The sequence below is a fragment of the Pan paniscus genome, chromosome 13 (genome assembly GCF_029289425.2).
Source record: "Pan paniscus chromosome 13, NHGRI_mPanPan1-v2.0_pri, whole genome shotgun sequence".
NCBI lineage: Eukaryota > Metazoa > Chordata > Mammalia > Primates > Hominidae > Pan > Pan paniscus.
Window position 1 is genome coordinate 99249876 of NC_073262.2, and position 129783 is coordinate 99379658.

The following is a 129783-nucleotide window of genomic DNA, read 5'->3' on the forward strand; positions in this document are numbered from 1 at the left end:
ATAGCAAAAACATACCTTAACATAATAAAGGCCATGTATGACAAGCCTACAGCTAACATCATACTCAAAACTGAAAAGTCAAAAGTTTTTCCTCTAAGATTACAAACAAGACAAGAATGCCCCTTCTCACCACTTCTATTCAACATAGTGTTGCAAGTTCTAGCCAAAGCAGTTAGGCAAGAAAAATAAATAAAAGGCATCTAAATCAGAAAGAAAAATGTGAAATTGCTTCTGTTTTCAGATGGTATGATCTTATATATGTAGAAAATTCTAAAGACTTCATTAAACAAATGATAAGGCTAATAAATTCGGTAAATTGTGAGATACAAAATCAGCCTACAAAAATCAGTTATGTTTTTCTACACTAACAGTGAACTATCTGAAAAAGAAATTAAGAAAATGATCCCTTTTACAATAGCATAAAAAATAAAATACTTAGGAATCAATTTAACCAAGGAGGTGAAAGATCTATACAACAAAAACTCTAAAATATTGATGCAAGAAATTGAAGAAGACACAAAGAAATAGATATCCTGTGTTCATCTATTTGAAGAGTTAACATTATTAAAATGTCCATACTGCCCAATGTGATCTCTAGATTCAATGTAATCTCTACTAAAATTACAGTGGCATTTTTCACAGAAATAGAAAAAAAAAAAAAATCCTAAAATTTATATGAAACCACAAAAGACCCCAAACAGAGAAAACCATCTTGAATAAGAAGAACAAAGCTGAAGACATCTTTCAAACTATGTTGCAAAGCTGTAGTAATCAAAACAGTATGGTACTGGCATAAAAACAAACACATAGACCAGTGGAAGAGAATAGACAGCCAAGAAATAAACCCATACATATTTGGTCTACTAATTTTCAACAAAGGTGACAAGAATACACAAAGGGAAAAAAACAGATTCTTCAATAAATGGTTCCGGTAAACTGGATATCCACATGCAGAAAGAAAGAAAGAAAAGCAAACAAATAGATAAATAATTACATTGAACTCTTCTCTTACACCATACACAAAAATCAATTTAAAAGGGATTAATGACCGAAACATAAGACCCGAAACTATAAAAGTCCTAGAAAAAAACATAAAGGAAAACTTCACAACATTGATCTCGGCAATAGTTTTTCAGATTTGATACCAAAAGGACAGGCAACAAAAACAGAAATGAGCAATGTACAGTAATAAAACTAAATGTACCTACTGTACAGTATCAAACTGAAAAGTTTTTGCATAACAAAGAAAACAACCAACAAAATTAAAAGGCAGCTTATGAAATGGTGGCAAATATTTGTAAACCACATATCCAACAATGAGTTGATATTCAAAATATGTAAGGAACTCATAAAACTCAAGAGCAAAAAAAAAAAAAACCCTAAATAACCCAATTTAAAAATGGGCAAAGGACCTGAATAGACACTTTCCCCTAAGAAGACATACAATGTCCAACAACTATATGAAAAGATGCTCAACCTCACTAATCATCAAAAAAATGCAAATTAAACTGAGATATCCCCTCACACTGAGCTATCACCTCACACTTGTTAGGATGGTTATTACCAAAATGTCAAAAGATAACAAGTGTTGGCAAGGATGTGGAGAAAAGGGAACTTTTAGACATTTTTTGTGAGAATGTAAATTGGTACAGTTGTTATGGAAAACAGCATAGAAGTTTCTCAACAAAATTAAAAATAGAATCACCATGTGATCCAGAAATCTCACTTCTGGGTGTGTATCTAAAGAAATTGAAATCAGTATGTCAAAGAGGTATCTGCACTCCCATGTTCATTGCAGCATTATTCACAACAGCCAAGATGTGGAAACAACCTAAGTGTCTGTCAACAGATGAATGGATAAAGAAAATGTGGTATACATATATAATGGAATATTATCAAGCCTTGAAAACTAAGTAAATCTTGCCATTTTCAACAACGTGAATTAAACTTGGAGACATTATGCTAAGTGACAGAAACCAAACACAGAAAGACAAAACTGCATGATCTAATGTATATGTGGAATTTAAAGAAAATGGAACTCACAGAACAGAGAATAGAATGGTTGTTACCAGAGACTGTGGAGAAGGGGACAAAAGAAGATATTGGGGATACAAACCTTCAGACATAAGGTAAATAAGTACTGGAGACCCAATGTACAGCATGATGGTATATTAGTCCATTCTCGCATTGCTATAAGAAACCACATGAGACTGGGTAATTTATGAAGAAAAGAGGTTTAATTGATTCACAGTTCCACAGGCTGTACAGGAAGCATGGCTGGGGAGACCTCAGGAAACTTACAAGCATGGCAGAAGTTGAAGGGGAAGCAGGCACATCTTCACCTGGCAGAGCAGGAGAGACAGCAAAGGGAAAGGTGCCATACACTTTGAACAACCAGATGTCCTAAGAACTGTATCATGAGGCAGCATTAAGGGGATAGTCTAAACCATTAGAAACCACCCGCATGATCCAATCACCTCCCACCAGGCTCCACCTCCAACACTGGGGACTACAGTTCAACATGAGATTTGTGTGGGGACACAGAGCCAAACCATATCAGATAGCTGTAGTTAATAATAATGTACACTTGAAAGTTGCTAAAAGAGTAGATCTCAAGTATTGTCATTAAAAAAATAAAAGGTAGGCCGGGTGCAGTGGCTCACATCTGTAATCCCAGCACTTTGGGAGGCTGAGGCAGGCGGATCACGAGGTCAGGAGATGGAGACCATCCTGGCTAACACGGTGAAACTCCATCTCTACTAAAAATACAAAAAAAAAATTAGCTGGGCGTGGTGGCAGGCCCCTGTAGTCCCAGCTACTCGGGAGGCTGAGGCAGGAGAATGGCGTGAACCTGGGATGTGGAGCTTTCAGTGAGCCAAGATGGCGCCACTGCACTCCAGCCTGGGCGACAGAGCGAGACTCTGTCTCAAAATAAATAAATAAATAAATAAATAAAATAAAGGTAATTATGTTAGGTGATTGATATGTTAATTAGTTTGATTGTGGTAATAATTTCACTATGTATACATATATCATACATATATCAAAACATCATGTTGTATATTTAAAATATATCCAATTTTTATTTGTCAACCATATCTCAATAAAGCTGGGGAAAAACTCCAAGTGATTTTAAATCAAAGTAATCCTAAAAGGTATACACTGTAAAGTTTTATTCCCACAAAGGTTCCCATCTGCTTCTCTTCTCCCCGTCACATATCCTATAGGCGGAGTGATCATACATTGTGGTTTCCCAACAACATTTCCAGTTTATGCCTTTTTTCTTGGTTTAATTATTAATAGTGCCCCCATTTACTCTCAAAAGTTTAACTAATAAACATGAGAGGAAAAAAATCAATGAACTTGAAAACAAAAGTAATAGAAAAAAATTAACGAAACCAAAGCAGATTCTTCTAAAACATCAATAAAATTGATAAACTTCTAGCCAGACTGACAAAGAAAAAAAGGGAGAAGACAAAAATTACCAATATTGGAAATAAAAGAGGGGCTATCATGACAGACCCCCACAGAAATTAAAATGATAAAACGAATACAGGAAGTCCTCAAAGTGTGTCATTTCATTCAACTTTGATGAGGTTAACAAAAAAATTGATTAATGGCACACTGTCTGCGTAGAGTTTGCATGTCCTCCCCGTGTCTGCGGGTTTTCTCTGGTTACTGCAGTTTCCTCCCAAATCCCAAAGATGCGCATGTGACGTAAACTGCTGAGCTAAATGGTCCCCGTGTAACTGATTGTGTATGTGTGTGCATGTATGTGTGTGTGTGTGTGTGCCCTGAGATAGGGTGGCATCCTGCCTCGGGCTGGTTCCTGCCCTGTGTCCTGAGCTGCGGGGATAGACTCTGGCCACCCACAACCCTGAACTAGGATAACTGGGTAAAAGCTCTGGCCACTCACAACCTTGAACTGGGGTAACTGGGTAAATAATTATCTTACTTGTTTTTATTAATCTTTTTTTTTTTTTTTTTTTTCTGAGACCGCGTCTCACTCTATCGTCCAGACTGGAGTGTAGTGGCTCAATCTTGGCTCACTGCAACCTCCGCCTACCAGGTTCAAGCAGTTCTCATGCTTCAGCCTCCCCAGTCGCTGGGACTTCAGGCACGTGCCACCACGCCCGGCATTTTTGTATTTTCAGTAGAGACGGGGTTTCACCATGTTGGCCAGGCTGGTCTTGGACTCCTGACCTCGGGTGATCCACTCACCTTGACCTCCCAAAGTGCTGGGATTACAGGCGTGAGCCACCATGCCTGGCCTATTAATCTGTCTTAAATGTATGTATAGCTCTCATTTATTTCAATATTTAATATTAGAAGTGTTTTGGTCTTTATTTAGAAATTTGGTGATTTTTTTGTGACCAGAAGTATGTCATAGGCACCTAATTCTCATTTATATCAATTAGGCTATAATAAAAGTGGTTTCCTTAAACTTTCAATTAAAGTTGCCATTTCCAAGAACCTACTGAGGATGTTAAGGACTTACTGTCCTAAAAACAACTGTATGCCCATAAATCCAACAACTTAGATAAAACAGACCAATTATTAAAATACACAAGCTACCTACACTCACTAAAAAAAAAAAAAAAAAGTTCTACAACTATTAAATAAATTGAATTTGTGGTTAAAAACTTTTCAAAAAAGAAAGTTCCCTGCCCATATATTTTACTGGAAAATTCTAGAAAACATTTAAGGAAGAAACAATAACAATTCTATACAATCTTTTTCTGAATTTATAAGAGAAGGAAACACTTCCCCATGCATCTTATGAAGCTAGCATTACCCTAATAGCAAAACCAGTATAATGAAAGAAAAATAAAGACCAGGCCAGGTGCGGTGGCTCATGCCTATAATCCCAGCACTTTGGGAGGCTGAGGCGGGCAGATCACTTGAGGCCCAGAGTTTGAAACAACACTGGCCAACATGGTGAAACCCTTTCTCTTCTAAAAATACAAAAATTAGCTAGGTGTGGTGGTGAGTGCCTGTAGTCCAAGCTACTTGGGAGGCTGAGGCCCAGTAATTGCTTGAGTCTAGGAGGTAGAGGTTGCAGTGAGCTGAGAGCACACCATTGCACTCCAGCCTGGGTGACAGAGTGAGACTCTGTTTCCAAAAAAAAGAAAAAGAAAGACCAATATCCCCCACAAACACAGACACAAGAATACTCAACAAATTATTATTAAATTGGGTCTAGAAATATATAAAAAAGGAAAATACAGAATGATTAAGTGGGATTTATCCAAAGAATGCAAGATTGTTTCAATTTGGGAAAACTCAACCAATGTAGTTTACCAGATTACCAAACTAAAGAAAAAAACCATGATTATCTAACTGGCATTTGACAAATTCAAATTTCTTTCCAAAGAAACTCTCAGCAGACTAGAAATGAAAGGAAATTGCCTGGATATGATTAAGGACAACTGCAAAAACCGATGACTAACATCATACTTAATGGGAACAAGATAAGGACATCCTTCTTTCACCACTGCTATTGAATATCATAGTAAAAGTTTTAGCCAGTGCAACAAGGCAAGAAAAACAAAGTCATTCAGATTGAAAGGGAAAGAAAAAACTCTATTTGCAGATGTCAGAATTGTTTATGTAAAAAAATCCCAAATAACATATGAAAAAAATTCTAAAGCTAGTCCTAAAACTAGTAAGAGAGTTTAGCAAGGTCATAGGATAAGAGCTCAAAATACAAAAGTCAATTATATTTCTATATACTAGCAACAAACAATGGATTTGAAATTTTAAAAAAACACTAGTAACAAAAAGTGGAAAACTTAAACACAAATCTAAAAAAATATATAGTATCTATATATTGAAAACTATAAGATACTAATTAAAGAAACCAAAGAAGATCTTAGATATGTGGAGAGATACATTATCTTGGTTTGGATGAAAAATTATATGGTCACACTATCTACACAGGTAATAAAAGGTACTTTTATTTCTTGTGTATATTCCCAGTGCTTATTTATACAAATATAAAATTCTTATTCCTCCTGGCGTTACACAATACCTCACTTGTTCAACTTAAAATATATCCTATAGAATTTTCCATATAAGTACATAGACATTTTCCTCATAAAAAAATTTTTATTGTGAAAATAATTTTAGACATACAGAAAATTTGTAAGAATGGCATAGTAAATACTCACATACCACCACCTGGATTTCCTTATTTTCTTTGATAAACATGGTATTTGATTGTGTGAAGTTAATTCATATATTTCTCATTGCATAGTTAGATGCTGAAAATTCTGTCTTACCCCACTGCTGTCAGATGGGGTGAAGAATGGTAGGAGATGGAGTCTAACCAAAATGCATAAGCTTTGAAGCGAGATAGAGCCTACTCCAAATAACCATTCTGTCACTTATTGGCTGTATGGCCTTTAGGCAAGTTACTTAACTTCCCCCGGTGTCAGTTACTTCATAAGTAAAATGAGAATATAACTACTACACCAAAGGTTACAGTCAGAATCATGTGTGGTGATATGATAAAGTACAAAAGAGTACTTTAATCTTAGGAAAGGTAAAATAGAGCTGCAGCAGTGTCATCATAGCCTTGACCTTATTCATAAGTTTGGTTAATGGAACAAGGTGAAAATCTACCTGACTATAAAATTTAGTTGGTGGAGCTAAGTGACAGAGACCGTATAAGAAGCACTGTTATCCTTGGCCAATTCAATTAATAGAATTATCTTCTCAGCCGTGGTCGGGCGCGGTGGCTCACGCCTGTAATCCCAGCACTTTGGGAGACGCGAAGTGGGCGGATCACGAGGTCCAGAGATCGAGACCATCCTGGCTAACATGGTGAAACCCCGTCTCTACTAAAAATACAAAAAAATTAGTGGGACGTGGTGGCGGGCGCCTGTGGTCCCAGCTGAGGCAGGGGAATGGCGTGAACCCGGGAGGCAGAGCTTGCAGTGAGCAGAGATCGAGCCACTGCACTCCAGCCTGGGCGACAGAGTGAGACTCCGTCTCAAAAAAAAAAGAATTATCTTCTCAGCCTTGGGCTGATTCACCAGTTCATTAAAAAGCCAAAGACTCTTTCAAATCCTAATCTGTATACCCAGAGCCAATACTTTACCAAAATGTCTGGATTGCCCACATAAGGTGAGGAACCAGTTAGTGAATTTGCCATTTTTATTCTTTTATTTTACCAACAAGATATGAAAACTTTGGGTGTTCTGTTTGCATTTCTTTGTCCACGGAATACATTTCCAACTCCAAGGGGAAGTAGTTGCAGGGAACTTTACTGCCATTCGTGTAACTACAATGTCAAATCATCTGCAGCGTATATTCTATTTGGAGGCCTTTTCCTGGCTTACAAGTAGAGAGTGAAACACAGCCTCTATTAGTAGAGCCGTTTCAAAATTTATTCATTCACTCACCTAACAAAAACTTTCCAAACCCCTACTGTGTGCCGGGCATTGTACTTGGTGTTGAAAAGAAAAAAACAAATTCCTGTCCTTAAGTAGCTTACAGCTCAAATAAGGGGAAATAAGATACATTGACAATTATGAAGTGCTTTGGGAGAGAATAGAATGGCTTCACAGAAGAGGCTAAGTTTCTGTTGAGCTGGTGAGACTGACAAGAGGAAGGCAGTGCACAGCAGAGTGAGCATAACCTGCAAGCACAAAGACATTCTATGGTAGCAGGCTTGAATTCAGAGTTCCACTGGGGCACTAGGTGCAGAGTAGGCTGGAGGGTTTGGCTGAAGCTATTACCAGTTAGGTCTTCATCCTGCTCAACGGAAAACTTTTAGTTCAATGGGGGAACGATTAAATGTCTTTAAGCAAAGACCTGAGATAATCAGATTTACTTTTTTAAAAGATCTGGTAGCCATATGAAGGATACTTTGGAAGGGGTAATAGGAAAACCAGTTAGGAGGTTATCGCAGTGAAACAGAATGTGGTCTTCATGGAATATCCAGGATTTCCATGAATGAAATGATCTTGTTTGATAAATGGGGTAATGTCTGAGAACTATTTATCAACTGAAAATCAAGAGGGAAATCAGCAAGAAAATCGGTATGTTTGGCATTATTTCAATCAAAATCCTGGCAGAATTTTTGTAGGTATCAACAAGTTGATTCAAAAAATTTGGGAGAAAGGTAAAGGAACTAGAAAGTTAAAGGAACAGCCAAAACAAATTTGAAAAAGGACAAAGTTGGAGGACTATACTCCCTGATTTCAAGTTTATTGAAGACTTCAGGTCCTTTTCTCTAAGTTTGTAATTGCTTAAGTTCTTATACGGTTTGCCAGACAGTGAATAAGGGAAAACAAATGAAAAACACGAATTTAATCAGTTTGGTTCCCTGACTGCTGCTTAATATGGAGATTTGAGGAGAAGGTGAAAACTCTCATTACACAAAAACACGTGGATACATGTATCACTCATCTCTTAATTCCACTGATAAACCAGAGGTCATTGCAAGATAAAACATACATAATGAAAATAATTGGCTGTTTGCACTGACGCTTTAAAATACATTTTCATTTCCTATTAAAAGCTTTATTTCGTCCCTTTCTCTGAATAATGTATGCAGTGCTCATTTCTCCTTCATCGGATCGGCTCAAAGCTTGATGAATATGGCTGTGGTTTGATGGGCAGTCTCTGCATCTCACATTGAGACTCCGCTATGAAAAGAATTAGAATAGCAAGATCAATTGTCAGGCTAAGTAAATGAGGTCTCATCTCGGATCTGATTGCTTATATGAGAGGGCTGAAGTGATTCTTGGCTGCACTCTCAGGGAGAAGAGAGAAATGCATTTTAATTGCCCTGGCAGGGATAACAGGTGTTCTGTCCAGCTACCAAAACGCAAAGCCGCGTCTTTGCACTATAGAAGGCTTTCCCTTAAGTGAGAATACATATTCTTTTTTTTTTTTTTTTTTTTTTTTTTGAGACGGAGTCTCGCTCTGTCGCCCAGGCTGGAGTGCAGTGGCGCGATCTCGGCTCACTGCAAGCTCCGCCTCCCGGGTTCACGCCATTCTGCCTCAGCCTCCCGAGTAGCTGGGACTACAGGCGCCCGCTACCACGCCCGGCTAATTTTTTGTATTTTTAGTAGAGACGGGGTTTCACCGTGTTAGCCAGGATGGTCTCGATCTCCTGACCTCGTGATCCGCCCGCCTCGGTCTCCCAAAGTGCTGGGATTACAGGCGTGAGCCACCGCGCCCGGCCGAGAATACATATTCTTAAAGCAAAACAACTCAGAAACGCTGGTGTGGTGATGCACGCCTGTAATCCCAGGACTTTGGGAGGCCGAGGTGGGCGGATGGCTAGAGCCCAAAGAGACCAGCCTGAGCAATATGGTGATAACCCCGCCTCCACGAACAAATACAAAAATTAGCCAGACGTGGTGGCGCTCGCCTGTGGTCCCAGATACTGGGGAGGCTGAGATGGGAGGATCGCTTGAGCTCGGGAGGTCGAGGCTGCAGTGAGTCGAGATCGCACCACCGTAATCCACCCTTGGCGACAGAGGAAGACCCTATCTCAAAAAAGCAAACCACCAAAAAAACCAGGGACAGCTCAATGCTCTTTTTCGTTTCATAGCTACTTACACTCAGATTTACAAATACCTATTAACTTGTAGACAGGGCAAGAAATAATTTATGCTGAAGAGACGAAAGACCTGAAAACAGATTTCTGTGTTTTACTCTCCATGTGGCCATTATGGACGAGGACGAAGAGGGACTTGATTTTTCCTTTAACGAGAAGAATGTTTAAGCTCTGAATTTTTAACCAATTTTTATGGTCGTTACTCTGCTGTAGGGTATGTATTTACCAAGATTAGCAGAACACCGCGAGTTCACCAGGCGGAGACAAGTCACTGTGAAGTGGGCAGCACAGGACCTCCCGGAGGGCAGGGGCCTGAAACTACATATCCCGGCGTGCCCCGCTCGCGAGCACAGTGGAGCCTGCAGCCATTCGGTTCACGGCGCTACGCATTCCCTGAGCGCCGCCGGATGCTGGCCTGGGTCCCGCCCAGGGCGGAGGGCCCTCCTGGGCCGGGAAAACTACAGTTCCCGACATGCCCTGCCACGGGTGCGCCTGCGTACCGGAGCTACTGCGCCGGGGAGCGGGTTGGTTTAAAATGCTGTGTTAGTTCCATGGAAACCGGCTCGCCTGCTGCAGTACGGAGCCTCAGGCGGACAGATGGACTGTAAGGTGAGGCTGCCGGGCCCCGGGCTGCTGAGCGGTGGTCGGAGGCTCGCGAGGCGTCGGCTCAGATAAGGACAGTCACCACTCCCTGGCGCCCTCTCCCTGTCCTGACGGAGTCCAGTCTCACTCCCTGGACCTCAGGGCCCTGATTTAAGGCGCTTTGGCGTTGGCTGCCGGTGAAAGCCATTTAGGAGCGAAGTTTGCATTGGCCTGGCTCCAGCTGAGGGATGGGAGATAGCCACCGAAGCCTCCAGATAAGCCCAATACCACCTTTATTTATGTGTTAAGTTGGAGTTTAATAGGTTCCTGGGAAGGCTATTTCGGCGTTAATGTTTGATTTTTGCCACCAGTTAATCCTCCCTGGCTTGCTTACCAGAATATAGGTGTCAGGAATTTGCACTTGGTCTTTACGGTTTCCGCAGTACCTGGCGCTCTTGCTAGAACGGAATAGACATTCGTTAAATTCCTGTCGAAGTATTCTCCTGTTTATTTACCACCTATAATTTCCCAGGCACTGTACTAGGCTCTAAAGATAGAAAAATGTCTATTTTTAACCCCACTTCAGAGAATTTCGTATTAGTCCGTTTAAATGCCCCCCCCCCCGCCACATGCTTCTAATTTGTTAATCTTGGCGTGCTCAGGACTAGGTCCTTTAATCCTTTGTGTTCTCTGTTATCCCTCCTTACGGTTTTCTTGAGCTCTTCAGAAATTAGTCTCCAGTCCACACCTCACCCCCAAACTTCAGATCCACAAATTCAATAATGTATTTGGTATCTTTCATGTTTTAAATTTGACATTTTAAAAACTACTCTTTATCTTTCCCACAAAACGGATTCTTCCTTTATAAGTTTGCATTGTCTCAGTGATAGCACCATCCAGGCCAAAAACCCTGTAGTAATCTTGGCTTCTTCCTTTCCCTCATATCTCATATCTAATGCATCAGCAAAAGCTATCTTTCAAGTATATCTAACCACTAACCACTTCTTACAGTAGGAATACCGCTGCTGTCTCCTTGGTTCTGGCCAGCAGCATCTCTACTTCTGCTTTTGTTCTTCCACCATTTGGAGTGGGAGGGAGTCAAAATGATCCAGTTAAAAGGAAAGTTGGATAGCATTCCTCAGCTATAGACCTCCAGTGACTCTGAGAATCACTGACGGCAAAAGCCAGACTTCTACAATGGCCTTCAAGGCTCTGTGTATTCTGTTTTTTGTTTTTTTGTTTTTTGTTTTTTTGAAACGGAGTCTCGCTCTGTCGCCCAGGCTGGAGTGCAGCAGTCTCAGCTCACTGCAAGCTCCGCCTCCTGGGTTCACACCATTCTCCTGCCTCAGCCATCCGAGTAGCTGAAACTACAGGAGCACGCCACCACGCCCGGCTAATTTTTTATTTATTTATTTATTTTTGTATTTTTAGTAGAGACGGGGTTTTGCCGTGTTAGCCGGGATGGTCTCGATCTCCTGACCTCTTGATCTGCCCGCCTCGGCCTCCCAAAGTGCTGGGATTACAGGCGTGAGCCACCGCGCGCAGCCGTATTCTGGTTTTATTATTACCGTCTGACCTCATCTCTCAATGTTCTCTGTGTTACTCCTTCCTCTCCAGCCAAACCCACCTCTTTATTATGTGTGGACTCATCAGACCTTCTAACTTAAGGCCTTTGCACTTGCTGTTTCCGTCTTCTGGGCCTTTCTGCCCTCTGATATCTATATAACAGGTCTTGGCTCAAATGTTATGAGGCCTTCTTTGACCACCCTGTTTAAAATGAAAATCTGCCCTGTAGCCTCCATACCATGTTCTTTCCTATTTCATTTTCCTCCTTTGCACTTATCACCAATAAACAAACTATGTATTTTACTTAGTGTCTGTCTTCTTCAGCTGGAATATAAGCTCCACGAAGGCAGGGAGTTTTGTTCGTACTGCTCTACCCAACCCCTGCCCCCCGCCCCATTGCCTATAACAGTGTGTGGCTCATGGTAAATGTTCAGGAAATATTTGTTAGATGTGTGAGTGAATGAAGACAGTGTTACCATATTATTTTCTAGTGGTTGTGATAAACAACATTGACTCCCTGGACTGTTATTTTGGAACCAACAGCATGTACTTGTATATGCTTTTGCCAGTGTACACCTATTGCCAGGTGTAGGAATGGAGCCTGTGTCCGCAGAAGCATGTGTTCTCTTTTCAAAGTCATCTGGTTCTTACTAGTATATTACTTGTGACATTGGTCTTTTTCTTGCCATGCTTTCCATAAGGTTACCTGCCTAGAAGCTCTTTGGAAATATTCTCCCTAAACATTAAGACAGAATTCTATTAGTTTGATAATGATATATGCATAGAAATTAGTTATGAATGAACTTTTTTAAAAATAAAAGTTTATATCTCAGTATTTTTATTATTGTTACTATCAAGCGTTAGGACTTAGGTTCAAGGCAGCAATCAATATTTGCTCCTTTTCAAACACAACAAAGCACAGATATGTTAAAGCTGTTGTCTCTTTGCTAGAATGTCAGCCATTAGAGGTAGATTGTTTTCATGTAAGACTGTGCTTCTTAGACTATGAGCCATAGAACTATGACTTATGAGGATCTGCCAAGTGGCCATTGGAGAGTGTGCGTGTATTTATGTATGTAGGGGTGTGGGTGGCATTTCTGCTACCCCTGCTTTGGGCCTACCAGATGGGGAGGACAGGCAAGGGTATGAGCAACTGCAGTGAAAATGAGAATCTCTAACTTTAAGCCCCAACTTGGTAGATTAATTTACTGGATTGAAAGTTCTTATCTCATACTTTAACAGCCTCCCAGATACTCAGGGACTCTGCCTGGTGGCTTTAAGGCTGTCCTCTTGCTACTCAGCCATTACCGCCCCCTCCCTTGCTTCCAAGGACTCTCCTGACCTTGGCATTGTTTGGTTTTTGTTTTTGTTTTCCCATGGTGGGAAGTGGAGGTGGTGGTTGGGAGGGAAGGTTTTTAACTAACCCTGAGACTTGTTTTCATTTTTTATTTTTTTTTAGAGACAAGGTCTTGCTTTGTCACCCAGGCTGGGGTGCAGTGGCACAATCATAGCTCACTGCAGCCTCTACCTCCTGGGCTCAAGTGATCCTCCTGCATCAGCCTCCCAAGTAGCTAGGGCTACAGGCACAGGCCACCATGCCCAGCTCATTTTTAAAAATTTTAGGAAGAGAATAGGGTCCTGCCATGTGGGCCAGGCTGGTCTGGAACTCCTGGCCTCAAGTGATCCTCCGACATAGGCCTTTCAAAAATGCTGGGACTACAGGCATGAGCCACTGTGCCTGGCCATGAGATCTGTTTTTAGTAAATCCCCAAAGGCTAGATTGGCTTATTTAATTTTTGTATCAGCAACTTTGATGACCTGAACAGGATTCTCAGCGATTGACTAAGAGGATATTTTAAGGACAACACCATGTATTTCACTCAAAAGCTTTGTCCCCTGCCAACCATCAATCAGTGTCCGAGTCACCTCAATCTCGCCTTCTTAGGGTGAATTTTCTATAAACCTCCTTCCCCTCAGAGGCTGGGCCAAGTTGGTTCCTCCTTTTTGAAAGTATATTTTCTCTATGGAAGCCTGAGAAGCTTCAGTGTAGAGCAGGGTCGGGTGGCACTCAGTGTGGATGCAAACCAAATTCCTACCGCGACATGTTGGACCTTCTTTTTTTAAAAAACAAATTAAGCAATTTAAATGATTTGCTGTTTTGTTTTCGTGGCTGAATGTACACATGTCATGGAGCGCCAATGTAAGCATTTAATACAGATCATAGGTTCCTTAGGGAAATATCAACAAAACTAAACATTTGAACAATTACATGAAAAAATTTTAGTTGGGAATCTGCATCCTATTCAAAATATGTGGGGGAGCTTCTCCATTTCCATTTTTTTCCAAAGATAGACTTTTGCAATATGAGTATTAGTATTATGTGCTTGGCTTCTGATATAAATGAACATAGACAAGACTCTATATTATAACCAGCTACCTGGGTCTAATAAATTGCCACAGAAATTGTTCTCCCTTCCCCTCTCCAGCACTGCTTGTCATTTTTACTTCTTCCTTCTACTTGTTTTTCCACCAGCTAATGCCTGGGCCTACTATATGTAGAAGAAAGTGACTAAAACAAACAAAAAAAAGTTTTTTATCTCACATAAGCAGAGTTTGAAGATTACTGGTTTTGCCCAAGTGTCAACATAGTCTGAGGTTCTCTGCCTTTTCCTTGTGTTTATCAGACACTGGTGATCCTTGGCTCTTCGTTTATATTTGAGAGTGAGCTGCTGCATACCTGACTGATGGAACGCTCTGGGAATTGTAAGGGGGTAGGAAAAGACAGGTGCCATCATTACTCTTTTTTTAATCTAGAAAAACAAAAGTCTGCCTAGGAGCCCTTTTGCAAACTTCTGCCCAAAGTCTCTTTGGCCAGAATATATCACATGAGTGTGCCTGCTGAGGCGAGGCTGGGGTCATGAGCTTTTCTGCTTCTTTTGGAGAGAGGACAAAGGAGCTGTGTCTGCGCACACCCTATTAGCCACCCTTTCCCTAGGTTTTCTCCCCATCTTTGGCATGATTTATCTCTAGGTCAGTAGCTGGACAGCAGGTGACAGAAAATAGAATGGAGGTGTTTCTCCATTGTTACCCCTCCATTTTTTCCCCACCCAGTGCTGTTGGTGGCTCCACCAACTGCAGCCCTGGTTTATGGCAGCTGATCCAGCCCGACGGGCTTACTCAGAGGCTCTTTCTTTTACTACTTGAGGAATACTATACTGGCTCATGTGGTAACATTACCAGGAGTCTCCACATCAGTTTTTTTTTTCCCAGAAATGTAGAGGAACCCCACTTCGAATATTTTGCGTGTCCAGAGACTGCATCAATATCTGCATGTCTTTGTCTTTCCTTCAGGAATGAACTGAAAAAAATGAAAGTTAATTAATAGAAGGGAGCTTCTTTCACCCCATGTCCTTAAGCTGACTTAACAGCAAATCTAAAGAATGCAAAAAGCGTGTGTCAAAAAATGTTTCACAGTAGGGCATGAAAGAAAAATTCTGGTCAGAAACACCATAGTAAGAGTGAAAAGAAAAATAGGCTGGGCGTGATGGCTCATGCCTGTAATGCCAGCACTTTGGGAGACTGAGGCTGGCAGATCACTTGAGGTCAGGAGTTTGAGACCAGCCTGGCCAACATGGTGAAACCCCGTCTCTACTAAAAATACAAAAAAAAAAAATTAGCTGGGCATGGTGGCACATAACTGTAATCTCAGCTACCCGAGAGGCTGAGGTGGGAGGATTGCTTGAACTTAGGAGGTGGAGGTTGCAGTGAGCCAAGATCGCTCCATTTCAGTCCAGCTTAGGTGACAGAGCAAGACTCTGCCTCGAAAAAGAAAAAAATAGGCCATTTTCTGGAACCTTTGGGAAGAAGATACAAAGTGAATTGGAGAGCTATTTCAGGATGAAGAAACATCCTCAGCGGGTATAGCAAGCTCAGCCCCACCATGATTCTTGCTCCCTTAAATCCTGCCACCAGTCCTCCCACTTCATGAATTCTTGCCTTGGGTCCCAGGACCACCTTCAGCAACTTGAACATGAGGTGGACCCCCCTTTCACTTCCAGGAAGGTAAGGGTCAGGGAAATACCTGATGACATAGGAGGTGGGTACAAAGGTGTATTCCTGATATCCCAAGTTGGACCCTTGTGAACACATTCCCATACGAACACTATCGCTAGAAATGGCTAAGGCTTACAGCATGATTAGTAGAGAAATGTCTGTAGAGAACGGAGTTGCAGGGCAATGTTTTTAAAGTTTTCACCAATTACCTTGTCATTGAACGTGATTCATTTACACGTTGTGACCACATATAAGCTAATTCTGCTTCTGTCACTAATATCTTGAAAGTATTCTCACTATTCTTATTTATTTTCATTGCGTTTTGGGGGAGGAGTCTGTGGAAAGTTGATGTCAATAGCTGTAGAAAGGTCTTTGCTCTTGCTTGAAGTTAAGGTTGCATGTTATTTTTTAAAATGCTGCTTCAATGCAGGATACATAGTTGGTAAGTCATTTATTTTATGACAACTGTGCAGAGGTCCAAGTATAGAATGTTTTTCAAGAAGGTTGAATGGTAATAATGTTATGCTGAAAATGGCTAGTAATAAAAGCCATTCCCTCAGCAAGTCATAGGTCCTTGTGTGTCACTAATAGTGGCAAATAGAATAGACTAAATTATGATGAAATAAAGTACTCAACAATCTTAATGGCTTACAACAACATAGGTTTATTGTATGTCATGACATCCACACTGTATATCATGAATGGGTTGTGGGTCTGTTTGATGTCATTGTCACCGTGGGATCCTAGTGCCTGGAGAAAGTCCTACCTGGGGTGTTGCTCATCTCATAGGGGAGGGAAAAGAGACAGATGGTGAAGAACAAGCTGGCTCTTATAACTTCCACCTACATTTAATTGGCCAAAGCAGAACACATCACCATTCCTGAGTTCAACAGGACAGTGATGCCTAATCCTGGCACAGGAATGGCAGTGACTATTTTTGAACAATAATAGGACCTACCACACTAAGATTGTGACTGTATTCTTAGGTACATATGGAAACTACAGTGTCCAGACCGGTCCTTTCTCCAACCCACATCAACGCTACAGCTTCTGAAACATTCACAGTACTTCAGCAAAGGATGAGAATAGTTGAGGAACAGACCAGTTCACTGAGAGATGACCTAATAATGTTGGATTTTGGTGAAAAAAGGTAACAAAAATGAACTACATCTCTGTAGGTTGAAGAATTTTGCTTCACTGCTTATTAAGTCACAGTAGTTTGGCAGATGAGATGGATATTTGCAAAAGAACTGAGAAATAATTTTCATTTGAGCATCACTTAGAAAACATTTGCAAAATGAAGAGTTGTCATTCTGTGATAGAGCTAGAGCTACTATCACTTTTTTCCTAAACAGATATTTAAAATGTGTTAATTAGGTATACAAACTTTGGTATTCTGTTCACTTGATTAAAAACAAACATGTAATTTTTCATGTAATAAAAAAAGATTTGTTCTCATTTTAAAATAAAAAGAGACATATTAAGGTTAAAAGCTAAAATGTTGCTTCATGCCATTAATTTGGTCATTTTCTTCTCCCATATTTATTATAAATTAAAAGGGGTTTTTGAAGTCTTTAAAAATTTTATAATTTAGAATGAGATACTAAAAAAAAATTTTTTTCCCCTAGTGCTTCTAAAGAAGTTATTAAAAGTTGGATTATCAATGGCCTGCAGAATCTGTGGGCTTAAGCAGCCAATTGAGAATTTACTGGTATGATTTTTTAAAAATTACATATATATTTCCTGAGTGTCTCTCAGAAAAGATATAAAATTAGTATAGTCGGTATAATACCCATGGAATAAATAACCCTTTAGCAGTTAAAGATTAAATTTGGTTCAAATGTTGAGCATGTTGGTAACACAATAGGAATATTTATTATGACTTTAAAAATTTTCTAAAAACATGAATATATTGCCTCCATGCTGACTTTAATAATTAGTTCACTATAATAGAATTAACATTTAACATTTTTATGCATATAAAATATGCATATAAACATATATGCATACATATTTTAAATGCATGTATATATTATGTACCTAATTATCACACTTTAAATATTTAACATATTTTATCCCTTGTTTCTACATAACAAGAAAAGGTTTATGAAAAATCCATATTAAAATAAACAACAATTAAAAAGTCAGTGGTCCTCACTTATCACACATTGGCCTCATCTTTACCTAATAACAAGAAATATATTTAAAATTGGAGTGGTTAATAAATGCTTGTTAACTAGTCTATTCTTTTTTCTTTTTTTATATTTTATTTTTAATTGACAAATAATTGTATATATTTATGGGGTAAATGTGACGCTATGATGCATGCATACATTGTAGAATTATTGTATCAGGCTAATTAACATATCCGTCACCTCACATACTTATTTCCTTGTGGCAAAAAGATTTAAAATTAATCTTTTAAGAATTTTGAAATATACAATACGTTATTATTAATTATAGTCAAGGTACTTTGCAGTGGATCGCTAGAACTTATACCTCTTCTTAAACTGGAGCTTTGTACTCTGACGAACGATCTCTTCTTTCCCTGTCCACCTCCTCACCTTTACCCAGCCTTTGTTAACTACTGTTCTACATTCTACTTCTATGAGTTTGACTTTTTAAGATTTACATATAAGTGAAATCATGCATATTTGTTTTTCCATGCCTGGCTTATTTCCCTATTGATGGGCATTTAGGTTGTTTCTATATCTTGGCTATTGTGAATAGTGCTACAGTGAACACAGGAGTGCATATATCCCTTTAACATACTGATTTCAATTCCTTGGGATACGTACCCAGAAGTGGGATTGCTGGATCCTATGGCAGTTCTACTTTTAGTGTTTTGCGGAACCTCCATGCTGTTCTCCAAAATGGCTATACTAATTTGCATTCCCATCAACTATGTACAGGGGGTTCCCTTTTCTCAATACCCTTGCCAGCTTGTTATCTTTCATCTTTTTGATAGTAGCCGTTCTAACAGGTGTGAGGTTTTCTCACCGTGGTTTTAATTTGTATTTCCCTGATGATTTGTGATGTTGAGTATTTTTTTAATGTATCAAGTTGGCCATTTGTATGTCTTCATTTGAGGAATGTCTATTCCGGTTTTTGTCCGTGTTTAAAAAATAAGGTTGTTTTCTTGTTATTGAGTAGTTTGAGTTTCTTGTATATTTTGAATATTAGTCCTTTATCAGATGTATGATTTGCAAATATCTTTTGCCAGTCCGTGAATTGTCTCTTCATTCTGTTGATTGTTTTGATTGCTGTGCAGAAGACTTTTAGTTTGATGCATTCCTATTTGTCTATTTTTGCTTTTGTTGCCTGTGCTTTGGGAGTCATATCCAAGAAATCATTGCTGAGACCAATGTCAAAGAGGTTTTCCCTCGTGTTTTCTTCTAGTAGTTTTAGTTTCAGGTCTTATGTTTTACATCTGTCTTTAATCCATTCTGAGTTGATTCTAGTATATGGGGTGAAATAAGGGCCCAATTTCATTCTTCTGTATGTGGATAGTCAGTTTTCCTAATACTTGGTTAAAGAGACTGTCCTTTCCCCATTGTGTATTCTTGGCACCTTTGTTGAAAATCAATTGACCATAAATGCATGGGTTTATTTCTGGGCTATCTATTCTATTTCATTGGACAATGTGTCTTTTTGTGCTGCTACTATGCTCTCTTTATTACTATAGCTTTGTAATATATTTGAAATTAGCTAATGCAATGCCTCCACCTTTGTTATTTTTGCTCAAGATTGATTTGGCTATTTTGGGGGTCTTTTGTGGTTCCATATGAATTTTCAGGTTTTTCTATTTCTATGAAGAATGACATTGGGATTTTAATAGGGATTGCCCTGAATCTGTAGATGGCTTTGGGTAGTATAGACATTTTAACAGTATTAATTCTTCTAATCCATAAACCTGGGATATCTTTCAGTTTACAGTCATGTGGCACATAAGGACATTTCAGTCAGTGACAGAGTGTATATTAGTGGTGGTCCCATAAGATTGTAATGGAGCTGAAAAATTCCTATCATCTGGTGATGTCATAGCTATGGTAATGTTGCAGTGCAAGGCATCACTTTTTCTATGTTTAGATATACAAATACCATTGTTTTACAGTTGCCCACAGTATGCAATATGGTAACATGGTATACCAGTTTATAGCCCAGGAGATATAGCCTAGGTACAGAGAGGGCTATACCATCTATGTTTGGTAAATATACTCTATGATGTTCGTACAGTGACAAAATCATCTAACAACACATATCTCAGAATGTATCCCTGTCATTACATAACTCATTACTGTATTTGTGTCATCCTCAATTTGTTTCATCAGCCTTTTAGAGTTTTTATTGTACAGATCTTTCACCTCCTTGGTTAAACTTATTCCTGAGTCCTTTTTTGGTGCTATTGTAAATGGGATTATTTTCTTAATTTCTTTTTCAGATAGTTCATTGTTAGTGAATAGAAATGCTACTGATTTTTGTATGTTGATTTTGTATCCTGCAACTTTACTGAATTCATTTATTGTAATCGTTTTTTGGTAGAGTCTTTAGGGTTTTCTGTATATAAGATTTTGTATGTCTTCAACAAAAAGAGACAATTTCCCTTCCTCCTTTCCTGTTTGGATTTCTTTTATTTCTTTTTCTTTTCTAATTGCTTTGGCTAGGACTTACAACAGTACATTGAATAGAATTGGTGAGAGTGGGCATCCTTATTTCAGTCCTGATCAGAAGCTTTCAGCTTCTCACCGTTGAGCATGATGTTAGCTGTGGGCTTATCATATATGGCGTTTATTATGTTGAGGTACGTTCCTTCTATACCTGATTTGTTGAGAGTTTTTATTATGAAACATTGTTGAATTTTGTTAAATGCTTTCTCTACATCTATTGAGATGATTATATAATTTTTATCCTTCATTCTGTTAATACAGTGGATCACATTTATTGATTTGTGCGTGTTGAACTGTTGTTGCATCTCAAGGATGAATCTCACTTGATCATGGTGAATGATCCTTTTACTGTACTGTGGAAGATGGTTTGCTAGTGTTTTGTTTGTTTGTTTTTTGTTTTGTTTGTTTTTGAGACTGAGTCTTGCTCTGCCACCCAGGTTGGAGTGCAGTGGCGTAATCTTGGCTCACTGCAGCCTCTGCCTCCCGGGTTCAAGCGATTCTCCTGCCTCAGCCTCCTGAGGATCTGGGATTACAGGCAAGTGCCACCACGCCTGGCTAATTTTTGTATTTTCAATAAAGACAGGGTTTCACCATGTTGGTCAGGCTGGTCTCAAACTCCTGGCCTTGTGATCTGCGTGCCTCGGCCTCCCAAAGTGCTGGGATTACAGGCGTGAGCCACCATACCAGCTGCTAGTGTTTTTATTGATAATTTTTGCATCTGTGTTCAGGAATATTGACCTGTAATTTTCTTTTCTTTTAGTGTGTTTGTCTGCCTTTAATTTCAGGGTAATGCTGGCCTTGTAAAACGAATTTGATGTATTCACTCCTCTTCAATTTTTGACAGTTTGAAAAGAATTGGTATTCTGCATTAAATGTTTGGTTGAAATTCACAGTGATGCCATCTGGTACTGGGTTTTTATTTGATAGGAGGAAACTTTTTATTTATTACTGATTCAATCTTCTTACTCTTTATTGGCCTATTCAGATTTTCAGTTTCTTCATTATTCAGTCTTGGTAGGTTACATATTTCTAGGAATTGGTCCATTTCTTCTAGGTTATCCAATGTGTTCTCATTTTGCTGTGTGGTTATTCTGAGGATTACAAAAAACACGGTAGGCTATTTTAAGGTGATAACAATTTAATTTTTACTGCATGGCTGAACTCCACACTTTCACTCTCCCTGCTCCCACTATTTATGTTCTTAATGTGATAAATTACATGTTTTTATAATGTGTATCCCTTAGCAAATTATTGTAGCTATAGTTGTTTTTATTAGTTTCGTCTTTTAACCTGTATACTAGAGATATAATTGATTAATAACCTGCTATTACAGCATTAGAGTGATTTGAATTTGACAGTACTTTTATTAGTGATTTTTATGCTTTCCGATATTTTCTTTTATTAATTAGTATCCTTTACCTTCAGCTTGAAGAACTTTCTTTAGTTTTTCTTGTAAGGTAGTGGCAATAAACTCCTTCACCTTTTGTTTGTCTGAGAAAGTCTTTATTGCCTCTTTGTTTTTGAAAGATAGCATTGCTGAGATAGTATTCTTGGTTGACAGTTTTATTTTTCTTTTGGGATTTTGACTATATATTCTACTTTCTTCTTGCCTACTAGGTTTCTGTTGAAAACTTCATCGATAGTCTAGTATGGGTTCTCTTGTATGTAACAAGCTACTTTTCCCTTGATGCTTTTAAAACTCTTTGTCTTTAACTTTTGACAATTTGATGATAATGTGTCTGTGTTAGTCCATTGTGCATTGCTATAAAGGAATACTTGAGACCGGGTAATTTATAAAGAAAAGAGATATATTTGGTTCATAGTTCTGCAGGCTGTAAAAACATGGTGCCAGCAACTACTCAACTTCTGTTGAGGCCTCAGGACGCTTACAATCATGGTGGAAGGCAAAGGGGGAGTAGGTGAGTCACATGGTGAGAGAGGGAGCAAGAGAGAGGAGGAGGTACCAGGCCCCTTTAAACAACCAATGTGAACTAACAGAGTGAGAACTCACTCATTACCATGGGGAGGGCACCAAGCCATTCATGAGGGATCTGCCCCTATGACCTAACAGCTCCCACCAGGCCTTACCTCCAACAATGGAGATCACATTTCAACATGAGATTTGGAGGGGACAAACATCCAAACTATATCATTCCACCCTTGGACCCCAAATCTTGTTCTTCTTGCACTGCAAAATATAATTATCACTTCTCAATAGTACACTAAAGGCTTATTCCAGCGTTAATTCAGAAGTCCCAAGTCTCAATTCCAAAGTCTCATCTGAGACTCAAGGCAAGTTCTTTCTACTTGTGAACCTGTAAGACAAAAAGAAAGTTATTTACTTCCAAGATACAATGTGGTACAAACATTGGGTAAATATTCCCATTCCTAAAGGAAGAAATTGGCTAAAAGAAAGGAGCAATGGGTCCCACACTTTAAAGCTCCAAAACAATCTTTGACTCTCTGTCCCATATCCTGGGCACACTGGTATGCCAGATGGGCCCCCAAGGCTTTGAACAGCTCTGTCCCTCTGGCTTTGCATGTTGCAGCCTCCATGGCTGCTCTCAAGGGCTGGAGTTGAGTGCCTGTGGCTTTTATAGGCTCAGGGTGAAAGCTGCCAGTGGCTGTGTCCTGGGGTCTGGAGAGTGGGTTCATTCCCACAGCTCCCCTGAGCAGTGCCTCCAGGTGGACTGTTTGTGGGGACTCCAGTCCCACATTTCCCTTCAGTGCTGCCCTAGCAGAAGCCTGTTGCAGGAGGAGAGCCTTTGCAGAGAGCTTCTGCATGGGTACCCAGGCTTTCTCATGCATCCTCTGAAATCCAGGTGGAAGCTGCCAGGCCTCCTTCATTCTTGCATTCTGCATGCCTGCAAGCTTAGCACCACATGGAAACTACAAAGGCTTATGGCCTATGTCCTCTGAAGCAGTGACCTGAGCTGTATCTGGGGCCCTTTGAGCCATGGTGAGAGCTAAAGCAGCCAGGATGTGGGGAGCATTCCTGAGGTGGTGCAGGGCGGTGACACCAAGTCCCCAAAACCATTCTTTCATCCTAGGCCTCTGGGCCTGTGATAAGAGGGGCTGCTTCAAATATTTCTGAAATGCCTTCAGAGCCTTTTTCCCATTGCGTTGGCTATTAGCATTTGGCTTCCTTTTAGTCATGCTAATCTCTCTAGCAAATGGTTGCTCCACAGGCCACTTGAATTCCTTTCCTGAAAATGTTCTTTCATTCTCTACCACATGGCTAGGCTGTCAATTTTCCAAATTTTTATACTGTACTTCTCTTTTCAATATACGTTTCAACCTTAAGTCATTTCTTTGCTCCTATATCTAATTGTAGACTGTTAAGAGCAGCTACATCACTTCTGGAACATTTTACTGCTTACAGATTTCTTCTGCTGGATACCCTAGGACATCACTCTTAAATCCAGATTTCCACAGATCCCTAAGGGCACGGACACAGTGCAGCCAAGTTCTTTGCTAGGGTGTCACATGGGTGACCTTTACTCTTATTTTCCAATAACTTCCTCATTTTCATCTGAGACCTCATCAGCCTGTCCTCTGTCTATATTTCTGTCATCTAAGACCTCATCAGTATGTCCTCTGTCTATATTTCTGTCGGCATTTTCATCACAAGCACTTAAGTCTCTAAGAAGTTCCACTTTCCCTCGTTTTCCTGTTTTCTTCTGAGCCCTCCAAACTCTTCCAATCTCTGCCCATTACCCAGTTCCAAAGCTGCTTTTACATTTTCAATTACCTTTTTAGCAATGCCTCACTCTTTGTTACCAACATTCTGTGTTGCTTATTTTGTGTTGCTTATAAGGGAATACTTGAGGCTGGGTAATTTATAAAGAAAAGACATATATTTGGCTCATAGTTTTCTGCAGGCTAAAAAGCATGGCACCAGCATCGGTTTACCTTCTGATGAGGGCCTCAGGAAGCTTACAATCCTGGTGGAAGGCAAAGGGGGAGCAGGTGAAGAAGAAGAAGTGAGAGAGGAAGTGAGAGAAAGAGGAGGAGATGCCAGGCTCCTTTAGATAGCCAGCTCTTGTGTGAACAAAAAGTGAGAACTCACTCATTGCCAAGACATTCATGAGTGAGCTGCCCCATGACCCAAACAGCTCCCACCAGGCCTTACCTCCAACAATGGGTATCACATTTCAACATGAGACTTGGAGGGAACAAACATCCACACTATGTAAGTGTCTAAGTATGGGACTATGGAACTCTTGAGTTCATCTTATTTGTTGTCCTTTGGGTTTCTTGGATCTGGATTTCTATGTCCTTCCCCAGGCTTGGGAAGTTTTTTTTTTATTATTATTTCTTCGAATATGTTTTCTGTTCCTTTCACTTTTCTTTCTGCAATTTTGATGATGGCATATTGTTCTGTTGATGGTATCTCATAAGTTCCATAAGCTATCTTCACTCCTTTTCATTTTTTTTTTCTTTCTGCTCCTCACATTGGATGATTTTCAGTTACCTGTCATCAGGTTTACTTATTCACTTCCACTTCATATAGTCTGCCATTGAACCCCTCTATTGAATTTTTTCATTTCTCTTATTGTATTCTTTGGCTATATGATTTGTTAGGTACTTTTTTATACTTTCTTACTCTCTTTTGTTGAAATTCTGTTTGTTCTTGCATTATTCTCCTGACCTTGGTGAGCATCTTTATGACCATTATTTTGAATTCCCTCTTGGAAAAACCACATATCTCCATTTCAGTAAGATCGGTTTCTTGAGATTTATCTTATTCTTTTATTTGGAACATATTTTCCTATTTCTTCATTTTTCTTTTAACTCGCCGTGTTGGTTTCTGTACATTAAGACAGTAACCTCTCCCAGTCTTGTCAAACTGGCCCTCATGTAGGAGATCTTACCAGTTCGTACAGCCAGAAATTATAATGTATCTCTCAAATCTCTGTGTACAATCTGATATCTCTGTTTTTGGTGGCCCCAGAAGGTTAAGATGTGCCAAGTCTTGTTAGTACCATGAGAGCAGTAAGACAGAAGCCACGCTCTCTAGATGCAGCTGAAAATATTAGGGTGTTAGATGCATGTTCCAGTTCCTTCTATCCTCAGGGTGAAGCTGAGAGCAGGTATTTATCCCTTACTGCGCTAAAGCAGGCATTATTTATCTGCACTAAGGCAGGCATTTATCTCTCTCCACTCTAAGCCAGGGAGAAGCTCTGTGGCAAATACCTATACTACTGTCATTCAGACTACATCCTCTGAGGGTATGGCCACTGGGAGTGGGCCCGTTTTATATCTACCTCTTTGTTTTCTGTGGTCTAGAGAGACTTGGAAATGCAGAGCCAAATCAGCTCCCAGAGCTGAGTGGCTAAGGAGGTAGTCCTTATATGAGAGCTGTAGAAGTTATGTCACTAGATAAGTGGACAAACTACTTTTAGGAAGCTTCTGTAGACTTGGAGTTATCACTGGGGCAAGCTAGGGGAGAAGTCTTGGCAAGTACCAAGCTCTCATTTAGGCTGCCAGAGGTGTATTGTTTGGCTGCCCCATTAACTCCCTGATGCGAGTTAGTTAGAAGCCAGACCATCGAGTATTCACTGGAAGAATGTACAAAGAAATCCTTTTTAGTGAAAAATAGAACTGTGTGTTTCAGCACTTTCTCTGCACTGCTTCCAAGAGGTGTAGTCCCTGGAACTGCTTGCACTCCTGTTTAAAACCACCTCTTAGGATTGTGATCTGGGGAGATTCTCATATGAGACTCTTGTATTCCTAATCCTTTCTATTCCTAGAGCTAGGAGGTTTAAGATGCAGTCCCTCAAGTAGAAGTTATAAAAGTTGGGGTGCTTGATGCATGGAAAAACTTTTTCCAGGAGGAATTGGTAGACTGGAGTTATTGATGGAGTGAGCCAGGGGAATAGGCTTGGGGGCTGCCAAGCTCCCGTTCAGGCTGCCAAAGGTTATGTTTGTCAGCCCAGTTAATTCCCTGATGCAGGCTTGTATGAAGCTCAACTGGTAACAGCAGCAGTTGACAGAGTACACTGGCAACCCCTTCCAGGCAGATACTGGGAGCTTTGAGTTGTAGGCCCTTCTCTACCCTGATCCTGGGGTATGAAGCCTCTGTAAGTGCTTACACACCCATATATAATCACCTCTTTGTTCTGTGGTCTGGGGAGACTTGTGTATGCCTCTAATCCCTTCTGCTTCTAGAGGCAGGTGAATTAAAAGCCACACTGTGGGGAATCTTAGAGTTAGGGTGGTAAATATGAGGTCCAAACCCTTCTCTCCTCAGGGAGAGGATAGGTGTTGGGGATACCTTCTTAATTGGATGGCACAGTGCCTGGGGTGGGGTTTGGACCTGAGTGTGCCTCAGCTTTTCCTACCTAGTCAATGTGGATATTTTCTCAGTTGCCGGATACAGAAAAGTCTCTCAACTTGTTTCTGACTTTCTCTCAGAGGGAATTGATCTGTGTGTCAATTAATCAATTCTCAGAGGGAATTGATTAGTGTGTCCCTATGTGGAGGGAGAGTCAGAAGCCTGCCATGTTGGTGATGTCACTCTCCAATTATTATTCTTATTGGAAATGTTACATTGACTCAGTTTTTGGGATTACCATAGTAGAAATTGCATTGCATAATATTGTTATATTGGGATCTTTGTCCAGAGGCTATTTGGAAGCTCCAAACTGTTTAGAAGACCTGGACAGCCAGAAAGTCATTAGTCCTATCCAAAATGAAGCAATTTGTGCAGGAAAAACAGATATTTTATGGAAGAACTGTGAGTTTCTGGTAAATCGAATGTGCCGTCTTGAAAGCCTCATGCAGTCCTTGAAGATGAACATCTTTCGGCTGCAAACTGAAAAGGATTTGAATCCTCAGAAAACAGGTATAGAGATAAGAATCATCAGAAATGTGGTCCTGTATAGGTGCTTGATTTTCTTTACTGACCTTCTTTCTGCTGCTTGATGCCCCTCCTGTGCGGTCTGGTAGCTTTTCTGAAGGATCGACTGAATGCAATACAGGAAGAGCATTCTAAGGACCTGAAGCTGTTGCATCTCGAAGTTATGAATTTGCGCCAGCGACTGAGAGCTATAAAAGAGGAAGAAGACAAGGCACAAGATGAGGTGCAAAGGTTGACTGCCACTCTGGAGATTGCCTCGCAAACAAAGGTTTGAGTCTAAGAGTTCTGAAGTATAAACACACTGTTATGTGTTAGCTGGAGGAGGTAACAGACCTATGACGTGACTTTTAAAAATAGGTGATGTTGATATGGGGATTCTTGGCATTTGACATTTGGCATGTTGATTTGAGGATTCTTGGCCTATGACATTTGCACTGATAACCTAAACCACTGTGTGCTATCTGTGATTGATTATTTGTACAACCCTTACCCCATACAAGTGATGGTGTGGGTTCAGAGGTATGAGATAGAGCCTGTGCTCTTCAGGAACTCATATGCTAGTTGGGAGAACAAGCTACAGCATGAGAAATTAAATAAGGAAAAAATAAGAGTATAGGAAATGTTACAGAATAGGATAGGACAAAAAGTGAATATTGCCGAGTAAGGGCTTTGTGTTCAGACATGTTTGAGAGGGTGAGGATGCTCTATCTAGAATAGATTAGGCAGGCTTCAGGGAAGGGATAGGACCTTTAGAAGCAAAGTGTAGGGGTGAAGACATTTCAAAGAGCACACGCAGAGGCAGCAAAGAATAAGGACTACTTGGAAAAGAAACTAACAATGTTGTTCTCCCTTCATGGTCTAGGCAATGTAATGGATGTTCAATGTGTTATTTTGTTTAATCTTTGCAAAATCTTGTGAAGTAGGATATTATTATCCCCATTTTTTAACAATGATAGTACTGGGTCCCTGGGATAAATCAGTTGTCCAAGATCAGACATACCTGTTGTCTTGTTGTTACCCAGGTTTGAACCTGGATCTTTCTACTCGGTACAGCTAGGAGAAATATATAAACTAGCCTTACAAGAGTGAGGATTTGTTTGTGGGAAATAAGTTGGATATTAGCTAGCAATGACATTATCGAGTATCTGAAAATCAGAAATAATTAGTAGTTGGGGTTGATCCTGTGGGGAGCGATTGAGATTTTTGATATGGAAGTGACATAATGAAAACGGGAAAACAAATTTAGCAGTATTATAGGGTATTGAAAATAGGGAGAGAAATTGGAGGCAGGGAAACCAATTAGGAATCCATTGCATTATTTGAGGCATGAGCCAAATTAGGTCTGATCTAGGGTTGTGGCATTTTGAAAGGAAAGAGGAATGTTCTGAAAAAAAAAGATATGCTCGAATATGGTACTGGGAGGGACTGAAGGCAGTAAAGAAGGCAAAGATGGCTCTGAGGTTTTACATCTGAGATTGTGGTGCCATTTATCTTAATAAGAAAGAGAATAAGTAGGGAAAGCTGTGTTTTTCATCCTCAACTTCTAAGCACGAATAATATTTGAAGCTGGAAAAATAGAGTTCTTTAAAAAATTAAGAATATACCGTGTAAGTAAAATGTCTGTCAATTACCAGATTGACCTCTAATTATTGAATTTTATATAGGAGGTGGGTGCGATTAATCACTGTTTATGGTATAAAAGAGGAAATTATAGAAATCATGTATCAAAGTAATAAAATAACTTTCCTGTTAAGTAACTCCTGGTAATAATTACTTCAGACTTATAACAAGGAGTATTTATAACCATATTAAAAATAGCATTTATAGGTTGCCAGAAAAAAACCTGATTTGATCTGATATACCTATAGACAATTTCTTCCTGTCATTTCAGATTATTTAGAATCTTTTCTCCTTCTACTTTTAGAAGAATGCAGCCATTATTGAAGAGGAACTGAAGACCACAAAACGTAAAATGAACCTTAAAATTCAAGAGGTAAGACCAAAAGATGGAGGGTGGAGGAGGTGTTGGAATTGCAGAGGGGAAATCAAGAAAGCAGAAAGAGAGAATGAAAAGAAACCTTTGAAGAAGAAAATATGTGACTATGTAGTAGGAAGACTTTAAAAATATGCCACATTGAATTCAAGTGAAAGTGCCTGCCCTTACATGACATTAAGACTTCCTTTTACCTCAATACTGGCATAAAACTAGAAATAAAAAATAAATGCTTTGTGAACCAGGAAGGAATAGTTACCACTCGTGGCTGCCCGTACACCATAGTTAAGTGGACACTTTCTTGCAAAGTCCTTTTAATCTAAAGTTGTATTTAAAATAAAAAGCTATTAATAAGTCTGTTCATCTAATTTTACCTTAAACTTTCATTTCAGCTTGTTTTAGTAGATAGCAGATTGGGAAATATGAAATAGGTGGCTGCTAAAAGCTGTTGGACTAAAAATTTGCAGCTGAAAACAGTGGAAGAATCAGTAGAATTACTAACTCAATATACTCTGGCAGTGGCCTGAAACCTCAATATTCCCTGACATAATAGTATTAATAATTGATGTTAGTTCAAATCTAATGGGTCAAATTATATTTAAAAGATTCTGTTAATACAAAATAGAGAAGTAGACATACTTTTTAGGAAAATTCTTATGCAAAACTATTTTTAAGGTTATAAATTTTAGTGCTTAGGTGGTAAGCATAGGTATTTGGAAAATTGTCTTATATTGAGTACTTTATTTGCCAGTAATTACTGATAAAAGCTTGATGCTCATAGTTAGAATGTATTCAGTTTATTTCTAAGATATTGTACTAGACTATTTTTAGGGCAGTTTTAGGTTTACAGAAAAATTATGCAGAAAACACAGAGTCCTGTATACGCCTCTCTCCACTCCTGCAGTTTCACTGTTATTAATATCTTGCATTAGTGTGGTACTTTTGTAACTTTTGATGAGCCAATATTGAGCCATCATTTAGTGAAATATGTTAAGATTCACTATTCATCATGCTGTAAAGTGCTATGGGTTTGACAAATGCATAATGCCATGTATTTATCATTACAGGATCACACTGAATAGTTGCCCTGCCCTAAAAATGCCCTGTGTTCCACCTACCCATCCCTCCTCATGTCTTGCCCTGAGCCCCTGACAACCACTGATCTTTTTATTGTCTCTCTAGTTCTGTTATTGTTGGAATCATAGAGTATGTATGTAGTCTTTTTTGTACTGGCTTCTTTTATGCATATGCGCTTAAAGTTCCTTCATGTTTTCTCATGGCTCAGTAACTCATTTCTTTATATAGCTGAACAATATTCTATTGTATGTACCACAATTTGTTTATCCATTCACCTATTGAAGGACATATTGGTTGCTTCCAATTTTTGGCAATTATGAATAAAGCTGCTATAAACATTGTGTGCAGGTTCTTACGTAGACATACGTTTCCAACTCATTTGGGTAAATGTAATACCTAGGAGTGCAATTGCTGGTTCATCTGGCAAGCCTATGTTTAGCTTTGTATGAAGCTGCCAACCTGTCTTGCAGAATGACTGTATCGTTTGCATGCCCATCAGCAAGGAATAAGAGTTATGGTTGCTGCATATCCTCACCAGCATTTGGTCTTGTCAGTGTTTTGAATTTTTGCCATTCCAATGGGTATGTAGTGGCATCCTGTTTTGATTTGCAATCCCTAATGATATAATGACACTGAGAATCTTCTCATGTGTTTATTTGCCATCTGTATATCTCCTTTGGTGAGTTATCTGTTAGACTTTTACCCCATTTTGTAACTGGGTTATTTCTTATTGTTATGTTTTAAGACTTCTTTGTATATTTTGGATACCAGTCCTTTATCAAAGATCTGTTATGCAATTATTTTCCCCTGGTCTATAGCTTATCTTTTTATGCTCTTAGCTGTCTTTCACAGAGAAGGAACTTTTAATGAAGTCCAATATATCAATTTTTTTCTTTCATGGATTGTACTGTTAGAATTGTATCTAAAAAGTCGACAAACCCAAGTCACTAAGATTTTCTCTTGTATCATCTTCTAAGAGATTTTATAGGTTTTCATTTTACATTTAGGTCTTTGATCTATTTTGAGCTAATTTTCATGAAAGGTATGAGATCTGTATCTAGATGAATTTCTTCTTGGCATGTGGATGTCCAGTGTTTCCAGCACCATTTGTTGAAAAGACAATCCTTTATCCTTTGGATTGCCATTTAACATTATTTTTTACTGTGGAAGTCTTATTCTTAATTCTTGGTTCTATGATAAAGTCTTGAATTTTGATTAAGCTCTGTCAAAGACTTGCAGAAGTACTATGCTAGTCAAACATGGGCATTCTGAGGGTATGTGAAATAGAAAGGGTGTATTAGTTTGCTGGGCTGCCATAACAAAATCCTGAAGACTTGGTGGTATAAACAGAAATTTATTTGTTGAAGTTCTGGAGGCTTGAAGTCCAAGATCAAGTTGTTAGCAGATTTGGTTTCTTCTGAGGCCTTTCTCCTTGGCTTGCAGGTGTCCGCCTTCTAACTGTGTCCTCACATGCTCTTTTATTTGTGTGTACCCATCCCTGGTGTCTCTGTGTGTCCAAATCTCTTCTAATCAGGATATGGTCAGATTGCATTAGGGTCCACCCCAATGGCTTCATTTTAATTTAATCACCTGTTGAAAGGCCCTGTCTCCAAATAGAGTCTCATTGTGAGGTAGCAGATGTTGGGCTTCAACATAAGAATTTTGGAAGACACAATTCAGCCTATGACAGAGGGTTATATACAGATAGAAGAAGTGTGGTATTTATCTTCCTAAGAGATAATAAATATATATAAAATAGATACAAAATCTGGATGTGATAAACATTAAATGGATTAACCTATTGCCCTTAATAGTACTTCAGAAACAAATACTTCATTAGTAAAGGATTCTCTTTGTAATGTACTTTTGTATGGCACATTGTAGGTATATCACGTATAAAAGAGGAAAATGTCTCTTTTTAAAAGTGGCCGTTCTTTAAAAAGGTGGCCAGCTGAATGCTTTCAAGCCTACATAATGGGGGTGATTTAAACAATTTAAAAGAGTGAAATATTTAATTCTGAATGAACTAGAGATTGAATCACATTTGACAGTAATGCAACTAAAATTTAAATGAGTTGATGTCCTGGGTATTTTGAAACTTTCAAGGAATAAATTATATCTTGAACAAATTATAGTACCTAATTTGATATAAAGTTTAGGAAAGTATATTAAGCTACTCTATATGATAAAGTAATTATAATCTGATACTAAAATCTGAAAAAATATAACCACAAATAAAATGGCTCATTCTTACATAAGATTGTAATATTTAACTTATCATTGGATAAGTAAGCAATTTCTAAGCTTAAAAAGAATAAAATTATAAAATGGTCCATAGATTTGACCACATAAGAATATATAAAAAGCAAAACTAATAAAGCAGCAGTCCCTAACCTTTTTGGCACTAGGGACCAGTTTCTTGGAAGACAGTTTTTCCATGGGATTGTGGGGATTGAGGGGAATGGTTTTGGGATGAAACTGTTCCACCTCAAATCATCAGGCATTAGTTAGATTCTCATAAGAAGTGCACAACCTAGATCCCTTGCATGCACAGTTCACAATAGGGTTCACAGTCCTATGAGAATCTAATGCTGCCACTAATCTGACAGGAGGCGGAGCCCAGGTGGTAGGGCTGGTTCACCCACTGCCCACCTGCTGCTGGGTGGCCTGGTTCCTAACAAGCCATGGAGTAGTACCAGTCTGTGGCCCCAGGGGTTGGCGACCCCTGTAATAAGGTATTATAACACAAATAGGCAAAGTGTTAATAGTTTTCCCTTTTAAAGAATTTAACAGCCTGGGCAACATGGCAAAACCCCATTTCTGGAAAAAAAAAAAAAAAAAGAAAAAAGAAAAAAAGCCAGGCACAGTGGTGTACACCTGTGGTCCCAGCTACTTAGGAGGCTGAGGTGGGAGGATCACTTGAGCCTGGGAGGTCGAGGCTGCAGCGATCATGCCACTGCACTCCAGCGTGGGCCACAGAGTGAGATCCTGTCTCCAAAACCCACCCCACAAAAACTTAAAACTGCCAAGCATGGTGGCTCATACCTGTAATCTCAGCACTTTAGAAGGCTGAGGCAGGAGGATTGCCTGAGCCCAGGAGTTTGAGACCAGCCTTGGTAACAAAGTGAGACCCTGGCTCAACAACAAATTTTTTAAATTAGCTGGGCATGGTGGCACACTCCTTTAGTACCAGGTACTCAGGAGGCTGAGGCGGGAGGATCACTTGAGTTGGGGGAGGTCAAGACTGCAGTGAGCCATGGTTGCACCATTGCACTCAGCCTGGCTGACACAGTGAGACCCAGTCTCAAAAACAAAAACAAAAACAGTAAAATTGTCTAAAAGTGCCCAAAAAACAATGGACAAAGCATAAGTATGACAGTTTATTACATAAATATATATAAAGAGTTGATAACTATATTAGAAGATATTTAATCTCACAGTAACCAAAGAAATCCAAAATTATTAAGATGTTAGTTTTCATTTATTGGATCAGAAGAGATTTAAGAAAATTTTAATACATAGTACTGATGAGATTTATTCAAATACTATTGATAAGAAGGTAATAATTGGAAAATTATGAAGGTAATAATTGAAAAAAGATTCTTATAGGAATTTATCTTAATGAAATAATCAGAAATGTAAGGAAAGATCTACTCACAAGTATGTTCAGGAGAGCAGTATTTACAGTAGTGAAAAATTGGAAAAACCCTCATGTCAAATATCAAGGATATGATTTAAAAAGTTATAGAGCATTTCCAAAATGAGCAATCTTGTAACAGTCATATCCCAACACATTTTTTTACCTCTTTTAACCTTTAAAAAATGTTTTAAAAATTATAAAATATATTATCCATAGAGAAAAAAATGTGTACAATTTAGAAAACAGGTATAGTATACTCTTAATGTCATCTACACTGGGGTTTTAAAATAGGATTTCTTTCAGTTTCACATCACTTCTTAAAAGGAATAGCGTTCTCTGCAATTCCCATTTCAATTGGAAAGAATCTCTTTACCTAATAATAAAAGACACTCTTTACCTAATAATAAAAGAGACTCTTATTAATGGAAAGGATCTCTTTACCTAATAATAAAAGAGACTCTTAACCTTCTTTATATTTTATGTGATTCTTTTTATAGTCACTTATTGACAGAAATAAGGTCAGTGTGCCTCCAAAACAGGGAAGAAAAAAAAAAAGTGTGTTTTTCTACTCTCACATACCTCGCAGCAGAACACTTCTGACACCCGAAGACACACCAAGAAATTCTGTTCTTCAGTGGACACCAGTTGAGTGTCCTGTAACTCAATTCAGTCCTGACACTGACACTATCTACCTGAAGACAGGTGAGGACTCAGTCTCACAAGATTGCCCCCCACTTTAGATGCCAATTGCAAGCCCCAAGTTGTCCTTCTGACTGACTTGCAAAAAATCGATGTTCCCATGATGCCCCTCTGCAAGTTGAAATAATTTGCTGGAACAGCTCAGAGAATTCAGAGAAACGCTTCACTTGCATTTACCCATTTGTTATAGAGGATATTACAAAAGATACAGTTGAGCAGCCAGATGGAAGCGATGCATAGAGCAAGGCATGTGGGAAGGGACGCAGGCCCTTTCTGGGGCTCACCACCTTCCAAGCACCTCCATGTGTTCAGCTGTCCAGAAGCACTCTGAACCCAGTTCTTTTGAATTTTTATGGCGGCCTCATTACATAGGCATGATTGATTAAATCATTGGCCATTGATGATCAACTTACCTTTCAGCCCTTCTCCCCTCGTTAGAGGTTGAGAGGAGGGGCTAGAAGTCCCAGTCCTCTAGTCATGCCTTGATCTTTCTGGGGACCAGCCCCCATCCACAGCTACCTACCTTCCCCCACCCCCAGCCAATCAGTCATTAGCACACAAAAGACACTCTTATGAGGTGATTCCAAGTTTTTTATGAGCTGTGTGCCAGGAACGAGGGTCAGAAATGAAATACATATTTCTTATTATATCACAATAGCACAGTACCCAAATTCTTTTGAGTGTCGGTTTGGTCTGCTACTTAATGGTTACTTCATTATTTGTTTAGACCTCTAAATTCCAAAATAGAATGAAAACAGTTTTCAGAGCGATGTGTATAATACTGCAGGATAAAAAATATGTAGATAAATCAAAATACAGGAAAATAAGAGTTGAAAATAAAGTCAGAAAATATAGAAATACAGAAAATACACACTAAGGTAAGATACTAGTGTTTTTCAAACTTTTTTTGACAATCCATTGTTGGACATATATTTTACACTGCAACACACATACATATACACAAACATTTCCCAAAGCAACACTTACCCTTACTACTTGCATGCACTCTGATATTTTCTTTCTACTCTTTTATTTTTTCCTTTTTCTGAGTGCTTCCTTAAATTTACTAATGGATTTTGACCTCCAGTTTAGAAAACAGACCTAAATTATGGGAGGATGGGTGCAATACGTTTGATCTACATTCCTTAGGAGGTAATCCTAGGCCATCTAGGGAGAAACAAAAGCATGTTTCTGAGTAGTCATAAATGAATTAAGACTGTTTGGGGGTGAGATGGCAAGTCTGATAAACTTCTCAGGTAACTTTGATCTTTGTTAAACTAGTATGATCAATTGGTCTTGCCTAACTGCGGTGTTGCTTTGTAGCTAAGGAGACAACTGGCTCAGGAGAAGTACCTTAGGGAATCTTTAGAGAAATCAGCATCAGCCATGCTCCTCAAAATACAAGAAATGGGATCAACAGTGGAGGTAGAACGAAAACAGGTAGAAAGATTTCTTCTCCTTATGTGGTTTGGGAAATGAAACCAAACAAAAACTGATATTTTACCTATAAACTTAAAATTTTACTAATTGCCTCTAGATTTATTAAAATATTTACTTTTTGTTAGCAATATGTTAACAATCTTACTACAGTTTTTTTTAAGTTAGTGCAAAATAAGAAAGACCCTAATGTCATTATTCAACACTCTTAATTTATGAATCAGAGAGCTAAGGACTAGAGAGGTTAATTTACCTCAGGCTTTATAGAGGTGAACTCTTAGCTCCTAAGAGAAAGATAAAGTATTTTTCCCTTATACCATACAATCTCTGCTATAGACATTGATTTTGGAAGGCATTGCCCTGGTCTCATGCTGTGTATGTCTGACATGGATAGAAAATAAAGTCTAAAGCGATCTAACACTGGAAGCATATCAATAAGTAAAACAATCAGGACTATATTTACACTGCTGTTTTCAATTATCATTATTTATTTTAACATGATATTTTGCCTTCATATTTGTTATTTGAAGTACCTACAAATAATTTAGAATACTTTAAATTCTAACCAAGTCAGTTCATATTTTCATATTTTAATATAATTGGATGACATAATCTTTATTATTTTAACCAATGGAAAAAGTTTCCCTTCATAACTGAATTATAACAAGGATTCTACTTTAGGAATTGCAAATGATCCTTTGTTGCTGTAACTTGCAATGCCAATATGGTAGCCATTAGCCACATATGGCTATTCAAATTAGTTAAATAAAAGATTTATTTTTTCACACTAGCCACATTCAAGTGCTCAGTAGCCACTTGTGGCTAGTGGATTACTGTATTGGAGAGTGCACAGAAGGTTCTATTGGATGGCACTGCTCCAAGACCACATTCTGTTGAGATTTTAACTGTAACATAGACTAACTTCTTGTTGCTTCTCAGTGACATTAAGGTTGGAATGTTGCCTTATACATGTGCTATAAGGCAGCTTACTTGAAATCTTTATCTCACAGAAAAGGAGTTTTTCTTATACAATTTCAGGTGCACATTTTGCAGCAAAACTGCATTGCTCTACGTGATTCTATACAGAGCACTCAAGAACTACTGGCCCAGGAACAAAAAAAAAAAGAAGAGTTGGAGATTGCTACTTCACAGCTCAAATCTGATCTAAGTATGAAAATAGATGCTAGAAATCACCCTCTTGTTAGTTTTTTGAGATTTCATGGAAAAACTCTTAAGATCCCAGATTCTTAAAGTGGCCAGTGTTATTGGTATTTCCCACAGTGCCGTATGTAAAAAATTGCAGATTTCCCTTCTACCTGCAGTACTGAGACAGAGAAGGATTGTTGTTAATAATATATTTGACCCTCTTAATTGTAAACTATTCCTTATTTGTTTTTTTCCAGCTTGTTTGTGGACCTGGGAATATTTGGTTTCTAGACATCTGGCTTGAATATTGGGCAAAAAAAGTAAAACAATAGATTGAATATTTGATAATAGAATATTAGTAAGGTAGTAAGGCCATGAATCCTTGATAACTTATGGATTCTATCAGTTCATCATGTCAGATTCTCCATTCTTCATGTTATCAATCTATTTTGGTTAACCTATATTTGTAGAGATGGATAGTTGTAAGGTACCTTTAAGAGAGCTTAGATTAATCTCCTCTTTTTATAGATGAGTCCTCAAAGATGACAGAGCTAGGAAAGGAAGGAGCCTAGACTTGATCCCAAGGTGTTCGGTCATGTTTCTTCTAACCCATCAGCCTTTTATCATACTACTGTTGCTAGTACTTCATTATAAAGCAGTTTCCAGGTAGTCTCAATGACAGAGGTCACAGAGTTACAGGGCAGTGCTTCATGTGATTTAATACATCATGGTTTACACCGAACTTTCACATGAACTATTTCATTCAGTACTCAAAGCTATCCTTCCAGAGTTACAAAAGGAAAAAATGGCAAAGTAAGACCTAGACCTGGATCTTCTAACTCCAAGCCCAGTGTACTCTCCAGTTCACCTTCTGTGCTCTATGGCTGCTGTAATGGGGGCAGAGAATACCAAAAAGGAAATGGAAATTATAAAAAATATAGAGCAAGAGTAATCTATTCAATGTTTTGACTTACTGCTTTTAGCAGAAAGTATTCCCTTTTCTTATAGTAGTGAATTACTGTGTGAAGTTCTCACCGACAATGCCCCTGGATAATTTTCTGTCTTTCTGTAATTGTGTGCCTACAAAAATACATGTATATTTTATGGTGCTGCCACATTGTCTCATTTGAGCACTGCAACAACCTGTCAGATAGATAAGAAAATACACACATTCTATAGAAGATACAAAAGGGGTTGAGCGCGGTGGCTCAGCCTGTAATCCCAGCACTTGGGGAGGCCCAGGCAGGCGGATCATGAGGTCAGGAGATTGAGACCATCCTGGCTAACACGGTGAAACCCCATCTCTACTGAAAATACAAAAAATTAGCCAAGTGTGGTGGCACGCGCCTGTAGTCCCAGCTACTTGGGAGGCTGAAACAGAGAATCGCTTGAACCCAGGAGGCTGAGGTTGCAGTGAGCCGAGATCGTGCCATTGCACTCCAGCCTGGGCGACAGAGCAAAACTCCATCTAAAAAAAAAGAAGAAGATATAAAAGGATCCACACTGACTGTACCCAAAGAGCCACAGCAAGTAGAATAGCTGGGCCTAAAACAGGTATCTATTATATTAGTTGGCCCTCTGAATTTTTATGTTACTTTCTTGTTGGATTAATGCTTTATTTTTGAATTTTGTAAAGAGTTTGTGCAACACCCTTAAAAAATGAAGATTAAAACAACAGTAATTCAAACTGACATGAGGAAAAGGAAGCCTGTCTGAATGCCAGCTAGGTGCATAATATTGAATTATAGACTTGACATATATGCAATTTTATTACTTTAAGGTACAAGTAGTTGTTTGAGCTACATTAATAAAAGGAATGCCTTTAAATATTTGCTTCAATGAATTAAAACATGTAATTGTTTATCAACAATAAGCATTTATATACAGATTTATAGTACTTAAGATGAATAAATTGTTCTTCAAAGTAAGATAAACACTCCCTTTTCATTCTTAACTTTGGTTAGTAGAATTTTCCCAAAGTCATATAGTTCATCTTTTTTACCCTTCATGTATTTTAAATTAGAGTTTATTCTGATGAATTGTGGATTCATGTGTTCAAAAAGTACAGTTTTTCTAACGTATATCCTATATAAAATATCAGTTTTTACGTGTTTTATGATTTCTGGCTTTAGAATATTTAAGTGAAACAAGACTGATATGAATTTTTCTGTGAAGGCAAAACATTACTCTCAGATAAGTTTACACTTTTTGGCTACTAGTATATAATGCCAAACTGTTCCACAATTTTCTGTGTTTGGTTTTCTTTTCACTGTACATGCTCTGAGTGGTTTCAAATCTTTTTTTCTGTACAAAATCATCCTCCTGAGTTCTAGACCAGTATCTTACTGCCAACTAAATATCTACATTTGGATGCCTTGCAGATATGTCAAAACACATAGAAAACTTGTGTTTCACTCATTCTATCCCCGAAACCTGCTCCATGCTGTGTATTCCCTATTTAGCTGAAGAGTCCACTGTTTACCCTGCTGCCCAAGTCTGAATGCCAGATGTTCTCCTTGTCTCATCTGTTGTTTTACCCCACCAGTAAGCCACCAAGTCCAAAAGTGCTCTCTGTTTACTGTTTCACAGATCTGTTTTTCCTCTGTGTCTCTGTTGTCATGACCAGTGAGAGTCGGTCCTCATCGTCATTACTTTATTGAATTGTCATTTACTCATATGTCAGTTACTTTAACAGCTACTAAATTCATCTCCTTGCCTTTATTGTACCTTTGTTACAGTGATCTTTCTAACAAAAATCTTTTGATCATGCCCCTCCTCAGCTTAAAATCCTTCAGAGACCTCATTTACCATTGCAAATGACTGTGGACTAGTTTCTTGGTAATTCCATAACAGTTTCTAGTCTATAAAAATATTATAGAAATAGTTGGGTTCTCCTTATCTCTACAAAAAATAGACATAAAATATTTAAAGCTTCTCACTATGTGATTTTAATGTAGCAAGTTACTATTATCATAGTTATGTGGAATTTTTGTTTTTAGCTTCTAGAGATGACCTCATTTCCAAGTTGGTTGAAGAAAATAAGGTGAGTTTTGAAGTTGTGGAGTACAGAGGTGGTCTTTCCTCTCTTCACTAAGTCTTATTTCCTCTTCCATGTTGGCTTACAGTGCTTCTTATTCTCATCAAAGTTTTATTTAAAAAGTTTCATGTAAATGAGTAGTATATTTAGGATAATAGTATTAGGAACTAAGAAATCATTTCATGAAGGTTATTAGAGTTTGAAAAATGTCATTTGGCAAAAATAAGACTTATTTGTGTTTTTTGCCTATTGTAAACTAATTGTTATAAAATAAACTTAATGAAATGTAAGAAATATAACTACTTTTTGGTGTTGGTGGTTGCACAACAGTATGAATGTGTTTAATGACACTACACACTTACAGTGATTTGAATGATAAATTTTGTCATGTATATTTTGCCATAATTTTTAAAATTAAAAACATAATGATTTTATATCTTACTACATTTGTAAGTCTCTTGATGTGTCGATTCTATTTCTTTTGGATGCTATCTCATCCTGTGTTATATGTTGTCTGTTTTTCTTGAGATGCTTCTCCTGGGAAAATAGAAGGGTAGTTCTTCCTCTGTAGGAAGAAGATTTATACTTTGTCCTTCCCCATTCTGCTAAGTACCTTTTAGGGAAAGCCCCACCTACAATGCACATCTGTATCACTTCTCTCATCTCAAAGAAAACTAGCTTTTTTTTTTTTTTTCTATAACCACAGAACAAAGGTGTTTTCTTCTGCTCCACTCTCAGGTCCTCGTTTTTGAAAATATCTTCACTTATAACTTTAAAAGATCCTTGAATGTGTTCCTTTGAAGTCATAAGATCTTACTGCTAATAGGAAAAAATGTGTATGTATAATAATATAACAAATATTTAATCTTAGGGAGTAGAACTGTGATATAAAGATACTAGGTATATTTAGGCTATGGTTTTAGGCAAATTCTAACTGAAATCTCAATATAAGAATGGATTTAATAAACAGTTTTGAAAAAATAGGCTTTATTTTTAAGAGCAGTTTTAAGTTCACAACAAAATTGAACAGAAGATAAAGAGATTTCCCAAATACTCTCTGCCCCTATTCATGCATAGCCTTCCTCATTAGCCGTTTGATGGATGTCCATTTAAAAAATGGATGCACCATTTTACATCCCCCACCAGAGTGGTACCATATTACAGTTGATGAACCTATATTGACACATTATCACCCAGAGTCCATAGTTTACATTAGGGTTCACTCTTGGTGTTGTGCATTCTATGGATTTAAAGAAATGTATAATGACATATATCTACCATTATAGTAGATATGTTTTATAGTATCATTCAGAGTAGTTTCATTGCTCTAAAAATCTTCTGTGCTTTGCCTATTCATCCCTCCCTCCCCTTCTAATCCCTGGCAATCATTGATCTTTTTACTGTCTCCATAGATTTGCCTTTTCCAGATGCCATATAGTTGGAATCATATAGTCTATAGCCTTTCAGACTGGCTTCTTTCACTTAGTAATAAGTATTTATGTTTCCTCCATGTCTTTTCATGGCTTGATAGCACATTTTTCTTTCTTTTCTCTTTTTTTTTTTTTTTTGAGACGGAGTCTCACTCTGTCACCCAGGCTGGAGTGCATTGGCACTATCAGCTCACTGCAACCTCCGCCTCCTGGGTTCAAGCAATTCTCCTGTCTCAGCCTCCCGAGTAGTTGGGATTACAAGTGCCCTCCACCACGCCTGGCTAATTTTTGTATTTTTAGTAGAGATGGGGTTTCACCATGTTAGCCAGCTGGTCTCAAACTCCTGACCTCAGGTGATCTGCCTGCCTCAGCCTCCCAAAGTGCTGGGATTACAGGGATGAGCCATCGTGCCTGGCTGAAAGCTCATTTATTTTTAGTGCTGAATAATATTCCTTTGTCTGGATATACCACAAGTTATCCATTAACTTACTCATGGACATCTTGATTGCTCCAACCTTTGGCAATTATGATTAAAGCTGCTATAAGTATCTGTGTGCAGGTTTTTGTCTGGGCATAGGTATTCAGCTCCTTTGGGTAAATCCCAAGGAGCATGATTACTGGATCATATGGTAAGAATATGTTTAGTTTTGTAAGAAATCACCAAACTGTCTTCCAAAGTAGCTGTACCATTTTACATTCCCACCAGCAATGAATGAGAGTCCCTGTTGCTCCACATCCTTGACACCAGTTGGTGTTGTCAGTGTTCTAGATTTTGGCCATTGTAATAGGTGTGTAGTGGTATCTCATTATTGTTTTAAATAAACAGTTTTGATAAATAGTTTTGAAATAAACAGAAGTTTAGGAGTTGAAGATACCAAGATTTTTATACATTCTTTATAAGACATTTATAAAGTTCCAGTGTATGTCATTGGAACTTGAACTTGTACTGGCCAAAATACAAAATAGTTATTTTTATAGGGGTGCACATAGTATCTCTTATATGTGAAAAAGAGAGTAATTTTTTTTCTTATAGAACCTGCAGATATCTTTCAACAAGGAACATGAAGAAAATGCATATTTGAGGTCCGAAATAATGTCTCTTCATGAAGCATCAGAAAAAGCACAAGTAAATGCTCATGATTTTGTTAGTTTTTAGATGTTATTTAATTTTGTTCAATTAAATAACCAAGAAACAAAATTAGTCTTGATTATATAAATTCATACCATCTCCATCACCCAACTTTTCATTTCCATAAGATTTATTTCATCTTTGAAACATTATCAAATTAACTACATTTCTCATTTCACTCTCCAAATTCCTATGATATATAAGTATACAAGATGTACCACTAAAATTATGCACTAGTTTACACTTTGCCTTTGCTTGCTTTCTAATTTGCTCATTAAATATATGTATTTCCCCCTCCAAAGTGAACTTCTGAATAATTCCATGGCAAGGGCTATGTCTTATACTTTCTTTGTATCTTCTATAGTAAATAATTATACAGTAGGAACCTAACAAATGCTTGCTGGATTTTGAAGTTAGATGTAATCATTTCTGGGATGGTGATTCCCAAATTCAGCTGATGTTTTATATATATGTGCATCTGCAACAAAAAGTCACCAGATATGCAGTCAAATTGGAGTTACTTATCACAGAGCCAAAAGAAGTGTTTATCATTTAAAATAACTTTTCTCTTGGTACAATTTCATTGTCTCAATATTAGGATCATAGTGTTGCTGGGCTCTGTGTATAATAAAAATAATGAAGTATAAAATGAATGTGTTTTTAAATATAATAACATCAACTACTATTACTCTTCCTATACTAATAGTAGGTAACATTTTTACTGAGCCCCTTCTACATTCCAGGCACAATTCCAGGCACCTTATATTAGTAACAATTGTAATCCTCACAATAGCCCTATGAAATGCAAACTTATTCACATTTTAAAGATAAGGAAGCTGATGTACAGAGAAGTTCAGGAACATAGATAATAGGTGGCAGAGTTGGAATTTGAACTCAGGTAACCTGGCTCCAAAGAAAAGTAGCTGTTTCTTTTCAAGGAGCAAGGGTTCTCTGTTTCGTCCCCAGGTATTCTTTGATGAATAGCTTGTACATCTGCATCTGGTGTGACTTTAAGCCCCTGAATTTGTTTCTAACTACTGTACTGCCTGCCCATACCACTTGTGATGTTTGCCAGATAATCTTTTATTTATCTTTTCTTTTACTCCATTTTATTTTTTGTGTGTTTTCTTCCTAGTGCTCCTTCAAAGTTGCTTGTTCTTGAAGAACTTGTTTAAAACATAAGATCTTTGCCAAATCTACCTTGCAAAAATAACTGATAATTGAGATAAATGTTTCTTTCAATAATACAAATTTCAAATTATGAAAAGAGAATTATTAACTACCTACATATATGATAGATCTGTGTAGCTCAAACAATTTTTGTTTTATTTTGAAAGATTAATCTCGTGATGGTAAAATCATCTATATTTTGCTTTTATGAATATTGTCAGCTGGTGGTGAAGGAGCTTAGGTATTTTGTGTTACCAGCTAAATAATTCTGAATGCTCATGGATTTCTATAATATTGGCTAGGTACTGACATTGTAAATTCCATTTTGCAGATGTCTTGCTCTAATGAACCAGTGTTCAAATTTGTGAAGAATAGAAGATCAGTAAAATGCCATATGCTTCAGTTGCTCTGCCAAATCAACAAATCTCTTAATTTAGAATTATTTATGGTATAGACTTTTAATATTTGGAAGTATTTTTTAAACTAATGACATGTGAATTGAGGATAGGTTAAATAGATTAGTTTCATATATACAGTGAGATACTATGCAATCATTAAAAATAATAATACATAAGTAAAAATAATTCTTTATTGGAGAGACCAATGACTTGCTGTGTGTGTTTTCTTAGGTTTTGAATGACCAATTGACTAAAAAGTGTTCAGAGTTGAGCTGCATGCTTCAGACTGTTACTATGGAAAAAGCCAGAATCATTGCTGACCATCAGGCCATTCTGCAGGTATTCGTTTAACATGAAAGCCAACCAGAAAGCCAGCCTGGTTGATAGATCAGGAAATGTTTATGGTCAACTGGAGAAATAAAATATTTTAACAATAAATCTCAAAAAATCTACTGAATTATCTTATTTCTATTAGTGCTTTTCAATTTTCATCAGAGGGGTGATTTGGCCTTACACTCAGGGCTCTTCATGATTTCTTCTCAAATATCATCACTTGAGGAAAAATAATTATTTGTCCCATTGTTTATAGAATCATGGAGAACACATATGACTAACCTTAAAGTACTTAACCTTTTCCTCAAACACCTTGCGATTTCTCCTTTTGCTTATGCCATTTTCTCTGCTGAGAATGCTTTTTACTTCATCTTCAATATCTGAAATTCTGTTTATTCTTTAAGAGTCACTTTCATCAGGCAGCTTGATCATCCCAACAAGAAGGGATAAGTTTTCCCTTTCAACTTCTATTCCTGGGACACTAAACAGACCACCATAGTAATAGATCACTTTCTCTTTTTGTAAGCATACTTACTATATATACTAAGCATTGTGCTAAGGATTTTACACATATTACCTTTAATTACCGTTAATTGTAGCAGCCATTATGTAAAAGGATATTTATTATCCTCATTTTACAGATAAGAAAATGAGGGTTAGAGAAGTTCACTTGCCCAAATTCACCTAACTAGTAAGAAGTAGAGTTGTGTTTTAACCTAGGGTGACTCCAGAGTCAATGTATATAATCATTATGTTATGCTGCATCCCTATTCTGCATTCTCTAGTAGTAATTTATGTGCTGGTTCATTTCCTGGATTACACTGTGAGCTCTCTAGAGGCAAGGACATTACCTTATATATCTTTATTTCTCATAGTGCTAAGCATGCTTTGCAGATAACATATACTCAATAAATACTTAGTTTTTAACTCTGTGCAAGTATAATGCTATATCTAGATAGGATTATAGTGGTGAACAAGACAAAATTCCTACTTTCATGGACTTATAATTCAGTGGACTGAATATATAGTGAAATATTTATTACAAATATTTCAAAATTTTGGAATATAACAATTGGGATCCCATTTTACCAGTGCGAAGACTTGCTTTGCAATCAAATATTGTTAAAATAGAAGTTTTTTAAAAAGTATTTATAAAACTAATTGTTGATATGTACTGTATTTGCAAAAACTTTATGGATTATGTGTAGGGGTATATGGTACATAAAAATGTCATGTTTTGATAATTCCAAAATGGTGAGCCAAAGAAAATAAACTATGTAAAACAGTTATAGTGCTTCTGATGTAACATTATCTGAGTGCAATTTAAGATAGTCTTAAAAGAATTCACAGCAAACTGTTAAACATGATAATCCTTAGAATGTGGGATTATTTGGAGGGGAAGTGCAGATAGAGAGGAAAGGATCTTTTCACTTTATATACATTTATATTGTTTTACTTTTAAAAATAAAGTACCATATTGAAATTTTAAAATACCAAAAATACTTGTAATATAATTTTCTATATTTAAAAATTTGTTGGTATTAGGAGTTTTATAATTTTTCAGCAGGCTGGGTAAATAATGCATCTTGACTATTGGCTAGTAGAGCTATAAAATGATAGAACTAGTCAACTCAGAGGAGGACAAAGAGAAACTGGGCATTGAAATAAATGGTTTTAAAAAGAGGTTTTATTTATGTAAATGAAACTTGTTTTTTTAAGTTAGTTCAGTGTTTTTGATCAGTTACTCCAAATGACACCCTATCAAAAGACTTTGTGGAGCTTCAACTTCTAATATTGCTTTTAACACTCAGGTAGAGCAGAAAATGATGACGCAGACATTTCAAGAACAAAACTTATTGCTGGATGCAGCCCATGCCAGTATCACAAATGAACTACAGACTGTTCAGAATGAGAAAACCCAACTCCAAGCACATCTGTAAGTAAATTATGGGCAACTTCTTATACATCTTTTGTTCTTGCATGTGTGTTTCTTATCATGTGTCCGTCTCAGTCTTATCGTCAATGAAAACATTTGATTCTGCATTTTTTGGGCCAGCCACAGAGCTAAAATAAAGACTCTGCCCTCAAGAAACTAGTTTTGTTAGAACATTTTGGTAACTACTCTCAGTCAGGAAATATGTTCTATAAGAACATTTAATTGCTCTTTCTGTTAAATTAGAACTCTAATTTAGCTCTCATATTTTCTTGTTCTCTTCCTGCAGGGATCATTTAATCCTTGAGCATAACCAGTGTATCCAGAAAGCACAGGATGCTGAAAAGAGAACAGCTGTGCAAAAAGAGCTGCTAGAATCAACTATTGCAAGATTGCGAGGTGAATTGGAAGCATCAATGCAAGAGAAGAAGTCTCTGCTAGAGGAGAAAGAAAGATTTCAGAGGGAGGTAGGTAGAAGCAAATTTACATTATCTTCTTGTTGTGGTGTGATGATGTTTTAAAATTGCATTCTAAATGCAAAAGACAAGAAAAGAAATAAAACCCAGATGCAGTTTGTCTGAGTTGCCCAGTAAAGAATCTTTAGGTGGCTAACCTATGCCTTTTAGCATGTGAAGTAGTCTGTGCCAAATAGAACAGTATATACTTATCCGGCGTTAGTGAATGTTAACTAGTAATTCACACATCCTCGTGTTAGTTAAGGGGTCAGATTTTAAAAATTGATTTCTCCTGAAGGAGTGGGACAGTGAAGGTTAAGGGGAAACAGCCCTGTCTTCCTACTTAGGAAGGAACTAGCAGAGTCTGACATGCAGACGTGTCTTTCTAATTTCAGGGCTATTTGTGAAGTCTGCTCTGCCTCAGAGACTCCCTGATTGACCCCTTTTCTGAGAGGATGTGCTATCTCTGCAGTGTAGGTATTAATTGACATGCAGGATATGTGTGCTATAGTGGAGCCTGTCAGCTGCTATAAAATTGACCTATTCCTTTTTTTTCCCATCCCCCTTGGGCAGCTTAATAAAACAGAAAAAGAAATAGTGCAAGAAAGATGCAATTTGGAAAAGGAATTAGCTAAAAACAAGGTATTCTACATTTTACTTACTGATATTTCACTATATTTCCTTCTGTATTGCTGACTACCGTATCAGCTTATCTTAATGAGGAGATGGCTGATGAATACCAAGCTGCAGGGAAAGGAGAGCTATGAAGCTGGATGCCACTCAGAGCACACCAGTCACTGCAGCAGAAGGTTGTTTCTGGGGAACATTTTCTTGTTGAGCATCTGATATTTGCCAGTGAGTCATCACTGCCTCTGGCCCTAGTGTTAACTGAGGATTCTAGCCAAGAAGTCACCTGAGAGTTAGCTAGTGGGCGTGTGAGAGGCAAAGAGATGATTGCTGACTAGGCTGTTTTTAAATAAAAAACTAACGGCTGGGTGAGGTGGCTTGCGCCTGTAATCCCAGCACTTTGGGAGGCCAAGGCAGGTGGATCATTTGAGGTCAGGAGTTCGAGACCAGCTCGACCTACATAATGAAACCCCATCTCTACTAAAATACAAAAATTAGCTGGGCATGGTGGTGGGCGCCTGTAATCCCAGCTACTTGGGAGGCTGAGGCAGGAGAATCGCCTGAACCCAGGAGGCAGAGGTTGCAGTGAGCAGAGATTGCACCACTGCACTCCATCCTGGGCGACAGAGCAAGACTCCCTGTCAAAAAGAAAAAAAAAAATACAAAAAACTAAGGCTGCCTAAGTACCTATCAGCACCTGCCCTGTATCTTCGAGGTACCATTTTCTGGGTTCTAAAACAGTAGAATGTCCAGAGAAACAAATGAAATCCTTATTAAAATTAAACAAGAACCAATCTTTAAAACATTGCTGTTTGTGTTTCAAATTTTGAAGAGAGTAAAGATTATGTATCACTGTCATCTGGAGAATATATCTGGAGCAGCAAGGAGTTATTAGCTTACTTAGACAAGAAATCCAGCAATAGGTATTGGGTATAGTCGTCAAACCTTGACTGTTTCTTTGCTTCTGGTTTGCCCAAGTAGCATTTGTATTACCATGTATACATGTAAACTTTTAATTTAAGGATTGGAGAGAGGAGAAATGCTAGAGTTTGAGCCTGAGCTCAAACGCAGTTACCACCAAGCTAGCAGGTGCTTTCTCTGGTTCTAGTGATATGAAAATAGTCCACCCTAAAAATCCTCAAATGAGGCTGACTTCCTGTGGCAAGGACTTTGGTGGTATCAATTTGACTTCAACCATGCTTTCTAAAATTGGGAAAATTGGTGACTACTATTAAATTCAGTAATGCTTTTTGCTTAAAAATGTTAGTGAATGAGAGTGGGCGTGGTGGCTCACACTTGTAATCCCAGCACTTTGGGAGGCTGAGGCAGGCAGATCACTTGAGGCCAGGAGTTTGAGACCAGCCTGGCCAACAAGGCAAAACCCTGTCTCTACTAAAAATACAAAAAAAATTAACCAGGTGCGGTGGCGCACACCTGTAATCCCAGCTACTCAGGTGACTGAGGCATGAGAATTGCTTGAACCTCGTAGGTGGAGGTTGCCAAGATTGCACCACTGCATTTCAGCCTGGGTGACAGAGTGAGACTCTGTCTCATAAAAAAGTTAGTGAATGTTACATGGCCAAGGCAAATGCTGTGAATATGTTTGGGATAAAAACATAGCATTATTATTTTGCTTGTCTGATTTCATTCGTCTTAATGTAGACTAAGTGTAAGTTCATGGTGCTGAAAGATACTTGTTCATTAGAGACTTTCTATGAAGCCAAATGATAGTGCTTATAGAGAATCTCATTTTGTGGTATAAATTGATTTTTAAAATATGTGTTCTTTTAACGCTGTGCTTTTTAAAAAGTCAGGTTAATTGTTATAATTTACATACAGTGAAATTCACCCTTTTTTAGTGTATAGTTCTATGAATTTTGACACATACAATCATGTAACCACCACCACAATCAAAATATAGAACATTTTTGTCACCCTGAGGAAGTTCCCTTGGGCCCTTTTGTAATCAATGCCTTCTTCCACCTCCTTCCCCTGGCAACCACAGATCTGTTTTTTTGTCCCTGTAGTTATAAATTATCCAGAGTGTCATATAAATAGAATCATACAGTATGTAGCATTTTAAATTTAATTTTTTTCATTTAGCATAAGGCATTTGAGATTCATCCATGTTGTGTGTCAGTAATCTGCTCCATTGCCTGGATGTATCAGTTTCTTTATCCATTCACCAACTGAAGGACATTTGGTTTGTTTCCTGATTGGTTTTGTTTCCTGATTAACTGATTTTGGCAGTTAATAAAGCCTCTATAAATATTCAGATATGCACATATGTATTTCTGTTGGGTAAATATCAAGAGTTGGATTTCTGGTTCCTGTGATAAATGTATGTTTAACATAATAACAAACTGCTCAGCTGTTTTTCAAACAATCTGTACCATCTTACATTTCTGTCAGTAATTCATGAGTTCCAGTTTCTCTACATTCTCACCAGCACTTGGTTGTCAGTTTTTTAGTTTTATCTATTAGAATTTGTGTGTAGCAGCGTGTCACTGTGGTTGTAATTTGCATTTCTCCAATGACTAATAATATTGAGCTTCTTTTCATGCACTTATTTGCCATTACAAATTGAAGTATCTCATCAACTCTTTTAACCATTTTAAATTCAGTTGTTTTTCTGGAGTTTTCAGAGGTTTTAAAACATATTCTTATAATCTTAAAAATATTTTTACTGTTTGTATATATACAAGTCTTTTGTCAGATATGTGTTTTATAGATCTCTTCTTCCATTTTATGACTTTTTTCATTTTCTTTCAAAGAGCAGAAATTTTAAATTTTAATGAAGACTAATAATTTTAAAAATTTTGTGGATCATACTTTTTGAATTTTTGCCTAACCCAGGATCACCACAATTTTCATTTTTGTTGTCCTCTAGAAGTCTTATAGTTTTAGGTTTTATAGTAAGTCTGTGATCCATTTCAAGTTAATTTTTATGTATCATGCAAGGTATTGTTCAGGGTTCATTTCATTTTTTTTTCAGGGTCTCACTCTGTCGCCCAGGCTGCAGGGCGGTGACACAATCACAGCTCACTGCAGCCTCCACCTCCCCAGGCTCAGGTGATCCTCCCACCCACCTCAGCCTCCTGAGTAGCTGGGACTGCAGATGCATGCCACCACACTCAGCTAATTTTTTTATTTTTTGTAGAGACGGAGTTTTGTTATGTTGCCTGGCCAGTCTCGAACTCCTGGGCTCAAGCAATCTGCCCAGATATCTCAGCCTCCCAAATTGCTGGGATTACAGGCGTGAGCCACCATGCCCAGCCTAGTACCTTTTTAAATTTCTCCATTGGTGGGCTTTCAGGTTGTTTCAACTTTTTGTGTATTAATGATTCTGTGAGCATTCGTATACAATTTTTTTGTGTAAACATATGTTTTCAGTTGTCCGAGGTATAACCTAGGAGTGGAACTACTGGGTCATATGATTACTCCATGTTTATCATTTTGAGAAACTGCCAAACTCTTTTCCAAAGTGGCTACACCATTTTACAATCCCACCAGCAATGTTTGAGAGTTCCAGTGTCTCCACATCCTTACTAACACTTGTTATTGTTCACATTTTTAAAATACCCATCCTAGTGGGTGTGAAATATCTCACTGTGGTTTTTTAATTGAGGTGAAATTCACATAATATAAAATTAGCCATTTTAAAGTGAACAATTCAGTGGTATTCAGTACATTTGCAGTGTGGTGCCACCACTGCCTCTGTCTAGATTCAAAATATTTTCATCACCCCAAAAGGAAACCCTGTACTAGTTAAGCAGTCACTCCCCATTCCCTCCTTCTCCCAGCCCCTGACAACAACTAGTCGACATTCTGTCTCTATGGATTTACCTATTCTGGATATTTTATATAAATATAATCATATAATATTTGATCTTTTGTGTGTGGCTTCTTTTACTTAGCATGATGCTTTTGGGGTTCTTCAACATTGTAGTATGTATCAGTACTTCATTTTATGGCTGAGTAATGGTGATTGTATGTATGTATGTGCACGCGCGCACACACACACACACACACACACACACCAAATTTGTTTATCTGTCCATCTGTCAAAGAACATTTGCACTGTTTTTACCTTTTAGCTATTGTGCTAGTGCTGCTATGAACCTGTATATACATATATTTCAGTACCTCTTTTCAATTCTTTGTGATATATATATCTAACAGTGGAATTTCTGGGTCACATGGTAATTTTATGCTTAACTCTGAGGAATCACCAGTTTTCCACAGCACTAAACCATTTTACATTCTCACCAGCGATGTACAAAAGTTCCAGTTTCTCCACATCCTCACAAACACTTATTTTGTGTTTGATTATAGCCATCCTAATGGGTGTGAAGTGGTACCTCATTGTGGTTTTGATTTGCATTTCCATAGTAACTAATGATGTTAAGCAGCTTCTTGTGTGTTTACTGGCCATTTATATATCTTCTTTGGAGAAATGTCTATTCAGATCCTTTGTCTATTTTTAAAAGGGATTATCTTTTAATTATCAACTTGTATGAGTTTTTTTACATATTTTAGATACTACAACCTTATCAGATATGATTTGCAGGTATTTTCTCCCATTCTGTGGGTTGTATTTTTACATTGATAATGTCCTTTGATGCATAAAAGTTTTAAAAATTTTAAGTTTGGTTTATCTGTGTTTCCTTGGATTGTTTGTGTTTGAGTATTATAGTTGAGAAACTCTTGCCTAACTCAAGATCATATAGATTTATACCTATTTTATATTTTAAAATTTTTTATAGTTTTATGTATTAATTTAGGTCTTTGATCCACTTTGAGTTTATTTTATATGTGCTATGAGGTAAGGGTTTGACTTCATTATTTTGGCTACAGATATACAATTGTCCCAGTACTGTTCGTTGAAAAGATCATTCATTCTTTCTATGGAATAGTTTTCACTCCCCTGTCAAAAATCAATTAATCATAGATATGTAAGTTTATTTCTAGACTCTTAATTATCTTGCATTGATCTATATGTCTGTCGTTATGCTAATACCACACAGTCTTGATTACTATTGTTTTGTAGGAAGTTTTGACGTCTAAATGTGAATCTTCCAACTTTTTTTTTGTTGTTATTTTTTAAAGATTGTTTTAGCCGTTCTGGGTCATTGCATTTCTATATGAATTTTAGGACCAGACTCCCCATTTCTGTAAAAAAGAACAGCTGGAATTTTGGTAAGGTTTACATTGAATCTGTAGATCAATTTGAAGAGTATTACAATCTCAATAATACAATTTGTTGTATATTTTCTGTATAAAGTATGTCCTCACTTAATGTCATCAGTAGGTTCTTAGGTTTCAACTTCAAGTGAAACGACATACAGCAGGTCCTTGAATAACATCATTTCATTCAGTGTTGTGTTATGATGTTGATAAGAAAAAAATGGATTTTGTTATACATTATCATTTCACTTAAAGTTGCAGTCTCCAAGAACCTATCAATGACAGTGAGGACTACTGTATAAGATAGTGTCATCACTATAACTATCTCTATAAACTATATCTCTATAAATTATCTCTATTTGTAATAGAGATAGTTATTTTTTGTAGAGATGGAGTTTTGTTCTGTTGCCTGGCTGGTCTCGAACTCCTGGGCTCTCTATTTGCTATGTCTATTTGTAATAGAGATAGTTTCACTTCTTCCTTTCCAATTTGGCTGCCTTTTATTTCATTTTCGTATATAATTGCCTGATAGAATCTCCAGTGCAGTATTGAATAGAATCGGTGAGAGCAGACATCTCTGTCTTGTTTCTGATCTTCGGGGGAAAGCTTTTAGTTTGTCACCATTAAGTATGATGTCAACTGTGGGGTTTTTTCAATGCTGTTCATCAGGATTAGAAAATTCCCCTCTATTCTCAGTTTGTTGGGAATTTTTGTCATGAAAATATGTTGAATTTTGTTAAATGCTTTTGCTATGTCTATTGAGATGATCTTGTGGGTTTTGTTCTTTGTTCTATTACTATGGTGTATTACAGTGATTGACTTGAAATGGAAAACTAAGCTTGCATTCCTTGGATAAATTTTATTTGGTCATGTTGTCCTTTTTATATGTTGTTGCATTAGGCTTGCTAGTATTTTGTTAAGATTTTTTGCATCTATATTCATAAGGGATACTGTTCTGTAGTTTTATTTTCTTGTAATCTTTTTGGTTTTGGTATCAAGATAATATTGGTCTCTTAAAACCATTTGGTAAGTATTCCCTCCATTTCTATTGTTGGGAAGAGTTTGTGAGGGATTGGGGTTAATTCTTCTTTAAATATTTTGTAGCGTTTACCAGTGAAGCCATCTGGTTCTGGGCTTTCTTGTATGTAGAAGGTTTTGTTTCTTTGTTTGGTTTATTATTTTTATTCTTATAGGTCTATGCAGATTTTCTACCTTTATTTGAGTCAGTTTCAGTAGTTTGGTTCTTTCTAGGAATTTGTCCATTTCATCCAGGCTATCTAATTTGTTAGCATACTATTTTCAGAGTAGCCCCTTGTCTTTCTTTCTGTAAGGTCAGTAGCAGAGTTCTCTCTTTGACTCCTAATTTTAATAGTTTGTGTCTCCTGTATTTTGTTCTTGGTTAGTCCAGCTAAAGGTTTGTCAATTTTGTTGATCTTTCTAGAGAACCAACTTGTGGAAGTTTTTATAGATTTTTCTCTATCTTATTTCTGCGTTAATCTTGTTACCTTCTTTATGTTTGCTTGGGGTTTAATTTGCTTTTCTTTGTCTAGTTTCTAAAAAAAAGCTTAGGTTATTGATTGAGAAATATTTCATTTTTTAAATGTAAGTGCCTGTAGGAGTCACTCTGAACCTATTCTGGTTCAGGGAAGTGCCCATAAAAAAATAAAAAATAAGTTTCTGCAGCTATAAATTTCCCTCTCTGCACTGCTTTAGCTGCATATGAGATGTTTTGTTATTTTGTGTTTTCATTTTTGTTTATCTCAAACTGTTCTTTAATTTCCCTTGAGATTTCTTTTTTGACCCATTGGTTGTTTAGAAGTGACATGTTTAGTTTATTCACATATGTGAATTCCCCAAATATTATTTTATTGATTTCTAATTTTATTCCATTGTGGTTGGAGAACATACTTTGCATGATATCAGTCCTTTCAGATTTATTGAGAGTTGTTTTGTGGTATAACAGGGATATACCCTGAAGAATGTTCCATGTGCATTTGAGAAAAATGTGTATTTTGCTATTATTGGGAGGATTGTTCTATAGGTGTCCGTTAGGTCTACTTGGTTTATAGTGTTGTTCATGTCTTCTGTTTCCGCATTAATCTTCTGTCCAGTTGTTCTGTTGATTAATGAAAATGGGGTATTGAAGTCTCCAACTATTACTGTTAAATTATTTATTCGTTCCTTCAATACTGTCATTTTTTGCTTCATATACTTGTGGCCTCTGTTAGGTGCATATATATTTATAAATGATACATCTTCTTGATGAGTAAACACTTTTTCAGTGTATAATGCCCTTTATCTCACCAGTTTTTTCTTAATGTCTATTTTGTCTAATATTAGTACAGTCATTCTAGCTCTTTTTAGATTACTGTTTAATTTATGTGGTATATATTTTTCATCCTTTTGCTTTCAACCCCATTTGGGTATTTGGATCTAAAGTGTATATTTTATAAACAGCATATAGTTGTTTTTTTAAAAACTAATTTTGCCTATCTCTGCGCTTTGTAATTGCAGTGGTTTAATCCATTTGTATTTAATATAATTACTGTTAAGGTAGGATTTATATCTGCCATTTTGCTTTTTTTGTTTCGTTTTTTGCTTTTTGTTCCTCTATTTCTCAATTAGTGCCATCTTTTATGTTAAATATATATTTCTAGTTCACCATTTTAACTCCCTTATCATTTATTTTATTCTGTATTTTGGTTTATAGGTAACAAAAAGAATTACAAACAAAAATATATACTACCTTTTATATACACCTATGTTGCTACCTTTACTGTTACCTTTTATTTCTTATGTGGATTCCAGATATTGTCTAGTGCCCTTTTATTTTAGCCTAAAGAACTTCCTTTAGTATTTCTTACAGCGTATGCTTTCTAGCTTCACAATCCAAACCCCACCAAAAATGGGGACCTGGAGAAATTACTCCACGTTTTAGGTGAAGTCTGAAGAACCACATTCTCAAGAGTGTGTTTAAACTAGAAGAAAAGCTCTTGTATGAATTATTTCCATTTTTATTTATCTGGGAATGTCTTAATTTCTCTGTTGTTTTTGAGGATAGGTTTGCTGAATTTAGAATTCATGGTTGAATGTTTTTCTTTTTCTTTTCTTTTCTTTTTTTTCTGAGACACTGTCTCTCTCTGTCACCCAGGCTGGAGTGCAGCAGTGCCATCTCGGCTCACTGCAAGCTCCACCTCCCGGGTTCATGCCATTCTCCTGCCTCAGCCTCCCAAGTAGCTGGGACTACAGGCGCCTACCACCACGCCTGGCTAATTTTTTTTGTATTTTTAGTAGAGACGAGGTTTCACCGTGTTAGCCAGGGATGGTCTTGATCTCCTGACCTCGTGATCTGCCCGCCTCAGCCACCCAAAGTGCTGGGATTATAGGTGTGAGCCACCGCACCCAGCCGGTTGAATGTTTTTCTTTCAGCATTTTGAATATGTCATCCCACTGCCTTCTGGCCTCAACTTTCTGATGAGAAATCAGCTGTTAATCTTGCTGAGATTATCTTGTACATCAGGAGCCACTCCTCTCTTGATACTTTCAAGATTTTGTGTCTCTTGCTTTCAACAGTTTACTTATGTTTGTTTTGGGGCATGTCTTTTACACTCATTCCCACAGTTGGCAACTGTCCTTTAGCTTGCATTTCTGATATCACATGATCAACAAACTGCTGCTGGAATGCTTACACCTGTTACTGCAAATTCAAAACCCAGGAAAGACTTCTCCTGGGAATTTACTTTATGTCAGGCTTGGGCTGCCTGGTACATGGCTGCACCCACAGCTGGGCAAGTTCAACAACACAGTAGCCTTTCCACAGACTACGATTATTGTAGCTTTATAGTAAATCGTGAAATTAGGTAGAGTCCTCCAACGGTGTTATTTTCCTAAAGTGTTTTAGCTATTTTAGTTCGTTTGCTTTTTCATGTATGTTTTAGAATGACCTTAATGATGTTTTGTGGGGATTTCAACTGAAATTAGAGTTAACATCTCAGCAATATTGAATCTTCTAATACAGTTAGGTTGTCACTTAATGATGGAGATACATTCTCAGAAATGCATCTCTGGGCAGTTTTGTTGTCGTGCAATAGAGAGTACTTACACAAACCTCAGTGGTCACACCTAGGTTTTTTTTTTTAACTTTTAAGTTCAGTGTACATGTGCAGGTTTGTTACATAGGTAAATGTGTGTTACGGGGATTTGTTATGCAGATTATTTCATCACCCAGATATTATTATTTTTCCTGATTCTCTCCCTCCACCCACCCTCCACCCTCTGACACACCCAGTACTTGTTGTTCTCCTCTGTGTATCCATATATTCTCATCATTTAGCTCCCACTTATAAGAGAACATGCAACATTTGGTTTTCTGTTCCAGTGTTAGTTTGCTAAGGATAATGGCCCCCAGCTCCATCCATGATCACGAGGACGTGATCTCATTCTTTTTTATGGCTGCATAGTATTCCATGGTGTATATGTACCACATTTGCTTTATCCAGTCTATCATTGATGAGCATTTAGGTTGATTCCATGTATTTGCTGTTGTGAATAGTGCTCCAGTGAACATACACACATGCATGTATCTTTATAATAGAATGATGTATATTCCTTTGGGTATATACCCAGTAATGAGATTGCTGGGTCAAATGGTATTTCTGTCTTCAGGAATTTGAGGAATCGCCACACTGTCTTCCACAATGGTTGAACTAATTTACACTCCCACCAACAGTGTGCAAGTGTTCCTTTTTCTCCACAACCTCACCAGCATCTGTTATTTTTTGATTTTTTGACTTTTTAATAGTAGTCATTCTGACTGGTGTGAGATGGTATCTCATTGTGGTTTTGATTTACATTTCTCTGATGTTCAGTGATGTTGAGCTCTCTTCATATGATTCTTGGCCACATTTATGTCTTCTTTTAAGAAGTATCTGTTTATGCTTTTTGCCCACTGTTTAATGAGGTTGTCTTTTTCTTGTAAATTTAAGTTCCTTATAGATGCTGGATATGAGACCTTTGTCAGATGTATAGTCTTTCATTCTGTAGACTGTCTGTTTACTCTGGTGATAGTTTCTTTTGCTATGCAGAAGCTCTTTAGTTTAATTAGATCCCATTTGTCAATTTTTGCTTTCGTTGTGATTGCTTTTGACGTCTTTGTCATGAAATCTTTGCTCGTGCCTATGTTCTGAATAGTATTACCTAGGTTGTCTTCCAGGGTTTTTATAGTTCTGGGTTTTATATTTAAGTCCTTAAGCTATTTTGAGTTAATTTTTGTATATGGCATAGGGAAGGGGTCCAGTTTCCATCTTCTGCATATAGCTAGCCAGTTATCCCAGCCCCATTTATTTAACAGGGAATCCTTTCCCCATTGCTTGTTTTTCTCAGGTTTGTCGAAGGTCAGATAGCTGAAGGTGTGTGGTCTTATTTCTGGGTTCTCTATTCTGTTCCATTGGTCTATGTGTCTGTTCTTGTACCAGTACCATGCATGCTGTTTTGGTTACTGTAGCCCTGTAGTATAATTTGAAGTTGAGTAGCATGGTACCTCCAGCTTTGTTCTTTTTGCTTAGGATTTTCTTAGCTGTTCAGGCTCTTTTGGTTCCATATAAATTTTAAAATAGTATTTTCGAGTTCTGTGAAGAATGTCAATGGTAGGTTAATGGGAATAGCATTGAATCTGTAAGTTGCTTTGGGCAGTATGGCCATTTTAATGACATGATTCTTCTTATCCATGAGCATGGAATGTTTTTCCATTTGTTAATGTCATCTCTCATTTCTTTGAGCAGTGTTTTGTAGTTCTTGTAGAGACCTTTCACCTACCTAGTTAGCTGTATTCCTAGGTATTTTATTCTTTTTGTGGCAACTGTGAATGGCAGTTCATTCATGATTTGGCTGTCAGCTTTACTGTTGTTGGTGTATGGGGATGCTAACGATCTTTGCACATTGATTTTGTATCCTGAGACTGCTGAAGTTGCTTATCAGCTTAAGAAGCTTTGGGGCTGAGGCAATAGGGTTTTTGAGATATAGGATCGCATAAATGTCTTCCTTTGAGAAGTGTCTGTTCATGTCCTTCGCCCACTTTTTGATGGGGTTGTTTGTTTTTTTCTTGTAAATTTGTTTGAGTTCACTATAGATTCTGGATATTGGCCCTTTGTCAGATGAGTAGGTTGCGAAAATTTTCTCCCATTTTGTAGGTTACCTGTTCACTCTGATGGTAGTTTCTTTTGATGTGCAGAAGCTCTTTAGTTTAATTAGATCCCATTTGTCAATTTTGGCTTTTGTTGCCATTGCTTTTGGTGTTTTAGGCATGAAGTCCTTGCCCATGCCTATGTCCTGAATGGTAATGCCTAGGTTTTCTTCTAGGGTTTTTATGGTTTTAGGTCTAACATTTAAGTCTTTAATCCATCTTGAATTAATTTTTGTATAAGGTATAAGGAAGGGATCCAGTTTCAGCTTTCTACATATGGCTAGCCAGTTTTCCCAGCACCATTTATTAAATAGGGAATCCTTTCCCCATTGCTTGTTTTTCTCAGGTTTGTCAAAGATCAGATAGTTGTAGATATGCGGCGTTATTTCTGAGGGCTCTGTTCTGTTCCATTGATCTATATCTGTGTTTTGGTACCAGTACCATGCTGTTTTGGTTACTGTAGCCTTGTAGTATAGTTAGAAGTCAGGTAGTGTGATGCCTCCAGCTTTGTTCTTTTGGCTTAGGATTGACTTGGTGATGTGGGCTCTTTTTTGGTTCCATATGAACTTTAAAGTAGTTTTTTCCAATTCTGTGAAGAAAGTCATTGGTAGCTTGATGGGGATGGCCTTGAATCTATAAATTACCTTGGGCAGTATGGCCATATGGCATTATGGAAGAACAAATGTTCTTCCATTTGTTTGTGTCCTCTTTTATTTTGTTGAGCAGTGGTTTGTAGTTCTCCTTGAAGAGGTCCTTCACATCCCTTGTAAGTTGGATTCCTAGGTATTTTATTCTCTTTGAAGCAGTTGTGAATGGGAGTTCAGTCATGATTTGGCTCTCTGTTTGTCTGTTATTGGTGTATAAGAATGCTTGTGATTTTTGTACATTGATTTTGTATCCTGAGACTTTGCTGAAGTTGCTTATCAGCTTAAGGAGATTTTGGGCTGAGACCATGGGGTTTTCTAGATATACAATCATGTCATCTGCAAACAGGGACAATTTGACTTCCTCTTTTCCTAATTGAATATCCTTTATTTCCTTCTCCTGCCTAATTGCCCTGGCCAGAACTTCCAACACTATGTTGAATAGGAATGGTGAGAGAGGGCATCCCTGTCTTGTGCCAGTTTTCAAAGGGAATGCTTCCAGTTTTTGCCCATTCAGTATGATATTGGCTGTGGGTTTGTCATAGATAGCTCTTATTATTTTGAGATACGTCCCATCAATACCTAATTTATTGAGAGTTTTTAGCATGAAGGGTTGTTGAATTTTGTCAAAGGCCTTTTCTGCCTCTATTGAAATAATCATGTGGTTTTTGTCTTTGGTTCTGTTTATACTATGCAGCCATAAAAAATGATGAGTTCATGTCCTTTGTAGGGACATGGATGAAATTGGAAATCATCATTCTCAGTAAACTATCGCAAGAACAAAAAACCAAACACCGCATATTCTCACTCATAGGTGGGAATTGAACAATGAGAACACATGGACACAGGAAGGGGAACATCACACTCTGGGGACTGTTGTGGGGAGGGGGGAGGGAGGAGGGGGGAGGGATAGCTTTAGGAGATATACCTAATGCTACATGACGAGTTAATGGGTGCAGCACACCAGCATGGCACATGTATACATATGTAACTAACCTGCACATTGTGCACATGTACCCTAAAACTTAAAGTATAATAATAATAAAATAAAAAACCTACCTAAAACGTTTTAATTGCACATATACCTGAAGTTAATATGTAAATTCATATATGTAATTTAAAATAGGTAAATTCATATAAATACATATACATATAAATTCATTTGCCAGTTTTTCATGGAAAGCTAAGACCTGTGCTTTGGTTCTAGATAAGCTGATAAGAGTTCTGTATGATCTCTCTGGAATAAATCATATCCATAGTGAATATTAAAAAAAAAAAAAGAGATATAGGATCATGTCATCTGCAAACAGGGATAGTTTGACTTCCTCTTTTTCTATTTGAATGCCCTTTATTTCTTTCTCTTTCCTGATTGCCTTGGCCAGAACTTCCAATATTGTGTTGCATAGGAGTAGTGAGAGAGGGCATGCTTGTCTTGTGCCAGTTTTCAAGAGAAATGGCTCTACCTTTTGTCAATTCAGTATGATATTGGCTGTGGGTTTGTCATAGATGGCTCTTATTATTTTGTGGTATGTTCCTTCAATACCTAGTTTATTGAGAGTTTTTAACGTGAAGGGATGTTGAATTTTATTGAAGGCCTTTTCTGCATCTATTGAGATAATCATGTGGTTTTTCTCTTTAGTTCTGTTTATGTGATGAATCACATTTATTGATTTGCATATGTTGAACTACCTTGCATCCCAGGGATGTAGCCTACTTGATCATGGCAGATAAGCTTTTCGATATACTGCTGGATTCAGTTTGCCAGTATTTCATTGAGGATTTTTGCATCAATGTTCATCAAGGATATTGGCCTGAAGTTTTCTTTTTTTGTCATTGTATCTCTGCCAGGTTTTGGTATCAGGATGCTGCTGGCCTCATAGAATAAGTTACAGAGTAGTCACTCCTTTTCAGTTTTTTGGAATCATTTCAGTAGAAATGGTACCAGCTCTTCTTTGTACCTGTGATAGAATTCAGCTGTGAATCTGTCTGATGCTGGCTTTTTCTGGTTGCTAGGCTATTTGTTACTGCCTCAATTTCTGAACTCGTTATTAGTCTGTTCAGGGATTCAATTTCTTCTTCCTGGTTAAGTCTTGGGAGGGTGTATATATCTAGGAATCTATCTGTTTCTTCTGTATTTTCTAGTTTATGTACATAGAGGTGTTTTTAATATTCTCTGATGGTTGTTTGTATTTCTGTGGGGTCAGTGGTAATATCTCCGTTATCATTTCTGATTGTGTTTATTTGAAACTACTCTCTTTTCTTATTTATTAGTCTAGCTAGAAGTCTATCTATTTTATTTTTTTAAAAAACAGCTCCTGGGCTGGGCACGGTGGCTCATGCCTGTAATACCAGCACTTTGGGAGGCCGAGGCAGGTGGATCACGAGATCAGGAGTTTGAGATCAGCCTGGCCAAAATGGTGAAACCTCGTCTCTACTAAAAATACAAAAATTAGCCAGGCGTGGTGGCACGGGCCTGTAGTCCCAGCTACTCGGGAGACTGAGGAAGAAGAATTGCTTGAACCTGGGAGTCGGAGGTTGTAGTGAGCTGAGATTGCGCCACTGCACTCCAGCCTGGGCAACAGAGCAAGACTCCATCTCAAAAACAAAACAAAAACAGCTCCTGGATTTGTTGATCTCTTGAATGGTTTTTGTGTCTCTGTCTCCTTCAGTTCACCTCTGATTTTGATTATTTCTTGTCTTCTGCTAGCTTTGAGATTTGTTTGCTCTTTGTTCTCTAGTTCCTTTAGTTGTGAAGTTAGGTTGTAAACTTGAGATCTAATTTTTTGATGTGGGAATTAGTGCTATACATTTTCCTCTTCATAGTGCCTTAGCGGTGTCCCAGAGATTCAGGTATGTTATCTCTTTTTTCTCATTAGTTTCAAATAACCTATTGAATTTTGCCTTAATTTCATTACTTACCCAGGAGTCATTCAGGAGCAGGTTGTTCAATTTCCATGTAGGTGTGTGGTTTTGAATGGATTTCTTAGTCTTGAATTCTAATTTGATTGTGTTGTGGTCCGAGAGACTGTTATAATTTCCGTTCTTTCACATTTGCTGAGGAGTGTTTTGCTTCCAATTATGTGATCAATTTTAGAGTAAGTGCCAAGTGGCAATGAGAAGAATGTATATTTGTTGTTTTAGGGTGGGGAGGTCTGTAAATACCTGTCACTTCCATTTGATCTAGTGCCGAGTTCAGATCCTGAATATCTTTGTTCATTTTGTGTCTCCATGATCTAATATTGTCAGTGGAATGCTAAAATCTCCCACTGTTATTGTGTGGGAGTCTATCTCTTTGAAGGTCTCTAAGAACTTGCTTTGTGAATCTGGGTGCTCCTGTGTTGGATGCATATATATTTAAGATATAATTCTTGTTGAATTGAACTCTCTACCATTATGTAATGCCCTTCTTTGTCTTTTTTTGTGTTTATTGGTTTAAAGTCTGTTTTTTCAGAAACTAGGATTGCAACCCCTGCTTTTTTCTGTTTTCCATTTGCTTGGTAGATTCTCCTCCATTATTTTGAGCCCCTGACATGTCTAGGTTATATAGTGTAGCTTGTTGCTCCAACCATTGTTGTGTATGTGGTCCGTCATTGACTGAAACATTGTTATGCAACACATGTCGGTAAATGAACATGATTATCTCTCTGTTTTATTTTGGTTTTTTATTTCACTCAGTATTTCATAATTTTCAGCACATCATATCTTAGACATATTTTGTTAGATTTGTACTTAAAGAATTTCATAGTATTAGTACTGTTTTAAATGGCATTTTAATGAAACGTGAATTTCCAATTGTACATTGTTAATATATAGAAATACGATAGATTTGCCCTTATATCCTTCAGCCTTGACACACTCACTTACTCTAGCATCTTTTTTGGAGGTTCTTCGGGATTTCCTTTTTAGACAATCATATGTCTCGAGTAGAGACAGTTTTATTTCTCCTTTTCCAATCTTAATGCCTTTTATTATGTTTTCTTGCCTTACTGCACCAGCTATGGCCTCCTATATGATGTGGAATAGGAGCGGTGAAAGTGGATACCTTTGCCTTTTCCCAGTTTTAGGGGAAAGTTTTTCACTATTAATATTGATATTAGCTGTAGGATTTTTATGGATACATTTTTTAATCAACTAGAGGTGGTTCCCTTTCATTTCTAGTTTGCTGAGTTTTTATAATGAATTGATGTTGAATTTTATGAAATTCTTTTACTGCGAGTATTAAGATGGTTATATGGGTTTTCTTCTATAGTCTATTGAAGCGGTGTATTATACTGATTTATTTTGAATGTTCAACAAGCTTTGCATTACTGAGATAAGCTTCACTTAGTCCTAATTTGTTATCTTTTTATATATTGCTGGGTTCATTTTGCTAATATTTTGTGGAAGATTTTTTTTTTTTTTTTTTTTGAGATGGAGTTTCGCTCTTGTTACCCGGGCTGGAGTGCAATGGCATGATCTCAGCTCACCGCAACCTCTGCCTCCCTGGTTCAAGCAGTTCTCCTGCCTCAGCCTCCCAAGTAGCTGGGATTACAGGCATGTGCCACCACGCCTGGCTAATTTTGCATTTTTAGTAGCGATGAGGTTTCTCCATGTTGGTCAGGCTGGTCTTGAACTCTTGACCTCAGGTGATCCACCTGCCTCAGCCTCCCAAAGAGCTGGGATTACAGGCGTGAGCCACCGCTCCTGGCTGGAAGATTTTTGCATCTATATTCATAAGCTTGAATTGATTTTAAGTAAATACCAGAAGGACTTTAACTTATAGTAAAGGGGAACTATATAATTTATGATATCCCTTTTGCTGAGGGCAACTAGAAAAACTCAGAAAATGGAAAGGAGAGAAAAAGGGTTCTTTTTAGAAAAAATGTTAGACCCACAAACCACACAGAGAAAAGGATTCTTAAAAACATTATAGAGTGGCTGGACTCTGTGGCTTATGTCTGTAATCCCAGCACTTTGTGGGGCTGAGGCGGGCAGATCACAAGGTCAGGAGTTCGAGACCAGCCTGACCAACATGATGAAACCCCGTTTCTACTAAAAATACAAAAATTAGCTGGGCATGGTGGTGCGTGCCTGTAATCCTAGCTACTCAGGAGGCTGAGGCAGGAGAATCGCTTGAACCCGGGAGGCAGAGCTTGCAGTGAGCCAAGATCACACAACTGCACTCCAGCCTGGGTGACAGAGCGAGACTCTGTCTCAAAAAAGTAAAAAATAAAAAATCATAGAGCTATCAGACTGACTGGTCATATTTCCACATTTAGAGGCAAGGAAACATATACAGTTGTAATTGTCATTTTAAAAATAAGATAATACTTTTTGGATCTGGCGTAAATAGTTTCTTTTTTACTTTTGTTTCTTTAAAGGTAGACATAAATACATTAACTCATAACCTGCAGACTCTTGAAGAAGAGAATAAGCACCTGGCAGATCAAATGGCTTCCCTAGAACTTCAGCAAGTCACTTCTGATTACCATGGGGTGGGTATAAAAAGATCAGTCTAAATAGCAATTAATGACTAATGAGTTCAGAAATAACAACAACCAGAGGTCAGGAGATGGGTTTTCTTTGTGTTTTCATAATTATTAAAAATCTAAGCAGAGATTCTTACAGTATTCAAACAATAGTGATTTGAGAAACCAAGAATTTAAGGGATATATTAAACATTTGCCTTCACAAACAATCTGTGTTACTGAAAAATACAAATATATCTGATGTTTTAAAATAGTTCCTCTTCCATAAATTATGAGCAAGAAACTTGTATTTTTTTTCTCATCAGACAGTTTCCTCCATTAGGCAATCAGTAATAAGTCTGATTTCTGAAAGCTATTTGACAAGGTCAGTGCATTACAAATAAGTGGTACAGTTCTTAAAATACCTTCTCCAGGCGGGGCGCGGTGGCTCACACCTGTAATCCCAGCACTTTGGGAGGCCGAGGCAGGTGGATCACGAGGAAAGGAGATTGAGACCATCCTGGCTAACACGGTGAAACCCTATCACTACTAAAAATAGAAAAAATTAGCCGGGCATGGTGGCGGATGCCTGTAGTTCCAGCTACTCGGGAGGCGGAGCTTGCAGTGAGCCAAGATCAGGCCACTGCACTCCAACCTGGGCGACAGAGCGAGATTCCATCTCAAAAAAAAAAAAAAAAAAAAATATCTTCTCCAAGTAAAGGGGATTTAAAGATATGGTCATTCTGTTAAGTAGCTAATAATTTTCTTGTGTGCTTTCGAATACATGAAAAAGTATTACTTACTTGCTTTTAAGCATGCAAATAATCTTTGAAAATTCCTAGAAGACCCTGATGTGAGTCTGTTTTAACCTGAGCTAAAGTCTTTCAAACTGTTATAAGCTGCTCATTACTTCAACTATGAAAAATTATACAGACTAAGTCTAAATCTTCTTATATGGTCATGGTTTTCAAGCCAGATTTCCTACTTTTCAGTTTTGGCTGTGACCTCGGGTATGATCCTTAACTTCTCTGAGCCTCAGTTTCTTAATCTGTCAAAATGAGGATAATAATGCTATAACTGTGTGGATGTTTGAGCTTAAGTAAATTAATACACACAGAACGTGTAGCAGATAGCTAACATTTATTGAATTCTTAGTATCTGAACTGTCTCAGAGAAAAAATAAAAGCCTGTAAGTGCCTATTGGAATGACAAGATCCATTAGCTGTAATCCCTGGTATTATTTCAGACCAACCTTCTCTCTCTGCAGAATTAAAGATTCAGCCATGTCCTTTGCTGGTTGGCCAGCCTCAGCTGGGTTCCTTTGGGAGACCACATTCTCAGTCTGACTGATTCTTTCCTGAATCCATTGCCAGTGAGCAGGCCTAGCCTTACCCTATTAATGACTTTGACAGATCTTGCCAGTGATTTGGTCAGTGTTGATTTTTGCCTGCCTACCATGTCTTGATTACAGGTTCCCAGTGATGACTCATAGATAACGCAATTCTAGCTTGCAGTTCTGTCTCCACCCAGAAGCGTCTCTGACCATGCCTGCCTGGAAATGCTTCGGTTGGCTATATGAGTTTGAGGAATGAACTAGGGATTTCAGGATTTGTTTTTAAATCTTAGCAATATCATTAAATCTATTGTCATTCAATGCTGGCAGTGTATTTTTGTTCTTTGAGAGTAAAAACTTGAAATTCTTTATAAAGAGTACCATCTGGTCTAACCCCTCATTGATTTTTGGAGATACACATGACTGTGTGTTGTGTGTGTAACATCACAAATTTGAATTCAGATAGACCTGGTTTCAACCTCCATTTACTGTGTGACCTGGGCAGGTTCTTAACCTCTCATGGCCTGCAATGCCAAGAGGATCTCTTCTAGTGTAGGTATCCCACAGTATACTCCGTATCAGAATACGGAGCACATCCGTATCAGAATAATTACTACATTGATTAGAGATTGGCCTGTTTATGCATCTGCATTCACTCTCTTCTAATGCGAGAACAGTAGTTACTCATCTTTATATTCCCTTGCCTAGCATAATGCCTAATACATAATAGGTGCTTTAAAAACATTGATTGACTAGAATACAAAGAAGGTCATGTCTGTTTTGCCAGGCAGTAAGGATTAATATCATATTGCAATAATATTCTCTGCTATTTCTTTCATATTTCCTAATTTCAGGGTTTTTTTTTTTTGTTTGTTTTTGCCATTTTAGCCTGTAGTGATAGTGCAATTTAATTCCATTACCACTGGCAGTCACGCAGGGAACCACAGTGAGAAAAGATCCAAATGTAGGAAGGTTACCATGCCTGAGTTCAGTTTGAATGATTTTCCTCCCCACTTCTCTTTTGGGGTTTAAACATATATTTTAAAATTGTAGCACCAGACAGGAATATAATTCCCTGTACAACTGGGACTTTAATGACTTGAAATTTAAAAATGAACTAAAATGTATTATTTCTTAAAACCAGGATGACATTGTCAGTGTACACTCATGCAGATGTCTAAGTTGGTTTGATTTGCTGGGGCTCATGTCATACTGTTGTTAAATATTTTGAATAAAAAATTCAAAATAATCAAAAACTTTAAAAAATGCTTACAATCTGCTTATAAAGTAGCTTTACCAAGATGCCAGTATCCTTCTGGTTTTGTGTATTCTTCTAACAGCTTCTGCTAACTTGTACAGCTCACCTAGATTTAAAAAATGATTTTAGAAACAATTTTGTGGCTTACTGTTGATCTTTGGCAACCTATCTTTCATATCTTAAGATAATTCTTCCTATTTTTACTTCCTGCTTTTCTAAAGAGTGGTATCTTTGTGTTTCTGAGTTAAAATGGGTATTCTAATGTTTGGTATCTTTCTCTGTATGATGTTTCTCAAGTGATTCCCCAGTTTCTGTTTTGCTCTGTATACTAATAATGTTTATAGTATATTACCAAGAGTATTTAAGCAAAAGTTAATTTCAGTTCACTCTTCTGTAACTCAAAACCTGAGATATTCACTCATTTAAGTGGTTTCTAATTTCTTGTCTCCTGTTGATGAAAGTACAGGGCCTATTTAAATCTGTAAACAGTAATTTAAGTAACTGCCTTAACATCCACTTTCCCTTAGCAACTTGGAACAATTATTTTTTGTGTGTGTCATAATATTTAAATAAGTGACCCTTTGTCAAATATTATCACATTTTGATTTTGCTCAATTTTCGTTTGTACATTAGCATTCTCTTTGGTGGCAAAATGGGAAAATTATTGTTTTAAAAGTATATTTAAAAGATTAATGGAATTTCTTTATGCCTTTGCCTGAAAGAGGGAATTGTATTGATAGGGGAAAAGCTCCATTATTTTTTAAATTTCTGGTCACCTTTTATAGAAGACTCAGATAATTTAAGTTATTCTTTAAAAAAAACTTTCCCCATTTCAAGAAGATAGTTATATTTGAGTGTTTAGTATTTGTTAGAGCTAGCATATTTTAGGTTAACTTTAGTTCTTGGTTTTTTATATGTTCTTACCTATGCTTTACAGCACACTGAGACATCTTAATTTGTAGAAGTTTGAATCGAATTTTAAATAAGCTTTTTTTTAAAATTATACTTTAAGTTTTAGGGTACATGTGCACAACGTGCAGGTTTGTTATATATGTATACGTGTGCCACGTTGGTGTGCTGCACCCATTAACTCATCGTTTAACACTAGGTATATCTCCTAATGCTATCCCTCCCCCCTCTCCCCACCCGGCAACAGGCCCCAGTGTGTGATGTTCCCCTTCCTGTGTCCATGTGTTCTCATTGTTCAATTCTTGTAGCTTTGCTTTTGTGGTATTATTGACCATCCTTACAATTTATTTGCTGCTGAAGACTTGGTCAACATAATCCTAAACTGTAATGTTACATTCATGGAATGATTTTGTATCATAGTTCCCAAAACAGATAATATTTTGGCAAAGAGCACTGTGTTTTCCACAAAAATTAATCAATGATGAACTAATTTTGTGATAATATATTTATCATCATGAGTTTCCTATTTATTGATAGCAGTCTACATTTTGCTCAGGTTATTTTGAAACCAATACTCTACTGGTCTAAATGCTTTTTAAAACATATTTTCCTTTGCCTTAATGGGAGCAACACAGTGATTTTAAAAACTTTTAAAAACTGAATTATGAATATGTATAATAATGTATGAAATAAATATTAATTCTGACAGGACAAATACTTGGTCTAATAGTTAATAATCCACCAAAGCCTAATATTGGGTATAAGTTTTTATATTAAAGGTGTATGATTTTACGGTAGGTGGTATACAAGGGCTTTTCCATAGATTTTTATCAAGTGTTGAACGTCAAAAATGAAAATTCTTCTAGCCAAGGCAACTGCTAAGGAGAAAACAATGCTCCAGACTACTGTGCCTTTTTTTGTTTTGTAATGGGGGTCTTGCTCTGTCTTCCAGGCTGGAGTGCAATGGCACCATCACGGCTCACTGTAGCCTCGACCAGCTGGTTTCAAGCAATTCTCCTGCCTCAACCTCTCAAGTAACTAGGACTACAGGCATGCACCACTATGCCCAGCTAATTTTTTAATTTTTTGTAGAGACAGGGTTTTGCTATGTTGACCAGACTGGTCTTGAATTTCTGGCCTCAAGTGATTCTCCCACCTCAGCCACCTAAAGTGCTGGGATTACAAGTGTGAGCCACTGTGCCCAGCTTAGTGTGCCTTCTCATAGAAAATATTTTGAACAGAGGAAAATATGAGTTACAGATTATAGTAATCTAGTTTGGAATGTGTTTTTGCTTTTATTTAGAAGCAGGTGTGGTAGGTTCACACACTTAAAGGATATTACAAAGTGGTGACTAAAGAATAGCTGTAATCATGTTGGAGATAGTGAGGAATATCTCTTATGTAAATTAATACATGGGTTTTATCTTATCAGCTTACCTAAAATTGAACATAAAACAAAAGTCTAAAATTCTTTGGCTTAAAATGCCTAAAAGGCACTCTGTTCTGTTATTCACAGAATAAGCAAATATAAACCAGAAATAGTGAATAATGTCAATATGAGATACTTACCAACATTAATAAGACTTTGAACTTAAGATTTACTGCAAATGATCCATAGTGCAGCTAGTTAGCTTATGAGTGATTAAGAGTTTGTGTCTTTAGTCACATTTGCTTTGTGTGCATTATCTCCACATTTGGTTTATGAAGATGATTTTGACATATGGCAATATTTCCTGTTATTAAGATATAACACTGGCATTGATTGTGGAGGGTGAAAAGTCCACGTTCAATCACTTAATGGTGCCCCTCATATAAAGAAAGTACCAATATGGCCCAAAATTTAAATTTTGTACTTATTTTTTTCTGATGTAGTCTGAGAACAACAGGATATGAAAAAATAACTGTCATTATTAAAGGCTGTTTGAATAATGAAAATATGTAATTTTGTGAAATATGAAAGCTTTGGTAATGTTTGCCCCAGATAATACTGTGTTGAGTATTTGATCAAACAATGAGTTTGAGTCTCCAATAAACATTTATTTTGTTTTTGAGATTTTTCTAAACTGCTTTTTACCATGGTAAGTGAGGTGCCTTCTGCTGTCAGTGGTCCTGGTCACTTGCAGCTGCTATTTCCGTAAAGAACTGTGTAATGCTCCACAGACTACCTGCAGTCACTGATACAACCACACCACATCCATGCTGGATCACAACTACAAAGGAATAACTGACATAACAAAAAAAGTTAATATACAAAACCGACAAACTCTGGTACTCTTAAAGCTTCATGCTTTTATTAGCAGTCTCTGTACATGTTGCATATTAGCCCTGTGATCAACTATGTAGGAAAAGACTAAAAGCAGCAGTAGCAAATAAAGAGGAATCTTGATCTTATGATGATAGAAATGGTAAGGATGTAAATACTTGTTTAAAAATGAAAATGGTTATTCCTTTCTATGCCTAGAGGTTCTGATGCCTTTGTTTGCCTTATCAGCTTGCCCAACAGAAGGTGGAAAAAGTCTTGGGAAAAATTACTGAAAGTAAAAATAGACTGGCCTATGAAAACGGAAAACTCCAGGTATGAGATTTATTTTCTGATTTTTCTTGTTTGAATTTTAAAAATACCAATTATCAAATTAAATATTGCTAGATTTTGAGAATACGTAGCTCTGTCATTTACTAAGTCTATAGTCTCTGAACATCCTTAAGTTTGTGGCCTCATTAATAGCCAGGTGACTTCTATTTACATACTGTAGTTGCTGAAACCTAAAATTGTGAAGCCAAAACCCATTCTGTGACTATTTGAAACTTTATTATAATCATCTTATGCATGGTCATTCACTGAGAATGTAGAAAGCCTATACCTCTTTTTGCTGAATTTTTATAACACATTTCTAAAAAGAAATAAATCTGGAAACAGACTCAGAGGCAATTGAGTGAATGTGATGATACTGTTCTTTTGCTGCCTGTGGGTTTTGTCCCTATGGTACCCCAGAGCAGGAAGCCTGCAACTGATATAGGTAAGCCTGACTTAAACTAACTCCAATGGAAACACTGAAATCCAAATCAGTGGTGCTAAGTCTTAGCTACACATTAGAATCACTAGGCAGTTTTTAAAATTCCTCATGCTGGGAAGTGTATGGTATCTGCCATTTACTTTGAAATGCAGCATAGAAAAAATAGGTTGATGGATGGATAGAGGAAATGATAAATGGGTAGATATGTGATAAGCAAATAAAAGAATATTAATGGTAGAATTTGGATGGGATGGTTGGTGTATGCATGTTCACAGTAAAATTCTTTCCATTTTTCTATATATTTAAAACATTTTATAAAATGTTGGGGGAGACTGTGCGTGGTGGTTCATACCTGATCCCAACACTTTGGGTGGCTGAGGCAGGAGAATGGCTTGAGGCCAGGAGTTTGAGACTAGCCTGGGCAATATAGCAAGACCCTGACTCTACAAAAATTAAATAAATAAAAATTAGGCAAGCGTGATGGCAAGCGCCTGTAATCCTAGCTACTTGGGAGGCTCAGGTGGGAGCCCCAAGTGGGAGGATCACTTGAGCCCAGGAGTTGGAGGCTATGGTGAGTTATGATCATGCCATTGCATTCCTGCCTGGGTGATAGAGTGAGACCCTGTCTCTAGAAAAAAATGAAGGGGGAAAATTCCCATGACTAGAAAGGCATCCCAGAGCAATTAAATCAAAATCTCAGGGGATAGTTCCTCGACTGAAGTGCTGTGTGTGTGTGTGTGTGTGTGTGTGTGTGTGTGTGTGTGTGTGTGTGTGATGAGGTCTCACTCTGTCATCCAGGCTGGAGTGCAATGGTGCAATATCTGGGCTTGCTGCAGCCTCTGCCTTCCGGGCTCAAATGTTCCTCCCACCTCAGTCACCCAAGTAGCTGGGATTCAGGTGTGCAGCACAATACCCAGCTAAGTTTTTTCATATTTTTGGTTTTTCCATGGAGATAGGGTTTCTCCATGTAGCCCAGGCTGGTCTCGAACTCCTGAGCTCAAGCAATCTGCCTGCCTTGGCCACCCGAAGTGCTGGGATTACAAGAGACTTCAGTACTTTTTAAAGCTACTCAGATGATTCCAATGTTAAAACCATAGTTGAGGCCCACTAGATTAAATAGTATGAAGTGAAGCCCAGTTAGGCTTGGCAACCGTCCTAGTCTGTTTTCTGTTGCTATAACAGAATGTCTGAGACTGGGTAATTTGTAAATTAAAGAAGTTTATTTGGCTCATGATTCTGGAGGCTGGGAAGTCCAGGATCATACACCCTATCTGTGAACACCTCATGCTGCCTCATGTCATGGCAGAAAGCAGATGGGAGAGTGGGTGTTTGCAAAGAGACCAAACACAAGAGGCAGCCTCACTTTATAACAACCCAAGAGCGAGAACTTATTCACCCATGTGAGACTGCATTAACCCTTCATGAGAGCAGATCCCTCATTACCCAAATACCTCTTAAAGGTCCCACTACCTCTCAACATTTAATTACATCAGCAGTTAAATTGCAGCATGAGTTTTGGCAGGGTCAAACCACATCCAAACCATAGCAGCAACTATGGAGCTGATTTGATAAGTAATCTCACTAGAAGCTTGCCAAACACATCAGCATTAACCTCATCCTCATCTACTCAAAGGGTTTACCATAGGGTTAGCAGACAGGATAGGGCCCAGAAATAGCAGGCCATCTAAAAGGTAGTCAATAAGCCATGCTTGCGGAACAGTACATTACTAGAACAATAAAAAGAACTACAATAAAAAGAATTACTAGAACACCTATTAATATTAATATTTTGCAGAGGTAGTGATGCATTTAAATATTATCTACATTTGTGTGACCGTGGAAAGATCTTAATTTTCTTGAGTTTCATCTTAATCATCTATAAAATGAGGAGGATAAGCACACCTCTCTTATCTACTTCTCATTGGGAAAAATAGGCTACATTACAGGCTGGGTATATACATCTTTACAGGCATAAAATAACTTTCCCCTTTCTGAAATGAATGATCTTATAAGAGGCTATGACCCATGACTTTAACCTTTTTTTAGTTTTTCCAAGAAAAATGAAATATATTATGAAATATATAAGACAGATCCCAGGCTCTCATGACAGACTTAAAGCCAAATTTTGACTGGGAATGAAATATATTTTATAATTTATGAATGGGTCTGATGTTATCTGTCTGACCTTTTAAACCGCAACTATGCAATCTTAGAAATTATCCAGATTCTGTGTAATCATAAAGGAAATACGTGCCTGTTTGCTGTTCATATTCCTATAATAAGAGTTTAAGATTTTTGATAGTCTTTGAAGAAACACTTTTTGAACTATTGTGAACTATTGATTCATTGGTGCTTTTATGTCAGGTCTTGGGCTGCCACATTCCAAAAGCACTGACTTCATCAGCTCTAGGGAAAGTGCTCTTGGAGCACATAACTCTTACAAGACAATTTAAAGGAAGAGCTGTATACTAAACATAGTCAAAACAGTAGTCTGCTGTGTGTTCTCAACTGGATTAGAATGGATTAAAAATATACATATGAATTGTATTTGGTAAAAGACTACATTTTCAGAATCAACTTGTTAATGAATGATATAAATACTGGATTTTGTGTGTTAATGTAAACTTTATTGGAAACTGCTGCCTCATGTTCAAACATGGTTTGAACTTCCTTTTCAGTGCTGTGCAGTATTCCATTATGTAAATATGCCACAATGTATTTATTCTTCTGTTGATGGATAATCGGCTAGTTCTTAATTGCTTGCAAACAATAACAATGATGATATGATGAATTTTTGTACTTGTCTCCTTATATACAGAAGATTCTCTCAGCTAAATATAAAATTCTTAGGAGTAGAATTACTGGGTTTTAGGATGTGCATATCCTAAGTTTTACTAGATTTTGTTATATTTTCCCTTACTAAAAGTAGTTATGCCAGTTTTAAAATCAGTATTTTTTTTGTTATACTTTACGTTCTAGGGTACATGTGCACAACATGCAGGTTTGTTACATAGGTATACATGTGCCATGTTGGTTTGCTGCACCCATTAACTCATCATTTACATTAGGTATTTCTCCTAATGCTATCCCTCCTGCTGCTCCCCACCCCACGACAGGCCCCGGGGTGTGATGTTCCCTGCCCTGTGTCCAGGTGTTCATGTTGTTCAATTCCGACCTAAGAGTGAGAACATGGGGTGTTTGTTTTTCTGTCCTTGCGATAGTTTGCTGATAATGATGGTTTCCAGCTGCATCCATGTCCCTGCAAAGGACATGAACTCATCATTTTTTTATGGCTGCATAGTATTGAATGGTGTATATGTGCCACATTTTCTTAATCCAGTCTATCATCTATGAACATTTTGGGTTGGTTCCAAGTCTTTGCTATTGTGAATAGTGCCGCAATAAACATACATGTGCGTGTGTCTTTATAGTAGCATGATTTATAATCCTTTGGGTATATACCCAGTAATGGGATGGCTGGGTCAAATGGTATTTTCTAGTTCTAGATCCTTGAGGAATCACCACACTGTCTTCCACAATGGTTGAACTAGTTTACACTTCCACCAACAGTGTAAAAGCATTTCTGTTTCTCCACATCCTCTCCAGCATCTGCTGTTTCCTGACTTTTTAATGATCCCCATTCTAACTGGTGTGAGATGTTATCTCATTGTGGTTTTGATTTGCATTTCTCTGATGACCAGTGATGATGAGCATTTTTTCATGTGTCTGTTGGCTGCATAAATGCCTTCTTTTGAAAAGTGTCTGTTCATATCCTTCGCCAACTTTTTGATGGGGTTGTTGTTTTCTTGTAAATTTGTTTAAGTTCTTTGTAGATTCAGGATATTAGCTCTTTGTCAGATGGGTAGATTGCAAAAATTTTCTCCCATTCTGTAGGTTACCTGTTCACTCTGATGGTAGTTAGTTTATTTGGCTATGCAGAAGCTCTTTAGTTTAATTAGATCCCATTTGTCAGTTTTGGCTTTTGTTGCCATTGGTGTTTTAGTCATGAAGTCCTTGCCGAGGCCTATGTCCTGAATGTTATTGCTTAGGTTTTCTTCTAGGGTTTTTATGGTTTTAGGTCTAACATTTAAGTCTTTAATCCATCTTGAATTAATTTTTGTATAAGGTGTAAGGAAGGGATCCAGTTTCAGCTTTCTACATATGGCTAGCCAGTTTTCCCAGCACCATTTATTAAATAGGAAATCCTTTCCCCATTTCTTGTTTTTGTCAGGTTTGTCAAAGATCAGATGGTTGTAGATGTGTGGTGTTATTTCTGAGGGCTCTGTTCTGTTCCATTGGTCTATATATCTGTTTTGGTGCCAGTACCATGCTGTTTTGGTTACTGCAGCCTTATAGTATAGTTTGAAGTCAGGTAGCATGATGCCTCCAGCTTTGTTCTTTTGGCTTAGGACTGTCTTGGCAATGCGGGCTCCTTTTTGGTTCCATATGAACTTTAAAGTAGTTTTTTCCAATTCTGTGAAGAAAGTCATTGGTAGCTTGATGGGGATGGCCTTGAATCTATAAATTACCTTGGGCAGTATGGCCATATGGCATTATGGAAGAACAAATGTTCTTCCATTTGTTTGTGTCCTCTTTTATTTTGTTGAGCAGTGGTTTGTAGTTCTCCTTGAAGAGGTCCTTCACATCCCTTGTAAGTTGGATTCCTAGGTATTTTATTCTCTTTGAAGCAATTGTGAATGGGAGTTCACTCATGATTTGGCTGTTTGTTATTGGTGTATAGGAATGCTTGTGATTTTTGCACATTGATTTTGTATCCTGAGACTTTGCTGAAGTAGCTTATCAGCTTAAGGAGATTTTGGGCTGAGACAATGGGGTTTTCTAAATATACAGTCATGTCATCTGCAAACAGGGACAATTTGACTTCCTCTTTTCCTAATTGAATACCGTTTATTTCTTTCTCTTGCCTGATTGCCCTGGCTAGAACTTACAATACTATGTTGAATAGGAGTGGTGAGAGAGGGCATCCCTGTCTTGTGCCAGTTTTCAAAGGAAATGCTTCCAGTTTTTGCCCATTCAGTATGATATTGGCTGTCAGTTTTTCATAAATATCTCTTATTATTTTGAGGCAACGTTCCGTCAATACCTAGCTTATTGAGAGTTTTTAGCATGAAGGGTTGTTGAATTTTGTCAAAGGCCTTTTCTGCATCTATTGAGATAATCGTGGTTTTTTCATTGGTTCTGTTTATGTGATGGATTATGTTTATTGGTTTGTGTATGTTGAACCAGTCTTGCATCCCAGAGATGAAGCTGACTTGATTGTGGTGGATAAGCTTTTTGATGTGCTGCTGGATTTGTTTTGCCAGTATTTTATTGAGGATTTTCACATCAATGTTCATCAGGGATATTGGTCTAAAATTCTCTTTTTTTGTTGTGTCTCTGCCAGGCTTTGGTATCAGGATGATGCTGGCCTCATAAAATGTGTTAGGGAGGATTCCCTCTTTTTCTATTGATTGGGATAGTTTCAGAAGGAATGGTATCAGCTCCTCTTTGTACCTCTAGTAGAATTTGCCTGTGAATCCGTCTGGTCCTGGACATTTTTTCGTTGGTAGGCTATTATTGCCTCAATTTCCGAGCCTGTTATTGGTCTATTTAGAAGTTCAGCTTCTTCCTGGTTTAGTCTTGGGAGAGTGTATGTGTCCAGGAATTTATCCATTTCTTCTAGATTTTCTGGTTTATTTGTGTAGAGGTGTTTATAGTATTCTCTGATGGTAGTTTGTATTTCTGTGGGATAGGTAGTGATATCCCCTTTATCTTTTTTTTATTGTGTCTATTTGATTCTTCTCTATTTTTTCTTTATTAGTCTTGCTAGCAGTCTATCAATTTTGTTGATCTTTTCAAAAAACCATCTCCTGGATTCCTTGATTTTTTTGAAGGGTTTTTTGTGTCTCTATCTCCTTCAGTTCTGCTCTGATCTTAGTTATTTCTTGCCTGCTGCTAGCTTTTGAATTTGTTTGCTCTTGCTTCTCTAGTTCTTTTAATTGTGATGTTAGGGTGTTGATTTTAGATCTTTCCCGCTTTCTCTTGTGGGTATTTAGTGCTGTAAATTTCCCTCTACACACTGCTTTAAATGTGTCCCAGAGATTCTGGTACATTGTGTCTTTGTTCTCATTGGTTTCAAAGAACATCTTTATTTCTGCCTTAATTTTGTTATTTACCCAGTAGTCATTCAGCAGCACCAGGTTGTTCAGTTTCCATGTAGTTGTGCGGTTTTGAGTGAGTTTCTTAATGCTAAGTGCTAATTTGATTGTACTGTCATCTGAGAGACAGTTTGTTGTGATTTCTGTTCTTTTATATTTGCTGAGGAGTGCTTTACTTCCAACTATATGGTCAATTTTGGAATAAGTGTGATGTGGTGCTGAGAAGAATGTATATTCTGTTGATTTGGGGTGGAGAGTTCTGTAGATGTCTATTAGGTCTGCGTGGTGCAAAGCTGAGTTCAAGTCCTGGATATCCTTGTTAACCTTCTGTCTCATTGATCTGTCGAACATTGACAGTAGGGTGTTAAAGTCTCCCACTATTATTGTGTGGGAGTCTAAGTCTCTTTAAAGGTCTCTAAGAACTTCCTTTATGAATCTGGGTGCTCCTGTATTGGGTGTATATATATTTAGGATAGTTACCTCTTCTTGTTGAATTGATCCCTTTACCGTTATGTAATGGCCTTCTTTGTCTCTTTTGATCTTCGTTGGCTTAAAGTCTGTTTTATCAGAGACTAGGATTGCAACCCCTGCTTTTTCTTGGTTTCCATTGCTTGGTAGATCTTCCTCCATCCCTTTATTTTGAGTCTATTTGTGTCTCTGAATGTGAGATGGGTCTCCTGAATACAGCACACTGATGGGTCTTGACTCTTTATCCAATTTGCTATTCTGTGTCTTTTAATTGGGGCATTTAGTCCATTTACATTTAAGGTTAATATTTTTATGTGTGAATTTGATCCTGTCATCATGATGTTAGCTGGTTATTTTGCCCATTAGTTGATGCAGTTTCTTCATAGCATCAATGATCTTTGCAATTTGGCATGTTTTTGCAGTGGCTGGTACTGGTTGTTCCTTTCCATGTTTAGTGCTTCCTTCAGGAGCTCTTGTAAGGCAGACCTGGTGGTGACAAAATATCTCAGCATTTGCTTGTCTGTAAAGGTTTTTATTTCTCCTTCACTTATGAAGCTTAATTTAGCTGGATATGAAATTCTGGGTTGAAAATTCTTTTCTTTAAGAATGTTGAATATTGGCCCCCACTCTCTGGCTTGTAGAGTTTCTCTGAGAGATCTGCTCTTAGTCTGATGGGCTTTCCTTTGTGGGTAACCCCACCTTTCTCTCTGGCTGCCGTTAACATTTTTTCCTTCATTTCAACCTTAGTGAATCTGACAATTATGTGTCTTGGGATTGCTCTTCTTGAGGAGTATCTTTGCGGTGTTCTCTGTATATCCTGAATTTGAATGTTGGCCTGTCTTGCTAGGTTGGGGAAGTTCTCCTGGATAATATCCTGAAGAGTGTTTTCCATCTTGGTTCCATGCTCCCTGTCACTTTCAGGTACACCAATCAAACGTAGATTTGGTCGTTTCACATAGTCCCATATTTCTTGGAGGCTTTGTTGATTTCTTTTTACTCTTTTTTCTCTAAACTTCTCTTCTCGCTTTATTTCACTGATTTGATCTTCAATCACTGATACCCTTTTTTCCACTTGATCGAATTGGCTATTGAAGCTTGTGTATGTATCACGTAGTTCTCGTGCCATGGTTTTCAGCTCCATCAGGTCATTTATGGTCTTCTCTACAATGTTTTTTCTAGTTAGCCATTCGTCTAATGTTTTTTCAAGGTTTTTAGCTTCCTTGCAATGGGTTCGAACATCCTCCTTTGGCTCGGAGAAGTTTGTTATTACCAACCTTCTGAAGTCTACTTCTGTCAGGTAGTCAAAGTCATTCTCTGTCCAGCTTTGTTCCGTTGCTGGTGAGGAGCTGTGATCCTTTGGGGGAGAAGAGGCACTCTGGTTTTTAGAATTTTCAGCTTTTCTGCTCTGGTTTCTCCCCATCTTTGTGCTTTTATCTACCTTTGGTCTTTGACGTTGGTGATCTACAGATGGAGTTTTCATGTGGATGCCCTTTTTGTTGATGTTGATGCTATTCCTTTCTGTTTGTTAGTTTTCCTTCTAACAGTCAGGTCCCTCAGCTGCAGGTCTGTTGGAGTTTGTTGGAGGTCCAATCCAGACCCTGTTTGCCTGGGTATCACCAGCGGAGGCTGCAGAACAGCAAATATGGCACCTGATCCTTCCTCGGGAAGTTTTGTCCTGGTGGGGCACCCGGCTGTATGAGGTGTCAGTTGGCCCCTACTGGGAGGTGTCTCCCAGTTAGACTACATGGGGGTCAGGGACCCACTTGAGGAGGCAGTCTGTCTGTTCTCCGAGCTCAAACACTGTGCTGCGAGAACCACTGCTCTCTTCAGAGCTGTCAGACAGAGACGTTTAAGTCTGCAGAAGTTTCTGCTGCCTTTTGTTCAGCTATGCCCTGCCCCCAGAGGTGGAGTCTACAGAAGCAGGAGGTCTTGCTGAGCTGTGGTGGGCTCCGCCCAGTTCAAGCTTCCCTGACTGCTTTGTTTACCTACTCAAGCCTCAGCAATGGCGGACGCCCCTCCCCATGCCAGGCTGCTGCCTCAGACTTCTGCGTTAGCAGTGAGCAAGGCTCTGTGGGCGTGGGACCTGCCAAGCCAGGCACAGGATATAATCTCCTGGTGTGCTGTTTGCTAAGACTGTTGGAAAAGCACAGTATTTGGGCAGGAGTGTCCTGTTTTTCCAGGTACCATCTGTTACGGCTTCCCTTGGCTAGGAAAGGGAAATCCCCTGACCCCCCTTGCGCTTCCCAGGTGAGGCGATGCCCTGCCCTGCTTTGGCTCACCCGCTGTGGGCTGCACCCACTGTCCAACCAGTCCCAATGAGATGAACCAGGTACCTCAGTGAAAATGCAGAAATCACCCGTCTTCTGTGTCGGGCACGCTGGGAGCTCCAGACCAGAGCTGTTCCTATTTGGTCATCTTGGAACGGAATAGCCTAAAATCAGTATATTTAAGAGGGCATATTAAATAGGTACATTAGAGTTACATGTGTTAACATGGATGAATCTCATAAAACAATACTATATACTGTTTAGGGATACATATAAAGTTATTTTTTAAAGAATAGGAATATACATTCAGCAAAATAGTTAACTGTAGGATAGAAGGAGATTTGGTTGGGATAGGCTACACAGAAGCTTTCAATTTTAACAGTAGTTTTTTTTTTTTTAAGTTCAGTGGTGGATAGATGGGATGATGGCATATATGTCTGAAAGATTTCCAGCACTTTTAAAGTTGTTTTTAAACATATGTCAGTTTGAGTTCTTTGGCCTCACTCTAATCTACCATTGGCCCCATCACTTAACCACTAGGATTTCAACATTGTGTTAGCTGCCTGGCCCCTATAAGCAACTGCATTTGTGACCTTAATTTAGAAGTTAGGTAAGAGCTTGGTTTACCTTGTTTTTTACAGTTAATTTCTTGTTGAACTATAGCATATATACTGAAAAGTACGCAGGGCACAGCCTGATGAATTTTTTATAAAGTAAATATAGCTATGTGATCAGCACTCAGATCAAGAAACAGAACATCCCTAACACCCAGTACCCTCTTCCAGTAACTGTCACCCACAAGGCTAATTAACCATCCTGATTTCTAACACCCCATTCAAATTTTAACAGTTGCTGAAAATGTCCAGTAGCTAGTGAAAGAGATGTTGGCACTCTACAGATAGGAAACAAGATATTGAGAGATGGAACTGTTGATTTAAATAAAATTTTGGATGAAAATTTTCCTGATTTAGGGGTAGGTTCGGTAATGTTAATTGTTGTGTGTGAATGGTTTGGGGATAAGAGGAAGCAAATATGGAAAAACACATAATTTGGAGATTTATGAGTATATATTAAATGATTTTGTCCTCCAAAATGATAATTTTCTTTGAAGAGAGACTTGTGAGTATCATCTTTATGAATTAGTTTTAAAATATAATTCAACATATAAGAATTCCATTTATTCAACTTTCATAATATTGTGTCAGTGAAACACAAGACTCTATGCCTGTTCTCCACCCCATTCCATTCTTCTGGTCTGATATGTCTGCTTCTTGCACATTGACAGTTCTAATTATACACATTCAAAAGGGTTTTGAATGCCAAGTACCACAATTCAAATATATTAGCCACAAATTTTTGAATTATATTAGCCACAAAATCTCACTGTTATATTCATGAGTCATGTCCATTTGGAGGCCTATAAGCACTAGAAACCAAATGAGTTATCTCAGTACATTTAAATGGCTACAGAGTCTAAATCATTTTTTGCATGATTAAACTTAGGATTGCTTTTTGCAAGTTTTAAAGATTCTCTGTAATTTTTTTTTTTTTTTTTTTTTTTTTTTTACAACTCATGACCCTTTTTCCCCCTTCTGGAGTATATAAATATGTGTAAATATATATGTTTAAATGTCTTTATTTTTTAAAATTCTTTTTGTATTTTTGTTTTTCCTCTAGATAAAAGTTAAACAGCTAGAAGAACAAGTACAGTCTTTTACTGACACCAGCTTACAGAATGATCATCTACGCAAGATGAATAAGTCTCTACAGACTAAATATGCTCAGGTGTGATTAATATCTACAAAAGCGGATTGCTGCTATATTTCGTTTTTAAGAAATTGTTTGATGTCTTTTTCCCCACTTTACCACACAATCCCAGAAAGATGAATATGCTGTCACTTGACTCAGTTTAACAAACTTTTTTTCAAGCACCTAGTACATACAGGGTTCTGCTAAAGCCTCAGAAATTGTAAAGATACCTGAAGCAGGATCGAGACATTCAACTTGCTTATTATAGTTAGGAAATGTACTCCATAAACTTTATTAGAGAATAGAAAGTTATGCTTTTCAGAAAAATAGATTGTATTACTGAACATTCATAGGGAGCATTATTATGAGTAGAATCAGTGAGAAATGCTTTCATAAAGGCAGTGCTTTTTAAACTTGAGCATTACAAATTTTGGCAGTTGTGAGGAACAAGTATCTTTGTTTTTTGAATTAAAGGCAAACTCAGAACTCAGTGCCAAGAGGGTACACCTGCAGCAGGCAGATGCTCACCTGAAAGAAGTATTGGTAATGAAAGTGCTTACTTGTCAGCATGGTGGCTCTTGAAGCTAAAAACCTTTCATAGTTCACATAATATTTTAACGAATGAATAGAAAAAGTTAAGCAAGATAACAAAAACATTTAGTGAAGAACATATCCCAGGAAAGTGTTACCAGAAGAAAGTAACTCATTTCAATTATTTACAAATTTAGCACGCATATCATTAGGTTATTTTTAAAATCGTTAACTCTTAATAAAAGCATATGTAACTTCTGTGTCTATGATATTTGTGTATCTATACCCCTGGTAACCAAGGAACTAAAATATGTTTTCAAATGGAATACTCATAGAGTTCTAACCACTTGACTCTGCTGATGAGTGATGAGGTCACAGAGTTGTTAAAGGAGGCCTCATTAGATGCGCTCTCTGACAGGGAAGTTGGCATAAGGTCTGTTTCTTTGCTGGGTCATATTTTACAGTGTGATCTCTTCACTCTGAAAGCAGAGAAACACATTTTCAATATATTTTCCATTACGGCTCCTTCTAGAACACTGTGTTGTTTCTCCTAGTAAAGGGGCTATTCCTTGAAAAATAACTCTAGGTTTAGCTGATTTTATTGTTTTTATTAATAATTGACGATGCCTCTAAGAAAAAGGAAATCTCCAGAGAGGCCTGCATCTTCAAAATCCCCCGAAATCTCTAGGTCCCATGTAAACAGTATAAAGGAAAGTACGTCATCAGTTGGTTTGCCTAGTGTTATTCCAAACTCTACACGCCGTGTGAGCTTTGCACCTAACCTGCCTTCTATGAAAACATCTCAGGATATTGGAGACTCTAGGATCTCTCTAAAGACTCTTTTGAATGCTATTAAAACCATGGAGGGAAGACTGGAAGGCAAAATAGAGATTCTAGCCTCAAGACCTTTAATAAATGATGAATCACCAAATTTTCTTAAACGGGACTCGGTAAGTGAAGACCACAAATTAAATCTTAAGGAAGTTTTAAATTTATACAAGAATGAAATATTAATCCAGAAATATAATGCTTGAAGATATGACTAACAAGGAAATAAGGTTCTTCACAAATAGAAAAAAGACTAATATAGATTGAAACCATTATCCTAGCCATCACATAATTAGTTTTAGACATAGAACATTTGGCATAACAGTAACTACTGAGTTTTTTATATAATTTTGATTTTTTTAAAAATTCAAAATTTCTACCTAATCTTAACATTTGAGCTAAAATGCTTGGATAAAGCCTCATTTTCAAATAGAAAATTAATTCAAGAAACCCCAAGAAATTTAACATTGGAAAATATTTTCTTGAGAAAACTTATTAGAGCATTCATCTTTATCTGATATTTAGAAATAGAAAATACTATAGCTTATCTTCTAGAGTGGGCTACTATTACTGGAAGGAGGGCTGTGAGTGTTAGTTGTCCAGGTCCTTGGTGTTTTGAACAAAGAATTGAAAAAATCGCGCAAAGTAATGAAGGAAGCAGTGAAAGCAGGGATTTATTAAAACAATGAAAGAACCCCATAGGGTGTGGAGTTTTCTGGGTTTTAAGTACTCCTTTTGAGGTCCCTATGGCTACCTCTTATCTGGATGAAGGATTTGGCCTGTGGCTAATTAAAGGCTCAGGTGAATTGATGCCCTATGCTGATGAAGGGATGGCCCATGCTTGGCTCGGGGCCAATCCAAGACACGCTCCCTTTCCATCTGAGACATGGTGGAAGCGGGAGGAGTGTAGGGAGAGTAGTAGCCTTTGATCCTTTGCTACTTGCTGGGGAGATGGGGTTTTTCCTTTTGGTGTAGCTTTTGTAAGTTGGTGTTAATTGGACTTAGCTTCCCTGTCCCAAGACCCAGGTGTTTTCCTTTTGATCCAGCTTTGGGAAGTCAGCAAAAATTGGCCTCACTTTTCCTGTCCCCAGACCTTGGTGTTTTTCCTTGATCCAGCTTTAGGAAATCAGCATGAATTGGCCTTAAGTTCCCTGCCTCCAGACCCTATTCTCCTGCCTCACTACTATTTAGATGTCTTCTGTAAACATCTAGTGGCATTTTTGCATTTATATGTGTGTATATATATACTGATATATACATACACTTAAAAAACTGGTAGAATTTTAAAAATGATATTCTTGTATACTTTTCTAGAACAAAATTCAGTAGATTATCAGGACCTGTAAGTTGCCGTCTTTTGCACTTTTCTGGGATCCTTTTCTGTAGAAAAAGTTAAATATTTTAAATGTTACAGGTTCAAGTTTAAGGATGTTTTATAACGTTGAGGTAGATGTGGGGAAAAGACATCCTCCTTTGTTACCGTTGGGATTATGAAACAGTACAACTTCCTATGGAGTTCCTATGCCTTCCTATGGAGGGCAATTTAGCAATATTTATCACAACTTTGACCCTACAATTGTCCTTCTAGGACTTTTTCCTACCGATATACTGGCTTGTACACATGACATGTATACAAGGTCACTTACTGAAGTATTGCTGGCTAATAGCAACAGAGGAAGCAACCAAAATCTTATCAATAAGAGACTGGCTAAATAATAGTTTGTATCCATACTGCTTCAAGATATATATATATATTATTAGGTTTAAACAATAAAAGTTCAGAAGAGTATATGTAATATTTTACTATTTGGATGTAAAAAGGGTGGGGAGATAAAGAATATATATGTATGTATTCACTTGTATAAGCATAGACTGTCTAAAATGACCCATAATAAACTGGCAACATTATTTTTGAGGAAGGAGACTGGGCGGCTGGGATGTTTTTCACTTAATCTTTTTGTACTTTAAAAATAATGTGAATGTACTACCTATCCAAAATAGTTTGATGAACGTTTTCTTTTCAACAAAACTGAAAGCAGAGAAAGGACAGTCTTTTCAACAAACGGTGCCGGGATAATTGGATATCCATATGCAAAAACAAAATATCTTTGCTCCATGCCTCACAAAATGTATAAAAATTAAAATGGATCATAGATCTAAATGTAAACCCTGAAACTGTAAAACTTTTAGAAGAAAACATAGGAAGAAATCTTTATGATCTTGGATTACACAAAGATTTCTTAGATTTGATATCAAAAGTATGATCCATAAAGGGACAAAAATGATAAATTGGAGTTTATCAAAATTGACAACTTATGCTCTTCAGAAACATTAAGGGAATGAAGAGACAAGCTACAGACTGGGAGGAATTATTTGCAAATCACATATCTGATTAAGGCCTTGTTTCCAGAAGGTACTACAAATAATTTTTAAGATTTAAATACTAAGAAGAAAACCTAAGAAAAAGAATAGGCAAAAATTTAAACAGTTTCTTCAGCAAAGTTATGTGGCTGGTAAATAAGTGCTTGAAAAGGAGTTAAGCATCAGTCATTAGGGAAATGCAAATAAAATCACAGTGAGATACTACCACACACCTATTATTGGTACAGCCACTTTAGAAAATAGTTTGGGAATTTCTTTAAAAGCGAAACATACTACCACCATATGACCCAGTCAGTGCACTACTAAGTATTCACCAAAGACAAATGAAAGTATGTCTCCACAGAGACTTGTACACAGGTGTTCACAACAGCTGTATTTGTAATAACTTAAAACTGGAAACAACTTAAGTGTCCACCAGGTGAATGGATAACTAAATTGTGATGTCCCTACAATAGAATACTAAGCAACAGAAAGAACTATTGATACATGCAGCAGATTGAATAACTCTCAAAATAATTACACTGAGTGAAAGAAGTTATTCAAAAAAAGAGTGCATACAATACAATTCCATATAAAATTCTAGAAAATACAAACTCATATATTGTAACAGAAAACAGATGAGTGGTTACCTGTGAGAATCACCAGAAGTGTGGGAATAGAGAGAGACAGAAGGGGAAGATTACAAAGGAGCATAAGGAAACTTTTGGAGATGATGGAAATGTTCAATATCTTAATTATTGTTTCAAAGTCTTATACATATGTCAAAACTTATCAAAATGTACACTTTAAGTATGTGTAGCTTATTGTATGTCAGTTATACCTCAGAAAAGCTGTTAAAAAAGAAAAATCATATATTACCTATTCAAAAATGTATTAAATGTTTAAAATAACATTTTTTTTTTTTTTTTGAGACAGAGAGTCTCGCTGTGTCGCCAGGCTGGAGTACAGTGGCGCCATCTTGGCTTGGCTCACTGCAACCTCTGCCTCCTGGGTTCAAGCGATTCTCGTGCCTCAGCCTCCCAAGTGGCTGGAATTACAGGCGCCTGCCACCACGCCCAGCTAATTTATTTTTTATTTTTATTTTTATTTTATTTTTTTGTATTTTTAGTAGAGACAGGGTTTCACCACGTTGGCTAGGATGGTCTCCATCTCCTGACCTCATCATCCACCTGCCTTGGCCTCCCAAAGTGCTGGGATTACAGGGGTGAGCCACCACGCCCAGCCTAAAGTAACATTCTTGACAGAACTGTAGAAATAGAGAACAAATTACTGTACATCAGTGTAGTATGGGAAAGAAAAGAACAAATTAGTGGTTGCCAGAGGACAGGATGAGTTTTTGGAGGGAAGAGTGAATACAGAGATAGCACAAGGGAATTCTTTTCTGGTGATGGAAATTTTGTGTCTTGACTGTGGCAGTGGCAGTCATGTGAATATGTAAATAGGATCAAATTGCATGGAACTGTGTGCATGCACATATACATATGCATCCACACATAGATGAATGAAGGTTGAAAAAATGGCAAAAATTGAATAAATAAATTATGTAATCTAGTTAGTCAAGTTAACAATAATGTATGCATGTCAATTTCCTGGTTTTGATGTTGAACTACAGAGATATGAGATGTCAGCAAAAGAAGCAGGATAAAGGGGCGGGGCGTGGTTTCTCGCGCCTGTAACCCCATCACTTTGGGAGGCCAAGGTGAGCAGATCACGTGAGGTTAGGAGTTCGAGACCAGCCTGACAAACATGGTGAAACCCCTTCTCTACTAACTACAAAATTTAGGTTGGTATGATAGTGCACACCTGTAATCCCAGCTACTTGGGGAGGCTGAGTCAGGAGAATCGCTTGATCCCAGAAGGTGGAGGTTGCAGTGAGCCCAGATCATGCCATTGCACTCCAGCCTAGATGACAGAGTGAAATTCAGTCTCAAAAAAAAAAAAAAAAGCAGGATGAAGGGTACATCGGACTCTGCACTATTTTTGCAACATCCTGTGAGCCTAAAATTATGAAGTAAAAAGTTTAAAAAGGGTAATATTTAAAATAGTATGATTATCTGAACTGATGGTGTGGCTCTACCAAAACTGTTTCAAGGATATGAAGTTCTAATACTATACTTCTAATTAGGATTCATTCTGCTGTAACACTGTTTTCTTGAATTTTCTTGTATTTCTTTCTAAATACACTATTTAGTATTTATACATCTTTGCTTTTATAATATCAATTTGTGCTTTTTTAAATATTTTCAAAAGGAAGCTAGTCTCATAATAATTTCTCTCCCATTTTACATCTCAGCTTCATAGATAGTCTTATTCTCCCTATTCTTGTGTTTTCATGGAGATTAATGTATTAGATTTGTCTATGTCTATTCACACAGATATTTTTGTTGTAGTTTCCTTTAAAGGAATAAGCAGCTAATAAAGATGGGTTTTATTTATAGTAGTGAATAAATATATTTAAACATTTAAAATTTGGTTTCTAAATTTCTATGTCTTATTCTAATCACTGATTTGTAATGTTATTTATTGTTTCTTTTTTCCTACTTAGGTGAAATCTATTCTTGAAAGAAGTAAAGAGGAGCTGTCCCGAACAGTGAAGTGTCGTAATGCGGCCCTGAAAGAGAGTCAGAAGTTGAAAGAAGACCTCGAGGCTGTGGAGGACAGGGAAAACAAGAAGGCAAGGAATCAGTCCCTTCTGACCGTCTGTCACTGAGAAGAAGCACTTATGAAATCTTTCATGAGCCATATGTTTCGCTTTCTTGCTTCCATTAGTAAGAATAAGGATTGATCAGGGGAGGATTTCTTTTTCTGGAGAAAAGATAATTTTAGAATAGTTTAAAATTTTTCCCTTAAAAATACATTATATGTATATAACTCCCAATGTTTTTTTTTTTAACTTTCTGTCTTAAATACTCAAAAGAGAAAGTTCTAATTTTTTCTTTTGAAACACATCTGATCTTGGTAATAATAACCTTTATAGTTATGTTTTATTAATGTGGTGTAAGATTTCTATGATGCTTTCTCCTTAACAGTGTGTGTATGCTTAGTGGGAATAGAGGTCACATCCCAAACTTCTCTTTGTCAGCAAGTGCTGGATTTTGTCTCTCTGAGGAGGGCTGTGAGTTACCTCATTCTTCAGCAGCTTCCACTTTCTCTTACAGTCTTTTTTTCTCAGATAATTCTAATGCGTTTCAGATGTATTATTCTCATCTGACCCCATCAGAAGACAGCTGAGAGGCCAGCCTGGCACCACCTCTGGACGCAGGTTGTGCTGAGTCAGGCCTCTCTGGTTAATGTGTATGCTGTAACATGACCACAGTTGGGAAGCTGCAGAGTTCACCATAGGATCTGGGGATCAGCTTTTCTTTTTCTCAAGAATAACTTAAGAAACCACCTAAAAATAAAATATACTTTAATTATTCCTACTAGCATCCTACTGTGTCTGCTTGTCTGCTTTCCATGCTCTTTCCTGGGAGTAATGAGATCCGCAAGCAGAAGAGTAACCAGAAAGGATCAAATGTCTTTGTGTTGTTTCATTTTCTGTTAGGTGGGAAACTTTCAGCGACAATTGGCAGAAGCTAAAGAAGACAACTGCAAAGTCACAATCATGTTGGAGAATGTGCTGGCTTCTCACAGTAAGATGCAAGGTGCTCTGGAGAAAGTACAAATAGAGCTTGGGCGGAGAGATTCAGAGATTGCAGGCCTCAAGAAAGAAAGGTACCTGTGGTTTTTTTTCCCTGTCATTGGTATTGCTGGATTGTACTAAGGAGCAGTGTCAAGTCAATAAATGAAGTCACTTTATGTAGCTTCCTTTACAAAAAAAAAAAAAAATTGTAAAATGATATGTTGAAAGAATTCCTAAGTTAGAGAAAATTTAGAATTAGAAATAAATACTATTTCCAAAAATTCAAAATGCCCCTATTGTGTAGTGATGTGAAGGAATTTCTAGACTATATATCCTAGAAATTCACTAGCTGTACTGTTGTTTTACCCTTGCTTTCTGCACCATGTAAACCTAATTCTTTCCTTGCTTCTACAGAATAGTAACTGTCAAGATAATTGAAACTAAGTACATACTTTAGTTTGAATTAATTATCCATTTATTACTATCCTGTTTCAAGATTAATAATTATTTTAGGTGAATCATTCTGAGAACCACTTCTAGCCATGTTTTATAAGTAAATTCCTTCATCGAATGTTTCAAAAATTAAATAAAATTTCCTTTTAGGTTAAAGAATAAATGGTCTGAGTTTAATAGGGCATATTGCCTCTATGTTATGAGAGAACAAGTGAGTTTTCTTTTTTCTTTTTTTACATTACATATTGTTTATCTTTTTTACATAGTATGAAAGTATATTGCCTTTACATTTTTAAAAGGTCAAGGGAATGGTATTAAAAATACTATTCACAATAAATTTATAAGTGGCTGTTATATGTAGATGCAAAAATCTCAACAGCAAGTCAATCTTTGTAAAGGCAATATATTTTGTACTAGTGATATTTACTAGTGATATATAAATATGATGCTATTTGAGCTTCTTAGAAGAAAAGTGTTCTGTAACTCCCAAATGGTATCATTCCTACATGATTCTTTTCTGTAGTCACTCTTTTTGTGCTTTTTATTTTTAGGGATCTCAATCAACAGAGGGTGCAGAAGCTGGAAGCTGAAGTGGACCAGTGGCAGGCCAGGATGCTTGTCATGGAGGACCAGCACAACAGTGAGGTTGGAGCCAGGCTTTAAAAAATGATAACATTGATAATTTTAGTTTTATTGGGATATTACTGTTTTTGGGAAAATGAAGTGAAACTATCAGGTAAATGTTTTTTTCAATCAAGTCTGAGTTTTGGACAGTGACATATCTACAAATGGGAAATTGACCTGTCTTACAATGAGTCACTTATTGGCAAACCAGTACCACAATAATGACTAAACTCTTTGTCTTATATGGTCTTATATGGTCTACATTTTTATTCGTTTATTAACGCACAAAAAATTTCAGAAGTTAATAGGCTTAGAAAATATAGTCTGTCAGAAACAGCTGGAGTGATCCCACTATTAATAAGGAGTCACCTACACACACATGTGCTCACAGGTATATATGTGCTTACATGCATACATATCTATATGCACATATATAAAATACACATGGATATTTCATAAATAAGGTTTTTTTTCTGTAAGAATCTATAAGAAACAGTGGACAGGTTTTTTTCTTCAAGGGAGTGAGACCAGAAAGTCATAGGATCAGGAAGGGTAATTTAGTTTAAAATTTAAAAAATTAGGATAAATTAAGCTGGGTCTGTTTTCCAAAGTTCTCTGGTGACCAATGGAGCATGCCCTTCCCATTGCCTTCTAAGTGTTTCCTGAGCAATGTCTCTAATGAGTTCTCATTCATATACATATATATATATATATATTCCAGGCAGCTGGAATCTTTGCTTCTGGTTCCAACTAATTATTGTTTCAATGGTACTTGATGATAGAATGTGAGGAGTGATTACACAGTGTTATAGACTTCTTGCATCTGTCCATTACAGTGGAATTGAAAACGTGCTTCTCTCTTTCAGATTGAATCTCTACAAAAAGCTCTAGGTGTAGCTAGAGAAGACAACAGGAAACTTGCTATGAGTCTGGAACAAGCTCTCCAGACAAATAATCATCTGCAAACAAAGCTAGATCACATTCAAGAGCAATTGGAAAGCAAAGAACTTGAGCGACAGAATTTGGAAACCTTCAAGTAAGAGCATTATAGTTGCAGTAAAATTAGGGAAGCACCTCTGGAGGAGTAAGTCACATTCCCATAAATGGCTCATTCACATAAATCAGTTAAACTCTTTTCTCCTACTTTGCCCTAGTACTTCCAGCAGAGCCATGTTAAGAACCAGGCATAGCTGAGCACCAGCAGGTAATAGCTGGCTAGAGCATGATCATTTGACTCTCCTTCTCAGCTCTTCCTTCATCCACTATCTAGCTGCTGCTTTACTCAAAGGTTAAATCAAAACTTAAAGAATATTGATTAGAAGGGACATTCGCATGTTTCTATGAAGGCTTTTCTATTAACAGCTTATATGTCCTTTAAAGGCAGATTTAGACAAGAAAAAACATCAGCCTGGGTGGAATGACTCCATCTAAGCAGATGTTAAGCCATTAAATGTTTTCAGTTTTGACCTGAGATTACTTAGATCAGACTTATCCAGTTCAGGTCAAATGACTAAAGTTTTGCCTTAAATTATACCTAGGTAAATATTTAGATAATAATAGCATCCCATGAAAATTTATACTTAAGGGAAATGCAGTGTGCACGTACATCTTTATTCCTTTTTATTTATTTATTTGAGACTGGGTCTCGCCCTGTTGCCCAGGCTGGAGTTCAGTGGTGTGATCATGGCTCACTGCAGCCTCTACTTCCTGGGCTCGTGCAGTTATCCCACCTGAGCCTCCTGAGTAGCTGGAACTACAGGCATGCATCACCACACCTGGCTAATTTTTTTTTTTTTTTTTTTTTAAGAGATAGGGTTTCTCCATGTTGCCCAGGGTGGTCTCAAAACTCCTGGGCTCAAACAATCCACCTGCCTGGCCTCCCAAAGTGCTGGGATTACAGGCATGAGCCACTGTTCTCAGCCTAGATATTTATTATTTTCAATTAGTGAGCATGTTGATACAGGAAAGAGGTACAAGCTAAAGCAGAGATGGTATTTTCCAGATATATGATCTCTGCAAATTTTATATTCAGCTGAAATGTTACTGCCTTAAGACTGTTCCATATTGTGTTTATGTAGTCGTTGGCAGCATCATTTAAAACTCTCCAATGTCAGTTTAGGTAATTATGATTTAGAGAGCTAGTAATTGTTTCAAAGCCTGAAAATTATTTAGGTGACTATAAAATGTAGTCCCTGCCACTACTGCTTAAAACAAGCAAAACCAAAGGAAAAAAAAAATGGTTAGGTCATTTACAGGAAAAGGATGAGGTGAGAGTTAGAGGTCTCCTTGCAGCATTTGCTTCAGGATTTACCCTTATGCCATTGCTTATGATAATAGTTTGTATTTTCATCAAAGGTGAATCAACCTTCTTTACTTGAGATCTTTGAACCTCCTGAAATCATATGCAGAACTGTATTTATCAGTGCACATGGTTAGGAAGACAGAGCAGGTTTTGGAGAACTTGCTGGGTTTCAGGTACAGTTACTTAATTTAGACTTAGAAATGCAGGCTTAGTTCTAAGAAGAGGCTACTAGTTGGAATTCATCTCCATAAAGATAAAAGCTAAACGCCGGGTGCGGTGGCTCACACCTGTAATCCCAGTACTTTGGGAGGCCAAGGTGGGCGGATCACAAGGTCAGGAGATCGAGACCATCCTGGCCAACATGGTGAAACCCCATCTCTACTAAAAATACATGCCTGGGTGTGGTGGTGTATGCCTGTAGTCCCAGCTACTCGGGAGGCTAAGGCAGGAGAATCGCTTGAACCTGGGAGGCAGAGGTTGCAGTGAGGTTGCAGTGAGATCAGGCCACTGCACTCCAGCCTGGGTGACAGAGCAAGACTCCATCTCAAAAAAATAAAAAGATAAATAAAGCTTTGGTGTGGGTTAGACTGCCATGGGAAAAGTATAGAGAGAGAACCAAGGTCAGAACTTGGAGATGTGCTGCATTTCAGGTAGAAGGTGAACAGAGGCCACAGAAGGATCCAGAGAAGGAGCATTTAGTGGAGGTAAGGAAAGAGTTGGTAGAAGGTAGTATCACCAGAGTCAAACACAAGTGAGTCAGATGCTGCAGAGTCAAAGAGACCATAGAGGAAGCCACTGGGTTTTGCAACAGGTATCTACCAATCATCCTCCAGATGGCCAGTTTCTGTAGATATAGAAGATCACAAAGAGTAAGTGATTGATGAGGAAAGGCAGGCAAAGAGGACAATGGTGAAGATAAAGAAGATCAGATAGCAGCTCAAGAGCATAACATGAAGAAAAGTTATTCTGCTGCTGCCCTGTTTTTAGAATGGGAGGAACTGGACCATGATTAAAGATTATGGAAAAGAACTCAATCGAACTGGAGAAAAGAGAGAGTATAAGCGGAAGGGTTATCTTTAAAGATGAGGTTGGACATTTCTTCCTTTGGGACTAGAGGGAAGCAGAAGCTGAGTGAGTCTTCAGAAGACTGTTAAGGAGGCTGATTGGTAGATGGTCTGAGATTTTCCTTAGAAGAAAAAAGAGCAAGATGAATACATTCTAGAGATCTGCTATATAACATAGGGCTATAATGAACAACAGTATATTGTATGCTTAAAATTTGTTAAGAGGGTAGATCTCATGTTAAATGTTCTTACCTCAGTAAAAAGAAGAAGAAAGTAAGAGTTGAAGTTGAAGTGCTATGTAGGGGCTCAGGGCAGAGGTAGAGACTTGAGAGAAATTTTAAAATGAAAAATTAAAGTTAATAAAAAATTTAATTTAAAAATCTAAAATTTAGAATTTAAATTTTTAGAGCTAGATGATGATGATGACAGTAGCTAACATTTGTTACATGCTCATGATATATTGGGTAATATGCTAAGGATTTCACATGCATTATTTCCTGTAGTACAAACTATTACCCTATGATGGTGGTTACTGTTGTTATTCCCATTTTGAAGATAAGGAAACAAGCAGGGGAAGGTGGTGTACCATACTCAAGGTCAGACATCATCTTGCTAGAGCTGGGATTAGATCCAGGCAGCAGCAGGCTGACTCCAAAACTTATAGTCTTAATCATTTTGATATAATCACAATAAATTTAAAGGCAATTTAGAAAGTTTCTTATAATTTTCAAAATACAGCACTGTAAAAATGATGGTTTTCTCTTTCTATATCTCCATGAATTTTTTGCTCATTTTTCAGATTGAGGTGTGGGCATGGGGAGGAGTGTGGGAATATAAGAAATAACCATAATTATATCCAATGACTTCAGGATCTCCATCCCTTTATGCTGTGCCTTGAGGACAGGTGTCAGCAACTTTTTAGATGTGATGTACCAAAGTATATTGATACATTCCTGCCTGGGGTACTGGAGGGACAGTTGCAGTTACCACCTGCAAGTCTCATGTATAGACCAAGCCACTGAATGCTGCCAAGTGGAGAAACTGAATCCATTAGTAGATGTGCTTTTAGAGACACGTGGAGAACATGGATATATTATACAAATAAGAGCAAGAGATGGTCAGGAGGAGAGAGAGGGAAAATGGTGATTTCATGGCAGGGCAGGCTCCTCCTATCCTTTGAGAAAGAACCAATAACTCAAGAGTAATCATACAGTAAGTCATTATCAGCTAGATCAGAGAATGTTAAAGCTGGAATAAGCCTAGTAATTGTTTAAATCCGTTTAGTCCTTTTTGGAGTCACTTATCCTTTTAAAAGTCAGAAGCTACGGACTCAGCTACACTCCCTCACACACACACATTTTGCATATTATTTCAGGCAATTCCAGCATCCTCAGAAGATTAATCATGGGTCTTGACCAAGGAGTTCAAGTTAGGAATGCTGATCTAATTTAAGGCTCTCAGTTTAAAGATAAGGAAACAATATTATTACAAGTTAAAACTTAAGTAGTAAATAGCTGCTAGCAAAAAGACATCATCTTACTAGAGCGGAGATTACAATCCAGGCAGCAGCAGGCTGACTCCAAAACCCATAGTCTTAATCACTTTGCTATAATGTTTTGTTTGAAAAGACAAAGGCAAGAGAAAAGACAAAAGCAAGTATCTCTTAAAGTGTTTCTTCTTCCTCCAATATTTTTCTTCGATGTGAGTTTTTTACTCGTTTGGTTGGATCTCTTTATGTAGAATTAATGTTTTTTAATGCTACAGGTAAATTCACTTCTTTTTTCTTCTGTTAATGAGCTCCAAATTAGTGAGGTTCACCAGGCTACTGATAGGCTGCTTGTTTATAAATCACCACCTTTTGGAGAGTTGCATACTCCCCTCCAAAGCTTTCTTACCTCCTAAAATGATTTCTAAAGGTGACTTATCACCTCTCTTCTTCAAAACAGAGACCGGATGACTGAAGAGTCCAAAGTGGAAGCAGAATTGCATGCTGAACACATAGAAGCTCTAAGAAAGCAGTTTCAAACCGAGAGAGAAACTGCAAAGAAAGTGGCACAACGGGAAGTGGCTGAGGTATAGTCATGAGAAAAGTTTCTCTTTTGGTGAATGCCTCTTAGGATAAGCAGCTCAAGGATTTCAGAGAATGGCTACAGTTGTTCTTTGACTCCTCTCATCCCCCTTTGATCAGCAGGCCAGATGTAATTAAGACCTCTCTGTAAAGCAACACACAAGAAAAAAGTTTCTGACATAATTCTCTGCCCGACAAAGGTGTGCCTTGATGGGAGATTTTCCATCAGAGAGTGATAAGCAAGAGGGATAGAGGAATAAGGAGACTGCCATTTGATAGACAGAAGAGAAATCATCTGTCTTCTCAGTTCATTTAACTGGCATCTATTCTGCATCTACCATTTCCTGAGAGGCACAGAGAAAACAGTAGAAGATATGGTCCATGCCCTAGTGTGTGCCAAATGACTCTTGTTTGGGATCTCCACTCCAGAAATGAGATATATAGGGAAAACATCAGAGAACTTTCTTGGGTAGCAGAGGCTGTGTACAACTTTGAAGGAATTCAAAGTAAGAGAAAGTTTATTTTAGGCCATTTGGTTGATAGAAGAAGAGAAGCTTAATGAGAGTACAGGATTGAGACTAGCAGAAATGGCAGGGCTGGACACCTTATGAAACAGCACAGGCCACGCTTACTTACAAAAATGAACAGGACATGGGAGCAGATGAAAAGTAGCCCTCTTGATTAGAGCAGAGACTTTGGAAAATGTTAGAGAGAGAGTGTTAGCTTAAATGGGACCACCTGATGGATGGCCTTAGTTATAGAAATGTTGAATGTGTACTCTTAGGCAGAAACGGAGCACTATGGGTTTCTGAGCAGGGGGTGGTATGATAGAAGCATGAGTTTAGGAAGGTTAATGTAACAGCAGAGGACAGTAGAGGATAATGAAGAGAAACTGGAGGCATGGAGGCTCGAGAAAACTATAACAGTTAATTCGAGTATTAGATGATTAGGGCCAAGCAAAGTAGTTCAGTTGAAAATAGAAAACAATTAAGTCAGAAAGCCCATTTTAATAGAAAAATCATCAAACAGGCCAGGCGAGGCGGCTCATGCCTGTAATCCCTGCACTTTGGGAGGCTGAGGCAGGTGGATTACCTGAGGTCAGAAGTTTGAGACCAGCCTGGCCAACATGGTGAAACTCCATCTCTACTAAAAATACAAAAATTAGCTGGGTGTGGTGGCAGGCGCCTGTAATCCCAGCTATTCAGGAGGCTGAGGCACAAAAATCGCTTGAACCCGGGAGGCGGAGCTTGCAGTGAGCCGAGATGGCGCCACTGCACTCCAGCCTGGGCGACAGAGTGAGACTCCGTCTCAAAAAAAAAAGAAAAAGAAAAAAATTATCAACCAGACATTAAATGTTGTATCCTGGAGAGGGAGGGATTAAAATAATTCCTTGGTTGGCATGGCTGGTCTGTGTTTCACCAAATTTGTTACATTTAGTAGTTGCAATTAGACCATTCACAAAATCAAACTCAAATAATGGTATATAAAACAATTTTGTGAATTGCAAAGCACTATATAAATACAAATGTTATAAAAAGCAAATTCTGCTTTTTATAGAAGAATTAGGGAACATAAAGGTGTGCTAAATGTAGAAATGTACCTTTAGTCGGAGATCATTGTTAAGAATACTTACAGCCGGGCACAGTGGCTCATGCCTGTAATCCCAGCACTTTGGGAGGCTGAGGCAGGGGGATCACGAGGTCAGGAGATCAAGACCATCCTGGCTAACACGGTGAAACCCTGTCTCTACTAAAAATACAAAAAATTATCCAGGCATAGTGGTGGGTGCCTGTAGTCCCACCTACTCGGGAGGCTGAGGCAGGAGAGTGGCATGAACCTGGGAGGCGGAGCTTGCAGTGAGCTGAGATCGCACCACTGCACTCTAGCCTGGGCTACAGAGCACAACTCTGTCTCAAAAAAAAAAAAAAAAAAAAAAAAAAAAAAAAAAAAAAAAAAAAAAAAAAGAATACTTACAAAATGAAATCCTTTGAAGAAGGATCAGTGACAGTGGAGAACAGTGAGAGAGTGACAGCAGTGAGAAGTTGGCAGCAGCAATGGGCTCAGGGAGCACTGCCTGAGTCAAGTTTGTCTTGAGTATTAAATTGGAAAGCATTTGTAAAGTAATTATCACAGTGCCTGAACATAATACTCAGTACAAAGTAAATGATAGTTGTTAGTGCTTATCCAGTTTTAGAAAGGCTGTGATTGAGGTAACTGGAATATCTAACAGGAAGTTAGTTGGGTAGTAATAAAAGACTGTAGTGTAAAGTTAGGATCTAAAAGAAGGAATTAGTATAGAGAGAAAAGGTACAGATATCCTTGACTTCACTCTTTGCTGTGTTAAATGCTACCATCCATAGAGAATACCACCTTCCTGTCTTCTCCCTTCTCAACTACCTCCTCTTCCTAAAGTTTTCAAGTGGCAATGGTTTAAGGGCATATTAGAAGGCGTGAACGCTGTAAAATTATTTAAGTAACTACTATGCAGTTTTTTTTTCACGAGAGAAGTTTATTTAAAATCCTTAAGAACAAAAGCAAAATTATAAAAATATATGCCATGGCAGTCAGTACCTGACAGATACTTATATAAACTGCCATATAATTCATTTTCATTTCTTCAGACATGAGGTTGCAAGTGACAGAGAAGAGCTTATAGCATGATAATCACAGAGTAATTGTGCGTGCCAGCCTCTACTTCTTTCTTTATATGATCTTATTTAATTTAATTGTTATTTGTATTCTATGAAGTAGGCTATACACACACTGTTCAGATGATGAACCTGAGGCTTAAGGTAGTTAATTGCCCCAGATCACTCAGCTAGTAAGTACTGAAGCTGATATTTGGACAGATGCCTGACTCCAGAGTCATGCTCTTAAAATGCAAATGATGAATATACATTTACATTCTTTATTCCAAAAAAGATTTTGTTCTTTAGTGATAAAAATCATGAAAACCACTTGGTCTATTGCTCCATAAATCTGCTTAATCAGACATTATTATTGCCTCACTAACTCTCCTTTTTAAAAGGAGATCCAAAGATAACAAAATATAAGGAAAAAACTAAGTAAGCTTCTCTTAATGGAAAGTAAAAATGTTTCAATTTTCTCCCTTGTGTTTTAAGCTGAAGAAAGCCCTTGATGAAGCTAACTTCAGATCAGTGGAAGTGTACCGGACCAACCGAGAGCTGCGACAGAAACTTGCAGAGCTAGAAAAAATACTAGAAAGTAACAAGGAGAAAATAAAGAATCAAAAGACCCAAATTAAGCTCCACTTGTCAGCTAAGGCGAATAATGCTCAGAATATAGAAAGGATGAAGGTTGTATGAGAAACCTCTTTTCACTTCCTGGATACCCTGTGAGGATGTAGTCAGTCAATGGTGTCTAGGGAAGACAGGTTTTAGAACCCTACCAGCCCCGTGTATTCTCTGGGAATTATAGCCAGTTGTCTTTGGGGAGACTTTTTCAGTGGAGTCACTGCTGTGTAAATGTTTGATTTCTCATTTGCTGCCAGTGTCACATTCCGGCTCCCCATCTGTCCCTTCCGTGTTGATTGTACTGGACTTTGCTCTTTTGGGATCAGTGGGCTAGATGGGAAAGAAAGCTCAGCAGGAACTAGTAACTTTGGGTCTCATATTGGATTCTTTCTGTCATCCTATAGGCAAAAAGAGCAAGCCAGTTTTTCCACTGATCATCTTTTTATGTTATTTTCCAATTACTTTTAGCAAATAGAAAAAGAATTGAAGCAAATGGAGCTAATTAAGGATCAATATCAGAAAAAGAACTATGAACAGGTAGATGATTTCCATATACTCTGTGTTTACCTTTCATGCAAAATCTCAAACTTGGAGGGTGTTCACCAAAAGTCTCTGTCTTTGTATCCTTCCAGTCTTTGAGTATCCAGAGATTTGTGTGTGAAATGACTAACCTGCAGAAAGAGATGCAGATGTTGGCTAAGAGCCAATATGATGCCTCAGTGCGGAATAAACAGCAAGAGCTGCACCTAGAAGCAGAGCGGAAAATAAGGCAGGAGCTAGAGAATCGGTGCCAGGTAAAAGGTTTCCTAAGATTCATCTTAAAGATGGTCAGCAAATGACATGTGCCAAAGCCCAGTAGTATTGCACCTAGACTTTCTAGAGTCTACAGAAGACAACACACATTTACAAATTGTTTATCTTAGCTAAGTCCTTAGAATAATAGTATCTAGGAAGAAGGCTGTAGTTTGAATATGGCAAATGTTCTCCATTTTCAGTTTAATAAAAGTAATGTCAATTTTTAAAGAACATTTAGAGCTTACATATGCAAAGTATCAGTTACTAAGTAAGACTTCTGAACTGAATTTCATAGCCTTTCAGGAACTTTGTACACCTCGTTTCTTCTCCTAGCACAGATACACCTGTTGCTATTACAGGACTCTTAGGTATTCCTAAATGAATAAAAAGCATAACGTCTTATCACTGAAAAGGGACTTCAAGAGATCACTGAGCTCTTGTCTTTCAGTAGGGTTTGTCATGAGAAGTATCTCTCCAGTTCTGAAAAGAGATATTAATCACTGTCCTCAACAGACTCCATAAATAAAAAATCAAAATGTGTAATCATATCCACATATGTAGATATGCAGACTATAGGTTAAGCTGAAAATAACAGTTTTTATCTCATATGTCAGTAGCACCTGAAGTTAGAAGGCACTCCATCCTATTTTCATATTTAGTTGCCCATTTATTATAACAGTGAAGCATTTGGTTTCTTATGGTATGTTGGAAGTTTATAAAAATCTTTGTATCACATTTTCAGGAATTGGAAGAAACTGTCAGACACCTGAAGAAATGTAAAGAGGCAACAGAGAATACGCTGAAAGAAGCCAGTGTGGAATCAGAACAGGTGAGCCAGACCCACGGACATAAAGACTTAGACGTTTCCTTCAACACAACAACCCTGAAGCAACCCAAGTCAATGTGAAACCCTTCATTAACGTAGTTGTCAGGAATGCAACAGGGAAGAACGAGTAACTTCCTAAGTGTAGTCTCTATTGTAGAGAAGAAGTGATTTTTAGATTAAGAGTCTGTGTCCAGATGACAGATGATATATAACGGAATGCTAAAATATTAAACCTGAAGTCCAAATCTCCCTACTAAATATAAGGAAAGACCAGCATGTGTGTGGATTTTAATACATTATTATTTGACATGACCCTACTGAAAGTGGATGCTCTTTGTTCAATCAATCAATAACTAAAAAAGTAAAGTAGACCCTATTTAACTAATTGTGAATTTTCTTTCTCTATTCTAAACTTAAATTAGCCTTTTGGGGGGTATTTCAAATCATACTTTTTTTTTTTCCAAGACAGGGTCTCACTCTGTCACCAGGCTGGAGTGCATGGCATAATCTTGGCTCACTGCAATCTCCGCCTCCCAGGCTCAAATGATCCTCCCACTTGAGCCTCCCAAGTAGCCAAGTAGCTGGGCATGGTGGTGCACCATGCCCAGCTAATTTTTGGTAGAGATGAGGTTCCACTATGTTGCCAGGCTGGTCTCAAACTCCTGACTCAAGTGATCCACCAGCCTTGGCCTCCCAAAGTGCTGTGATTCCAGGTGTGAACCACCACACCTGGCCCATGAACTACTACATTCTTAAGAGTCTTTTGTGCATTTTTTTCATTTTCAAAGCCATCTTTTACCTTCATTCTTAATTTTCTCCTGGGTCCTCTCTTACATTACTTCACATCCAAGAAACATTAACAAATGCATGAAAAGCAGCAAGTCTGCATGCATTCTTTAACCCCTCACTCAGAAATTACTCGCATGTATAGGATGTTAAGTATATTTTGCAAATAGGTTGTGAAGAACAAGCAGTCAGAATTTGGGTCTTTTAATTTCTAAGTAAAAAAATCTCTGCAACTAATACACAAAAAAACTTGTAACTCTTTATTTGTGTCTTTTAATGGTGATATTTATATGTTCAGATAACAGCTAATCTGGAAGAAGCTCATCGCTGGTTTAAGCACAGGTTTGATGGTCTACAACTTGAGCTGACAAAAAACCGGTTGCAGAGGCCTTCTGGGGAAGACAGGTGGCAGGAAGAGGTAAGATTAAGACATGGATGTCTTAAGCAATTTTCTACTTGTTGCTTCTCAGATTTCTAATTACCGAAGTTCTCTCATCATCTCGATACTCTCTGTTTTAATCTTTAGTTTCTTTAGACTAATGCTAGGAAACCAATTAATTTCTTTTTCTTACAAAGTTCCACCTGTCACAAACTTTTTAGATTAGAATCACTTGTCTTCATGAATAGATGACATGTGTAGAGGCAAAACAGGTGCAGATTGCTGCAGTTAGCTCTGAACAGTCAGTGTTAGGTGTGTTTTCTTTCCAACAGGACCAAGATGTAAAACATGATGTCATGTCCAACCAATCTGTTCTGCATCGATGGGAGAAAAAACAGAATCTTAGGCCCATGCCCAAGAAGTATCATTCTGAGGTACAGAGGAAGTGATGTCCTTGACAAGGGAGCTTCTTTATGTGTAGCTACACTCCATGATTCCAAGAGCCCAGCAGCCGGGGCTGGCCTGTTTCTAGAGTCATAAGAACGTGAAGTCTTTGATGTGGGCTGAAGATTTTGGACCTGAGTTTATCACTTTATGAACTCTTATATCAGTACAAAACTACCCCTTTTTTTGTCCCTTTTCATATTTTCCACCCAATAAATTTGTGTTAATTTGTTGTATGATAGGAGATGGTGTTGCATAATTCTTGTCTGTTTTTCTAATAAGTATATTTTATGAAAAAGCTTTTAGCAAGTTCTAAATGATATTGCTACTAAACGATATATTTTGTTTCAATGAAATGTCCCACTCTAACATGCAGTAGATAATCCCTGGTAATAGAATTGTGTGAAAAATGGTAAAGACTCCTCTACCGTCTTGTAAATTTATGCACTTCTATGTTGGGTAATTACCAGCATATCTTTTAAAAGACTAATATCTCTATTCTCAAATAAGGCATTTCAGAGATTATATTTACAGCTTCCTTGGTCATTAAAAAAGTTATAGAATGCAGCAGTCTGTTCTTCTCAGGGAGACTATGCCTGACCAACATAGCTCTTCCTTACTATAGTTAAGCAATAAGCTCATCTTCATCTTTTTATTTCAGATGTTGAGTGGTGGATTAGGTAATCCAGATTTAACTTATGTAAATGGCTGGCATAAGACCTGACTTAATTAATACTCAAGTAATCATAGCTGCTGCTGATACTATCAGGACCTAAATCAAGTAAGCAATCATGAAATTGGAAATAATATCAATTATAAGACTGTCAAAGGTTGATGAGCCTACTACTCAATATCTGATAGAAAAAAACAAAGCTGAATTTATCGCTTACTATATAGTAAGGGAGAAGTGTTGTTCAGGCATAGTCCTCCTTGAGCAGAGCAGACTGTTAATCTCATGTAGGTTTTTTGGGAATATGAAATTCATATTGACACCTATAGAACTGTAGTTACTGGAGTGAGACTGTTGTTCATTGATTCACATTCAGAAGCATGTTAATTGGAGTGGGTCCATTTCTGTTTGTTTGACTTTAGGAATAAAGGACTCTTGCTAGTTTTCAGGCTTGTAAAAGCATGTACAAAAAGGCAAGTTGGCCGGGTGAGGTGGCTCATGCCTGTAATCCCAGCACTTTGGGAGGCCAAGGCAAGCAGATCACTTGAGGCCAGGAGTTCGAGATCAGCCTGGCCAACATGGGGAAACCCTATCTCTATCAAAAATACAAAAGTTAGCCAGGTGTGGTGGTGCACACCTGTAGTCCCAGCTACTTGGGAGGCTGAGGCACAAGAATCGCTTGAACCCAGGAGGTGGAGGTAGTAGTGAGCCAAGATCATGCCACTGCACTCCAGCCTGGGCAACAGAGTGAAACTGTCTCAAAAAAAAAAAGAAAGAAATTTGTCACTGAGCTAATGGACAAGTTAAAAACTGGTAGTTAAAAACTAGCCGCTTGTTCTTGTGGCTTCCAAACAATCAATCTCAATCTGTTTTTGGGAGGATGTAAACATTTTATTCTTTGTGCCCCCTTTTGGTCCTCTATCATATGTTAGGACAGTGGCTCTGTAGAAGCATTTGAGACTGAACAATAGACATCAACTATTTTGTTAACCCAGGTACAATATGAAGTGTTAGCACTGGTGCACACACCTCTCTGGTTGGGAAAAGAAAATAATTCATGGCTATTTTATTACCTATAACTACTTTGGTTCTATGGTTTGAATGTGTCCCCTCCAAAATTCATGTTGAAACTTAATTCTTACTGTGGTAGTATTAAGTGGAGGGCCTTTAGGGCCTCTGGGGAAGTGGTATTAAGTGGGGGGCCTTTGGGGCTCTGCCCTTATGAATGGAGTAGTGCCTCATTAAAGGGCTGGAGGGAACTAGCTTGGGCCATTTTGCCCTTCTGCCTTCCACCATGTGAGGACACAGCATTCAGCCCCTCTGGAGGAAACAGCAACAAGGTGCCATCTTAGAAACAGGGAACGGGATCCTCACTTGACATGAAATCTGCAAGCACCTTGATCTTGGACTTCCCAGCCTCCCAAACTGTAAGAAGTAAATGTCTGTTCTTTATAAATTACTCAGTCTCAACTGTTTTGTTATAGCAGCAGAGACAGACTAAGAAGACGCCTGCTTATGAAAAATTTAAGTTGTTTGCTGTGTCTCCAAGGGTTGGGCTGTGTTATTTACTGGGTCAGCTAAAGTGAAAGAACACATTTTTTATGGTCTCCTCAAGTTGTCAAACTCCTATGGGATAGGTCACTATCCCATAGGAGTTGATATGGTTTGGCTCTGTGTCCCCACCCAAATCTCATGTTGAATTGTAATTCCCAGTGTTGGAGGAGGAGGGGCCTGGTGGAAGGTGATTGGATTATGGGGGCAGTTTTCCCCCTTGCTGTTCTTGTGATAGTGGGTGACTTCTCACAAGATCTGGTTGTTTAAAAGTGTGTAGAATCTCCCTGTTCACTTGCTCTCTCCTACTGCCATGTGAAGATGTGCTTGCTTCCCCTTTGCCCTTCTGCCATGATTATAAGTTTCCTGAGGCCTCCCCAGCCAATGCCTACTGTACAGCCTGTGGAACTGTGAGTCAATTAAGCCTCTTTATAAATTACCCAGTCTCAGGTAGTTCTGTATAGCAGTGTGAGAATGGACTAACACAGGAGTCTCCCCAAAAAGGGATTTATCCCTTTGGGCTCTTTATAAAGATATATAGTCAATTGAGGGTATTGGGGAATTATAACCTTAAAACAGCCTAACCGGGAGCCCCCCAGAATAATTAACCTTGGTCCAGGGTTGGCACTGAAAACCTCGGTGCTGAATTCCACAAAGGAAAAGGATCCCAGTTACTACACAAGGGAGATGATCAACCTTAATGGATTGTAAATGTATTACCGCTTATGTTGTCATGACAGTCACAGTTATATGCCAAGAATATTTATATCCTCCTTTTCCAGAACAAGGACATTTTTCTTCACTTATGTATTGTCCTTAAAGGGTATCATTATTGATAAAGTTAATCTAACATACCTTTATGTTATTTTTAGATTGGCTATACTAGATTGGGAGAAAGACATAATTAGATTGATGATCATTTCTAGTAAAGCTTGTATTTGTTATGAGGCATATGATAGCTAAATCACAACTATATAAGCTTAAACCAGTAAAGAGAGGAGTATGACCAACAGAATAACAGACAAAGGTATGTTAAGAGAATGTGACAGAAGAATCTTGTTTGGATGGTCTTAGGCCAAAGCTGCCTGTTTTGTGTGGTTATCTGCTTGTTCTGAGGCTTTTGGGTTGGCAGTCAATTTCTGCAGATCATTTGCTTCTGAAAGCCCTTCAGAGAACTTTGGAATCTCTAATGGGTATAACTTTCTGATTCTATTAAGACCTTTTCTGTTTTTCCAGAGGATTGAAGTGATATGAGCAATAAGGGTTCATTTAAAAAGCAAAGCTTATATAATTCAAATCATGAAAAACCATTCCAGCTTAATGTGTCCCTGTATTATTAGATAGATGTAATATCCTTGGTGGGAAACACAAACTCAAATCCTTTTTTAGCCATTTTAAGTGCTAGCTTTTTGACAAGGGAATGTTTCCATTCATCCAGAAAATAAATATACCATTATTACTATATATAACACACATAGAATCAAGTAGTTATATACAATCCATTTGGATGTAGTCAAAGAGTCTTTTAGGGTATGGTTCTAGTTCATACCCCACCTTTATAATTTTTCCAAATTAATTTCATTAGAGATGAAACATTATCTGGCCACATCCTTTGCCATGCTAAAAAAGTTTCTATCAGTGATTAATATTGTGGCAAATTTTTTCATTCTGTGATAGGTTGTTTTATAGAGGATTTTAGCAAGTGTCTATTTGAAGGTGTTTTTTTTTTCTCTTATTTTAAGTTCAGGGGTACATGTGCAGAGTGTGCAGGTTTGTTACATAGGTAAACATGTGCCATGGTGGTTTGCTGCACAGATCATCCCATCACCTAGGTATTAAGCCCAGCATCCATGAGCTATTCTTCCTGATGCTGTTTCTCCCCCTACCCTGCCCCCTATAGGTCCCAGTGTGTGTTGTTGCCACTCATGTGTCTATGTGTTCTTATCATTCAGCTCCCACTTATAAGTGAGAACACATGGTGTTTGGTTTTCTGTTTCTGTGTCAGTTTGCAGAGGATAATGACTTCCAACTTCATGTCCCTGCAAAGGACATGATCTTATTCCTTTTCATGGCTGCATAGTATTCCATGGTATATATGTACCACATTTTCTTTATAGTATAGATTGGCTATACTAGATTGGGAGAAAGACATAATTAGATTGATGATCATTTCTAGTAAAGCTTATATTTGTTATAAGAGGCATATGATAGCTAAATCACAACTATATAAGCTTAAACCAGTAAAGAGAGTTTACTCCTCTCTTTGATGGGCATTTAGGGTTAATTCCATGTATTTGCTATTGTGAATAGTGTTGCAGTGAACATACACGTGCATGAATCTTTATAACAGAATGATTTATATTCCTTTAGGTATGTTTCCAGTAATGGGATTGCTGGGTCAAATGGTATTTCTGCCTCTAGGTCTTTAAGGAATTGCCACACTCTCTTCCACAGTGGTTGAACTATTTACATTCCCACCAACAGTGTAAATGCTTTCCTTTTTCTCCACCACCTTGCCAGCATCTGTTTTTTTTTTTTTTTTTTTTTTTTTTGACTGTTTCATAATAGCCATTCTGACTGGCATGAGATGATATCTCATTATGGTTTGGATTTTCATTTCTTTTTTTTTTTTTTTTTTGAGATGGAGTCTCACTCTGTGGCCCAGGCTGGAGTGCAGTGGCACAAACTTGGCTCACTGCAAGCTCCGCCTCCCGGGTTCATGCCATTCTCCTGCCTCAGCCTCCCGAGTAGCTGGGACTACAGGCGCCCGCCACCACGCCCGGCTAATTTTTTTGTATTTTTTAGTAGAGACGGGGTTTCACTGTGTTAGCCAGGATGGTCTTGATCTCCTGACCTCATGGTCTGCCCGCCTCGGCCTCCCAATTCATTTCTTTAATGATCAGTGATGTTGACCTTTTTTTCATATATTTGTTGGCCACATGTATGTCTTCTTTTGTGAAGTGTCTGTTCATGTCCTTTGCCCACTTTTTAATGAGGTTGTTTTTTTCTTGTAAATTTAAGTTCCTTGTAGACTATGGATATTAGACCTTTGTTAGAAAGATTAGACAGCAAAAATTTTCTCCCATTCTGTAGGTTGTCTGTTCACTCTGATGATAGTTTCTTTTGCTGTGCAGAAGCTCTTTGGTTTAATTAGATCCCATTTGTTAATTTTTGCTTTTGTTGCAATTGCTTTTGGTGTTTTTGTTATGAAATCTTTGCCCGTGCCTGTGTCCTAAATGATATTGCCCAGATTTTATGCTAGCATTTTTATAGTTTTGGGCTTTACATTTAAGTCTTTAATCCATTATGATTTAATTTTGGTATATGGCTTAAGGAAGGGGTCCACTTTCCATTTTTTACATATGGCTAGCCAGTTATCCCAGCACCATTTATTGAATAGGGAATCCTTTCCCCCATTGCTTGTTTTTGTCAGGTTTGTCAAAGATCAAATGGTTATAGGTGTGCGGTCTTATTTCTGAGTTCCCTATTCTATTTTGTTGGTCTATGTGTCTGTTCTGGTACCAGTACCATGCTGTTTTGGTTACTGTAACTTTGTAGTATAGGTGGAAGTTAGGTAGTGTGATGGTCCAGCATTGTTGTTGTTGCTTAGGATTGTCTTGGCTATTCAGGCTCTTTTTTGGTCCCATATGAATTTTAAAATAGTTTTTTCTAATTCTGTGAAGACCATCAATGGTAGTTTAATGAGCATAGCATTGAATCTATAAATTACTTTGGGCAGTATGGCCATTTTCACAATGTTGATTCTTCCTATCCATGAGCATGGAATGTTTTTCCGTTTGTGTCTTCTCTGATTTCTTTGAGCAGTGGTTTATAGTTCTGCTTGAAGAGGTCCTTCACTTCCCTTGTCAGCAGTATTCCTAGGTATTTTATTCCTTTTATAGCAATTGTGAATGGGAGTTTATTTGTGATTTGGCTCTCTGCCTGCCTGTTGGGGTATAGGAATGCTAGTGATTTTTGCACATTAATTTTGTATCCTGAGACTGCTGATGTTGCTTATCAGCTTAAAAAGCTTTTGGGCTGAGATGATGGGGTTTTCTAGATATAGAATCATGTCATCTTCAAAGATAATTTGACTTCCTGTCTTCGTATTTCTTCCTCTTGCCTGATTGCCCTGGCCACAACTTCCAACATTGTGTGGAATAGGGGTGGTGAGAGAGGGCATTCCTGTCTTGTGGCAGTTTTCGAGGGGAATTCTTCCAGCTTCTGCCCATTCAGTATGATGTTGGCTGTGGGTTTGTCATAGATGGCTCTTATTATTTCAAGATATGTTCCTTCAATACCTTGTTTATTGAGCATTTTTAACATGAAGGGATGTTGAATTTAATTGAAGGCCTTTTCTGCATCTATTGAGATAATGTGATTTTTGTCTTTAGTTCTGTTTATGTGATGAATCACATTTACTGATTTGCATGTGTTGAACCAACCTTGCATCCCGGGGATGAAGCCAACTTGATCGTAGTAGATAAGCTTTTCGATGTGCTACTGGATTTGGTTTGCCAGTGTTTTCTTCAGGATTTTTGCATTGATGTTCATCAAGGATATTGGCTTGGAGTTTTCTTTTTTTGTTGTATCTCTGCCAGGTTTTGGTTTCAGAATAATGCTGGCCTCATTTGATGAGTTAGGGAGGAGTCCCTCCTTTTCAATTTTTGGGAATCATTTCAGTAGAAATCGTAGCAGCTCTTCTTTGTACCTTTGGTAGAATTCACTGTGAATCTATCTGGTCCTGGGCTTTTTTTGGTTGGTAGGCTATTTATTACTGCCTCAATTTCAGAACTTGTTATTGGTCTGTTCAAGAATTCAGTTTCTTCCTGGTTCAATCTTGGGAAGGTGTATATGTCCAGGAATTTATCTGTTTCTTCTAGATTTTCTAGTTTATATGCATAGAAATGTTTATAGTATTCTCTGATGGTTGTTGGTATTTCTGTGGGGTCAGTGGTAATATCCTCCTTACCATTTCTGATTGTATTTATTTGATTCTTCTCTCTTTTCTTCTTTAGTCTAACCAGCAGTCTATTTTTTCAAAAAACCAGCTCCTGGATTAATTGATTTTTCCTTTGAAGGGTTTTTCATGTCTCTTTTCTCATTCATTTCAGCTCTGATCTTAGTTATTTCTTATCTTCTGCTAGCTTTTGGGTTTGTTTGCTCTTGGTTCTCCAGTTCTTTTAGTTGTGATGTTAGGCTGTTAACTTGAGATCTTTTTAATTTTTTTGATGTGGACATTTTAGTGCTATAAATTTCCCTCTTAACCTTGCTTTAGCTGAATCCCAGAGATTCTAGTATGTTGTATCTTTGTTCTCATTAGTTTCAAAGAACTTCTTGATTTCTGCCTTAATTTCATTATTTACCCATAGTCATTCAGGAGCAGGTTGTTCAATATCCATATTGTTGTGTGGTTTTAGGGGAATTTCTTAACCTTGAGTTCTAATTTGATTGTGCTGGGGTCAGAGATTTTGTTATGATTTCAGTTCTTTTACATTTGCTGAGGAGTGTTTTACTTCCAATTTTGTGTTCAATTTTAGAGTAAGTACCATGTGGTGATGAGTAGAATGTGTATTCTGTTGGTTTTGGGTGGAGAGTTCTGTAGATATCTTTCAGGTCCATTTGATCCAGAGCTGAGTTCAGGTCTCGAATATCTGTGTTAATTTTGTGTCTCAGTGATCTACTGTTGTCAGTGGGGTGTTAAAGTCTCCCACTATTATTTTGTGGGAGTCTAAGTCTCTTTGTAGGTCCCTAGGAACTTGCTTTATGAATCTGGGTGCTCCTGGATTGGGTGCATATATATTTTGGATAGTTGGCTCTTCTTATTGAATTGAACCCTTTACTATTATATAATGCCCCTCTTTATCTTTTTTGATGTTTGTTGGTTTAAAGTCTGTTTTGTCAGAAACTAGGGTTACGACCCCTGCTGTTTTCCATTTGCTTGGTAAATGTTCCTCTATCCCCTTATTTTGAACCTATGTGTCTTCTTTTGTTTGTTTTTGGTTTTGGTTTTTGGTTTTTTGAGATGGAGTCTTGCTCTGTTGTCCAGGCTAGAGTGCAGTGGTGCGATCTTAGCTCACTGCAACCTCCACCACCTGGCTTCAAGCAATTCTCCTGCCTCAGCCTCCCTAGTAGCTGGGATTACAAGCACCTGCCACCATGCCCAGCTAAGTTTTTTGTATTTTTAGTAGAGATGAGGTTTCACCATATTGGCCAGGCTGGTTTCAAACTCCTGACCTCAACCTATTTGTGTTTTTGAATGTGAGATGGGTCTGTTGAAGACAGCATACTAATGAGTCTTGGCTCATTATCTGGCTTGCCATTCTATGTCTTTAATTGGGGCATTTAGTCCATTTACATTTAAGATTATTATTGTTATGTGTGAATTTGATCCTGTCATCATGATGCTAGCTGGTTATTTTACAGACTTGTTTATGTTGTTGCTTCATAGTGTCACTGGTCTGTGCACTTCAGTGTGCTTTTTTACTGGCTGGTAATGATTCCTTTCCATATTTAATGCTTCCTTATGGAGCTTTTGCAAGGCAGGCCTGGTGGTGATGAATTCCCTCAGCATTTGCTTGTCTGAAAAGGATCTTATTTCTCCTTCACTTATAAAGCTTACTTTCGCAGGATATGAAATTCTGAGTTGGAAATTCTAAACCCATTTATGCTGGAGGTTGCAAAATTTTTTGTGAAAAATCAAACCTTGGCAATGACCTTGGCAATGAGCAGTAGGATATAAGTAACTCCAACAAGCTTAGTGTTCCAGTAATGGAACACTAGCATAAATGGGTTAAGAATGTTTAGTATTGGCCCCCAATCTCTTCTGGCCTGTAAGGCTTCCACTGAGAGGTCTGCTGTTAGTCTGATGGGCTTCCCTTTGTAGGTGACCTGGCCTTTCTCTCTGGCTGCCCTTAACTTTTTTTCCTTCATTTCAACCTTGGAGAATCTGATGATTAGGTGTCTTGGGGTTAATCTCATGAAGTATCTTACTGGGGTCCTCTACAGTTCCCGAATTTGAATGTTGGCCTGTTTTGTTCATTCCCTTTAACGATTTTTGTTTATTCTTGTCTGCCTGTCTCATTTCAGAAAGATAGTCTTCAAGCTCTGAGATTCTTTCCTCCACTTGGTCTGTTCTGCTGTTGATACTTGTGATTGCATTGTGAAGTTCTTCTGTTGTGTTTTTCAGCTCCATCAGGTCAGTTACGCTCCTCTCTAAACTGGCTATTCTGGCTGTCAGCTCTTGTATTGTTTTATCATGATTCTTAGCTTCTTTGCATTGTATTAGAACAAGCTCCTTTAGCTCAGCGAACTTTGTTATTGCTCACCTTCTGACGACTACTTCTGTCAATTCAACCATTTCATCCTTAGCCCAGTTCTCTGCCCTTGCTGGAGAGGTGTTGCAGCCATCTGGGGGAGACAAGGCACTCTGGCTTTTTGAGTTTTCAGCGTTTTTGTGTTGATTCTTTCTCATCTTTGTGGGCTTATCTACCTTCGATCTTTGAGGTTGCTGAACTTTGAATTGGGTTTTTGTGGGGTCTTTTGTTGTCATTGTTGTTTTCTGTTCTTTTTTTCTTTTAACAGTCAGTCTACTCTTCCATAGGGCTGCTGTGGTTTGCTGGGGATCCACTCCAGATCCTAGTTGCCTCAGTTTTTCCCATACCTGGAGGTATCACCAATGAAGGCTATGAAATAGCAAAGATGGCAGCCTGTTCCTTCCTCTGGAAGCTTTGTCCCAGGGGGGTACTGACCTGTTGCCAGCTTGAACTGCACCTGTAGGAGGTGTTTGGAGACCCCTTTTGTGAAGAGTCACCCAGTCAACAGGAACAGGATCACAGACCCGCTTCTTAAAGAAGCAATCTGGCTGTTTTTTGGTAGTGCAGCTGTGCTCTGTTTTGGGGGACCCTTCCTCATTCAGACCATCTGGACTCTCCAGAGTCAGCAGACTGGAGCTGCTGAGTCGACTGGAGCTGCTGAGTCGACTGAATTGCAGAGATAGCAGCTGTCCCTGCCCCTAGCAACTCGGTCCTTCTCAGACCAACTTCAGCCTCTCACTGCTGGCTGGCTGGCTGGAATTCCAAGCCAGTGTGTCTTCACTTGTGAGGTGCCATGGAAGTGGGGCCCACAGAACAATGCTGTTTGGCTCCCTGGATTCAGACCCCTTCCTAGGGATATGTACTGACGGATCATCCCCCTTGCCGGGTCCTGGGGCCAGAGATGCAGAACTCCTGGGTCTCTGTGTGTGCCCAAGTGACTGCTCTGCCAGGACGCCACACAGCTCTGTATTGGTCACAAGGCCCTGTTGGCTTGGGGTTACAAGGGGATCTCCTGATCTGCTGGTTGCAGAGATCTATGGATGGTTTCCCAGATGGGATCGCACACTCACTCACTGCTTCCCTTGGCTGGGGGTGGGGTTTCCTTTGGCTCCCTGCTGCTCCTGGGTGAGCCATAACCCTACCCTGCTTTTCTTCATTCTCCAAGGGTCAAGCTGGTTGCCTAGTCAGTCCCAGTGCAAGAACCTGGATATTTCAGTTGAAGGGGCTGAATTCACTCACTGCCTTCATTCCTTTCCATGAGCGCCGCAGACCGCAGCTGCTTCTAATTGGCTATCTTGCCCCCACCCCCACTCCCTCCCACCCCCCCCACCCCCCACCCCCACTCTGCCATTTGAAGTTTTATCTTGTGCTACTGAGTGGCCATTCTAGTTTCACTAGATCTTATCAAGGATCTTACAAACCAATCATTCTTAGTGTTTCTTTACAGAATTTGGCAGTGGGGAAAATTTAGTGTATTTAAGAGGGATTCCTTGAATTCTTCCATAGATTGGTTATTTGGGGTTTTTCTTTTTGTATAAGGTGTCTTTATGTAAGGACTTTGGTTAGACAGCCTGTTTAGTATGTTGATTTGCTAATGTATTTCTATGATATATTTAAAGTGTTTCTGTGTTATGTTTATAGTGTCTATAATATGATATACTCACTTCCATTGTGGGCCTCTACTTTTATGACAGCAGTAGGTTCAAAGCATTATCAAGGCATCAACTAATTCATGTTTGTTGTTCATTTTTAAAGGATAGTTAAAGCTAAGAAATGTCTTTGTTTCTTTTTTTTTTTGAAAAATTAAGAACTGACTTTAATTCCATCTTAGCAATAACTGATAGTTAAATATATTTAATAACTGAGTATGTTTCTGGGAAGAAAGTCACTGGTAGCTTGATGGGGATGGCATTGAATCTATAAGTTACCTTGGGCAGTATGGCCATTTTCACAATATTGATTCTTCCTATCCATGAGCATGGAATGTTCTTCCATTTGTTTGTGTCCTCTTTTATTTCGTTGAGCAGTGGTTTGTAGTTCTCCTTGAAGAGGTCCTTCACATCCCTTGTAAGTTGGATTCCTAGGTATTTTATTCTCTTTGAAGCAATTGTGAATGGGAGTTCACTCATGATTTGGCTCTCTGTTTGTCTGTTATTGGTGTATAAGAATGCTTGTGATTTTTGCACATTGATTTTGTATCCTGAGACTTTGCTGAAATTGCTTATCAGCTAAAGGAGATTTTGGGCTGAGACGGTGGGGTTTTCTAGATATACAATCATGTCATCTGCAAACAGGGACAATTTGACTTCCTCTTTTCCTTTTTAAATGTCTTTGTTTCTCTAGCATTTCAAAGGAGTGAATTATTCTAAAAGTATTGTAGCTACTAGAACATATATTCATTCTTTATTTTCACAATTTTTCATGCCTTACGAAGGCCACAGTTTAGTCATTGAAACAATTTGGGTCCTGGTAAGGAATTAAATTCCTTAATAGACATTTGTTGACATTATATAAGCAGCCTGATTTGTCCCTTTTTTTTTTAAAATATAAGATTCATCAACAAACAATAAGAAGTCAGAATTTGGTATTGAAGTGTGCATATGTTCTGTTCAGGACATGAATACGCACTTGAATTACTGAAACGCTGTAATGAAATTCTCTTCCATTGAGTAAGAAATATAAAATTGCTGTGCTAAGGCTATTAAGCCAGGACTTCTGCTTCTGACCACGATAGGGTTTCAGGGACCAGATTATCCTCCCACCTAAAGCAACCAAAAAACAGACAAATATAGAGACATGGTTTTTAAGAACACTGGAAGTCATGCAGTAAGAAACAGTGATCCTTGAGAGAAAGGGAGCAAATGAGGTGAGCCCTAAAACTGCCCCAGTGTATTGAGAAGGAATCAAGGTAGAGCCCAGCAGGTCCCCTGAGTTAAGAGCCAGAGCTGAGATTCCAAAGAGACAGAAGTAGCTAGAGTACCAGGACAGAGACCAGAAAGGAGAGCTGGACAGAGGGGACATATTCAGACATCTGCAGAGGTTCTCTTAGAGTATTCAGAGGCTTTCTTGTCAGCACACACATGTGAGGAAACCATCTAAGGCTGGAGAAAGAATTATCCACAAGGGTTAGCGGTAATGAAACCTGGTACAAAAATATAGTGCCAGTTCCCACCTGCCAGAATTGGAAACCTCATTGGGTAGAGTATACAAAAGGATCTTATCTCAGTGGCAGAGAACTGTTAGTTCAGTGTACACTGCTGTGGTCTCACCTAATGAATCTTAACCCCAAATGATCTGTTTCCAATTAACTGTGTCCAGGACAAAGCTTAAGAATATTTACAGGAACACTAAAATATATGGCATTCGTCAAGGTAAAATCACAATGTCTGGCATCCAATCCATAACTATCAGGCATGCAAAGAAGCAGGAAAATATGGCCTATAAAGAGAAATCAATCAAAATTGACCCAGAACTAACACAGAAGTTAGAATTAGTAAACACAGACATTATCATTATAACTGTATTCTATATGTTCAAAGTATTATGCCAGTGGATGGTATTATGAGAAAGATACAGTCATATGTTGCTTAATGGCAGGGATATGTTCTGAGAAATGTGTCCTTAGGTAATTTTGTCATTGGGCACATACCACAGCATGTACTCACACAAACTAGATGGTGTAGCCTACTACACACCTAGCTGTGTAGCATATTCTATTGCTCTTAGGCTACAAAGCTGTTACTGTACTGAGTACTGTAGGCAGTTGTTATGCAATGGTATTTGTGTATCTAAACATGTAAAAGGTACAGTAGAAATACAGTATTGTATCTAATGGGACCACAGTCATATATGCAGTCTGTCATTGAATGAAATGTCATCATGCAGCACATGTCTGTAGTGACAATAATTCATAATTATGTAATTAACTAGTAGAAAAATGATGAGTGGCTTTTTTTTTAGCAATACAGATTTATTTACCACATGGTAACAACAGATTTCTTAAAAATCTTAATTAGGATATTGATCCTAATACAAGATTTGTAGATGCTTTGACTAATTTTTTGAGTGAACTCATTGTTCTGAGGAAAGGGGGCTAAGCCATGGCCACTGAATTAAGGGATAGGCAGTGCTTCTTCTAAGTGTGTTCAATTAATACCCCTAGGGCATGGCCTAACATTTTCATGTTTGTACAAAAAGAGATTTATGAAAATCTAGGAAGAATCCATCTGTACTGTAATTGACTTTGCTCCAGTTAATCTGTCTGTGGAGGCTTTTGCCCTTGTACCATAGCTATTTCTCTGGTAGTTGCTTGAGGTATTTAGTGAGATTAGTGGTGTATTCTAATGTCAGCTATACTCTGATCATATGTAAGAGCTGGAGTATATATTATGAAATCTATAGGTGTCACAGAGAATATAAGGGTATTGTCCTGACAGTGATCCCAAAGTATCAGCTACAGATTGGGACTTAGTATTGTAATTTCTCATTTTTTTATTGTTTCTAGGAAACCAAAGCAAATAAAGTTCATTTCCCCTCAAGCTTCTATAATCATTATGCATTCTAAAATTCACCTTTTATCTTTTTCTATTATCTATTATCTGTCATAAACAGTTGATTTTAAGACAAAATCTCTCATAAGTCAGTTTGCCTTTTTGCATTTTGGACAACTTTAAAATTCCTCTCTGAAGGATCCGATGTTCCATAGTGGTGGGATTAATTGTAGAGGACACTAAGATCAACAAGAATGCTATATTGTTCTACTTGGGAGTGTAGAGAAAGGAGAAGGAGTTGTTGTGAACTAATGTCTCCCTTGGAGTGGCATCATTAGGCAGGTTTTGGATAGGTATCCTTCAATTTCTGAGCCAGTATTAGACCATTGTTCTTTCAGTGATCCTTTTACTTACACTATCTTCTGGTTTCTTCAATAGTCTTTCAATTCTTAACAGGAGACTTTCTGGTCTAGTTTTATGTCAGAGATCAGTTTTATATAAAGAACCATAAGCCATATTGATTTCTAGATTGTATACTTTTTAAGGCTACCCAAAAACATTTGTTCACATATTAGATGTTTTCTAAAATAGTTTAATATTTCAATTTACTTTTTTTCTTATGACACTCTGAAATTTAGATTTAGGCCCATTAATAAAAAGAGAGGATAAGTCTTTCTTTACTTAATCTGTTGGTTCTACCCCAGAATACTATATGAAAGAAGGGCAAAACTGCTAAGACATTTGCCAACTATTTAACATTTGGCATCGCTCTTCTCAAGAGCATTTATTCTGGCTCTTATCTGGTGATCAGTCATGTCATTGAGCAAAAGGGGCTTAAGTTGGCACTATACCATGTGATCCTGTGTTCCCTGCCTTGGACTTCTTTAGACAATAGAGACTTTATAAATCACTTTCTAATTGTAAGCCCTTTTATAAATGGTCAGAAACAATGTACAGTGTATAGCAGACTAAAATAGACTATGGAATATTTTCTGTTTACCAACCTCAACAGAAAGACAGCTTTGCTTTTTTTTTTTTTTTTTTTTTTTTGTAGTTCTAATAATATTGAGTCTCACTGGACTGGTCATATGCCTACTGTCAACCAATCACTGTGACTTGAAAGATGGATTATGCACTGATGCTGGGTCTGGGTGCCATGTTCCATCTCTGAAACTGAGGATGGTTTTCCAAAGCAAATGAAGGTGATGTTCTCATAAGAAAGGGGAAATGGTGTTAGGTCAGACCAAAACCACAGATGTCCAACAGTCAAAAGATTGTAAGTAGAGAAAATACACCAAGGTGGTCACTATTGAATTTTATTAATGCTGCAGCCAGAGAGCTCTGAGCTTGTGCTGGGTTCTTCTTTTATACTGACACCCCTTTTCCTTTAGAGCATTTATATAAGATACCCACAAGCTGTCAAGTTCTTCCTGAAGTTTTTAAAAACTGATTCTTTAATAACCTAAATATAGGAACCTCCAGGTAGCTAGACAATGGCAGCTGCATAGCTACCTACCTCTCAGTATTTCCTCCACCAGCAATATGCAACAAGACAGGAAAAGTCAGTTCTGCATAAAAAACACACCCTCAGCATAATTTGAAGATGGACAATGCCAAATCTTCAAAATATCCAAGTAAAAAGAGAAAAATCACCAAACCCCTCTCCACACTCTGTCATATGAGTATTTCTGCGCAACCCTCACCTCACCACAAAGTAGCAAACAAAGGCAGAGCAAGAAAAACTGTAGGGACTACAGAAAAAGGAAGCTAGTGCGGGGGTCCAAGGTTGATCCGAAACTACCACCACAAAGACTAAATGGACCCTAAGTCTGGAAATACTCAAAAAAAAAAAAGTGTCCAGGCAGATGACAGCATGAACTACAGGGAAGGAACTTTAGGATACATAGGATTTAAAGATGCAGGCATGTTTAAAGGCAAAGGGCATAGCTTCTGAAAAGGCAAAAAGAAAGGGAGAAAGCCCCTTTTGGCAATTGGATTGTTAAAAAGAAAGGAAAAAAAGGAAAGGAAAAGAGGGCTTAGCAAGAAAAAAGAGAAGCATAAAATCAAAGGACTCATAACCCTTCCCACAATCATCAACACACACACACACACACACTCTCTCTCTCTCTCTCTCTCACCTGGAAAAACACCTGGACTTTGCACACACCTGGACTTTGCTACATTCACAGAAGAGGACATGACAAACTAGAAATATTGATAAACAGCCCAATACCACAAACAGGAGCAAGAGGAAAGTTCATACAGATCTACTGCCAGAAATCAAGAAATGAAATTCCCTTATATCAAATTAGGAAAAAATTCCCCAATAAACAATTACAAAGGAGAAGAAACTGAAAGTGAACATTTCAAACAAATATATTCAGACAAACTTTGAGGATATGAAAAAACATTGTGAAACAAATTCAAAAACAGGATGTGGATAGAAGTGGACAGAAATCAGAGATAAAAGCAAGAGTCATTGAAAAGGCCAGGAAAACAACCAAGAAAATGAAAATGACAAAAGAAATAAAAAAGATTAGAGAAAAAGTAATGGAATGGAAAACTGCAATATTTGTGTTATTGAGGAAGAAAATTAAGTTAACAAGTTATTTTTAAAACTATAATCCAAGAGCACTTTCAAAAATACAAGAAAAAAATCAATCTATAAACTTAAAGTGTTTAACAAGTATTAGGTTGGGGTGCAAAAGTAGTTGCAGTTTTGTAATTAAAAGTAATGGCAGGCTGGCACGGTGGCTCACGCCTGTAATCCCAGCATTTTGGGAGGCCGAGGCGGGCGGATCATCTGAGGTCGGGAGTTTGAGACCAGCCTAACCAATATGGTGAAACCCTGTCTCTACTAAAAATACAAAAAAGTAGCCGGGCGTGGTGGCAGGCACCTGTAGTCCCAGCTACTCAGGAGGCTGAGACAGGAGAACTGCTTGAACCCGGGAGGCGGAGGTTGCAGTGAGCCGAGATCATGCCACTGCACTCCAGCCTGGGTGACAAAGAGGGACTCCGTCTCAAAAAAAAAAAAAAAAAGAAAAATAATGGCAAAAACTGCAATTACTTTTGCACCAACCTAATACTTGGGAAAAATTGAATGATCAACTTTGAGACACATTCTAATAAAAGTATTAAATTTCAAAGACAAAATATCCTCAAGGTCAGAAGACCAAAAGATCAAAAGAATTTACAAAGGCAAAAGACTGTCAGACATTGAGAAACCAATACAGTTAGCAAGGTGACAAGGAAGTGGTGTGGTTGGCAGGATTCTAAGAGAGGCCCCAGGATTCTGTGCCCACTGGTGAACATGCCTGCATCATCCCTAGACTGTGAAAGTGATGGATTTTACTCCCGTAATTAGATTGTATGTCACAGTTAATTTTAAGAAAGGGAGATTATCCTGGTGGGCCTGACCTAATCACATAATCCCTTTAACAGCAATTTTCTCCAGATGCTTGAAGAAGAGAAAGAGATTTAAAGCACAAGAAGGGTTTCATGTGCCCTTGCTGGCTTGAAGAGGAAGAAGCCACGTATGCAGGTGGCCTCTAGCAGCTGAGAGTGGCCCCTGACTGAAAGTCAGCAAGAAAGCAGAGACCTCAGTCCCAAAACTGCACCCACCTGAAGGAGCTTGGCAGCACATTACTTCCCTGAAGTTGCTTTAGGGCTTGGAGCCAAGTGGAGATGGAGCTGAATGTTGAGTAGAGTTGACCTGGCTCAGTCTGGGCCACCAGTCCATTTCCTGACAGCCCCTCAGCACTTCTGTACCTTTTCCAGCACCCAAAGAGGGTGCCTTGGGGCAGGTAGAATCTACCACCAATAATAATGATTCCTGTCAAAGGAAACCCAAATAGGATTTCTCTCCCAGCCTAGGTGAGGCTTGTAAGTTTCTGATGTCTACTGCCTTTAATGTAGGTGCCAGCACCTCTTCCCACACCTTTGAAATCACTGCTGCCTCTACTACTCCGAGGCATTGGAGTAGCTGAACAGAGCTATCCTATGTTGTTTCCTCTGATTCTCTAAAGTCTCAGCTTTGCCTCCTTCCATCAGAATCAAGAATCATCGTTTCTTTTGCCTCTTGAGCTGCCTGAAATGGCCTGCAGATGGCAGCTCTCTTGACTCTTCTCCGCCTTCAGGGCTTTTGTAAACAGAAGTAAGTTCTTGACGAGCCCTAGCGGACACAAAGTGAGAAGACTTCTGGCTTCCTGAGGAGACTAGGTTCATTTTTGTTTAAGGGAAAGCCGAAAGCTTGCTATAAAGCTTAGCCAAGCCCACAGGCCGTGTACTCTTTTTGTACTTCTAATCCTGAAGTAATCTCGGAGAGCTTTGTAAATCCTTCACAGTCCACCTCTGTCTCTTAGCCTCTGAGGCGCCCCCAGCTCCCACTTTCCCTGTTAGCTTTCCACATCGGCTATTTCAGTGGTCCTGTTTGTTCTCTATTTTGTTGGTCAGATGTAGATGGGGCTGGTCTGCTTTCTTCTGGGATCCTCCTAAGAACTCCACTCGACTTCCCTAGATCTTCCTTACTTTTCTAAACACAATCCAACTTTATTTTGAAGTTTCACGTTGGCCATAAAAGGGGAAAAAATTGATAAACTTGATGATACTAAAATCTAAAACTTGAGTCTTAAAGACACCACAAATAAAGTGAAAAGTGACAAAGGCTTAATACTAGAATAAGAATGCCTATGATTCAATAAGAAATATGACCCAATTTTTTAAAAATTGGCAGAGAATCTCAAAAGCAATCCAGAGAAGAAAGAAAAATCCAAAGGGTTTATAAATATATGAAAAGATAGATTTCAACTTAACCAGTATGCAAATGAAACAATTATTTTTCACATATCTGTTGGGACAAAAATATGAAGTTTGAAGCAAGCATGGGGAAACAGGTATCCTCACACAACTGATACAGCCATTTGGGAGGGCATCGTGGCAGCATGTACTGTATTCAAATGCATGTACCCTACAATCCAGGAATTATGGCTATGTACACAAGGAGGCACGCAGTTTTTTTCTTTCTCCCCTGGAGAGGCTAACTTGGTTCCTACAGGTCCTATGCATCCTAGGAGGAAAACTTTAGGCCTTTCCATGTAAATTATCTGCAAGACAAACAGACCTTTATATTGTTAACATTGACTGACACTTGCAGCAGAACTTCAGTGTGTTAACGCCTTACCATCTCTTTTCTCTCGGGCTTACCAGAGAGACCCTCTAGGAAAACAATGGGAATAGGAAGAGAAAAGATATTGAGGAGAGGGGAAAAAAACGTATCCTGTTATTTAGCAGCTGAAATTATCAAGATATTTTTGGCCTTTAAAAATTTCCTAGAGATAGAGTTAATGTGAATTGTTTTTCACTCATTCCAAAGCTGGCTTTAGTCTGCAACTCGAAGGTAATGCTTTTCAACCTTTTTCGTTTCGTGGCACACAGAATACACAGCACTATATGTAAGGTATGCTGAGATGAATGGTAAAGGCTGCTCTGGGATTTGCTGGCTTCCCCAAGGCCTGACAGGTGATCACACTTGCTCCCAGCACAAAGTTGGAGCACTGTCTTTTTTTTTTTTTTTTTTAATACTTTAAGTTCTGGGGTACATGTGCAGAACATGCAGGTTTGTTACATAGGTATACATGTGCCATGGTGGTTTGCTGCACCCATCAACCCATCATCTACATTAGATATTTCTCCTAATACTATCCCTCCCCTAGCCCCCTACCCCACAACAGGCCCAGGTGTGTGATGTTTCCCTCCATGTGTCCATATGTTATCATTGTTCAACTCCCACCTATGAGTGAGAACATGCAGTGTTTGGTTTTCTGTCCCTGTGATAGTTTGCTGAGAATGAAGGTTTCCAGCTTCATCCATGTCCCTGCAAAGGACATGAACTCATTTTTTTACGGCTGCATAGTATTCCATGGTGTATATGTGCCACATTTTCTTTATCCAGTCTATCATTGATAGGCATTTGGGTTGGTTCCAAGTTTTTGCTATTGCGAACAGTGCCACAGTAAACATACGTGTGCATATGTCTTTATAGTAGAATGATTTATAATCCTTTGGGTATCTACCCAGTAATGGGATTGCTGGGTCAAATGGTATTTCTGGTTCTAGATCCTTGAAGGAATCACCACACTGTCTTCCACAATGGTTGAACTAATTTACACTCCTACCAACAGCGTAAAAGTGTTACTATTTCTCCACATCCTCTCCAGCATCTGTTCTTTCCTGACTTTTTATTGATCGCTATTCTAACTGGCATGAGATGGTATCTCATTGTGGTTTTGATTTGCATTTCTCTAATGTGATGATGAGCATTTTTTCATATGTTTGTTGGCTGCATAAATGCCTTCTTTTGAGAAGTGTCTGCTCATATCCTTCACCCAGGTTGTGATAGGGCTCTTTTTTTCTTGTAAATTTGTTTAAGTTCTTTGTAGATATTAGTGCTTTGTCAGATGGGTAGATTGCAAAAATTTTCTCCATTCTGTAGGTTGCCTGTTCACTCTGATGATAGTTTCTTTTGCTGTGCAGAAGCTCTTTAGTTTAATTAGATCCCATTTGTCTATTTTGGCTTTTGTTGCCATTGCTTTTGGTGTTTTAGCATGAAGTGTTTGCCCATGCCTGTGTCCTGAATGGTATTGCCTAGGTTTTCTTCTAGGGTTTTTATGGTTGTAGGTCTTATGTTTAAGTCTTTAATCCATCTTGAGTTAATTTTTGTATAAGATGTAAGGATGTAAGGAAGGGATCCAGTTTCAGCTTTCTGCATATGGCTAGCCAGTTTTCCCGAAACCATTATATTAAATAGGAAATCCTCTCCCCATTGCTTGTTTTTGTCATGTTTGTCAAAGATCATATGGTTGTAGATGTGTGATGTTATTTCTGAGGTCTCTGTTCTGTTCCATTGGTCTATATATTTGTTTTGGTACCAGTACCATGCTGTTTTGGTTACTGTAGCCTTGTAGTATAGTTTGAAGTCAGGTAGCATGATGCCTTCAGCTTTGTTCATTTTGCTTAGGATTATCTTGGCAATGCGGGCTCTTTTTTGTTTCCGTATGAAATTTAAAGTACTTGTTTCCAATTCTGTGAAAAGTCAATGGTAGCTTGATGGGGATAGCATTGAATCTGTAAATTACTTTGGGAAGTATGACCATTTTCATGATATTGACTCCTCCTGTCCATGAGCATGGAATGTTTTTCTATTTGTTTGTGTTCTCTCTTATTTCCTTGAGCAGTGGCTGGTAGTTCTCCTTGAAGAGGTCCTTCATATCCCTTATAAGTTGTATTCCTAGGTATTCTATTCTCTTTGTAGCACTTGTGAATGGGAGTTCACTCATGATTTGGCTCTCTGTTTGTCTGTTATTGTGTATAGGAATGCTTGTGATTTTTACACATTGATTTTGAATCCTAAGACTTTGCTGAAGTTGCTTATCAGCTTAAGGAGATTTTGGGCTGAGATGATAGGGTTTTCTAAATATACAATCTTGTCATCTGCAAACAGAGACAATTTGACTTCCTCTTTTCCTAATTGAATATCCTTTATTTCTTTATCTTGCCTGATTGCCCTGGCCAGAACTTCCAATACTATGTTGAATAGGAGTGGTGAGAGAGGGCATCCTTGTCTTGTGCTGGTTTTCAAATGGAATGCTTCCAGTTTTTGCCCATTCAGCATGATATTGGCTGTGGGTTTTTCATAAATAGCTCTTATTATTTTGAGATATGTTCCATCAATACCTAGTTTATTGAGAGTTTTTAGCATGAAGCATTGTCGAATTTTGTCAAAGGCCTTTTCTGCATGTATTGAGATAATCATGTTGTGGTTTTTGTCATTGGTTCTGTTTATGTGATGGATTACGTTTATTGAATTGCGTATGTTGAACCAGCCTTGCATCCCAGGGATGAAGCCCACTTGATCATGGTGGATAAGCTTTTTGATGTGCTGCTGGATTCGGTTTGCCAGTATTTTATTGAGGATTTTCACATCGATGTTCATCAGGGATATTGGCCTAAAATTTTCTTTTTTTGTTGTGTCTCTGCCAGGTTTTGGTATCAGGATGATGCTGGCCTCATAAAATGAGTTAGGGAAGATTCCCTCTTTTTCTATTGATTGGGACAGTTTCAGAAGGAATGGTACCAGCTCTTCTTTGTACCTCTGGTAGAATTCAGCTGTGAATCTGTCTGGTCCTGGACTTCTTTTTATTGGTAGGCTCTTAATTACTGCCTCAATTTCAGAACTTGTTATTGGTCTATTCAGGGATTCGACATCTTCCTGGTTTAGTCTTGGGAGGGTGTGTGCGTCCAGGAATTTATCCATTTCTTCTAGATTTTCTAGTTTATTTGCATAGGGATGTTTATAGTATTCTCTGATGGTAGTTTGTATTTCTGTGGGATCAGTGCTGATATCCCCTTTACCATTTTTTATTGTGTCTATTTGATTCTTCTTTTCTTCTTTATTAGTCTGGCTAGTGGTCTATTTTGTTCATCTTTTCAAAAAAACAGCTCCTGGATTCATTGATTTTTTTGAAGGGTTTTTTATGTCTATCTCCTTCAGTTCTGCTCTGATCTTAGTTATTTCTTGTCTTCTGCTAGCTTTTGAATTTGTTTGCTCTCGCTTCTCTAGTTCTTTTAATTGTGATGTTAGGGTGTTGATTCTAGATCTTTCCTACTTTCTCTTGTGGGCATTTTGTGCTATAAATTTCCCTCTACAGACTGCTTTAAATGTGTCCCAGAGATTCTGCCATGTTGTGTCTTTGTTCTTGTTGGTTTCAAAGAACATCTTTATTTCTGCCTTAATTTTGTTATTTACCCAGTAGTCATTCAGGAGCACCAGGTTGTTCAGTTTCCATGTAGTTGTGCAGTTTTGAGTGAGTTTCTTAATCCTGAGTTCTAATTTGATTGCACTGTGGTCTGAGAGACTGTTATGATTTCCATTCTTTTGCATTTGCTGAGGAGTGTCTTCCAATTATGTAGTCAATTTTAGAATAAGTGCGATGTGGTGCTGAGAAGAATGTATATTCTGTTGATTTGGAGTGGAGAGTACTGTAGATGTCTATTTAGGTCTGCTTGGTCCAGAGCTGAGTTCAAGTCCTGGATATCCTTGTTAATTTTCTGTCTCGTCAGTCTGTCTAATATTCACAGAGAGGTGTTAAAGACTCCCACTATTATTATGTGGGAGTCTAAGTCTCTTTATAGGTCTCTAAGAACTTGCTTTATGAATCTGGGTGCTCCTGTGTTGGGTACGTATATATTTAGGATAGTTAGCTCTTCTTGTTACATTGATCCCTTTACCATTATGTAATGACCTTCTTTGTCTCTTTTGATCTTTGTTGATTTAAGGTCTATTTTTTCAGAGACTGGGACTGCAACCTCTGCTTTTTTTGCTTTCCATTTGCTTGGTAAATATTCCTCCATCCCTTTATTTTGAGCCTATTTGTGTCTTTGCACATGAGATGGGTCTCCTGAATACAACACACTGATGGGTCTTGACTCTTTATCCAATTTGCCAGTCTGTGTCTTTTAATTGGAGCATTTGGCCTGTTTACATTTAAGGTTAATATTTTTATGTGTGAATTTGATCCTGTCATTATGATGCTAGCTGGTTATTTTGCCTGTTAGTTTATGCAGTTTCTTCATAGTGTCGATGGTCTTTACAATTTGGTATGTTTTTGCAGTGGCTGGTACCGGTTGTTCTTTTCCATATTTAGTGCTTCCTTCAGGAGCTCTTGTAGGGCAGGCCTGGTGGTGACAGAATCTCTCAGCATTTGCTTGTTTGTAAAGGATTTTATTTCTCCTTCGCTTATGAAGCTTAGTTTGGCTGGATATGAAATTCTGGGTTGAAAATTCTTTTCTTTACAAATGCTGAATATTGGCCCCCACTCTTTTCTGGTTTCTCCCGAGAGATCCACTGTTAGTCTGATGGACTTTCCTTTGTGGGTAACCCGACTTTTCTCTCTGGCTGCCCTTAACATTTTTCCCTTCATTTCAACCTTGGTGAATCTGATAATTATGTGTCTTGGGGTTGTTCTTCTCGAGGAGTATCTTTGTGGTGTTCTCTGTATTTCCTGAATTTGAATGTTGGCCTGCTTTGCTAGGTTGGAGAAGTTCTCCTGGATAATATCCTGCAGAGTGTTTTCCAAGTTGGTTCCATTCTCCCCATCACTGTCAGGTAAACCAATCAAATGTAGATTTGGTCTTTTCACATAGTCCCATATTTCTTGGAGGCTTTGTTCGTTTCTTTTCACTCTTTTTTCTCTAATCTTGTCTTCTCGCTTTATTTCATTGAGTTGATCTTCAATCTCTGATATCTTTTCTTCTGCTTGATCGATTCGGGTATTGATACTTGTGTATGCTTCATGAAGTTCTTGTGCTGTGTTTTTCAGCTCCAGCAGGTCATTTATGTTCTTCTCTACACTGGTTATTCTAGGTAGCAATTTGTCTAACCTTTTTTCAAGGTTCTTAACTTCCTTGTATTGGGTTAGAACATGCTCCTTTAGCTCGGAGGAGTTTGTTATTACCAACCTTCTGAAGCCTACTTCTGTCAATTTGTGAAACTCATTCTCCATCCAGTTTTGTTCCCTTGCTGGCAAGGAGTTGTGATCCTTGGAGGAGAGGAGGCATTCTGGTTTTTGGAATATTCAGCCTTTTTGCGATGGTTTCTCCTCATCTTTATGGATTTATGTACCTTTGGTCTTTGACGTTGGTGACCTTCGGATGGGGTCTCTGAGGGGACTTCCTTTTTGTTAATGTTAATGCTATTCCTTTCTGTTAGTTTTCCTACTAATAGTCCCCTCTGCTGCAGGTCTGCTGGAGTTTGCTGGAGGTCCACTCTAGACCCTGTTTGCCTGGGTATCACCAGCAGGGGCTGCAGAACAGCAAACATTGCTGCCTGTTCCTTCCTCTGGATGCTTAGTCCCAGAGGGGTACACACCAGATGCCAGCCAGAGCTCTCCTGTATGAGGTGTCTGTCAGTCCCTACTGGGCGGTGTCTCAGGATACAGTGGAGTCAGAAACCCACTTGAGGGGGCAGTCTGTCCCTTATCAGAGCTTGAACGCTGTGCTGGGAGATCTGCTGGCTCTCTTCAGAGCTGTCAGGCAGGGACATTTAAGTTTGCTGAAGCTGTGCCCACAGCCACCCCTTCCCCCAGGTGTTCCGTCCCAGGGAGATGGTGGTTTTATCTATAAGTCCTTGACTGGGGCTGCTTTTTTTTTTTTTTTTTTTTTTTTTCTTCCCCAGAGATGCCCTGCCCAGAGAGGAGGAATCTTGTGCTTGGTTTTTTGGCATGGTGGTGCATGCCTGTAATACTAGCTACTTGGGAGGCTGAGGTGGGAGGATGACCTGAGCCGGGGAGGACTAGGTTGCATTGAGCTGTGATTGCACCACTGCATTCCAGCCTGGGCAACAAAGCAAAACCCCATCTCTTAAAAAAAAAAAAAAAAAAAAAAAAGAGGCTTGGCATCCTTGGAACTAGTTATAACAGAATTGAATACTGCTTGTCCTCTTTTATGCAGTTGCAGGTCACTGGGCCAGAGGTTTCTGTTTATTGGCTTTCTCTTTCTCCTCTATACTTGTCTGAACTCCCTGAATAGAAACACCTGACTGTCTACTAAAATGCCAAGTGGTCCTGCTAACTCTCACTCTTCACATTAGCATACTTACCCTGAACTGCAAACAGGATAAATTTGGGGTATGATCTTCAGGGTTATGATTAGACTTTTCATGCTTCATCTGGTTGCCCTGATACCTGCTAGACTTGTTTAGGTTAAGGCTGAAAAACGGGCAGCAAGAAACACATACTAGGGTCCAGCTGCCCTTCTTTCAATGCTGATGGGAGCCGCACAAACAGAGCTTATGGATCTGATTGCTCAAATGTGGAGGGCGAGACTGAAATTTTTTTCTATTGAAATGTTAAAAGTTAGACAAAACATATTAAGACAATTAAATTTTATGAAATACAGTCCTAAATTTATAGAAATGTACTGCCATCTACTGCATATAAAAAATCATTGCAGGGTATGTTCCTCCCACTGGAATTATTTATAATCAAGCATTCACACACACTGAAATGTACATGAATTTATAAGATGTGGCAACTGCCACAAAGAACTCATTTAGACTTTTATAACCTTTAATTTTCTTATCTGAAATGTTCTCAATTTTCCATTTTGTCTCTTTAAATTCTATTTTCATATTTTCATTGAATTAATTTTTGCAATTACATTTTAAATCTTATAATGTTCTCATTCTTTGAATTCCTTCCTTTTAATAGCATCCTCTTGTTTCATGTGTATGGTATTTTCTTATCTGGGGATATGAACTGCATTTTGTTTTTCTACTTCCTGCACGAATTCTGTTGCCTTTGCGTTCCTTCCTCCCCTCCCATTGCTTATATGGATCTCTCCTAGTCCTGAAGCGTTCCTCAGTAGTCTGATGATCGTGAGCTGTCCACTAATGCTGCTAGCAAGGTGCCAGCAAGCTGACAGCAGTGGGAGGGGTTTGTTCACAGGCAGGCTTCTCTGGCCAGGATGGGCTGTTTCATTGAGAACCCTCAAACTGCCAGTATATATATGAGCATTTTTTTCTTGGACAGGATTTCTCAGAAAGGAACCCTTTAACTTCCTGCTTAAAGGATGTTAAATAGATGCCAGTTTTCTAGGAGCTTAGGAGGAGAAGGCAGCTGGGCATCTCACTGCTCAGTGTGTAGACGTCCACTTAATCCTCCGCTTTCAGTATAACACTCTGGCCTTCATCTCTGCCTGGCATTCCTGAATCCAGAGGTCCTGATTCCACAACTCCAGAAAATAAGACCACCAGTGTTCCATGCGGGAGTGGGACAGTTTCCATAGGTGAAAAGGGTTAACTAGGAGGGTCTCACTGTGGCTTAACAGACTTTCCACTGCTCCCATTTTTGACCACACTTCACCTGTCTTCTAGTGGACAAGCTTTAAGGTCTTGAATCAGCTTGTTTCTGCCCCTCTCCC

At 38.1% G+C, this 129783-nt stretch overlaps 1 protein-coding gene and 1 non-coding gene across 6 annotated transcripts; one reads left to right on the forward strand and one right to left on the reverse strand.

The window, feature by feature from the left end:
- Window positions 1-9837: 9837 nt before the first annotated feature.
- On the forward strand, window positions 9838-103026 carry CCDC150 (coiled-coil domain containing 150). 5 transcript variants are annotated; one of them, XM_055108914.1, is made up of 27 exons: window positions 9838-10183; window positions 16762-16925; window positions 27069-27289; window positions 27394-27572; window positions 29229-29297; window positions 36037-36153; window positions 37189-37318; window positions 40296-40339; window positions 42797-42889; window positions 44692-44799; window positions 46605-46729; window positions 47016-47193; window positions 47755-47823; window positions 65181-65294; window positions 71259-71342; window positions 82352-82459; window positions 88710-88838; window positions 89709-89878; window positions 90791-90884; window positions 91730-91899; window positions 96176-96302; window positions 99420-99614; window positions 100020-100088; window positions 100184-100345; window positions 101089-101175; window positions 102257-102376; window positions 102670-103026. In XM_055108914.1, exons 1-27 carry the CDS (start codon window positions 10172-10174, stop codon window positions 102784-102786), a joined length of 3255 nt encoding a protein of 1084 aa, XP_054964889.1. In that variant the 5' UTR covers window positions 9838-10171; the 3' UTR covers window positions 102787-103026. The 5 variants fall into 5 exon arrangements, with proteins under 5 accessions (XP_054964889.1, XP_054964890.1, XP_054964891.1 ...); XM_055108915.1 differs by lacking the exon at window positions 47755-47823 and having other exon boundaries at window positions 47016-47197; window positions 65185-65294; XM_055108916.2 differs by lacking the exon at window positions 65181-65294 and having other exon boundaries at window positions 102670-103025.
- LOC112439174 (small Cajal body-specific RNA 16) lies at window positions 56636-56820 on the reverse strand. The gene has a single exon (XR_003027473.3). It is a non-coding gene; the product is annotated as a small Cajal body-specific RNA 16 (non-coding RNA).
- Window positions 103027-129783: the final 26757 nt, after the last annotated feature.

What these genes read in the sequence shown, in the direction of transcription:
- CCDC150 (XM_055108914.1), top strand. An exon ending in AGGAATTAGCTAAAAACAAG is followed by an intron (nt 47,824 to 65,180) that starts GTATTCTACATT and finishes GTTTCTTTAAAG; the next exon opens with GTAGACATAAATACATTAAC. An exon ending in AGGACAGGGAAAACAAGAAG is followed by an intron (nt 88,839 to 89,708) that starts GCAAGGAATCAG and finishes ATTTTCTGTTAG; the next exon opens with GTGGGAAACTTTCAGCGACA.